Below are 144003 nucleotides of genomic sequence, written 5' to 3' on the forward strand. Positions count from 1 at the left end.
GTCATAAAAGAATGTTTAATTAGTGATTTACATATAGTATTGGGTATTTAGTCGTTTTGTTAGCTAGTATTGGGTAATTTCTGGCCGATATTTTGCCTCAAAACTCACATTTTCACACAAAACTCATTTTATAAAACAAACTTTATTTAAATTCAACATAGATAAATAGAATATGTCATAAAAGAATGGTTAGTAAGTTATTTACATGTAGTATTGGGTATTTCGACGTTTCGTTAGCTAGTATTGGGTAATTTCCGGCCGATATTTTGCCTCAAAACTCACATTTTTACACAAAACTCATTTTATAAGACAAATTTTATTTTAATTTAATATAAATAAATAGATTATGTCATAAAAGAATGTTTAATTAGTGATTTACATGTAGTATTGGGTAGTATTGGGTATTTAGTCGTTTCGTTGGCCAGTATTGGCCGATATTTGACTTTAAAACACACATTTTTACACAAAACTCATTTTATAAGACAAACTTTATTTTAATTTAACATAGACAAATAGAATATGTCATAAAAGAATGGTTAGTAAGTTATTTACATGTAGTATTGGGTAGTATTGGGTATTTCGTCGTTTCGTTAGCTAGTATTGGGTAATTTCCGGCCGATATTTGGCCTCAAAACTCACATTTTTACACAAAACTCTTTTTATAAGACAAATTTTATTTTAATTTAATATAAATAAATAGATTATGTCATAAAAGGAAGTTTAATTAGTGATTTACATGTAGTATTGGGTAGTATTGGGTATTTAGTCGTTTCGTTGGCCAGTATTGGCCGATATTTGGCTTTAAAACACACATTTTTACACAAAACTCATTTTTACAAGCAAAATATAGTTTAATTGAATAGTATTGATTATATGAAGTCCCAAAACAGTAGTTTATTAGCTATTTACAGGTAGTATTGGGTAGTATTGGGTGGTATTGGGTAGTATTGGGTAGTATTGGGTATTTAGCCGCGCCGATTTAAAATGAATGGCTAAGATGAGTTTTACGATGCATTTCGATGAATTTGCGAGCGCCCAAAGGCGCGAGAATTTGGTGTTATGGGGTCCGGGGTCTCCCCGGGAAAAAAATTACGATTTAGAATGACTGAGATGAGTTTTACGATGTATTTTAATGATTACAAAGCGTTCTGAACATGGTAGTTTTTCGATTTAAAGCTACCTGCATTTAGAAATGATAATTGTGTCGTCATAACATCATGCAACCCTACTCGATCTGAATACACCGGCTTCACACCATCGGCACATTGTTGTGTAACATAAAAAATGGATAATTTTTTCGCTAAGACAAATTGATCTTTTAAGAGACATTTTTTAAATAGTACATAGACTCTCTTATGGACATTTTAGTCTAGTTCGTTTGTATTGAATTTAAGGTTTGACATATGTGCTTGAACGTTTTAGGAAATGCGCCGCGTAGCGGAAAATTTTCTAGAATGAAGTACGAAAAATGTGCAGGAGGACCCTTTTTTCTTTCAAATAAGCATTTTTAGAAAATTTTAGTCGGCGAAAATGGGGGGGCAAAAAGACATGTTTGCCCCCCCCCCCGTCCTGGGGAACGGGGGGGGGGGGGGAGTTGCCCCCCCGCTTCCTACGCCCGTTATATTTCATTATGCAAGGATGTATATATGAGGACACTGGGTTTTGGGGAAGTACAAGGCAGGAGCTTTCGTGTTTGTGCACTGACCGTGACGTTGGGCGACGACTGATTTTCCTTTGATATCCGCCGGCGCAGCCTTTGATGTAGCTTGTGAGTGGAGGGTTACCGTCTTACTTTCTGAAGCGGGGCTGTCATTTAATGAGTTGTATTTTTTTCAAGGAAAATTTAAGACATATCCTATAAATATTCCGTCCTTAAAGTTACTAAATCATTAGATTTACATAGATTTCTTAGGGGTTTTGACTTCCTACAAATGTTCTTATACCTGAAATTAGAAAGTTTTCAAAATTACAACATCTTATTTTAAATATTGGCAATGTTTATCAACGTTAAAATATCGCCAAACACAACAAGAAACTGTATCTGTCGGCATTGGCTGTTTATCACGGAACCGAGTGCAGCTTTGAGTTCAAAATCGGGATCACTGAAATTTCATCCGGCTAATGGATATAGATGTAATAACACCACTATAAGAAGCCACTTGTATTCTATCGGTTATATTGGCCTGATTAAGTGAAACAGCCGATACATACATCGATAAGTAAATCAGCATACGTTCTATGAAGCTTTAGAGTATGTGATGAAAATATGACAAGAAGTGAGAGGTATTTTCACCCGTTAATTATGTATATATCATACAGGTGTACATGTACTTTATTAAGCAAGCATATACATTTTACATAGGTCTAAAATGTATATGTAAGGTATATTTTTGCTTTGAATACATGAAAATACACCAGGGGCGTAGGAAGCGGGGGGGCAGGGGGGGCAACTGCCCCCCCGTTCCCCAGGACGGGGGGGCAAACATGTCTTTTTGCCCCCCCATTTTCGCCGACTGAAATTTTCTAAAAATGCTTATTTGAAAGAAAAAAGGGTCCTCCTGCACATTTTTCGTACTTCATTCTAGAAAATTTTCCGCTGCGCGGCGCATTTCCTAAAACGTTCAAGCACATATGTCAAACCTTAAATTCAATACACACGAACTAGACTAAAATGTCCATCAAGAGAGTCTATGTACTATTTAAAAAATGTCTCTTAAAAGATCAATTTGTCTTAGCGAAAAAATTATTCATTTTTTATGTTACACAACAATGTGCCGATGGTGTGAAGCCGGTGTATTCAGATCGAGTAGGGTTGCATAATGTTATGACGACACAATTATCATTTCTAAATGCAGGTAGCTTTAAATCGAAAAACTACCATGTTCAGAACGCTTTATAATCATTAAAATACATCGTAAAACTCATCTCAGCCATTCTAAATCGTAATTTTTTTCCCGGGGAGACCCCCGGACCCCATAACACCAAATTCTCGCGCCTTTGGGCGCTCGCAAATTCATCGAAATGCATCGTAAAACTCATCTTAGCCATTCAAAATCGTAATTTTTTTCCGGGGGAGACCCCCGGACCCCCAAAACACCGAAATCTCGCGCTTTCGGGCGCTCGCAAATTCATCAAAACTCATTTAAGCTATTCTAAATCATAATATTTTTCCCGGGGGAGGCCCCGGACCCCCCAAACACCAAAATCTCGCGCTTTCGGGCACTCGCAAAATCATCAAAATACATTGTAAAGCTCATCTCAGCAATTCTAAATTACAATATTTTTCCCCGGGGGTCACCCTCAGACCCCTAAAACACCAAAATTTCGCGCCTTCGGCGATCAAACGCTAATTTGGCCAATTTGCGTATTCTTTAATTTCCTTTTAGCGGGGGGGGGGGGGGGGTTACAAAATATTGAGTTAAAAAATATACCTTTGCCCCCCCATTACGTTTCATCTTCCTACGCCACTGTACACATACAATTTAGATATATAGTTCGGTTGATTTTTTAAAGACGCCCTATCGCTGACAAATGGTATTTTTTCACTATCAAAAACAGGAGCAGACGATTTAATGTTTTTCTTCAGTTGCAAAACAAAAGTTACTTACTTTACACACCATCATTGAATGAGCTTCTAATTTTACTTCAAGTTAAAAATATGAAAAATAATTTACATCCCGAAAAAACCCCGTGGCACTATATCTTATATGGAATTAAGTACTGTTTGCGCATGCACCAAAGGCAAAAGAAATTATTTTATACTATTTTTTGTGTTAATTAGACATATGTACACGATTAAACACCAATTATTGTTCAAATGATAAATATCATTTATGCTCTGTCGGCGGTGGAGCATCTTAAGTAAATCAGATGGAAAAAGGTTATATAACTAGTGACATGTAGCTATATAGGGGAATGTCCATTAGACGGATAGACATTATAACTAGGGATATATATATAGGTATATTTATTACATAATTTGTTTACACCAATTCATATTCGAGGAAATACAATATTTTCAACGATTTTTAATTAATATAAACTTCCGAGGAATCGCGCGTAACAGTGAGTTACGTTATTATGACGTCACAAAGGTTCACGCTCAATTTCGCGCTAGCTTTATAGATCTCGAATCAAGCACGTCATGTAGACGTTTATCGAGTAGAGGACGGACACGGCGATGTATTAGATTAAAAGGCTGCATGCAGGTCTAATAATGTTAAAGAAGACAATAAGACATTCAAACCGGAGATACAACGTGACGTACGTGGGTAATACCCCAATCTTCAATAGGACTTGAAGCTTCTCCGTACGGTACGGTGCTGTTGATTTTGTTTTATTTAAAGTGATTGTCGTATTCGTTTTATAAAATATTCAACTAAAAAAATAGTGATTATATAATAAAACAAATATTTCATGAGTTTCTGTGCACTAATTCATAATATTTACCCCTCGGTGGTAGTAATCAACAAATATCATATTGCACGAGGCCGAACCTCGGGTTAATACATTATATTATGAACTAGAGCACAGTAACCCATGAAATATTTGCATAATAGGGAATTTCCATTAGACAGATAGACTATAACTAGGTATTTATAGGGAATGTCCATTAGACGGATATATATTATAACTAGGGCTATATAAGGAATGTCCATTAGACGGATATATATTATAACTAGGGCTATATAAGGAATATCCATTAGACGGATATATATTATAACTAGGGCTATATAAGGAATATCCATTAGACGGATATATATTATAACTAACGATATATAGGGAATGGCAATTAGACGGATATATATTATAACTATGGCTATATAAGGAATGTCCATTAGACGGATATATATTATAACTAGGGCTATATAAGGAATGTCCATTAGACGGGTATACTTTAGGGCTATATAGGGAATGTCCATTAGACGGATAGACATTATAACTAAGGATATATAGGGAATGTCAAATATTGATATAATGATAAAAGAAATACATGTACCTCATTAGTCCGCTAAACATGCCTATATTATTAGTTTTTCCTTATTAGAAAGTTGATATATTAGGCCATTTTTTTTAAAACCTAATAATATTGGCAGGTTTAACGAACTAGTACCTAATATGACAAATGAAAATAAAATAATGTAAGAAGCAAGTATAAAACCTTATAATATAATGAAAACTCTTCCTTAAAGCTGCAAAAACCAGTACAATATATGAATATTTACACTTAGAAACTCTTCACAAAACTTCTGCATTTCAACGTTTATTAGATTAACACAGTAATCAGGAACCTGTAGTCGATAAATTTGTATTTTCAGTCGATAGTAGATTTGTCCATCAGACAATCTAATTAAAATTCGATGTTCATTATCTACTCCGTATACTCCGTACGGAGTATACGGAGTAGATAATGAACATCGAATTTTCAGTCGATAGTAGATATGTCCATCAGACAGATGAGATTTCCTTCGGTAAATGTTCCCACATCGCGCATGCACACAGGGATTGTTTACCTCGCCGAAAGATAATGATATGAAATAGTGACTAGGTCGTTCCTATTTATTTTTAGTTTTTTCTTCATTTTGAACAAAATGGTTATACAGACTTTAAATTATGTTATAAACACAAAGTACATAACTTTTACCATTATTTTCAGTTCTATAATTCGTTTTATCTTTTATTACATGATTTTTTAACGATTTAGTCCCTTTAAAGCAAGTAAGAAACGTTGTGAAATTTAAAAACTTTACATTGGTGTTTCGTTTGACTCGATAAAACAATTATTTTTGAGAAAAATGGATTTTTTCGCGGTTCATAGGCGTCTCGCGGGATGTTTAGTAAAGTAAAGAGACAGTCACGAATCCTTCTCACTTATAAATCCTTGCATTATGTAAGGAAATTTTCAATGTTTCCATTCCCATTATATTCTTCTCACTAATATCAGCCCAATAAACACTGACTGTATAATTCAAGTCAGGCCTGAATGTAAAATTCACCAATGAAATTAAGAATAAAAAAAAATCACCTTCAGCTGTCAACGAAAGGAATAAAAGCCTCTATCAGTTATTATTTACGTAATCTTCACGGGACCTGAAGGAGGACCTGAACGGTGTTTTAGAGTATTGAATGGTGAACCTACAAATCGTTCATTCTCCACTAAATGTACAATTTCCATTATTAAGTGTCCTCTATCAATATCGGGACTTTAAATCATGTGTGTATATCATGTTTGTTTCACATGTGATATGTATTGGTTAATCTTCGAAAATAATCCAGTGTGGTTCTTCGGACCAATTAAAATTTTTCTCATCATCACATTAAATATGGCTTTCGTGACGAATTTCGACTGTCCTCTTAAGCGGTAATGTATTTCGTAAATCACCTGTGACTAAGGAAATGGGTAAATGTTACATTTTTTTCTATCATATCATAGATATTAGCATACGCAATGAGAGTAGACAAGTATTGGCACACAAAATGCTTAGATATTTTTTTATATAACTCACGGGCTCCATTATAATTATACCCTCATAATCGCAACAAAATAAACATCTATTCCTTATATTTTCAGTTTTTCAAGTAAATGAATATTATTTTCTCCCGTGGCAGCTGCATATTTTTTATTAAAATACCCATGGTTTTTTTTTTCTCTCCCGTCATCGACAACGAATTCGATTGAACATCTGATTGGAATCGAGTCATTCATATGTTCCCACCAAAAGTGGGGTCATGACCCGAACGTTGCTACGCCATCGTAACAATAGAATCGCCACGCGTGTTGTGCTAACATTATACACTGATAATGATGATACTAGAAAGCATGGTTATTGAGTCCATGTTAGTGCAAACTGTAAATATTTAACAATTAAAGGATTGTTAGATTGCATTTAATGGAGATATAAATGCAATCTGGGTGGCAGATAAATAGAATAGCGCCCGTTAGTTCAAAGTAAAACGTAATTTAGATGCGATTGAACATTTGAATTTCCCGCATCAGTCAGTTAACCTCATCAGCGAAGTTCAATGTGATAAAAAAATAGTCCCTATAAAAAATTGAAAAGATCACAAAATTTCGATGTTTTTCAATAGCTTTTCAGTTTACTTTCAATAATCCATACATTTAAAAGATTTTTTCATAAGTTTCATAACCAAAATGGTTCATTCAACTATAATGCCAATTTTCCTGTGCGGACTAACATGGTATCAGTAAACAATGCTCATATCCATGTATGCAGGTATTACTACTCCAAGTCTAGGCTGCATTTATTGGCTCATAATGCAGATCACGATTACCATTAATTAGAGTAATGGGAGTCGCAGTGGCAAAATGTATATATATATTATCAAATGTCCACGTTTTGTTCGTGATAATAAACTTTAATATGTATAATAACTTTTACCTTTATGACATGGACACATCCATTAACAATTTAATGGACGGATGTGATCTCATCTTGAAAATATACGTTACGCAACGACATCAACAGATACGTTACCACTATTTACTTGATTACATAAGATGCCACTTTCCCACAGAGAAAAATTCACACCACAGTTTGAAAAGTATATAATACTAAGTGTTAAAATGTTTGTGGTTTTTGGTCGACAAGTCACACGGTGTCATTTCAACGATGAGAGGGGTTAGTGTCGGTCAGTACGTTACTGACAGATACGTTATGGAAAAATACCCATATCAACAGAAACTCTCACGCTTGTCATAAAACATTCAAAATTAGCTTAACCACGTGGAAAGAGTCCGAGAGTTTGTCAATAGTTTACAAGCATATATATCTAAAACCCCGTTCAGGTCCTCCTTCAGGTCCCGTTCAGGTCCATTCAGGCCTTTAGTACGTCTCATATGTTATATCATACGAGATCTTTATTCAAGGACGTATATGAGAACTTATAAATCCTTACTCTATTTTGATACTACAATGTATAAAAATAAAAAAAAAAGTGACAAGAAAAATGCAGTACTACCATCCAAACTTGCTCTGACATATATCTGCGATTTGGATAAATCTAATTTGGATACCATGTTTAATCCATCCTCGATATATCAGGGGTTAGCCTACTATCACTGTTCATCCCTGGGATATCGCTAAGAAAAGTAGTCCTGAAGGCTCTGTGTAGACATGTACATTCTTTGTAATTTGGTTCTTTGGAGTACATCAAAAGATGTAATCTTCAATTTTTGGAGGAAATAAAGATAAAGATGGTTGACTGTATGGCTTTGACAGTGGACGTCTCTCTGTGGCACGATCTTCAAACGAAGACTCTGTGGTTACATTGTATTTTTCTCTCTCCTGAAATGACTAATTTTACTAACACATTCAAGGGGCGGATATAACCACTGGTTTCTGGATGCATTTTAACAAAATACGACATATACACGTATTAAGGGAAAAGATAACATTTGGAACAATATTCCATAAACATAAATTAGATTAGGAAACTCGCATTATCTCGGTTCATTTTAGATATAAAATTACGCCATAGATAGTAGGCTATTGTATTCTTACTATTACTATTGTTTTTAAGATTCATTGTCGTAATTGATATCTGAGGTTCACAAACCAGACGACATATAGAAACAAATGTTGCATCAACTCATTTGTATTATAGCTAGTTTTTAGGTTTGGTTTTATTAGTTTAACATTCTATTAACTGTCATGGCCATTAAAATGATATGCCAGGTACATTGGTTGTGGAGCAGGAGTACCCGGAGAAAAGTCACCTACATTGTTTTAGCGGTAAGTTTTTCAGCTTAATTTTCATATTAGATACTGTGTGTACATGTAGTTTCTTTGACGTGCATGTTAATTACAAGAAAAACAGAAAACGTTGGTTTTAGAACGCCACTCTGAAGAACGCAACGTTTGGGTATCATCTTCTCAAATGGAGCTTTGATTAATTGTTACGCTCAAAATACACTGTCATCTTTAAGTTGTATGGTATATGACTTGCTCTTTTTGTTATAGAAAAAACCCCACACATTTTAAGTGTTCTACATATTTTCTGCGCCTCTAAATTTTCCATCTTTACCGGTTTTTGTGAAGTTTGTATAAGCAAATCAATTAATAATTTAATATAAATATTGACTTTTTCGCGTGTACACGTTTCAGATAGCTCGATTAAATGTAATTTGAGAACACCATCTAAGGAATAATGTTGTCCATTCTCCATAGCATATTAGAAGAGTGCAATATTCCATACGTTTACGAAATGAATTTAGTAATATTTCAACGAATTATTATATAAACGGAGTGACCTTTTGTGACATATTGACTTCAGATTTCGAAGACAAAAATATTCACACATCATTAAACATGGCCGAAGTTGACAGATTATTGGAGTAATTATGATAAAGAAATCTTAATTGAGAAAAAGGGAACGTTTATTTGGAACATATTTTCCATTAGTGAATTGGGCGAACCTTTGATTCTTCACGTCTATGCTATATAGCACATACTTTACTGTACATAATACAGGACAGACGTTAAGAAGAATGACCCGCAAAGCTTCAGAAAAGGTGATTGACAATACCGTCAGCAAACAATGTGTCACACTGTCAGGGACAGAATACATAGCATAACTGTTCCAATGGTAGAAACGTGTATCAGAATACCAGACTATAGAAACCGAAGTCTAAGGATGGTTTACACTGAGAAATGAGTACAAACACGATAGTGGTGTATGTAATATGAGTGCAATTTTAAATATAATGTATTGGACGGAACGAACCCGACAAAAAGGATAATGCGTACAGTTTATTTGGAATTTTAGAAATCGTCGTTCTTTGGTAGTGACATCGTTCATATGAAGACATTCACTGCAATCGGGCGACTACAATGAGCTTTAGGAGAGAATTGTCCAGGACTTTCGGACATGAACAGCCACTGAGAAAAGCGTGAATATGTGTTTACGTGGGCTGGGTGTCACCCAACGTTACGTCATGTCTCTCTTAGATATCTTAAATTCAAGATAGACTTCATTTGTCATTTTGCTCACGTTTTCGGAAAAATATTTAGCAATACATTGTACTTATTGTTTTAATAACATATTTGAAGAATAAAAGCTACATGTAGTAGGTCTAGATTCTACCAAACGAAACAGATGATGATCAGTTCATTAACTTACATTGTATTAAAGTCTCACTGCGTTTATACCTAACTACAATCTGTTGTATTTCTTATTGACAGAGATTTAGTAATACTATTTAAATCTCTGTTATTGATTATGCTTTTCCATAGTATTATAGTAAAAGTGACTAAATAACTTCCAATTTATCAACCAAATGTGTTATACGCGTGCAGACTGCCTTGCTCTTAATATTTCTTTAACTTTGACTATTTCAAAGTGGTATATATTCTTATTTGTCACTGTGCAACGAGTTTAACAAAGTTTTTGACAATGTAAAATAAACAATTTTAAGATGATAGAGTTAGTAAATAAATATATGTGTTCGCTGTTTTGAAATCGGGTAGACTATTAGTAGTTTTAAAAAATGGGGGAATTGCAGCGACAGAAAAATGATCATTCCCTACCTAAAGAGTAGGACAGGAAAATTTTCACCCTCGGAGGAGATTCACAATAGTCTTACCTTCGGCAAGCCTCGGTTTAGAAGGGTTAGGCAGTCGTGAATCTCCTCCTCGGGTAATGATTTGCCTGCTCTACCCTCAAGGTAAGGAAAGATCCTACTATTAATCAACTAACCTATAGGCTTCTGCATTCTACTCATGTTTGAAAAGGACACGAGATCACATTTTCGTCAAGGAAATTGAATATATTTCTATTGAATTATAAGGATTTATTTGAATATTCTTTTTATGTTATGGAGATATAACACAAAAATCTGAGTGTACTCTCTTCATAAACCGCGGTGTATTTAGAGTACACTCAGATTTTTGTGTTATATCTCCATAACACATAAGAGAGTATACTCAGATTTTTTGTGTTATATCTCCATAACACATAAGAGAGTACACTCAGATTTTTGTGTTATATCTCCATAACACATAAGAGAGTATACTCAGATTTTTGTGTTATATCTCCATAACACATACGAGAGTACACTCAGATTTTTGTGTTATATCTCCATAACACATAAGAGAGTACACTCAGATTTTTTGTGTTATATCTCCATAACACATAAGAGAGTATACTCAGATTTTTTGTGTTATATCTCCATAACACCGCGGTGTATTTAGAGTACACTCAGATTTTTGTGTTATATCTCCATAACACATACGAGAGTACACTCAGATTTTTGTGTTATATCTCCATAACACATAAGAGAGTACACTCAGATTTTTGTGTTATATCTCCATAACACATAAGAGAGTACACTCAGATTTTTGTGTTATATCTCCATAACACATAAGAGAGTATACTCAGATTTTTTGTGTTATATCTCCATAACACAAAAAATCTATTCAAGTTAATCCTTAATTATCAAGTAGTCTGAACAATTATAAGCATTCCTATGAAATTAAAAATGTTAACATCAATGCTTAAATATACAAAGACAGAATACCTTTGGATATATAAACAATATATTATAAACCCTTCTCCCCGTGACTCGTCAGAAGCCACCCATTTCAGATTTAACTGTAAGCAACTTTGTCTCTCGCGAGGTCTCTGCTTTGCTTACTTTATCCGTTTTTGTTGTCGATGACACAAGAGAAGATAATGTTAAACGTTGTGTTTAAATGAGTCTCATTTTAGTATAGTTATACCTGGAATAAGTGTTATAAAACGAGATAAATTGGTTTTGGATTTAAACTTTTGTCAAAATATTTGTGATTTAGGGTTGTGAGATACATGTATCTTCCCTGTTTGACAATTGATAAAAAACATTTCTGTATTTTACAAAAAAATCTCCTGATAACACATATCAGTAGGTTCGATAGATATGAATTAAAATTGCGATAAAATGCATCCAATGCATATGGTTAATGAAGAAAAGGTATCTTTTTTATCTATTGGCAAATCTTCTTTAGTTTTGTAATATTTCCTGTATTAAAGTCCAAAATAAATTCTGAAGGCTAATTTTAAGTATTTCCAAAGTCTTTAATAAAGATGAGTATGTTGCCGGTGATGCTTTAATTACATTGTAAAATGTCAAGTTTTGCGAATATTTATAAGCTGATACTGAATACGTCCTCCTATCCTAAGGAGTCCTAAGGACTTTATGACTTCGCGACAATAAAACAATTCTCACAGTTTTATATATTATAATTATATCGTAGGAATGCATATGTTTTAACACACTTAACATCAGAGGCAAACGAAATGACTGGAGGATACGACATTGTTATTTTCTGTATTGATGTTACCATTGTGTTTCATATCAATACCAATAAATGTGTTATCCTTGGCTGTTGTGTTGAGTATTCCTATTAAAAGAAGCTGAATAGACCTTGGCATCAGTTCAAAAGCATCTGATGACAGTTATGATTCTTATATCTACAAATAGCCTATAGTGTTTCAGATGAATATTGAATGCAACTTCATAGACCAAAATAAAACACACGGGGACATGTTGTATACAGCAGGTGAAAAGTTATTAATGAGGAATGTGGTGATGATAAATTGAGAGGATATTGAGGAAATAAAATCTAGGTATGAGTATTAACGTTATAAGAGTTGGTGACCTATTCCGTCTTTGGATATTACTGTGCTAGCTCCCTTGCGGGTGGGTATCCCTTGTGACGCCATTATTTTTTGGGCGCAATTAACGTCGTTTTCTCCAAAAAGAATGACGTTACGCTCACAATCACAGTCAATACCTACGCGCATGAGATATAAGACTCCTGTATATGCGTGGATAACATTGATAGGGATATTCTACCAGAGGGTCACGAATGTAGTTCACCCTGAGGCCTTAGTGTTTTGGTTTTATTTTTTACATTTTGTGATAGAACATAACTATTCTTCATATATACATACATGTATGATGTAGGGGTTTCTCATACTTTGACGTTTTTATAACAATTTTACCATCAAGATTATCGTATATTTTAAAAAATTCTGAAGTGATAAGTTCTGAGTTAACATGAAAGTTGCGTGATCGTTTCAATGCAAATCCCATTGTTTACATCCTTTACAACAAAACCAACCAGGATTCTAGAAATAGGGTTCAAATTTTACTGATAAAATACGAATTATGTAGAAGCGTGACGTGGTTGTATTGCATGGGTAGCCATGTGATACAGCCTCAAGCACATCATGAGTATATTGTAGGGGATAAATCAGTATTATAGCCGTAGGTATGAAAGAAAATGAAAAACAATATATTCCCATTCATCATGTAGCCGGAGCCTAGCAATACATATTATAAGAAAATCTTCGTTATTGATCCAAGAAAATCTTCGTTATTGATCCAATTTTTAGACAAAACAACAACAATGTCAATATGTGTAATAAAGAATATTTTTTACGACTGACCAACAGGAATGATTAGCTTTATGATATAGACGGATAACATACATCGGTGTTCTCTCTATCTCTTCAAAGAAAGGATTAACAGAGGAAAATGTAATTTAATAAAGACAATATATGCCACTGTACGTTTTGGTTTTGTATCAACATGTCGACATGTCTTCTTTATCTTTAGCAGACTGTCAGAAAGTCACATGATCATGACGTCTATAAATAACTTTAAATAGCAAAGAACAATATCTTAGATTTTTTTGCAAAATTTCCACACCAATATTTGTTACACATATTGAGATGTGAAAGACACGTGTCTTTCCATGGGGGATTTAGGCACAGCAATGTTTGTAACAATAATTAACAACGTAATCATTGTGTAGGTTTATCATGTTATAAACAGCTTTCATTGTGTCTTTGTCCTTCCCGGAAACATAGGGGTCCAGTTGTACGAATGATGACGGCGTTAATTAATCACACTTTGATGACGCGATAAAATCATATCAGAAAATAAAATGATCCCACAAAACGTTTTCAATCTCTGCGACTTTAGAAATCTTTGCCTTTCCCTTCCGCCCAATTTGACAAGTATTCACAGGTTAAGTATCGAATGGGGATTCACCTGATATTTTTTTGACCATATTGATGATTAAATTTTCCAACGTTGTCTTCATGGCTTGGGTTCTTTTTCCGGACACTTGATTTGTGTTTATTTGAAAATTTTTTTGCATAATATTTCACATTCATCGTCCTTCTCTGCAAACATTTTTCTTATCTTTGCGTTAATGCCATATTGATCATTTAACACAAGATTAATTGAAGGACAAAGTTTTTAGAATGATTACAGATCCTTGATTAATGCAAAATCTATCAATTATATTTTCGAGGCGATGGAATGTCGCGTTGTCACGCTTTACGACTTTTCCTGACAATTTAATTTCACGACTGTGAAACTTTTGTTGGTGATCTGTTTTACCTGTATTGGAAACTTTTTTTGGTTATCTATTTTACCTGTATTGGAAACTTTTTGTGGTGATCTATTTTATCTGTATTTGGAGCTTTTTGTGGTTATATATTTTACCTGTATTTAGAACTTTTGTGGTGATCTATTTACCTGCCTTTGAAACATTTTGTGTTTATCTATTTTACCTGTGTTTGTTACTTTTTGTGGTGATCTATTTTACCTGTATTTGAAACTTTTTGTGGTGATCTATTTTACCTGCCTTTGAAACTTTTTGTGTTTATCTATTTTACCTGTGTTTGTTACTTTTTGTGGTGATCTATTTTACCTGTATTTTAAATGTTTCTATTTTACACGTATTTGAAACTTATTTGTGATTTATTTTACCTGTATTTGAAACTTTTTGTGGTTTTCTACTATAGCCGTATTTCTAACTTTTTGTAGTGATCTAGTTTACCTGTATTTGAGACTTTTGGTAGTGATCTATTTTAGCGATTTCTTGGAGGCGAAGTACATTGTACGTGGAAATATATAATGGTTTACAGTATAAACACATGTATCTTGAGTCATTGGTTTTATCTGTTGTCTGAAACGATATTAGCATTGAAACATTCCTATGGCAGACAACTTAACCGATTAACGTATATTCATTGTTGCATTCAGTATCCCAAAAAGATTTAGGTGTAGAAGAAAAAATCTGGGTTTTTTTTCATCATTTAATTTTCAAGATATTAGACTTAGATATATGACCGTCAGATGCAAGATCTGGTAAGAATACCTTGTATTAGGTAAAAGTAATGGTGTACCAAATTGTATACTTGTACCACAACACACAATAAGAAATGCATTTACGTTTAATTTGTATCACCCATCACCTTAAATACTAATACTTGATGGAATATAGAAAGAAAAAACCCTGTGTTAAATACAGTCAAGAGGATGTTGTGTCTTTTATAGAGTCTAAATAGCACACCATCAACATCAGAAAAAACGCAATCATCTCAATAACCATTAAACAACCACGTTACTGTTTCAATGTTTTTTTTATTGCAAACCAGAATGGATAAATGAGGTTGGACCCGACGGAACCATGTATCAATTTGATCCAATTGTCGTCAGGGAGGAAATAGTCGACTTGTCACGTTCCGTGGTCAGCATGGGCGGTTTCCCTGGTGTAGCATGGATTACAGAAGATCAAAAGCTTTATTTGTTTACAGTAAAAGATGGATGGGAAGAGATTTGCTGTATTTTGTACAGAGTTGAACGTCCTAGAAAAGCTATAATAACAAAATGAATTTAGCCTGTAATAGTGCGAGCTTTTGATGTCTGATATATTTTTCTTGTGTCTGTAGTTGTCTTTTCATTGGGTTATGACATTTTGATCCATTACCACTAGCCCCCCCCCCACCTCCTGGTTGAGAGTTCGAAACCTACATGGGGTAGTTGCAAGGGAGTGACCGTAAGTCGATGATTTTACTCCGGGAAGTCAGGTTTTCGTCATTTTTACCCGCTTTCGGATTAGTTTTGACTTAAGAAATAACAATTGGTTAATATTTTTCCATTGTTGAAAATGGGGCCGCGGTGGCCGAGTGGTTAAGATGTCCCGACATATTACCACAAGCCCTCCACCTCTGGGATGCGGGTTCGAATCCTATGTGGGGCAGTTGCCAGGTACTGACCGCTGGCCGGTGGTTTTTCTCCGGGTACTCCGGCTTTCCTCCACCAACAAACCTGGCACGTCCTTACATGACCCTGGCTGTTAATAGGACGTAAAACTAAACAAACCAAACCAAACCATTGTTGAATTGCAATCGAAAAGGTTTAACATGGAAATCAATCCATAAACGCAATACCGAGACGCAGTGTTAGCAGTGCGAACAGTGATAACTGAGTGAATAAGGTATTTCGGCATATCCACACTAGTTATCCACATTTGGTTGCGCAATACACACAAGCAGAATCTGCAAGGCACTGACTGTAGGTCGCTGCTTTGTTTCCCGGATACCCAACCTATCTTACACCTCCTTAAACTGACATTTCTAAAAATAACACTGGCTGTTGATGGGACGTGAAAAAATAAACCCTTTAAAAACCACATTGTTAAGAGCAAATGAAATGATATATAACACCAAAGGACCAAAAAACTTTATTTAACCTACATGTATGTTGCTCTATAGCTCTATAAGAAACACTCTTTAAAATGGAAGTGATCATTATTTTTTTCACGCCAATGCCTAAATGTGGAAACCTTGCTGTTAAAATTGCACCATGTCTTGATTCTAAAGGTTAACACGAGGTATGCTATTTTCTACATTTATTAAAACATCTTAAAAGTGATCATTCTTTTCATTGCTGGATCATTATCGAAAGACAAAAAAGGCAGCTGCATGTGATACTTCATATTTGTTCTTAATCCCAGAATTGGTTTTAATCGTGATACTGCCTCGTTCTTGGTTGTAGTAGAGCGTTTGGTGTTATGTGGAAGTTTGTGTGTTTTTGTACTTTATGCTAACAAAGTAGCCCATTGTCAGTATAATGTGACCGATTGGGACGTGTCACTCGGTGTCTTTGGCTGCATGGTTCAGTGGGATAGAATCATACAGAGGAAAAAGCTCCATATTACGTGGCGGTACAACAGGACTACCACAGCCTCACAAAACATCCAAATATCCACACACACAAAGTATTGCAAGCTTTTTAACTTACTGCATGTTAATAGGACCTAAAGCCGGAGCCATGGTTGATGTATCCAACATTACGTCACTACCTCCCCATAGTGTCCGCCATTTTATCACCAAGCTTCTGCGTTTCGGCAATGGTGTCCGAATCTTGAAATGTCCGACATTCCCCTAGCTTTGCACTATGTTGGCTGACTTTTCATTCTGACCTAGTTGATGACAATCAGACATTCTACCACTTCGCCCTGCTTGTCGTCTGTCCGTGCTGATCCCCACATGGGAATGCTGATATCCTATCACTGAATTGCCGTGAAGCTCTCACTTTCGTCAAACACCATTACCTGACACGTCCTTTAAGAACATAGCATTTGATACCACATGTACGTAATACAAGACGAAGAACATACGTAGGAAATATTACGCCCAAGATAACTCTATGACAGTAGTGTTGCATTGCGGAAAGATGAATATCCTTTTTTATTATTTTGTCATGTGTTACTCCCTACATAATGTAGCGTCATTATTCAATGTTTGAATAAAATAAAGAAAAAAAAGTAAACTTAGTTACCAACCATTGCTGCTCCTCTTACAGACTGACATATTCGATAATAAAAGTACAAAAATAAGATTCTTGAGTATGGCAGGTACTTATGGGTGGCGTTCACACGAGAATGTATATTTCTTCCAGAACTTCACTTGTTCACCAAGGAATTGTATAAATGTTTAGTTTTAGTGGGATAAATAAACAGTTCAAGTTCCTATTATTAAATCATAAAGTCATTATATAAGCTAAACACGCAACTTATTCTAGGAAACTACATATTTTGCACTGCCCCTATTGCATGATCGTAAAAGGCGACTAAATTTAGGATCTTATCTTTTCTTTTCTTCCTAACTGACTTTACCTTCCTAATGCCTCCCTTGGCACCGCCTCACTTTTGGCCTTGAGTTGAGCGTTCGTCCCTGTGAGGAAGGCTGTGGGTTCTGTCCCCTGGCCGAGACACACCAAAGTCTATAAAAGTGGAAGTTTCTGCTCCTGCTTAGTGCTCAGCACAAGGAGTGGGACGACTGGTTCGCCCGTTGTCAGTATAATGTGACCGGGTGGGGTGTGTTGCTTGGTGTCTTCGCAGCATGCTTCAGTGATATAGCACCATAAAAAGGGCAACAGTTCCACTATACAAGAAGACACAACATAGATATACTGCAGTCTCCCAAAACACGCACCTCGCACAACATAAACGCAACACACCGCATGCATGGGAGGCCGTCCTTACATGACCATAGCTGTTAATAGGACGTTAATTAATCAAACAAACAAACAAACAAACCAAAGATATAAACTAAGTAACAAAAAAATGATGGTATTTTATACAACAGAAACATACATAAGTGGTCGCATCAGTCATCATTATACGACGTAGGTTATACCAGGTACACCGCTAAGTAAGGTCTGTCGGCATGTTTACATCATCTAGGCGGTGAGGTTCGGCGTGTAGTTAGCACTCAAGGGATGTAACTTCAACTTGTTGACATGGAAACTTGTCGTCCGGTCTGGTCGGTTGGGAACAGTATAACTAATAGTATGAGTAGTACATGTCAGTATTGTTTAGGTATAAATAAGACGCTGTAACACTGACAGGGCTATCTAATCACTAAGGTCACCTTTCTGATACAGAACTGTAACCGTTTTAGACATTTATAAATTTTCGAGTTATTTGTCGATAAAGCTCGAACACGAATTCAAATGTTTCGTAAATGATGAACCCATGATCGTTGATTAATGTGTTCGTGAAAAGGTGACGAGAATACGAAATGCTGTATACGGGGTAGATAAAGTGGTACACAGAGGAATGAACTACTAAAAAGTACTTCATAGAAAGCATTGGACAAGTCTTCTATCTGACAGGCTGGCTACAATTCCGCTTTTCGAGGTCTATGTAATCAATTTCCATACCAATTTAAATAAATTTTAACACGTGTGTATCCTAAACATTTTTTCCAATAATACCTTGAATTCCCAAGTGGTTTACCAGTTTGTTACACGATAAAAACACCACGCATAAGAACGTATTTAAAGTGCCTATCTCAGAGGAACTCCCATTAATCGTAAGCGAAACTATGTTACAAAAATCCTGGTCTTTCCATGGTATACAGGAAGTGGAGAATTCTATTCTTAATAAGTGCCAGACGATTTTCGTTGCGATGGTAATCGGTTTATCATGTTGTCTGTTAATGAGATCCCTGGGGTGACACCCACCTGTCAACGAATTTATTACCTGTGCAATTGACGGCTTGTTAGGAAGGTCTTTCTCCCAAAACACGATATATTTCATTTGTATATGAGATAATTCACTAGTATGTAGTCGTGTAATTATGGACTCGATTCTGATCTTGATAAGGTACATTTGTAAGCTTGTAAAGTTATATAAAAACCTTTATTGATACATATATGTAGGAATAGATTCAAGTTGTGGCCTGTGCAGGGAATCTCGTGAGATATTGCATGTCAGGGTGACTGTAGTGTTATTGCACTCATGAAGGCACAAATGGAAGAGCATTATTTAGCTGTGATAAAGACCCTTTATGTTGTAGCTAAGATATTTATTTTTTAACGTGGCAGGAATCACAGAACCGGTCCGAATGCCTTTTGCTTGCCATTTACTGTAGATCATATCTGAAGATAAAAACAATACATACTAAAAAGCAACCGTTGATAATTCTGCATTTATTTGTAAGAAACGTACATATTGGTCAAATAAAGGATGATTTATATATTGAATTATACAGGAAAACAAAATTGTATTTACACGTACTTACATATGTAGAAGCAATGTCCAACGTCTGAAAAAGTGCAAGGTCTCTCACAACATGTTAAATAGTATACAACGAAAAATTTGCTGACAGACTTCTGTTGTTAACGAAACTGGCTAAAATAAAACTAACAGCAAAACCAACAATGAACAATAGAACCAAATATACACTACTCATAATTAGGCCATTTTCAAAAAGCATACATTGTATTGTAGTGTTTTTAATTTTACCCAGCACATGTAATTCTATTATAAATGTGTAATTTCTGACAAAGATATCTGTATCCAGTTTATTAGTTTATACTGTAAATGTTCCTACTTTGGTGCAATCAAATTTTTTCGCCTAAAAGTAATTTTGATCAGTGTAGCACGGCGATGCATTCGCGCATTTGCTGTAAATGACGTACAGAAAATCCAATAAATGCAATAGTTTGTTTTATTGCATAAAATAGTGGTGTAAAAATATTATTACTGCTAAAATAATTCGTACACTTACACATTTCATAGATTTTAATAATAATGATTATAGTATTTCATAGATTTCAATAATGATGATTTTAGTATTTCATAGAAACACCTATCCTTAAACCAGATGATCTCAAAATCAAAAGTAAAATACTAAGCAAACCGGCAAAACAATTAGTGATCATATGGCAAGCAATAATTGTATAAAAAGTGTACATATACCTTATTTAAATGCCAATAAAAGGAGTGCTACTCCGGTATCTGAAGGTTTGTATCCATCTTCTTGAATACCATAATTTGACAATCGAACTCCCTCCCCTAATTAAACTTCCAACATACCTCCCTAGCCTTTGGTAACCTGTGACTTAAAAGGTTTTATTTATAGAAATAATGGCATAATATGTGATCTATTCACCTTTCCCTCAACTGCAAAGTAAGATATCCCTATTGTCACTTTGTAACGCACAAATTGCAAAAGCACTGGAAAGCGTTATTCAAAATGCCTTTCTAGTATGGAAATACAAATGTACATATATATATATATATTGCCAACATAAGCATTTGAAAGTAGTTAAAATATCACACGTCCTTTTCCCAAATGTATCCAATTAGAGAAATGTAGATGAACAAACAAGTAATGATTATTACAAATCAACGTATTAAAAGTTAGTTTTTGTTTAATTCACATGCTCATCATCACATATGAGGCTTCCCGAATAGTTTTTGTGTGGTGATTTTTCTCCTAAACAGCCTAATTGGTGATCTCCTCCTCCTGCGGCCTGGACTGTGAGGCCCTAACAGGTAGTAGTACTGGTCTGCTATAGAGGATGCCCATTCAGACCTGCACATCCCACCCAACTCCATATCGCATGTTCTCTTCCTGGAACAAAATAGCACCTTCATCAGTTTCATTTCGTCACTTAAAACCAGTAATTTCGTTCTTAAATATGAGGAAAAAATATGAAAAGCTCTCGGCAAAATGGGCATTCTGCCGTTAAACACATGGTATTAAAAATGAAACAAAAAGAGTTGCCATCATAAGTATTTCTTTTTGCATAATTCTTCTTGGGACTTTCTAGATATTTGTTTTTCGAAAGCGATTTTTTTTCGCAAATTTTGAGTTCCAAATGATTTCGCGAAACTTATCTCCATGAAATACCATATATATCATATTTATTGAAAGAAAGTTCCATTCTATTGTTAAATCCACGACTTTTAATCTTCGCGAACTTGCTGTTTTGAAATGTAATAGACGCGAAAGAAAGTTAGGTTACAGTATCTTAAAATTTGCCTGCTTCGAAACAATAGATGGACTGGTACAATCATAACCAGTTTTCCTACTTTCCGTGTAAAACATTCAAAGCACACCTTTAAATATATGTAACATTAAGTTTTGATACTTTATCGCCATTACGATTATGTTATTGGAATGTAATATGTAAGATTTTAAACAGATATAAAGGAACGGGAACACTGAAAAACAATATGTTTTTGCCGGGAGTGTATTTCATGTTTTAATAGCTACCTAATTTTTCACGACGATTTAGTCATGCAGTTCACAGTAAGGGTGTACTAATCTACATTTTCATGACGATTCAGTCACGCGGTTCACAGTAGCGGTGTACTTTACCTGTGATATACTCTACATTATCACGGCGATTTAGTCAGGCAGTTCACAGTAAGATTGTACTTTACCTGTGATATAATCTACATTTTCACGGCGATTTATTTTTGGGGTTTCTAATATAGCTCACGAAATATACGGAAACTTAATCGCACGCAAAAATCAGTCTTTTTAAAGTATAACGAAGGTCAGCGACAGCTGGCTGCGTATGTCTTTTTAGTGATGTGCGGAAACGTCAAAATCAATTGGAATGGTTTTATTGAAAGTGGTTTATTGTTTAACTATACATACCTCTGCTGTACTATGTCCTGGTCGGCGTCACGCAGCAAGGCCTTCAGTTTGGCAAGGTTTATTCGCTTGTGCAATAGCTCCTTCAACTCTCTGAAAACAAGACAGTCTGATTAATCCGTCTGTCGTAATAAAATACAATTGATTTATGGCAATGATAACAGACATTTACGGAAGGCAGCAAGTTAAAGATTCGATTGAACTTAAAATTGTTTTCATTACAATACATGGTAAAGTGATTTTTATACGATGTATCGATTTACAGGAAACGAAGCTACGCATTTACATTGTTTCTGTATTTTGATATTTCAATGTCAACAGACGCTTGTTTGTATAAAGTGTTTTGCTGCATCGTATAATCGTATCAATGACTAAGACAGGCCAACAACAGGTTCGGCTTTACTGTTGTGATTACTACGGTGCACGCTACCGTGCGCTAGTAATCCCAGACTCGTATTATACTGGAAAGGCTATCAAGGTATCATTGACCAAAAATAGTGCAGCTCAGTAATTCCAAAATATCACCAAGAAAGTTGGCAAAGTTTTTTAATTTACATATTTGTCATTTGGGATTTGGTGGTAAATAGTCTTACAATGTGCATTACGAAGACATAGTATCAAGCGACATGAACGATGAACAGAGGAACTTTTAAACCAATTAATTCCAGAGTGCACATTTTATATCTCCTAATTTAGTAATAGGTGATACTATTTCAAGAATTTATGTTTAAGATTCCATTTTTGCAATTATAGAGGCAATTCTAATTAATATTAATTGAATTAGGTCACATCTTTTGTGGCGAAATTCCATAAGAAATTTGAAATATTCTTTTCTATTCTGACTGTGCGTTTGACATATAATTAAGGTATATTAATGATATGAAAACGGCATTCCTCTTGTTTCAAACAAATAATTGTTTTTATAACTACTTAATTTGTTATTTTAACGACATCTCATCCCATGAAGGCTGATTAAAATGTGTGTATTTCAGAGAGAGAACCGACAATTAACCGATATCCAGGATTAAGTTCAGTGATTCATGGAAGGTGAATATCGTAAGTCAAAGACAGTTATGACGTGTGTCATCCCTAATCAGACACCAAACACTGCAATGGAAGGAAAAGAGAAAGACTGCCTCGTAAAATGTCGAGAAATAACAGTGCTGTGATTACAGTTCTAACATTTAATAAAACAGAGACACCACTTATTTTGTATTCTGTTGAAGTATAATTACCCTGTTAATAGTGAAAGTCATCTGTAATTTGATAAGCAGCGCGTGCCCGGATAACGAGGATAATACAATTGTTTGTGTATATGATCTAATGAAATCGTTATTAGCCAGCGGAAGCAACACACCCAGTTCCAATGCTGTGTTACTAAACTAAAGCATCCGTCCGATTCATTCATTATTTACACATCATTTCAATGAGTGTCATGCAAATTAATTTATGTTCCTCGTGGCGGTTGTTTGTGATCCGTGAACATGCTATTAGGATTATAATTTCTCTTCCATTCAGGACAGTTTCTACATGCAGACTGATATATCCCAATGCTACCCTTTGTTGTCCAAGGGTAGGGGCAATAACAAATAGTTCAATCACATGGTGAGGACAACGACGGTCAGGTGTACAAGCGCACTCGATTTATCAAACACATCAATCACCCTTCTGAAATGAGATAATGTTACACCAGCACAGCATTTCATTTATGCGACATCTGTTTCACCAGGACTGTGATGAAACTATCTATGATAATTGTCAAGCATGTCACTGCAACCTCGGCAAAAAAACAAAATGATTGCCCCAGCTAGGTTGATGCGACAGCTACAGAGATGGAGACATGCAATGAGATAAAGTGCAATCATACAGAAATAACACTAGGGTCCGGCACCATTCTCAGACAGAATGGTTTTACTCAAGTCTTATGTTTTAACCAGCAAGAATTTACTTTTCATTGTGTTAAGTTTTCCACCATAAAGATATTAACACAAATATCGTTCTTAAGCGTGAAATTACGTAAGTTCACATACTGGAGGACTTAAGTACATTCTAAAACAAGTCCAATAGTTTGTAGTGATATAAAAATGCAAGCCAGTATGTATAAAGAATGTGGACCAGTTGGAAAAGTAAGGGACAAACAATAGAGGAATTAAACAATACTCGTCAGTTAATAACCATAGTAAATGGTCGATAAATTATATCTAAAATAGAGGTTTTTTAATTTTCGTGATATAACTTAAGGGATATACGAAATGTATTTGATGCGATTCTAAATAATGTTTCGAACATCAGATATTCGCGATTTACCTAAGTATTAAATGCTACTCGATAAATCAGGCATCACAGTGTTTTAAGCGACAATCTTTCATATATGATCACTATTATTTTGCCCTTGGAGGGTCACATAGGACATGTGTAAACTGCACTTAAAAACCTTAGGAAGGGAGTGGTAATCATGATCAATGAGGGTCAAAGGCACTTAGAGTAGAGTGATTGGATATATCAATCCCCTTCTCGCCTGCCCAAGAGGATAAAGAGATATGTAATATATATACATATTATAAAGTACACAACACATGACGCAACTGCGTAAAACCTCTCCGAAGGCCAGGACCATGTTCCAGACCGATCGACTGGTACTTTACACTATTGCCGATGGAACCTTTGTTCTCTACTAAGGGCAAGTAATGCTTTCAGAAAGATGCACATTGCGTGAGTGAAGTCCAATCTTCTACCATTATATTTGCATAGAAACGACGGGCTCGTTCTCTTTCTTGCCGAAGTTCCTTTTGGTCGTGTATATGTTGGCCCCAATTGGAAAGCTATTAGGCGTAATTACGACTCTAAATTACCAATATAACTCTGTTATCCTTAGCTATAGTTTTGTCTACTGGCAATGTATCCAACCTAACAGTTATGTTTTATCATTCATTTCAAATGAAAATTCACCCTATAGATCATTGCCACCGTTTAGTATGACGGCAAAAAAAAAAAAAAAAAAAAAAAAACGACGAGAAAAGACGCCAACTCACTTTTGTGGTTTTACAAAATATTTCCATTTTTATGTCTAATCTTATTTCATATTTGAAGTATTTGATCCGTTTAACAAAGAACAAAAAAATATATACACAAGCTACGCGATTTGATTATGGAAACAAAAGTAATTTAATGCTTTGATGTTCAGATAAGAAATAAAGGATAGCTTTTTACGAATAAGAGTTTTGGTCACCGGTTCAAAGATGCCTTTTGCCCAAATAATTCAGAAATGCATCCCAACCAATGTAGAGGATATAATTTATTTCCGTCCCCCGCACCAGTAGATAAATTAGTATCATTACTGTCCGGATTGGTAGCGCGACCTTGTGATATGATGGATTAGGTGAGGGAATCGTTCAGACAGACCAGTATGGGTAGTCTTTAATTAATTTTTGTCGTCGGTAAATCCAGACCTCGCGGTCAGTACACCGCGTTTGAATGACAACTTAACTGAACGCAAAAAACTCATTGACTTTGTGCTGTTGTAGGCAATAACACCAAGGTTGCCCAAAAGCCATTTCGATTTTGTAAACTATATGTTTCCCAAACACTAATGCATATTTAATAACCGCATTTCGGTTTTTTATGAAATTCGTGATCACGTTTGATTCTATCCTTCATCTATAAAATCATTTAAGGAAATTCATTTGTAACGTTAATAAAACATCATGAGATTTTTCTTTGACGCGCACGAGATGAATAACAAAAACTAGCTTCATTCCTTTGATGGGATATTTGTATATTGCGAGTTATGACATCGTGCTAGCATATTCATGATTATTCATATAAGATGCATTTTGTGTAGATATAAATCTTGAAGAAAAAGTTGTATTTATCAATAATTAACAATGCTTTAGATTGTTTTAAGAGAAAGCCTTCTACATTAAGTAGAAGTCAGATTACATCAGAAACAAAATGTTCTCAGAATCAATTTTTCGAAAATTCGTAGATACAATTAACAGAAATGAAAAAAAATATTTAGACCTTCTTTTTATTACGTCCGTGGTAGTGTGATTAATTTCACATATATTTAAATATGTATGACATATCAGAAAGTAATCTTTAATATAATACAATACCATCGAAAATGTTATTTTCAAAGAAAAATAACACTTCGGGTTGGAAACTAACGATTATCAGACACAAATCATAAGACATAAGTCTGTTCAGAATGATTTCCAACTTCTTCCAAATTAATTTGAATCAAATGTCAAAGGGACAAACTGACAATTAAACTTACCTCGTGACGTCATCGGTGTCGTCATTGTCCGAGTCCATACTGCGTTTACCAGGACTTTGTATATACTATTTAGCCATTCCCTAGAACGCATCTTACTATCCAGGTCCGCTAGAGCACAGAAATGACTGTTTACGCCTATATTGCAAGTGCGTTTCCTAAAAGGCAAAGACAAAAACATTCATTGAGAATTGTTTACGGAGATTGGGATTATACGTTTCGACGGCATCGTAATCCCGATATTTACCTTAAATCAAAATTTTGGATAAGGAAGTGCTCCGAAGGCATCGTTGAGTGATCTATATTTTAAATTAAATCCGATTTTGTTTGTAATGTCATGTCTTGGCTACTGTGTAATGAAAAATATCGATAGTTTATATACAAATTTTATTTTCTATTGCAACCATACTGCAATAATAATATATGTATGGGATACATATAACGTGAATGTGTTTATAAGTTTCAATACCTAACGATTGATTCGGTTTTGATCGCTAAAAAAACATCAGTATATATAACTTGGCATTAAAAAATAGCTGTATGGTATATATTTCACTAAAAATAAGATAACAAAAGCTAGTGTATCCGTTTAATCTTTTTGATATCACCAGTTCATATGGAAATTAAATTTTGCCTCAGAAAGCGACTTAAAAATTCAGTTTACCAATGACGACTAGCTATAGAGGCTATCCTCTATCGAAATATATGTTTGTCTCAAAGTGACGGTCACAATAAATATAATCAATAAAATGTATTTCACAGGATCTATTTATAAAACATGTGACATTTAAAATGTTTGCATAAATACATTTACAAACAAACGGGTGCGAAAGAACGTTTCCATAACAACATATTTTAATTAATAGCATCCTTCTGCTGATCGCAAAACAGGTCGTATTTTGTGGAATTTTTTAAAAGAATTGATAATGGGTGTAAGCTGGAAAATGTTGATTACAAATCGATCAATGGCGTCGTGAATGGACTATGGTTTTGAATGTATTTTTGCATTGACGTTGACACAGAGAGTTTGTTACAGCACAAAACCTATCAATGATCCTGTAAAAACAAACCATTTGTAAGAGAGGTTTCTAGATTACTTTTATTAGCGGAGACATTTAAGAAAACAATAAACGTTTTAATTAACTTTAGAATTCTAATTGTCATTTCCAATCTAGAAAAGGTTATCAATATTCTTAGCTATCTTGTAACTCCTTTCTGTCGACGTTTAATTTGGACTAGGGTTTATTTTTACAATGTACGTGTCCGTTCATTAACACAAATGAATATATAAAAAAAGATGTACACGCTTTATACAAATATGTGTGTTAAATTCTTTAGTATCATTGATGACTGAAATTTGGACTAATATATAATTATTTACATTTATATGTACGGCTTGCAAGTATGTTACATTGTACTTTGTGCAGGTCAAGCAAATGTGTATCTTAGTAACAATAGTGTATGCACGTATATGTAAATCCTAATTGGAAACCAAATTCTGTTGGGTAATTAAGGGTAATTATATAACTACTAATAACATAGTCATTTTTGTTGATTATAAAACGGATAAATCCTAATAAATAACCATGTTTCCGTATGTTATACAGTAGCTACGTATATCCGTTCTGAGTTGTACAGTTACACCACAACGAGACTACGATCTACAAACAAGAAATACCTACAAAAAGTAACAACGTTACATAACCGGTAAATTAAGATATTAGATATATGTCTATTCCGACAAATATAATTAAAATTCAGATCACGTAATTAGATTTTTTCCGTGGACACAATATAGTGTAAGAAAAAAAAGGTATGATTGTTAATTCGATTGTCTATTCCGAGCTAATTTATGACATTTTCTTCAACCTATCTATATGTGACCAAATATACTGGTTACATGTTGACATCCAGGTTTCTGACGGAGTATATGTTTTTCTGATTATAGTATCTTTAATTTGGGCAGTATGATTTACCACTTTTTTACTGTTACTTGCCAGCCAGTTCGTCCCGTTCCAGTACTGGGCGTGATGTTTATCTCGTTCATTTAGGACATGTATAAAGCGGTTTCCCGGGGGCGTCATCCTAAATTGTTTCTTAACCAGTCAGTTAAAAAAAATGGGAGAAAAAAACAAAAAAACCCACCCTCACCATTGTTGTAAGTTTTTACCACCGGGGGGTGACAAATACGTCCACGTTTGGCAAAAAAAATTTTAGGTGGGAAAAAAAACAAAACAGATATACGGTTTTATTGGGTTTGTTTGTTTTTATTATGATTAAAATTAAACGTTTTTATTAACCAGCCACAGGGTATGGGTGGGAACGGCTGACCCCTGTATAGCGGTATTGTGTGGAGTTAAAGTTGAGTTCATGCGTGTTTAATTTAGTTCCTACTTGATAATAAAACACTGTAAGTGATTTCGACACATCATTTCAACCCATGTTGCCATCATGGTTTTTCATTTTACCTGTTGATTTCTTAAAAAATCTAACAATATGGTTATGGACAATGTGAAACGTCATCTTGGTTACAGCGTTCTGCTGGCCTTTTTCTTGGTTCCTTCTAATTTTGATGGGGGGGATTTTTTTAGAATTTTTCTTCATATTTATATTTTGGTGAAACAATGTGCAGTTTTTTAAGAAACCTATTTTTTGAGTAGATTTTGATATTGTTTTTACATTTGTATTTAGGTTTTACGGATTACAAGGTTTTTGTAAAATATAGTTTATTTTCGTATTAATTTATTTTTTTTGAGAACAGAGGTGATTTTGCGAACGCATTTTGTTTTTTTTTTATGCGTATATATTTTAAAAATGATATATCACGTGCAATATACTGCTAGATCTACTCTACATCTAGGTATAAACTGCAACTGTCCACTTGCAGTGCTACCCGATCACTAAGTTATACTGTCGTAGCGAATATTCACAACCGTGCTACTTGATATTAAGAATGAGCCTAACATCGATCCACTCTTAATGCCAAACACATGTGACCTGGTATATTAAATGCACATTTTGTATTTCCAAAAGGGCATGGATACACGATCATGCGTCTCATGACACAATGTATAATACAACAGTTATCACACGTACTTAACAAGTTAGCGGCTAACAGCTGTGATATGGAAGACGGCAAACATTAATTCTTGTAAACACTTTATTACACTCATGACATTTTCACTTTTCCCGAAACATGCGACATTTAATAATGTGGTATCCAGGGCCAATGTTTGACCGGGTGGTAAGGCCTTAAGATGCCAAGATATTGTCTGTTTGGAGACACAGTAACCAGCCTCTAGGAGGAATTCCACGGGGCGCCCGTAAGTATGGAAACGAAACAAGGGCATATTAAAGGGACAATTCAGTCTACGAGTACATTAAAATTTTGCATATAAATCGGAAACAAACCAGTTCTAATAGAAATTATATTAGTTGGTTTTACTGTGATATGCCAGAAAAATCCACCGCACCCTTAGTGTGAAAAGTTTCAAACACTCTTAGCTGTCCACCATTACACATATATTTGTAGTGGTCGGACGTCCTTGTATGTTTTGTACCCTTTCCCTTGCGAATGTAGTAAAGACATTTTTTTGTCTAGAACTGCTCAAATCGCTTTTACACTAGTGTGTTTATGATTTATTATATATGTGCATGTTCTTGTTTAAAAATAATTTCACCAACTCCTCGGTGGTTATATCTTGCATTTGATTAACGAAACATGACTTTGGCTAGTATTGATCAACGATTTGGAATTTCAACGGTAATCACAATCAAAATACCCTTAGAATGTCGGGAATTTATTAATATTTCTTGTTATATGTTTTCATAAGGAATATAGAACAATACATTAAATGTCATATTTTGCTTCGTGGTTAATGTTAACAGAATTAGCCTCACTGAATTGTCCCTTTAAATATGTGGTGACCTGATTTGTTACATATCGCATTTTCGTGTTGTTGTTTCTAACGCAGAAACCCCCCGTTCACATCATGCCCGATAATCTTTTCGTGCAACTTTTTTCGCATTGTAAAAAATACGCAAACAACCCGCCGAAAGTCGCCAATCCGACGAACGGCGTCGTTTTGCCGGTGGTCTCTAATTTTGTTAGGCGAAAAGTCGACGTTCATTGGGCTGTCGCGTAAATATTACAAGGCGAAAACAAAATGTTCAGCGACTTGTCCGCGTAATTTTTACTTAACGAAAAGGCAATTAATTTTTTGCTGTTTTTCGTATTTTCGCGTAAATAATTTAAGGCGAAGACCCATCGATAGCACAATAAGCCACAATATAAATGGTTTGTATTGGAATGTTCAAGTTAACCTATACAGAATCTGCATAAGAGGTCGTTCAATTCAGGATAAAAATGGAGAATGTAGATTCAAAGTGACCTAGATCAGTGTTCGTTTAGTTTTAATTTTAAAAATACACTAATAACTCCGTAATGAGCATCCATATTCAACCAGGAAGTAGCTCGGAATCAAAGGTTATCATCGTCTGTGGATTTCTAACACCAGAGGGTCACATATCTGCCGACGTTTATCCATTTTAGCGGAACGTTCCGGAATGTGCCAACGTGGAACGGCTTCGTTAAATGGTACACTCACGGTCTTTTCACGTTCTAAGAACGCGAAATACAACATGGCGGACATCAGCCTAGTGTCATACGAGTAGCAAATATACTATGTTTCATATTTAAAAAGCTAATAACGATAATTTCACTTTCCTCGCTCATTTTTGTTTTACGATTACCGTAGTTGGGTTTAGTTAACAGAACCCAGAAGTAACGTTCCGCTAAATAGAACACGTTGCTAGTTTTCTGACATGCTGTGGATATTGTTAGTTTCTTGATATACATTATTAAGTTGTTATACGATTCAGCTCCACTTCGATATGTCCATACCGTCATTTCATGAGACGGGAGCTTTTATAACAGTCCTTAACTTTCACTAATATTATATAAAAAGAAGATGGAAATAGCTGTATACGATATACCTAACATCACTAAGAATGTCGAAACACTACAATATATATGACTATGAGTCTTTAATATGTGATGAGTTTCGTTCATCATATTCCGATGTTACCCACTCTCACAGTCAACTCCTAATGCGATTTCTTTCTGTAGCATCGAAGATTCACATAAGTGACGTCACGAAGAAAGCTGTGGACAGCACGGGCATGTTCACAGTGGAGTGTCGAGGCGAAATCAGCATAAAGGTGTGTAAGCAAAGGGTTAAACACATCACCAATAAATACAAAAGAAAAAAAAGATATTACTTTGTCAAATCATTTCTACTAGATAAGCTTCTAGTATTCATTTTTTTAACGAGCATTTTCATTGGCTTAAATATTTACATTACTATAACGTAAAAGTGACGTCGCTGTTTGTAACGTCGCATATGATTGGTTTATTTCAATATCTCAGAAAAAAGATATCGCTTAATTAGGAATTTTACTGGATTATATCGAATTATAACGATGAAATTGATGCTCCACCGCTGACAAATGTTTTTTTCTCTAGCAAAAACAGGAGCAGATGATTAAGTATTTTTCTTCAGTTACAAAAGTTACTTACTTTACACACCATTACCACCATTGAAAAGTTCGAGCTTCTAATTTTATTTCAATATAAAATTATTAAATATGATTTATTGCGTCTCGAAAAAAATCCCTGGCACTATGTTCTATATGGAAAAAAAAACCATTGATTGCGCATAGACCAAAGGCAAATTAAATTATTTTTACATATATTTGGTTTTAATTAGACAAATTATATACACTATTAAACACCAATTAGTGCTCAAATGATGAGTATCGTTCATGCTCTGTCGGTGGTGGGGCATCTTTAAATAGATTTTTATGTATTCAAGCTACAACAAAAACTCATATGCACTCTCATCATAAACTACGAAATCCGTAGATAATAAATGTTACATTGTCGATTTTCAGGGGAAAGGCATTATGACCACCTACTGGCTGTTGGAGGAAGCGTCGAACTCTACATGTTGAAAATTGTCATTGTTACGATTATTTGAGGATTTATTCCATACATCGTGCATTTGACTCCTTTTAATCGGCCTTAATCGATAGCATTGCTCTCATTAGACAATGATCTTTCATCGAAATTGGATGATCCTAATCCTGGAACTTTAAAACTACAATTGTGTATTAACAGTCTTTTGTATATACATGTATATAAAATTAAAAAAAAAACCCATCATCTTCTTAATCCAAAGATATGATGGAACCAAGTACTCTTCATATATTAGTGGCCCTTGGGTCTCAGACTTTTCCCTGGGGAGGGGGTCATTTACTTAAGTTTATATTGGGGAAACACATTTATGAGTATTATTTGCTCAGTTTTCATAGGAAATGTCACCGATGTAATGGAATCAAAAACTCTTTAAAGATTAAAAGGTCAAATTGCTACATTGTATAATCATTGACTGATTTCAAGAGCCTGATGAGCATTTGTATAGTCTTTAGTCTTTAGTGTTTATATGTCTTTGTTTCATTCTTTATCCGACTCGGATGACCGTTAAGGCCCATGGGCCCCTGTCTTTAATAAGATCTACTTCAATTTACTTCAAACTGTGATATGATTTCCTAACATAATGAAATAGCTCCAAGAGTTATCTCCCCTTCGCAAGTCTCTTCATTTAATCTGCGACACTCCATCAGGTGTTGCCCCCACTAGTATATATAACAGCAGTCATTCACAACGTTTCAACCACGTAAACTGTTAAAGAATTGAACAATTTCCATCCATTTTAGAAAGATACCATATCTGTCCAAACGAAGATTATAATGTCCTTGATCAGATACACGTTCGAATGAATATCTGATAATCAGGTACACGTTTGAATGGATATCTGACCTCGGATACAAGCTCGATTAAATATCTTATCCTTGGGATACACGTTTGAATGAATATCTGATCCTCGGATACACGTTTGAATGAATATCTGATCCTCGGATACATGTTCGAATCAATATATGATCATCAGGTACAAGTCCGAATGAATTTCAGATCATCATGTACACGTTTGAATGAATATCTGATCCTCGGATACACGTTTGAATGAATATCTGATCCTCGGATACATGTTCGAATCAATATATGATCCTCAGGTACAAGTCCGAATGAATATCAGATCATCATGTACACGTTTGAATGAATATCTGATCCTCGGATACAAGCTCGATTAAATATCTTATCCTTGGGATTCATGCTCAAATGAATATCTGATCCTCGTGTACCGTTACACGTTCGAATGAATACCTGATCCTCAGGTACACGTTCGAATGAATATCTGATCCTCTTATAAACGTTCGAATGAATATCTGATCCTCGGATACACGTTTGAATGAATATCTGATCTTTAGGTACTCGTTCGAATGAATACCTGATCCTTTGATATACGTTTGAACCAACATCTGATACTCATGAACACGTTCAAATGAATATCTAATCCTCGAACACACGCTTAAATGAATCTCGTCTGTCTAAATTGCTGACGAGATAAAAAGTAGCTACAATAACACTTTTGATAATTTAGTCATTGTTATATATATGGTTAAACTGTACCAATTAAATGATGTTTATTATACCGACCTAAAAGAATATCAACGCAAAATAATTAACCATAAATTATATATATGTATACATGAACTTGAAGCGATTTCGTCTCAGTTTCATTATCTTGGACCAGTTGTTCAACAATAGTAAGCGTCCTTTGGTTCATAGAAGACACACAACATGTAGATCCTACAGTGTTCCTATCGTTTCATGTTTTAGCCAGTCGTTTAGGAGAACGTTGTGTACATCCCAACATTTGTCTTTAAAACAGACATAAAACCACAGATTACTTCCATCATACTCCTAATGTCAATGTGGAGTTTTGGAGTGCTGGGTATAAAATATATTTAATTACAAAATAACAAATATCATATATAATGCACTGACTTCCTATTCGTAAGGAAACTTATTTGATGCACAATTTAACAACACATATTTATGAAGCAGGTAGTTATTACGGAATACGCGAACCATTGTGATAAAACTATGATCCACAGACTTCTTATCTTTGTTTTACGCCTTTTACACTTATATTTTGTGATGTACATTTCTGTATTTCACCATTTCGTGAAAACATGACAAATAAACCCTTAGGTCATTTTAATTATCATGAGCAGCATCATTACTTTCCAATGCAAGTACTGATTTCTAAGGAATTTTTGGGTTTGGTAACACGTATTCTGCAACGTACTCATTATATGTGTCCTTTTAATTACTGTCAAAAGTACGTCTATTTGAAATTAGTACTGTACTCAAAGGGATATACCGTGATCAAAGACTGGAAAATCTATTATCAAAAACATAGACAATGTCTACCTTTTTGCGTCAACTAATGCATAAGCATTCTCTTTGGACTAATAACTCTCATGGCAATTGCTGAGATGGCATGCACCTTGTATATCAAAAACAACTTTCAGCACAGGGGAAAACTGGTTTGGTCTGGACAAAATGAACAAAGCCTGAAGCTTTAGTATGTTATCAACAAATCGTATAACGATTATGCATATGGATTTTTTCCGTCTAGTACGAATTAATTTAAGTAGTTTTTTAAGCACTTCACATTTCCCCACTGATCTAAAGACAATATTACATGGGTATCTGAAGACCATGTAATTCAGTGTCATCATACTATTAAAATCAAGAAAGAAATGAAATCCAAAATCAGCTGGGACCTTCTCCCTTGGAGCTAAACAAGTACATGACTGTATATTCTTGATAGTTATTCTTAGTGAGATATTAGGTAATGTATCTGGACACATCTTGTAATTTCATAGCACTAATAACACAACATTCCTATAGATATGGAAGAACATTCCTAGCAATCATTCCTCTGAATGATCAATTACCTAAGCTAATTAGACATATCGCACAGAAATCCAAGTTCTATACAAGAGGCCCAGAGGGCCTGTATCGCTCACCTGGTTTTTTTGTTAGTAATTATCACAAGACTCTGACAATTAAAAACATTAGCAAAATTGACTCCCAAAGTTTAATTTTGAATCACAACCATACAATGATGCTATTGATACCATACAAATATGCTATCCAATACATAGGTTCAGAGACAAAGTAATTTATATGAAAATAGTAGCCTAATTGACCTTTTGACCTCGCATCTATTGCCGTCTAAGGCCCCGGGGTCAGCCCTATCATTTGTACAATTTCAAATCCCAACCCTATAAGGATGCTACCATTGCATTATAAGTGCTCTTCCATTCTTAGTTGCAGAGAAGAAGTCGTTTATAATAGAAATAGCTAAATTGACCCCTTTTGACCCCACTCTTTCAGGGCCCCGGGGGGTCAGCCCCATCATTTGCAGAAATTTTAAATCCAAACCCTATAAGGATGTAACCATTGCATTATGAGCGTAATCCCATGTTAAGTTGATGAGAAAAAGTCATTTATATGGAAATTGACTACTTTTGACCCGTCCCCTCAGGCCCCCGGGGGTCAGCTCTATCATTGCACAATTTTGAATCCCCACCCTATAAGGATGCTACCATTTGCATTATGAGTGCTATACCATGCTTAGTTTTCAGAGAAGTTGTTTATATGGAAATAGCCAAACTGGCCACTTTTGTTGACCCTGCCCCTCAGGCCCCCGGGGGTCAGCCCCATCATTTGTACAATTTTTGAATCCCCACCCTATAAGGATGCTACCATTGCATTATGGGTGCTATCCCATGCATGGTTTCAGAGAAGAAGTTGTTTATATGGAAGATAGCCAAATTTACCCCCATTTGACCCCCGCCCCTCAGGCCCCCGGGGGGTCAGCCCCATCATTTTTACAATTTTGAATCCCACCCATATAGGATTCTACCATTGCAGTTTATGGGTGCTATCCCATCTTGGTTTCAGGAGAAAAGACATTTATATGGAACAAAGGCAAATGACCCTTTTAGGCCCCGCCTCTCAGGCCGGCCCTGCCCCGGGGGTTCAGCCCCTATCATTTTTACAATTTTCAGTTAGGTAGCCCATACGGATGGCTGCCAGTCAAATTTTTGTTAGAAAAAGCCGACCGCAGCGGATTATGGAGAAGAAGTCGATTGTTGCCGGACGCCGTAACAGCCGGGAACGACAGACGCCGGACGCCGGGACGCTGCGGTAATCCCATAACAGCCTCACCTTGGTCCTCGACCCAGGTAAGTATAATAAGTAACATTAGCCTTGGCCTTTGACCTTAGGTTTAAAAAACTCCAGCAAGCCCTATTGGTGCACTGAGGAATGTGCTAAGGTTCGAGTTTAATCCATACAAAATGACTTGCTAGTTACATTTGTAATTTGAGTTCAAGGCAAGTGACTAGTTGTGGATACTAATTTAAAATAAAGTAACACAATCATTTTACGATTTTATTCACTATTTTGCAACATTTTCAAATCAATAATCCATATCACATATAAAGAAACCTCTACATGTGTATCCTTTTAAGATAAACACATCTCTAATTAATCTCTATTGCAAAACATTTTTACATAATAAATAACAAGTAGAAACATATATCAGATCTTTCATTTTTGATGTATATTGCATTACAAATAATAAATTAAAGTTACATAAAAGACGCTTCCATGTAAAATTTAAACCATGAACACAACTATTGAAAAAAAAAAAAATATCAAAATATGATGGAAGCTGTAGGAACCTAATTTATCGATGTCTCCATGTCGAAGAGGAGCATTTGTTATTAATGCAAATAATCTCATTCATTTCTTGCGATCATCACATTTTCATCATCCATTACTGTAAGGGAGTGATTCACCCATGAAGACATATTTAGACCCTTCTTAATAAAGTCTGATCAGTCCATTATGGAATTTCATGGTGACCAAGTAAGGTCTCCTTAATATCTGCTACTCTATAATACTTATATATCTATCGTCTATTGCTAAAAGAGACTATTATGCTTTACAAAAAGTAATATACCTGCTCAAAACTTCCATGAGTTTTGATGATAAAAAAACTTATTGAATAAAAATGTAAAATAAGGAAAGGTCGCATGAGAGTAGAATAGCCCATGTGTTATATATCTGGATTTATCAGTGTATGGAGCTATAGAACAAATCATGAAATGTAGCCCAAACGTCTTGGTAACAAGCTTAGGAGGTCCAAAGGCTTTACTGTCATCTGATACCTTAGAATCAGTAATTAAAAATAGGAAACAAATAAAATTTTCAAGATGATGACATTGGCATCATTCCTAATTTTTCACTGACACAAGACAATATTTTTGGGGTACTAAAAATAACAATATTTCTTGGGCCTCCCTTCCTTTACATAGACTGAGATTCTTCTTGGTCTATAACATAGTATCTATGACCTAAAATTGGGTATTTTTGTACTCGGAGTTGAAATCTCACCTAGTTCATTTATGTATATAAAGACATTATCCTCCTAAATTGAGTATTTCAGTAAATGGTATTTTTGTACACAATAGTTTTAAACAATTTTGTAACAATCAAAATGACTTCAATGAACAAGTAAACAGTCAATTTTATGTAAAAGACAACTAAAAGACATAATACAAATAAACAACTAAGTATATGCATTTCACCTTGTCATGGTAAACAAATTGCATAAATATGATCTTATTAAAAAAGGAATAAAAAATCAGATATTGCTTCCGGATCCAAAATTCAGGTTTGGCATTGAAAAAATAAAAAGAATAAGAGATCGCAGAGGGATCTTGGCACCCTCCATAAAATGATCTACAACAGCTACAGATAAATTATGCTTTAATAAATATTTTTCTCATTTTTTCATTTCTCTCCTTCATCCTTTGAAACATTTGATTCACACAGGAAAATACTATGTTTAAACGTAGTATGCCTAGCGGTGAAATACTCATTATTACTGCAGGATGTCTTGTTTTTTTGTTGACCTAAAAACGCAAAATACGTAGATAGGCCCTACATATATTTACATGTGAAATTTGAGAAAATCCAAAAATTATCAAATTGCTAAGAAAGCGAGAAGAAAAATGGTTAATTGACAGAGGGATGGACAGGTAGACCGCAGATTAATGGCGAGTTGAATAGCCCAACAATCAATAATGGTGAACTAAACAGTTTTTAGAAATCTTAATAATGAATCTTAAATAACGTTAGTTTGACTACTCAATTGAAAGTATTACCACATCAGAAAAGCACATGCCAGTTTACAAATAAAATTTAACGAAATCATTAACATTTGTAGAAAAGTTTTGATACATTTTAAAAAAAATACTTTTACTTTTTTATAATATTTGGTTCATTGATTGTCCATAATCAAATATTTTCCATTTATTTCTGAAAAAAATACAAAAATATTTCAAAGTGAGATTCAATCTTTCTCGTAGACACAAGGTATGAGTTTTCATATTAAATGTGAAAACTGATCTCAGATTTTTGTAATACAACAAATATTCACATGGCAGATACCAACATACATTTATAAAACAATATTTCATTTTTATGGTTAGTTTTTGTGCATTGAATTTCCACATTTTCTATTTCCTATCCATACCTCCGAGGAAATTGAAAATGTACTGAACACTAATATTATATATATGTTGTGTAAAAAAAACTTTTGACGTCAATTTGTGTCTATTAAATAATCATATTATGGGAGACAGGAGAATATCCGATACATTACGTACAACAAGAATTTCACGGAAGTGGATGTGTCGCCTGCATAGCAGTTTTAACATCACAAAAAATAGTTATTTACAGTCGAGTATATTGTTAATAACTAAGTGAAGTTATCAAGTCCTGTAACTCTTGCAAATAATGACGGATTTTTGACCAGTATCAAACCCATCTGAGATCTCATTTATATAGTAATATACATAATTTGGTTTGAAGTTTGTTACGTTTTTTTTCCCAGACATTTAAAATATTAAAGAGATTTTGACCGCCGACGCAATCTAACAGTAACTGACGTCAACACATAGTGATATTTATGTGTTACACTTGCATTGAAGGCGACACAAAAATGTAATACATTTCCGTGGAGTCTAATCTCAATTAATGCTTAGCTAAGTTCGTGATAACATTTAGGAAGACTAAACCTCTCTAACAGTATACCAATAGATCAGGCATACCAACTTTTCCAAGAGGAGAGATTCAATTTTATTAACAATCTGATCCAATATCAAAAAGATGGTTTCCTACATGTACATATCGACTTTCAAAAACATCATTATTTCCTCTTAAATATATGAACCATCACATTTGAAGTTAATACCTAGACTAAAATCAGGTCAGTTGAGGAAGTATTTGTGATACCAATCATACAAATTAAGCTCATATATCGAGAGCAGTCTTAGTCCTGAATTTATTTGGGTGAACCATAAAGAAACATCCAGACTTGCTCCTGTGTCTAGCCAGACCTGACTGCCATTTATAAGTTTTACCACAGGAACAAGTATGTAGTTTTTCTCTGTTTCCCCATGCTTACCCTCCACATGAACTTTTAGGTCTCTCTTACGTTTAAACTCTGAAGGACATTGATCACATCTGTAGATCTCCGACTCGAGCTCATACATAATTTTGTGTGTTGATTTAAACTGTTTTCCGCCAGGAAAATTTGGCATGACACTTTGAACACTCGTAGCTCTTCCTCGAGGCATGAAATGTCATACAGTGGTCAAGATACAACTGGTATTTCTCATACGACTTCCCACACCATTCACAGATATATGTACCCTCGGATGACCCCGGTCGGGACTCATGGGTGAGACTGTGAGAGCTGTGAGATTCTGGTTGAATGGGGAATCCTTGCCATTAGATGAAAACACTCTGTGGTCTTTGTTTATGCTGTACCGGATCATCCTAGATGTATGTTATGTACAAAGTTATGTCCCCTTGATACAAACGTTTCCTCGCCATGGTTTGTGCAGTAATGGTGCTGCAAGCTGTAGGAAATCAGTAAATGTTATATCACAGAATCTACAGCAATGTTTCTTACCACGGTGAGATACGGAGTGTTTAAACATGCTTTGTTTGATGCGGGTCTGGTACCCACATACCTTACATTGGTACATGACCCCTTCTGGGGTGTTGAGTGTCACAGCCTGGTCAAGGTCATCCCCATGGTCACTGGTATCATAGGGTATATAAGAGGAGTGATAGTATGGGAAGCCCTGTCAGTGACACCATTGTATAGCCCCTGTGATGGCAGTGAATTGAACCTCTGTGTAATGGAGTCAGCTGATGAAGAACGTGGAAGTTTGCTGGTTTTCCTCAAGTCTTCCTATAATCAACAATAAAAAGGTTCAAAGAATATCAAAATAGAGACTAAAACCGCTTTAAAGACATTAAGCTTATATATTCTTATAAAGTTTTTTCACGACACTGGTTGGTTTTTCAGAGAAAGGTTTCATTTCTTGAATAAGGGACATAAAAATCAATGCCTGTGTATATGTTGTGTGTTGGTTTAGCACATGACCGACTGTACATGTCATGTCATCAAGAGACAAAATTGAAATACTGGTAGTATGTATACATGAGCAGCATAATATCATGTTAAATTTATGCATCAAATATTTTCAATCTACCCCTTTATCAATTCTTCATCAATTGGCTACAAACCTTTAGTTTAGCTTCCCTTTCCAAAGGCGAATCGGAGGATACTGAATCTGAAAAAAAATAAGAAAAAGAATCAGTAGTTACTGAATTCATTTACAATTACATCCCATGTCATCTCAACAAAACTTGATTTTTTTTTTTTGTAATGTACTCACAAAGTGTCAAGCATCATAACTCATTCACCCCTGAAATTTCTTTAAAACTATTACAAGATACAGTTAACATCTTTATAAAAAACACAACAAATTTATGATTATAACTTAGTAAGTCTTATTTCTCAAAAATAACATGAAAAATACCTCAGCTTGTATATAGCAAGGAGATAACCCTTGTATGTTAAATGAAATGGCAAAGGGCCTATACTTGGTAAATTATGCGACAAAGGTAGGATGGAATGTTTTGAATAAGTTGACCTTGTTTAGCTTTTTGTTTATTCTCACTTGACCTTGAAAATACTCAACAAAGTAGCAAGGCCTTTCAATGGCATTCATACAAGTCATACATTTGGAAGAGGAAGATTTACGTGCCCTTGGGGATTCAGACTGGTTCAACTTGCAGGTAAAATCAATGCCATTTTCGAGATAATCATCACCATTTGTATATTTTGTTACATTTCCGTCCATTTGCCTGGAATTTGCTTTTTGTTTCTCTTAAATAAAATAAAGTTATAAAGCTGCAGCATTTAATTTTCTTTTTATTTGTTTTTAAACTGGTGCAAAGTTCATACAATTGCGGTAAGTCTACAAGTGCAAACGATTACTAATTAAGACTTTGTGAAAATTGAAAACAAATGGTCTCAATTTGAGGATTAAAATCTGTCAGGAAAACTAACAGTTGTTTTAAATTCTCACCTGCATATATCTTCTTGTGTGATTGTAATTCATTTGGATCTGGTGTCTTGTTTTGGACAACTGTTGTTGATTTGTGTGATTTGACTTTAAATGTTCCGCTAAATCGTCAGCATTGCTGATAATTGTATCACAATAGCTACACAGTATATATTGCTCTGACCTTGGTGTGTCAGATCGGATGTGAGAAATGAGGTAGTTTTTGTCTGGGAAGACTCTATCGCAGCAGTCACACTTATCAGGATTTATACACTGGTGCTTGATCATGTTCAGCTGTTTCCGATCCTTGATGATCAAGGGAGCTCTGGTAGGAGGTTATCTGGTGATCTAACTGGGCCTGAAACCCAGACAGTAAGTGAGTTTTAGAATCAAAATACCAGCTATCATGCATCACATCATTATTTTCAGTTCACATTACTATCATTCTACTTTGAATTAATATAAAATTGCAATTAAAAGGGTAAATGATTTTTTCACCAAAATAGACTGGATGTTGATTTATCAAAACTTGATGGTTTATTCAAGGTTAATCTCTATATGATACGTACAGAGACCCCTCTACAAATTTTGGTCAGACAAAAGCTGTGTGTTTAATCATTTTCAACAAGTATATGTCCTTTCTCTAACTTGTCAATGAAGAGGCTTTCTCCCACTTTTCACATCATTTGTCACTGGTTTTTAGCAAGGAAGATTTCTTTGTCAATCACCTAGGTATGACAGATTGGGTGCGCTAACTTTTTGAACCTGAAGACAATTACATGATGTCATGACTTCACACGGTTTGACCATGAGCGTACAATTGTCGATGACAGTTCATCAATATTGAAGTGCAGACAACAGATTCATGTTCATATCGCAATGAAAACGATTCTTTTTAAATCATTTATCTCTTCTTTTTCTTTGCTTATTGGAGAAAAAGAATCATTCCCTACTAATAGAATCTTTCCCTATCTAGAGGGTGTGACAAAAAATCACAACCCACTAGGGAATTCCTGAATGTCCAACCCTCGGTATACTCGGATTAGACGTTCACAAATTACCTCTCAGTTTGTTGTGATTTCGTGAGTCACTCCCTCTAGATAGGGAAAGATCCTATTAGCCTCTGACATCTCACCTGATCAGGACTGTCAGTAAGACTACTCCCAACGAGCTGGGGACCAGACTGATCCTCCTCAAACCCAAAGTGATCCTCCTCGTCAAGCCGATGCTGTTTCACTGGTGGACCCATCACTTCATCTTGATCATCCGACAGCTCATCATTAATTGTTGAGGCATAAGCTATAAATCAAATATAATATCACATTCTCTATATACTAATTTCTTAAATAATATTGCTTCTAGGGGAAAAGATCTTTGTGCATACCTAGGCCATAATAATCCATATTTTTCATTTGTTTGCTGTTTAAATACCAATAATGCATTTAAAGAGGAAAAAGCTATTGATGTATCTAGGGTACTAAAGTGTTCTTTCTCATCATGATGAATCTATTGTTACACATCACATGTAAAATACTAATACATGCGAGTATATTTATAATAATGAAAGTCAGGCTTTTTTTCCAGTAATCAAATCAACATTTAAATTAATTAATTACCTCTCTGTGAACACCTGTGCTTTCGTAATGCACTTTTTACTACTCAGCTGCTTTCCACAAGAACCACAACTGTATATATTTGATTTTTGTTCCTTTGTATCTGTGTTCATCTCAGAGTTACCTCCCTTGACACAAGTATTCTGACTACTTTCCACATGTACTGCATCTGCAACATTAAATAATGAATCTAAAACTCATCATGGTAACAATCAAGTCTGCAGGACGAGTTAAAAACATATTCGTGATAATAAAAAGACATGACTATCTAAAGTCAAAAGTAAAATTTATGTTTGACTCATTCGAATTCCCTCATAGATATGGAATGACTTAGATAATTTAATTTGGTTTTTACATCCTGAATAACAGCTGTAGGCTAGACATGTAGCTTTAACATAGTATGGGGACAATGTTTGGCTGCTACCGTATTCGACCCAATAAGCGCCCAGGGCGCTTAAAAATAGATAAAAATTAAAAGGTGCTAATAAGTCAATATTATTGCAAATCTAAACCGTTTTATGTAATTTTGGTCCTTATTTATGCATGGGCAATTGAAATTGAGGCCTCAAAAAGGGGGAGGGGTGCTTATAGGGACATGGGTGCTTATAGGGTCGAATATAGTAACATTAAATTGGTGCTATAGAACCATATTTACCTATTTCCACAACAGTTTTTTCTTTGCCTCTGATATCAGGCTTCAAGTCTTTATCCTCCTTCCCATTGCATTGTTTATCTGTGGATCCGTGTGAATTTAAACTACACTGAGATCGGCACCTGAGCTACTACCATCAGAAATATAACCTGAACAAGTTGCATCAAATTCCTCATAGCAAACACTTGTGTCAAAACCTGCATTTTCTAAATCTCTTTCCTCTTTGTGTACCTCAGTGTCCATATATTCTGATACAGACCCATTTTCACTATAGGGTCTTTACCAAAGGGATCCCTTACACCATTACATACAGGCTTGGTCTCCATACAGCTCAAATGTAAGGGCCCAGATAGCATTTCATGACTTGACAAATTTTTAGAGTTGTTTTCTCTTGTTTTGTGTGGATTCCTCATCAGAACTTATGTAGTCATCCGTATCACTTGACCCCAGGAAAAGTTTGTCGGAAACATCCTCTTCCACCGTCTTTCCAACATCTACATCTGCCAAATTAACATCTGACATTTTTTTCTGTTACTCCATTGGACTGTGGATGGGAATTATCAGCATCCAGTGGGCCATTTCTTGTAATTATCAGATATTGGTAATAAATCTGTCATCTGAAAGACAAAAAAAACACAAAATATAATATGAAAAACATAAATAATGCAAACTACTTCTGCAAACTGAGAATTAAATTGAAGATGTCTTATTTTAAATACATCACAAAAGTCTCATGAAAAAGATGATAAAGGTTTTAAATAGAAAAGAAAAACTGAAATGTCTGTATGTCCTCTCATTACTAGAAATTGCATAGGTACATGATAACAATAGGACAGCTAAGCTATAGGACAAAATAAATCAAAGGGCATGGGTAACATTATTTCATGACAGATGTTTGATTTGTTTTTTATTAGTATATTTCCGTTAGTCTCCTTGCTAAATCTACACTGTACTTGTTGGATGCACATGTGAAAATGTGTGGTTAAATATAGGTACAAATGTACATACTGGTATGCAAGTTTTTCAATATCAGACGGTACTCAGTACTTTTTGTTGTTTAAACCTGGCTGTGGAGGTACTGCTAGATATGTGCTAAATTACATCAGATATCCCTGACGGTAATGTATATATCAGCTACATGTACCAAGATGTGAAGCAGTGATTTGTAATTAATCATATATCTTTCAAGATATGGGGTACTGTTAAACTTTAAGGGAGTAATTTTGAATCAAATTTCTTATGCCAAATTAAGTGGTACTATAATTAACCAATGAAAAGTAGTTGCTACCAACTCATATATTGTACCTGCATGATATTGGTGGGTCAAGATCTATATAGAAGATGTGATAAGACTTTTGTAAATGATATTTGAAATAATTTTATCATAAATACCAGGGTTTACGTCCTCGTCTCCTTGAAGATAATAGATATTCATAAACTAAAGAGACCTTTTATTGTTCAGGGTATGATTTCCTCAACCTGCATGAATACATGCCAACTAGTACACTAAAAGAAATTTACCCTACAAACTAAACAAGATATGTTTTGCATAATACACAAGGCACTTCCTACCACACATTACTGTATATGAATTGCAAATCAGGACAGAATGTTATTAACTGGATATGAAGGTCTTAAAACTGACAAATATATGGTCCTCCTATTCCATAGCAATAATGAACGTACATTAAGTAATCAGTTTTTCTTAATTTCTCTAACCAATTAAGCTTTGAGGCTTACACACATGTACATGTATAATCAAAGATTATACCAGCATGAGTGTAACTAAATCAGAAGCTGTGACAATTATGTGACTATGAACTGTTAGTTTTTGAATATGTACTTTTCAGAGTTGAGTGGAGAATGAGCTGCTACAAATACAATGGCTGTGATATTTTTACATGAAAATGTTTGAGGTGGGGGTAGGGTGTGTTTGTGGTTGGTGGGGTATGTTTTGATAGCATCTGTGTACATGTGATAAACTAATAATAGTGATATCTTAATTTTCTAGACCACACGCCCACATTAGCTCTACCCCCTGGAAGGAGGAACTTACAGGATTATCTATTCCCCTTGTCTAAATTGCCACAAATATCCTCATTTTAAATACAATGTATATGACAAACCATGCAAACTGAATACGTTAATTTTACAAACTGTTTAAAATCAATCTGTTACTCATTGTGTGAGACTGGTCAGTAAGGGTTTGTTTTTATATATTTATGAAGTCGAGATGGTGACCACCTGACAATTAAATGCTTCTTGTGGCAAGGAATTTCTGAAACCACCTGTTTAGTTATACGCAGATGATGTATGACAAACTTAATTCTTAAAGATGTTCCACCTCTGGCAAATGGTATTTTTTCACTATCAATAGCAGGAGCAGACGATTTCGTATTTTTCTTCAGTTACAAATGTTAGTTACTTTACACCATTACCACCATTGAAAAGTTTGAACTTCTTTTTTTACTTCAAGTTTAAAATATGGAAAATAATTGATTGCATCCCAAAAAAATTCCATGCCACTATATCCTATATGGAAGGAAGTACTAGCTGATTACGCATGCTCCAAAGGCGAAAAAATTATTTTATATTATTTTTTTGTGTTAATTAGACATATATATACATGATCAAACACCATTACTGTTCAACTGATGAATATCATTTATGCTCTGTCGTCGGTGGAGCATCTTTAATCAGTTTTCTGTTACAAACATTGTTATATTATATTTTATCAGGTTTTTTTCTCTATATAAACTACATGTATTTGTACAGTACAGTGTAGCATGCAAGGTATGTTCTAAAGTCACTTACTTATTATATTCGTGTACCTGTTATATTACCCGTGATTTTACATTTGTATGTTCTGTAGCATATATGAAGATCTATTGTATTTTTAAACTACATAACTGTTATGCATGTTAACTATTAAAGCAAGATAGTGTCAGCTATAATTTCCATAATTAACACTCAGTTTACTTTCAAATGAAAACATGTCACAGACGTGATTCATCATACAGAGACTTGATTCGTATCAGCACTAGGACTATAAAAAGTAAGCGTTTTTATAAATAACATATAATTTATCTGATACATCATCGTTCTATTGTAAACAAAGCATGATTTTTCCTCCGCACGCCAGTAAATAGAAGCATGTAGCGTTTAATATTAATGTTGATCACCCACCGTACCAATCTCCTGAACATAACAAGGCCATGTTGACACTGGCCCCGGGGTTAGTACCTAGACAGGGAGGCTGACACCCGCGCCAGACCGGTGAAGGATTTCACGAGAAGCAGACAAGTGACAGGGCTTGTAGGATTAACATGAACGACGCTTTATCGTGATTGCGATCTCTATTTTCTAATCAACGTAAACATTTACACATTGTCGTTTTAAACAAGTCGAGACCTTGACCATTACCTCCCAGAAAATGTCTTGAATGCTTGCAATATCATTATTTTCTTGTTCTGTCAGTCCTCGCGTTAATATTTCTGTCTTAATGGACTGGTGAGTTCCGGTCAAGGGCGATAACTACAACGTACAGAGAATCAAGAGAGACTAATATTGGCGGTTTTTTTTTTTAAATAAAAAGAAATCTCATGAATATTTATATTATATGCAAGCCAATGTGTTTCAGGGGTGTTTGTAATTTTATCTAACGTTATATTCAGTGGCGTAGGAAGATGAAACGTAATGGGGGGGGGGCAAAGGTCCTCAATATTTTGTAACCCCCCCCCCGCTAAAAGGAAATTAAAGAATACGCAAATTGGCCAAATTAGCGTTTGATCGCCGAAGGCGCGAAATTTTGGTGTTTTAGGGGTCTGAGGGTGACCCCCGGGGAAAAATATTGTAATTTAGAATTGCTAAGATGAGCTTTACAATGTATTTTGATGATTTTGCGAGTGCCCGAAAGCGCGAGATTTTGGTGTTTGGGGGGTCCGGGGCCTCCCCCGGGAAAATATTATGATTTAGAATAGCTTAAATGAGTTTTGATGAATTTGCGAGCGCCCGAAAGCGCGAGATTTCGGTGTTTTGGGGGTCCGGGGGTCTCCCCCGGGAAAAAAATTACGATTTTGAATGGCTAAGATGAGTTTTACGATGCATTTCGATGAATTTGCGAGCGCCCAAAGGCGAGAGAATTTGGTGTTATGGGGTCCGGGGGTCTCCCCGGGAAAAAAATTACGATTTAGAATGGCTGAGATGAGTTTTACGATGTATTTTAATGATTACAAAGCGTTCTGAACATGGTAGTTTTTCGATTTAAAGCTACCTGCATTTAGAAATGATAATTGTGTCGTCATAACATTATGCAACCCTACTCGATCTGAATACACCGGCTTCACACCATCGGCACATTGTTGTGTAACATAAAAAATGAATAATTTTTTCGCTAAGACAAATTGATCTTTTAAGAGACATTTTTTAAATAGTACATAGACTCTCTTGATGGACATTTTAGTCTAGTTCGTTTGTATTGAATTTAAGGTTTGACATATGTGCTTGAACGTTTTAGGAAATGCGCCGCGCAGCGGAAAATTTTCTAAAATGAAGTACGAAAAATGTGCAGGAGGACCCTTTTTTCTTTCAAATAAGCATTTTTAGAAAATTTTAGTCGGCGAAAATGGGGGGGCAAAAAGACATGTTTGCCCCCCCCCCCCCCCGTCCTGGGGAACGGGGGGGGGGGCAGTTGCCCCCCCGCTTCCTACGCCCCTGATATTTCATTATGCAAGGACGTATATATGAGAAGGACACTGGGTTTTGGGGAAGTACAAGGCAGGAGCTTTCGTGTTTGTGCACTGACCGTGACGTTGGGGCGACGACTGATTTTCCTTTGATATCCGCCGGCGCAGCCTTTGATGTAGCTTGTGAGTGGAGGGTTACCGTCTTACTTTCTGAAGCGGGGCTGTCATTTAATGAGTTGTATTTTTTCAAGGAAAATTTAAGACATATCCTATAAATATTCCGTCCTTAAAGTTACTAAATCATTAGATTTACATAGATTTCTTAGGGGTTTTGACTTCCTACAAATGTTCCTATACCTGAAATTAGAAAGTTTTCAAAATTACAACATCTTATTTTAAATATTGGCAATGTTTATCAACGTTAAAATATCGCCAAACACAAGAAACTGTATCTGTCGGCATTGGCTGTTTATCACGGAACCGAGTGCAGCTTTGAGTTCAAAATCGGGATCACTGAAATTTCATCCGGCTAATGGATATAGATGTAATAACACCACTATAAGAAGCCACTTGTATTCTATCGGTTATATTGGCCTGATTAAGTGAAACAGCCGATACATACATCGATAAGTAAATCAGCATACGTTCTATGAAGCTTTAGAGTATGTGATGAAAATATGACAAGAAGTGAGAGGTATTTTCACCCGTTAATTATGTATATATCATACAGGTGTACATGTACTTTATTAAGCAAGCATATACATTTTACATAGGTCTAAAATGTATATGTAAGGTATATATTTTTGCTTTGAATACATGAAAATACACCAGGGGCGTAGGAAGCGGGGGGGCAGGGGGGGGCAACTGCCCCCCCGTTCCCCAGGACGGGGGGCAAACATGTCTTTTTGCCCCCCCATTTTCGCCGACTGAAATTTTCTAAAAATGCTTATTTGAAAGAAAAAAGGGTCCTCCTGCACATTTTTCGTACTTCATTTTAGAAAATTTTCCGCTGCGCGGCGCATTTCCTAAAACGTTCAAGCACATATGTCAAACCTTAAATTCAATACAAACGAACTAGACTAAAATGTCCATCAAGAGAGTCTATGTACTATTTAAAAAATGTCTCTTGAAAGATCAATTTGTCTTAGCAAAAAAATTATTCATTTTTTATGTTACACAACAATGTGCCGATGGTGTGAAGCCGGTGTATTCAGATCGAGTATGGTTGCATAATGTTATGACGACACAATTATCATTTCTAAATGCAGGTAGCTTTAAATCGAAAAACTACCATGTTAAGAACGCTTTATAATCATTAAAATACATCGTAAAACTCATCTCAGCCATTCTAAATCGTAATTTTTTTCCCGGGGAGACCCCCGGACACCATAACACCAAATTCTCGCGCCTTTGGGCGCTCGCAAATTCATCGAAATGCATCGTAAAACTCATCTTAGCCATTCAAAATGGTAATTTTTTTTCCGGGGGAGACCCCCGGACCCCCAAAACACCGAAATCTCGCGCTTTCGGGCGCTCGCAAATTCATCAAAACTCATTTAAGCTATTCTAAATCATAATATTTTTCCGGGGGAGGCCCCGGACCCCCCAAACACCAAAATCTCGCGCTTTCGGGCACTCGCAAAATCATCAAAATACATTGTAAAGCTCATCTCAGCAATTCTAAATTACAATATTTTTCCCCGGGGGTCACCCTCAGACCCCTAAAACACCAAAATTTCGCGCCTTCGGCGATCAAACGCTAATTTGGCCAATTTGCGTATTCTTTAATTTCCTTTTAGCGGGGGGGGGGGGGGGGGGGGGGGTTACAAAATATTGAGGACCTTTGCCCCCCCCCCCCATTACGTTTCATCTTCCTACGCCACTGTACACATACAATTTAGATATATAGTTCGGTTGATTTTTTAAAGACGCCCTATCGCTGACAAATGGTATTTTTTTCACTATCAAAAACAGGAGCAGACGATTTAATGTTTTTCTTCAGTTGCAAAACAAAAGTTACTTACTTTACACACCATCATTGAATGAGCTTCTAATTTTACTTCAAATTAAAAATATGAAAAATATTTAATTACATCCCGAAAAAAACCCGTGGCACTATATCTTATATGGAATTAAGTACTGTTTGCGCATGCACCAAAGGCAAAAGAAATTATTTTATACTATTTTTTTGTGTTAATTAGACATATGTACACGATTAAACACCAATTATTGTTCAAATGATAAATATCATTTATGCTCTGTCGGCGGTGGAACATCTTAAGTAAATCAGATGGAAAAAGGTTATATAACTAGTGACATGTAGCTATATAGGGGAGTGTCCATTAGACGGATAGACATTATAACTAGGGATATATATATAGGTATATTTATTACATAATTTGTTTACACCAATTCATATTCGAGAAAATACAATATTTTCAACGATTTTTAATTAATATAAACTTCCGAGGAATCGCGCGTAACAGTGAGTTACGTTATTATGACGTCACAAAGGTTCACGCTCAATTTCGCGCTAGCTTTATAGATCTCGAATCAAGCACGTCATGTAGACGTTTATCGAGTAGAGGACGAACACGGCGATGTATTAGATTAAAAGGCTGCATACAGGTCTAATAATGTTAAAGAAGACAATAAGACATTCAAACCGGAGATACAACGTGACGTACGTGGGTAATACCCCAATCTTCAATAGGACTTGAAGCTTCTCTGTACGGTACTGTGCTGTTGATTTTGTTTTATTTAAAGTGATTGTCGTATTCGTTTTATAAAATATTCAACTAAAAAAAATAGTGATTATATAATAAAACAAATATTTCATGAGTTTCTGTGCACTAATTCATAATATTTACCCCTCGGTGGTAGTAATCAACAAATATCATATTGCACGAGGCCGAACCTCGGGTTAATACATTATATTATGAACTAGAGCACAGTAACCCATGAAATATTTGTATAATAGGGAATTTCCATTAGACAGATAGACTATAACTAGGTATTTATAGGGAATGTCCATTAGACGGATATATATTATAACTAGGGCTATATAAGGAATGTCCATTAGACGGATATATATTATAACCAGGGCTATATAAAGAATATCCATTAGACGGATATATATTATAACTAGGGCTATATAAGGAATATCCATTAGACGGATATATATTATAACTAACGATATATAGGGAATGGCAATTAGACGGATATATATTATAACTATGGCTATATAAGGAATGTCCATTAGACGGATATATATTATAACTAGGGCTATATAAGGAATGTCCATTAGACGGGTATACTTTAGGGCTATATAGGGAATGTCCATTAGACGGATAGACATTATAACTAAGGATATATAGGAAATGTCAAATATTGATATAATGATAAAAGAAATACATGTACCTCATTAGTCCGCTAAACATGCCTATATTATTAGTTTTTCCTTATTAGAAAGTTGATATATTAGGCCATTTTTTTTAAAACCTAATAATATTGGCAGGTTTAACGAACTAGTACCTAATATGACAAATGAAAATAAAATAATGTAAGAAGCAAGTATAAAACCTTATAATATAATGAAAAACTCTTCCTTAAAGCTGCAAAAACCAGTACAATATATGAATATTTACACTTAGAAACTCTTCACAAAACTTCTGCATACGTTTCAACGTTTATTAGATTAACACAGTAATCAGGAACCTGTAGTCGATAAATTTGTATTTTCAGCTGATAGTAGATTTGTCCATCAGACACGGAGTATACGGAGTAGATAATGAACATCGAATTTTAATTAGATTGTCCATCAGACAGATGAGATTTCCTTCGGTAAATGTTCCCACATCGCGCATGCACACAGGGATTGTTTACCTCGCCGAAAGATAATGATATGAAATAGTGACTAGGTCGTTCCTATTTATTTTTATGTTTTTTCTTCATTTTGAATAAAATGGTTATACAGACTTTAAATTATGTTATAAACACAAAGTACATAACTTTTACCATTATTTTCAGTTCTATAATTCGTTTTATCTTTTATTACATGATTTTTTAACGATTTAGTCCCTTTAAAGCAAGTAAGAAACGTTGTGAAATTTAAAAACTTTACATTGGTGTTTCGTTTGACTCGATAAAACAATTATTTTTGAGAAAAATGGATTTTTTCGCGGTTCATAGGCGTCTCGCGGGATGTTTAGTAAAGTAAAGAGACAGTCACGAATCCTTCTCACTTATAAATCCTTGCATTATGTAAGGAAATTTTCAATGTTTCCATTCCCATTATATTCTTCTCACTAATATCAGCCCAATAAACACTGACTGTATAATTCAAGTCAGGCCTGAATGTAAAATTCACCAATGAAATTAAGAATAAAAAAAAATCACCTTCAGCTGTCAACGAAAGGAATAAAAGCCTCTATCAGTTATTATTTACGTAATCTTCACGGGACCTGAAGGAGGACCTGAACGGTGTTTTAGAGTATTGAATGGTGAACCTACAAATCGTTCATTCTCCACTAAATGTACAATTTCCATTATTAAGTGTCCTCTATCAATATCGGGACTTTAAATCATGTGTGTATATCATGTTTGTTTCACATGTGATATGTATTGGTTAATCTTCGAAAATAATCCAGTGTGGTTCTTCGGACCAATTAAAATTTTTCTCATCATCACATTAAATATGGCTTTCGTGACGAATTTCGACTGTCCTCTTAAGCGGTAATGTATTTCGTAAATCACCTGTGACTAAGGAAATGGGTAAATGTTACATTTTTTTCTATCATATCATAGATATTAGCATACGCAATGAGAGTAGACAAGTATTGGCACACAAAATGCTTAGATATTTTTTTATATAACTCATTTTATCGTTGTCACAAACTATGCTGGCAGATACGTTACCAACAAATAAAAGCATGTACACAATTGATTTAAGGAATAGATGCTTATTTTGTTGAGGTTATGAGGGTATAATGATAATGGAGCCCGGGTAAATTTTATGTAACCCGGCTACATAAAATTTACACGGGCTCCATTATAATTATACCCTCATAATCGCAACAAAATAAACATCTATTCCTTATATTTTCAGTTTTTCAAGTAAATGAATATTATTTTCTCCCGTGGCAGCTGCATATTTTTTATTAAAATACCCATGGTTTTTTTTTTCTCTCCCGTCATCGACAACGAATTCGATTGAACATCTGATTGGAATCGAGTCATTCATATGTTCCCACCAAAAGTGGGGTCATGACCCGAACGTTGCTACGCCATCGTAACAATAGAATCGCCACGCGTGTTGTGCTAACATTATACACTGATAATGATGATACTAGAAAGCATGGTTATTGAGTCCATGTTAGTGCAAACTGTAAATATTTAACAATTAAAGGATTGTTAGATTGCATTTAATGAAGATATAAATGCAATCTGGGTGGCAGATAAATAGAATAGCGCCCGTTAGTTCAAAGTAAAACGTAATTTAGATGCGATTGAACATTTGAATTTCCCGCTTCAGTCAGTTAACCTCATCAGCGAAGTTCAATGTGATAAAAAAATAGTCCCTATAAAAATTTGAAAAGATCACAAAATTTCAATGTTTTTCAATAGCTTTTCAGTTTACTTTCAATAATCCATACATTTAAAAGATTTTTTCATAAGTTTCATAACCAAAATGGTTCATTCAACTATAATGCCAATTTTCCTGTGCGGACTAACATGGTATCAGTAAACAATGCTCATATCCATGTATGCAGGTATTACTACTCCAAGTCTAGGCTGCATTTATTGGCTCATAATGCAGATCACGATTACCATTAATTAGAGTAATGGGAGTCGCAGTGGCAAAATGTATATATATATTATCAAATGTCCACGTTTTGTTCGTGATAATGAACTTTAATATGTATAATAACTTTTACCTTTATGACATGGACACATCCATTAACAATTTAATGGACGGATGTGATCTCATCTTGAAAATATACGTTACGCAACGACATCAACAGATACGTTACCACTATTTACTTGATTACATAAGATGCCACTTTCCCACAGAGAAAAATTCACACCACAGTTTGAAAAGTATATAATACTAAGTGTTAAAATGTTTGTGGTTTTTGGTCGACAAGTCACACGGTGTCATTTCAATGATGAGAGGGGTTAGTGTCGGTCAGTACGTTACTGACAGATACGTTATGGAAAAATACCCATATCAACAGAAACTCTCACGCTTGTCATAAAACATTCAAAATTAGCTTAACCACGTGGAAAGAGTCCGAGAGTTTGTCAATAGTTTACAAGCATATATATCTAAAACCCCGTTCAGGTCCTCCTTCAGGTCCCGTTCAGGTCCATTCAGGTCTTTAGTACGTCTCATATGTTATACCGTACGAGATCTTTATTCAAGGACGTATATGAGAACTTATAAATCCTTGCTCTATTTTGATACTACAATGTATAAAAATTAAAAAAAAAAAAGTGACAAGAAAAATGCAGTACTACCATCCAAACTTGCTCTGACATATATCTGCGATTTGGATAAATCTAATTTGGATAGCATGTTTAATCCATCCTCGATATCTCAGGGGTTAGCCTACTATCACTGTTCATCCCTGGGATATCGCTAAGAAAAGTAGTCCCGAAGGCTCTATGTAGACATGTACATTCTTTGTAATTTGGTTCTTTGGAGTACATCAAATGATGTAATCTTCAATTTTTGGAGGAAATAAAGATAAAGATGGTTGACTGTATGGCTTTGACAGTGGACGTCTCTCTGTGGCACGATCTTCAAACGAAGACTCTGTGGTTTCATTGTAATTTTCTCTCTCCTGAAATGACTAATTTTACTAACACATTCAAGGGGCGGATATAACCACTGGTTTCTGGATGCATTTTAACAAAATACGACATATACACGTATTAAGGGAAAAGACAACATTTGGAACAATATTCCATAAACATAAATTAGATTAGGAAACTCGCATCATCTCGGTTCATTTTAGATATAAAACAACGCCATAGATAGTAGGCTATTGTATTCTTACTATTACTATTTTTTTAAGATTCATTGTCGTAATTGATATCTGAGGTTCACAAACCAGACGACATATAGAAACAAATGTTGCATCAACTCATTTGTATTATAGCTAGTTTTTAGGTTTGGTTTTATTAGTTTAACATTCTATTAACTGTCATGGCCATTAAAATGATATGCCAGGTACATTGGTTGTGGAGCAGGAGTACCCGGAGAAAAGTCACCTACATTGTTTTAGCGGTAAGTTTTTCAGCTTAATTTTCATATTAGATACTGTGTGTACATGTAGTTTCTTTGACGTGCATGTTAATTACAAGAAAAACAGAAAACGTTGGTTTTAGAACGCCACTCTGAAGAACGCAACGTTTGGGTATCATCTTCTCAAATGGAGCTTTGATTAATTGTTACGCTCAAAATACACTGTCATCTTTAAGTTGTATGGTATATGACTTGCTCTTTTTGTTATAGAAAAAAAACCCACACATTTTAAGTGTTCTACATATTTTCTGCGCCTCTAAATTTTCCATCTTTACCGGTTTTTGTGAAGTTTGTATAAGCAAATCAATTAATAATTTAATATAAATATTGACTTTTTCGCGTGTACACGTTTCAGATAGCTTCTACATATTTTCTGCGCCTCTAAATTTTCCATCTTTACCGGTTTTTGTGAAGTTTGTATAAGCAAATCAATTAATAATTTAATATAAATATTGACTTTTTCGCGTGTACACGTTTCAGATAGCTCGATTAAATGTAATTTGAGAACACCATCTAAGGAATAATGTTGTCCATTCTCCATAGCATATTAGAAGAGTGCAATATTCCATACGTTTACGAAATGAATTTAGTAATATTTCAACGAATTATTATATAAACGGAGTGACCTTTTGTGACATATTGACTTCAGATTTCGAAGACAAAAGTATTCACACATCACTAAACATGGCCGAAGTTGACAGATTATTGGAGTAATTATGATAAAGAAATCTTAATTGAGAAAAAGGGAACGTTTATTTGGAAAATATTTTCCATTAGTGAATTGGGCGAACCTGTGATTCTTCACGTCTATGCTATATAGCACATACTTTACTGTACATAATACAGGACAGACGTTAAGAAGAATGAGCCCGCAAAGCTTCAGAAAGGGTGATTGACAATACCGTCAGCAAACAATGTGTCACACTGTCAGGGACAGAATACATAGCATAACTGTTCCAATGGTAGAAACGTGTATCAGAATACCAGACTATAGAAACCGAAGTCTAAGGATGGTTTACACTGAGAAATGAGTACAAACACGATAGTGGTGTATGTAATATGAGTGCAATTTTAAATATAATGTATTGGACGGAACGAACCCGACAAAAAGGATAATGCGTACAGTTTATTTGGAATTTTAGAAATCGTCGTTCTTTGGTAGTGACATCGTTCATATGAAGACATTCACTGCAATCGGGCGACTACAATGAGCTTTAGGAGAGAATTGTCCAGGACTTTCGGACATGAACAGCCACTGAGAAAAGCGTGAATATGTGTTTACGTGGGCTGGGTGTCACCCAACGTTACGTCATGTCTCTCTTAGATATCTTAAATTCAAGATAGACTTCATTTGTCATTTTGCTCACGTTTTCGGAAAAATATTTAGCAATACATTGTACTTATTGTTTTAATAACATATTTGAAGAATAAAAGCTACATGTAGTAGGTCTAGATTCTACCAAACGAAAACAGATGATGATCAGTTCATTAACTTACATTGTATTAAAGTCTCACTGCGTTTATACCTAACTACAATCTGTTGTATTTCTTATTGACAGAGATTTAGTAATACTATTTAAATCTCTGTTATTGATTATGCTTTTCCATAGTATTATAGTAAAAGTGACTAAATAACTTCCAATTTATCAACCAAATGTGTTATACGCGTGCAGACTGCCTTGCTCTTAATATTTCTTTAACTTTGACTATTTCAAAGTGGTATATATTCTTATTTGTCACTGTGCAACGAGTTTAACAAAGTTTTTGACAATGTAAAATAAACAATTTTAAGATGATAGAGTTAGTAAATAAATATATGTGTTCGCTGTTTTGAAATCGGGTAGACTATTAGTAGTTTTAAAAAATGGGGGAATTGCAGCGACAGAAAAATGATCATTCCCTACCTAAAGAGTAGGACAGGAAAATTTTCACCCTCGGAGGAGATTCACAATAGTCTAACCTTCGGCAAGCCTCGGTTTAGAAGGGATAGACAGTCGTGAATCTCCTCCTCGGGTAATGATTTGCCTGCTCTACCCTCAAGGTAAGGAAAGATCCTACTATTAATCAACTAACCTATAGGCTTCTGCATTCTACTCATGTTTGAAAAGGACACGAGATCACATTTTCGTCAAGGACATTGAATATATTTCTATTGAATTATAAGGATTTATTTGAATATTCTTTTTATGTTATGGAGATATAACACAAAAATCTGAGTGTACTCTCTTCATAAACCGCGGTGTATTTAGAGTACACTCAGATTTTTGTGTTATATCTCCATAACACATAAGAGAGTACACTCAGATTTTTGTGTTATATCTCCATAACACATAAGAGAGTATACTCAGATTTTTGGTTATATCTCCATAACACATAAGAGAGTACACTCAGATTTTTGTGTTATATCTAACCATTTGTGTTAATCCCATAAACATAAGAGAGTATACTCAGATTTTTTGTGTTATATCTCCATACCATAACACAAAAATCTATTCAAGTTAATCCTTAATTATCAAGTAGTCTGAACAATTATAAGCATTCCTATGAAATTAAAAATGTTAACATCAATGCTTAAATATACAAAGACAGAATACCTTTGGATATATAAACAATATATTATAAACCCTTCTCCCCGTGACTCGTCAGAAGCCACCCATTTCAGATTTAACTGTAAGCAACTTTGTCTCTCGCGAGGTCTCTGCTTTGCTTACTTTATCCGTTTTTGTTGTCGATGACACAAGAGAAGATAATGTTAAACGTTGTGTTTAAATGAGTCTCATTTTAGTATAGTTATACCTGGAATAAGTGTTATAAAACGAGATAAATTGGTTTTGGATTTAAACTTTTGTCAAAATATTTGTGATTTAGGGTTGTGAGATACATGTATCTTCCCTGTTTGACAATTGATAAAAAAACATTTCTGTATTTTACAAAAAAATCTCCTGATAACACATATCAGTAGGTTCGATAGATATGAATTAAAATTGCGATAAAATGCATCCAATGCATATGGTTAATGAAGAAAAGGTATCTTTTTTTATCTATTGGCAAATCTTCTTTAGTTTTGTAATATTTCCTGTATTAAAGTCCAAAATAAATTCTGAAGGCTAATTTTAAGTATTTCCTAAGTCTTTAATAAAGATGAGTATGTTGCCGGTGATGCTTTAATTACATTGTAAAATGTCAAGTTTTGCGAATATTTATAAGCTGATACTGAATACGTATCCTAAGGAGTCCTAAGGACTTTATGACTTCGCGACAATAAAACAATTCTCACAGTTTTATATATTATAATTATATCGTAGGAATGCATATGTTTTAACACACTTAACATCAGAGGCAAACGAAATGACTGGAGGATACGACATTGTTATTTTCTGTATTGATGTTACCATTGTGTTTCATATCAATACCAATAAATGTGTTATCCTTGGCTGTTGTGTTGAGTATTCCTATTAAAAGAAGCTGAATAGACCTTGGCATCAGTTCAAAAGCATCTGATGACAGTTATGATTCTTATATCTACAAATAGCCTATAGTGTTTCAGATGAATATTGAATGCAACTTCATAGACCAAAATAAAACACACGGGGACATGTTGTATACAGCAGGTGAAAAGTTATTAATGAGGAATGTGGTGATGATAAATTGAGAGGATATTGAGGAAATAAAATCTAGGTATGAGTATTAACGTTATAAGAGTTGGTGACCTATTCCGTCTTTGGATATTACTGTGCTAGCTCCCTTGCGGGTGGGTATCCCTTGTGACGCCATTATTTTTTGGGCGCAATTAACGTCGTTTTCTCCAAAAAGAATGACGTTACGCTCACAATCACAGTCAATACCTACGCGCATGAGATATAAGACTCCTGTATATGCGTGGATAACATTGATAGGGATATTCTACCAGAGGGTCACGAATGTAGTTCACCCTGAGGCCTTAGTGTTTTGGTTTTATTTTTTACATTTTGTGATAGAACATAACTATTCTTCATATATACATACATGTATGATGTAGGGGTTTCTCATACTTTGACGTTTTTATAACAATTTTACACCATTCAAGATTATCGTATATTTTAAAAAATTCTGAAGTGATAAGTTCTGAGTTAACATGAAAGTTGCGTGATCGTTTCAATGCAAATCCCATTGTTTACATCCTTTACAACAAAACCAACCAGGATTCTAGAAATAGGGTTCAAATTTACTGATAAAATACGAATTATGTAGAAGCGTGACGTGGTTGTATTGCATGGGTAGCCATGTGATACAGCCTCAAGCACATCATGAGTATATTGTAGGGGATAAATCAGTATTATAGCCGTAGGTATGAAAGAAAATGAAAAACAATATATTCCCATTCATCATGTAGCCGGAGCCTAGCAATACATATTATAAGAAAATCTTCGTTATTGATCCAAGAAAATCTTCGTTATTGATCCAATTTTTAGACAAAACAACAACAATGTCAATATGTGTAATAAAGAATATTTTTTACGACTGACCAACAGGAATGATTAGCTTTATGATATATACGGACGGATAACATACATCGGTGTTTCGCCCTCTCTCTATCTCTTCAAAGAAAGGATTAACAGAGGAAAATGTAATTTAATAAAGACAATATATGCCACGGTACGTTTTGGTTTTGTATCAACATGTCGACATGTCTTCTTTATCTTTAGCAGACTGTCAGAAAGTCACATGATCATGACGTCTATAAATAACTTTAAATAGCAAAAAACAATATCTTAGATTTATTGCAAAATTTCCACACCAATATTTGTTACACATATTGAGATGTGAAAGACACGTGTCTTTCCATGGGGGATTTAGGCACAGCAATGTTTGTAACAATAATTAACAACGTAATCATTGTGTAGGTTTATCATGTTATTAGCGGCTTTCATTGTGTCTTTGTCCTTCCCGGAAACATAGGGGTCCAGTTGTACGAACGATGACGGCGTTAATTAATCACACTTTGATGACGCGATAAAATCATATCAGAAAATAAAATGATCCCACAAAACGTTTTCAATCTCTGCGACTTTAGAAATCTTTGCCTTTCCCTTCCGCCCAATTTGACAAGTATTCACAGGTTAAGTATCGAATGGGGATTCACCTGATATTTTTTTGACCATATTGATGATTAAATTTTCCAACGTTGTCTTCATGGCTTGGGTTCTTTTTTCCGGACACTTGATTTGTGTTTATTTGAAATTTTTTTTGCATAATATTTCACATTCATCGTCCTTCTCTGCAAACATTTTTCTTATCTTTGCGTTAATGCCATATTGATCATTTAACACAAGATTAATTGAAGGACAAAGTTTTTAGAATGATTACAGATTCCTTGATTAATGCAAAATTTATCAATTATATTTTCGAGGCGATGGAATGTCGCGTTGTCACGCTTTACGACTTTTCCTGACAATTTAATTTCACGACTGTGAAACTTTTGTTGGTGATCTGTTTTACCTGTATTGGAAACTTTTTTTGGTTATCTATTTTACCTGTATTGGAAACTTTTTGTGGTGATCTATTTTATCTGTATTTGGAGCTTTTTGTGGTTATATATTTTACCTGTGTTTAGAACTTTTGTGGTGATCTATTTACCTGCCTTTGAAAACATTTTGTGTTTATCTATTTTTACCTGTGTTTGTTACTTTTTGTGGTGATCTATTTTACCTGTATTTGAAACTTTTTGTGGTGATCTATTTTACCTGCCTTTGAAACTTTTTGTGTTTATCTATTTTACCTGTGTTTGTTACTTTTTGTGGTGATCTATTTTACCTGTATTTTAAATGTTTCTATTTTACACGTATTTGAAACTTATTTGTGATTTATTTTACCTGTATTTGAAACTTTTTGTGGTTTTCTACTATAGCCGTATTTCTAACTTTTTGTAGTGATCTAGTTTACCTGTATTTGAGACTTTTGGTAGTGATCTATTTTAGCGATTTCTTGGAGGCGAAGTACATTGTACGTGGAAATATATAATGGTTTACAGTATAAACACATGTATCTTGAGTCATTGGTTTTATCTGTTGTCTGAAACGATATTAGCATTGAAACATTCCTATGGCAGACAACTTAACCGATTAACGTATATTCATTGTTGCATTCAGTATCCCAAAAAGATTTAGGTGTAGAAGAAAAAATCTGGTTTTTTTTTTCATCATTTAATTTTCAAGATATTAGACTTAGATATATGACCGTCAGATGCAAGATCTGGTAAGAATACCTTGTATTAGGTAAAAGTAATGGTTGTACCAAATTGTATACTTGTACCACAACACACAATAAGAAATGCATTTACGTTTAATTTCTATCACCCATCACCTTAAATACTAATACTTGATGGAATATAGAAAGAAAAAACCCTGTGTTAAATACAGTCAAGAGGATGTTGTGTCTTTTATAGAGTCTAAATAGCACACCATCAACATCAGAAAAAACGCAATCATCTCAATAACCATTAAACAACCACGTTACTGTTTCAATGTTTTTTTTTATTGCAAACCAGAATGGATAAATGAGGTTGGACCCGACGGAACCATGTATCAATTTGATCCAATTGTCGTCAGGGAGGAAATAGTCGACTTGTCACGTTCCGTGGTCAGCATGGGCGGTTTCCCTGGTGTAGCATGGATTACAGAAGATCAAAATCTTTATTTGTTTACAGTAAAAGATGGATGGGAAGAGATTTGCTGTATTTTGTACAGAGTTGAACGTCCTAGAAAAGCTATTATAACAAAATGAATTTAGCCTGTAATAGTGCGAGCTTTTGATGTCTGATATATTTTTCTTGTGTCTGTAGTTGTCTTTTCATTGGGTTATGACATTTTGATCCATTACCACTAGCCCCCCCCACCTCCTGGTTGAGAGTTCGAAACCTACATGGGGTAGTTGCAAGGGAGTGACCGTAAGTCGATGATTTTACTCCGGGAAGTCAGGTTTTCGTCATTTTTACCCGCTTTCGGATCAGTTTTGACTTAAGAAATAACAATTGGTTAATATTTTTCCATTGTTGAAAATGGGGCCGCGGTGGCCGAGTGGTTAAGATGTCCCGACATATTACCACAAGCCCTCCACCTCTGGGATGCGGGTTCGAATCCTATGTGGGGCAGTTGCCAGGTACTGACCGCTGGCCGGTGGTTTTTCTCCGGGTACTCCGGCTTTCCTCCACCAACAAACCTGGCACGTCCTTACATGACCCTGGCTGTTAATAGGACGTAAAACTAAACAAACCAAACCAAACCATTGTTAAATTGCAATCGAAAAGGTTTAACATGGAAATCAATCCATAAACGCAATACCGAGACGCAGTGTTAGCAGTGCGAACAGTGATAACTGAGTGAATAAGGTATTTCGGCATATCCACACTAGTTATCCACATTTGGTTGCGCAATACACACAAGCAGAATCTGCAAGGCACTGACTGTAGGTCGCTGCTTTGTGTCCCGGATACCCAACCTATCTTACACCTCCTTAAACTGACATTTCTAAAAATAACACTGGCTGTTGATGGGACGTGAAAAAATAAACCCTTTAAAAACCACATTGTTAAGAGCAAATGAAATGATATATAACACCAAAGGACCAAAAAACTTTATTTAACCTACATGTATGTTGCTCTATAGCTCTATAAGAAACACTCTTTGAAAATGTCCAAGTGATCATTAATTAATTTTTTCACGCCAATGCCTAAATGTGGAAACCTTGCACCATGTCTTGATTCTAAAGGTTAACACGAGGTATGCTATTTTCTACATTTATTAAAACATCTTAAAAGTGATCATTCTTTTCATTGCTGGATCATTATCGAAAGACAAAAAAGGCAGCTGCATGTGATACTTCATATTTGTTCTTAATCCCAGAATTGGTTTTAATCGTGATACTGCCTCGTTCTTGGTTGTAGTAGAGCGTTTGGTGTTATGTGGAAATTTCTGTGTTTTTGTACTTTATGCTAACAAAGTAGCCCATTGTCAGTATAATGTGACCGATTGGGACGTGTCACTCGGTGTCTTTGGCTGCATGGTTCAGTGGGATAGAATCATACAGAGGAAAAAGCTCCATGTTTCCGTGGCGGTACAACAGGAATACCACAGCCTCACAAAACATCCAAATATCCACACACACAAAGTATTGCAAGCTTTTTAACTTACTGCATGTTAATAGGACCTAAAGCCGGAGCCATGGTTGATGTATCCAACATTACGTCACTACCTCCCCATAGTGTCCGCCATTTTATCACCAAGCTTCTGCGTTTCGGCAATGGTGTCCGAATCTTGAAATGTCCGACATTCCCCTAGCTTTGAACTATGTTGGCTGACTTTTCATTCTGACCTAGTTGATGACAATCAGACATTCTACCACTTCGCCCTGCTTGTCGTCTGTCCGTGCTGATCCCCACATGGGAATGCTGATATCCTATCACTGAATTGCCGTGAAGCTCTCACTTTCGTCAAACACCATTACCTGACACGTCCTTTAAGAACATAGCATTTGATACCACATGTACGTAATACAAGACGAAGAACATACGTAGGAAATATTACGCCCAAGATAACTCTATGACAGTAGTGTTGCATTGCGGAAAGATGAATATCCTTTTTTATAGTTTTGTCATGTGTTACTCCCTACATAATGTAGCGTCATTATTCAATGTTTGAATAAAATAAAGAAAAAAAAGTAAACTTAGTTACCAACCATTGCTGCTCCTCTTACAGACTGACATATTCGATAATAAAAGTACAAAAATAAGATTCTTGAGTATGGCAGGTACTTATGGGTGGCGTTCACACGAGAATGTATATTTCTTCCAGAACTTCACTTGTTCACCAAGGAATTGTATAAATGTTTAGTTTTAGTGGGATAAATAAACAGTTCAAGTTCCTATTATTAAATCATAAAGTCATTATATAAGCTAAACACGCAACTTATTCTAGGAAACTACATATTTTGCACTGCCCCTATTGCATGATCGTAAAAGGCGACTAAATTTAGGATCTTATCTTTATTTTCTTCCTAACTGACTTTACCTTCCTAATGCCTCCCTTGGCACCGCCTCACTTTTGGCCTTGAGTTGAGCGTTCGTCCCTGTGAGGAAGGCTGTGGGTTCTGTCCCCTGGCCGAGACACACCAAAGTCTATAAAAGTGGAAGTTTCTGCTCCTGCTTAGTGCTCAGCACAAGGAGTGGGACGACTGGTTCGCCCGTTGTCAGTATAATGTGACCGGGTGGGGTGTGTTGCTTGGTGTCTTCGCAGCATGCTTCAGTGATATAGCACCATAAAAAGGGCAACAGTTCCACTATACAAGAAGACACAACATAGATATACTGCAGTCTCCCAAAACACGCACCTCGCACAACATAAACGCAACACACCGCATGCATGGGAGGCCGTCCTTACATGACCATAGCTGTTAATAGGACGTTAATTAATCAAACAAACAAACAAACAAACCAAAGATATAAACTAAGTAACAAAAAAAATGATGTTATTTTATACAACAGAAACATACATAAGTGGTCGCATCAGTCATCATTATACGACGTAGGTTATACCAGGTACACCGCTAAGTGAGGTCTGTCGGCATGTTTACATCATCTAGGCGGTGAGGTTCGGCGTGTAGTTAGCACTCAAGGGATGTAACTTCAACTTGTTGACATGGAAACTTGTCGTCCGGTCTGGTCGGTTGGGAACAGTATAACTAATAGTATGAGCAGTACATGTCAGTGTTGTTTAGGTATAAATAAGACGCTGTAACACTGACAGGGCTATCTAATCACTAAGGTCACCTTTCTGATACAGAACTGTAACCGTTTTAGACATTTATAAATTTTCGAGTTATTTGTCGATAAAGCTCGAACACGAATTCAAATGTTTCGTAAATGATGAACCCATGATCGTTGATTAATGTGTTCGTGAAAAGGTGACGAGAATACGAAATGCTGTATACGGGGTAGATAAAGTGGTACACAGAGGAATGAACTACTAAAAAGTACTTCATAGAAAGCATTGGACAAGTCTTTTATCTGACAGGCTGGCTACAATTCCGCTTTTCGAGGTCTATGTAATCAATTTCCATACCAATTTAAATAAATTTTAACACGTGTGTATCCTAAACATTTTTTCCAATAATACCTTGAATTCCCAAGTGGTTTACCAGTTTGTTACACGATAAAAACACCACGCATAAGAACGTATTAAAAGTGTCTCAGAGGAACTCCCATTAATCGTAAGCGAAACTATGTTACAAAAATCCTGGTCTTTCCATGGTATACAGGAAGTGGAGAATTCTATTCTTAATAAGTGCCAGACGATTTTCGTTGCGATGGTAATCGGTTTATCATGTTGTCTGTTAATGAGATCCCTGGGGTGACACCCACCTGTCAACGAATTTATTACCTGTGCAATTGACGGCTTGTTAGGAAGGTCTTTCTCCCAAAACACGATATATTTCATTTGTATATGAGATAATTCACTAGTATGTAGTCGTGTAATTATGGACTCGATTCTGATCTTGATAAGGTACATTTGTAAGCTTGTAAAGTTATATAAAAACCTTTATTGATACATATATGTAGGAATAGATTCAAGTTGTGGCCTGTGCAGGGAATCTCGTGAGATATTGCATGTCAGGGTGACTGTAGTGTTATTGCACTCATGAAGGCACAAATGGAAGAGCATTATTTAGCTGTGATAAAGACCCTTTATGTTGTAGCTAAGATATTTATTTTTGAACGTGGCAGGAATCACAGAACCGGTCCGAATGCCTTTTGCTTGCCATTTACTGTAGATCATATCTGAAGATAAAAACAATACATACTAAAAGCAACCGTTGATAATTCTGCATTTATTTGTAAGAAACGTACATATTGGTCAAATAAAGGATGATTTATATATTGAATTATACAGGAAAACAAAATTGTATTTACACGTACTTACATATGTAGAAGCAATGTCCAACGTCTGAAAAAGTGCAAGGTCTCTCACAACATGTTAAATAGTAAACAACGAAAAATTTGCTGACAGACTTCTGTTGTTAACGAAACTGGCTAAAATAAAACTAACAGCAAAACCAACAATGAACAATAGAACCAAATATACACTACTCATAATTAGGCCATTTTCAAAAAGCATACATTGTATTGTAGTGTTTTTAATTTTACCCAGCATATGTAATTCTATTATAAATGTGTAATTTCTGACAAAGATATCTGTATCCAGTTTATTAGTTTATACTGTAAATGTTCCTACTTTGGTGCAATCAAATTTTCGCCTAAAAGTAATTTTGATCAGTGTAGCACGGCGATGCATTCGCGCATTTGCTGTAAATGACGTACAGAAAATCCAATAAATGCAATAGTTTGTTTTATTGCATAAAATAGTGGTGTAAAAATATTATTACTGCTAAAATAATTCGTACACTTACACATTTCATAGATTTTAATAATAATGATTATAGTATTTCATAGATTTCAATAATGATGATTTAAGTATTTCATAGAAACACCTATCCTTAAACCAGATGATCTCAAAATCAAAAGTAAAATACTAAGCAAACCGGCAAAACAATTAGTGATCATATGGCAAGCAATAATTGTATAAAAAGTGTACATATACCTTATTTAAATGCCAATAAAAGGAGTGCTACTCCGGTATCTGAAGGTTTGTATCCATCTTCTTGAATACCATAATTTGACAATCGAACTCCCTCCCCTAATTAAACTTCCAACATACCTCCCTAGCCTTTGGTAACCTGTGACTTAAAAGGTTTTATTTATAGAAATAATGGCATAATATGTGATCTATTCACCTTTCCCTCAACTGCAAAGTAAGATATCCATATTGTCACTTTGTAACGCACAAATTGCAAAAGCACTGGAAAGCGTTATTCAAAATGCCTTTCTAGTATGGAAATACAAATGTACATATATATATATATATTGCCAACATAAGCATTTGAAAGTAGTTAAAATATCACACGTCCTTTTCCCAAATGTATCCAATTAGAGAAATGTAGATGAACAAACAAGTAATGATTATTACAAATCAACGTATTAAAAGTTAGTTTTTGTTTAATTCACATGCTCATCATCACATATGAGGCTTCCCGAATAGTTTTTGTGTGGTGATTTTTCTCCTAAACAGCCTAATTGGTGATCTCCTCCTCCTGCGGCCTGGACTGTGAGGCCCTAACAGGTAGTAGTACTGGTCTGCTATAGAGGATGCCCATTCAGACCTGCACATCCCACCCAACTCCATATCGCATGTTCTCTTCCTGGAACAAAATAGCACCTTCATCAGTTTCATTTCGTCACTTAAAACCAGTAATTTCGTTCTTAAATATGAGGAAAAAATATGAAAAGCTCTCGGCAAAATGGGCATTCTGCCGTTAAACACATGGTATTAAAAATGAAATTCATCAGTTTCATTTCATCATAAGTATTTCTTTTTGCATAATTCATCTTGGGACTTTCCAGATATTTGTTTTTCGAAAGCGATTTTTTTTCGCAAATTTTGAGTTCCAAATGATTTCGCGAAACTTATCTCCATGAAATACCATATATATCATATTTATTGAAAGAAAGTTCCATTCTATTGTTAAATCCACGACTTTTAATCTTCGCGAACTTGCTGTTTTGAAATGTAATAGACGCGAAAGAAAGTTAGGTTACAGTATCTTAAAATTTGCCTGCTTCGTAACAATAGATGGACTGGTACAATCATAACCAGTTTTCCTACTTTCCGTGTAAAACATTCAAAGCACACCTTTAAATATATGTAACATTAAGTTTTGATACTTTATCGCCATTACGATTATGTTATTGGAATGTAATATGTAAGATTTTAAACAGATATAAAGGAACGGGAACACTGAAAAACAATATGTTTTTGCCGGGAGTGTATTTCATGTTTTAATAGCTACCTAATTTTTCACGACGATTTAGTCATGCAGTTCACAGTAAGGGTGTACTACTCTACATTTTCATGACGATTCAGTCACGCGGTTCACAGTAGCGGTGTACTTTAGCTGTGATATACTCTACATTATCACGGCGATTTAGTCAGGCAGTTCACAGTAAGATTGTACTTTACCTGTGATATAATCTACATTTTCACGGCGATTTATTTTTGGGGTTTCTAATATAGCTCACGAAATATACGGAAACTTAATCGCACGCAAAAATCAGTCTTTTTAAAGTATAACGAAGGTCAGTGACAGCTGGCTGCGTATGTCTTTTTAGTGATGTGCGGAAACGTCAAAATCAATTGGAATGGTTTTATTGAAAGTGGTTTATTGTTTAACTATACATACCTCTGCTGTACTATGTCCTGGTCGGCGTCACGCAGCAAGGCCTTCAGTTTGGCAAGGTTTATTCGCTTGTGCAATAGCTCCTTCAACTCTCTGAAAACAAGACAGTCTGATTAATCCGTCTGTCGTAATAAAATACAATTGATTTATGGCAATGATAACAGACATTTACGGAAGGCAGCAAGTTAAAGATTCGATTGAACTTAAAAGTGTTTTCATTACAATACATGGTAAAGTGATTTTTATACGATGTATCGATTTACAGGAAACGAAGCTACGCATTTACATTGTTTCTGTATTTTGATATTTCAATGTCAACAGACCCTTGTTTGTATAAAGTGTTTTGCTGCATCGTATAATCGTATCAATGACTAAGACGGGCCAACAACAGGTTCGGCTTTACTGTTGTGATTACTACGGTGCACGCTACCGTGCGTTAGTAATCCCAGACTCGTATTATACTGGAAAGGCTATCAAGGTATCATTGACTATAAATAGTGCAGCTCAGTAATTCCAAAATATCACCAAGAAAGTTGGCAAAGTTTGTTAATTTACATATTTGTCATTTGGGATTTGGTGGTAAATAGTCTTACAATGTGCATTACGAAGACATACTATCAAGCGACATGAACGATGAACAGAGGAACTTTTAAACTAATTAATTCCAGAGTGCACATTTTATATCTCCTAATTTAGTAATAGGTGATACTATTTCAAGAATTTTTGTTTAAGATTCCATTTTTTGCAATGATAGAGGCAATTCTAATTAATATTAATTGAATTAGGTCACATCTTTTGTGGCGAAATTCCATAAGAAATTTGAAATATTCTTTTCTATTCTGACTGTGCGTTTGACATATAATTAAGGTATATTAATGATATGAAAACGGCATTCCTCTTGTTTCAAACAAATAATTGTTTTTATAACTACTTAATTTGTTATTTTAACGACATCTCATCCCATGAAGGCTGATTAAAATGTGTGTATTTCAGAGAGAGAACCGACAATTAACCGATATCCAGGATTAAGTTCAGTGATTCATGGAAGGTGAATATCGTAAGTCAAAGACAGTTATGACGTGTGTCATCCCTAATCAGACACCAAACACTGCAATGGAAGGAAAAGAGAAAGACTGCCTCGTAAAATGTCGAGAAATAACAGAGCTGTGATTACAGTTCTAGCATTTAATAAAACAGAGACACCACTTATTTTGTATTCTGTTGAAGTATAATTACCCTGTTAATAGTGAAAGTCATGTGTAATTTGATAATCAGCGCGTGCCCGGATAACGAGGATAATACAATTGTTTGTGTATATGATCTAATGAAATCGTTATTAGCCAGCGGAAGCCTGTGCAACACACCCAGTTCCAATGCTGTGTTACTAAACTAAAGCGTCCGTCCGATTCATTCATTATTTACACATAATTTCAATGAGTGTCATGCAAATTAATTTATGTTCCTCGTGGCGGTTGTTTGTGATCCGTGAACATGCTATTAGGATTATAATTTCTCTTCCATTCAGGACAGTTTCTACATGCAGACTGATATATCCCAATGCTACCCTTTGTTGTCCAAGGGTAGTGGCAATAACAAATAGTTCAATCACATGGTGAGGACAACGACGGTCAGGTGTACAAGCGCACTCGATTTATCAAACACATCAATCACCCTTCTGAAATGAGATAATGTTACACCAGCACAGCATTTCATTTATGCGACATCTGTTTCACCAGGACTGTGATGAAACTATCTATGATAATTGTCAAGCATGTCACTGCAACCTCGGCAAAAAACAAAATGATTGCCCCAGCTAGGTTGATGCGACAGCTACAGAGATGGAGACATGCAATGAGATAAAGTGCAATCATACAGAAATAACACTAGGGTCCGGCACCATTCTCAGACAGAATGGTTTTACTCAAGTCTTATGTTTTAACCAGCAAGAATTTACTTTTCATTGTGTTAAGTTTTCCACCATAAAGATATTAACACAAATATCGTTCTTAAGCGTGAAATTACGTAAGTTCACATACTGGAGGACTTAAGTACATTCTAAAACAAGTCCAATAGTTTGTAATGATATAAAAATGCAAGCCAGTATGTATAAAGAATGTGGACCAGTTGGAAAAGTAAGGGACAAACAATAGAGGAATTAAACAATACTCGTCAGTTAATAACCATAGTAAATGGTCGATAAATTATCTAAAATAGAGGTTTTTAATTTTCGTGATATAACTTAAGGGATATACGAAATGTATTTGATGCGATTCTAAATAATGTTTCGAACATCAGATATTCGCGATTTACCTAAGTATTAAATGCTACTCGATAAATCAGGCATCACAGTGTTTTAAGCGACAATCTTTCATATATGATCACTATTATTTTGCCCTTGGAGGGTCACATAGGACATGTGTAAACTGCACTTAAAAACCTTAGGAAGGGAGTGGTAATCATGATCAATGAGGGTCAAAGGCACTTAGAGTAGAGTGATTGGATATATCAATCCCCTTCTCGCCTGCCCAAGAGGATAAAGAGATATGTAATATATATACATATTATAAAGTACACAACACATGACGCAACTGCGTAAAACCTCTCCGAAGGCCAGGACCATGTTCCAGACCGATCGACTGGTACTTAACACTATTGCCGATGGAACCTTTGTTCTCTACTAAGGGCAAGTAATGCTTTCAGAAAGATGCACATTGCGTGAGTGAAGTCCAATCTTCTACCATTATATTTGCATAGATACGACCGGCTCGTTCTCTTTCTTGCCGAAGTTCCTTTTGGTCGTGTATATGTTGGCCCCAATTGGAAAGCTATTAGGCGTAATTACGACTCTAAATTACCAATATAACTCTGTTATCCTTAGCTATAGTTTTGTCTACTGGCAATGTATCCAACCTAACAGTTATGTTTTATCATTCATTTCAAATGAAAATTCACCCTATAGATCATTGCCACCGTTTAGTATGACGGCAAAAAAAAAAAAAAAAAAAAAAAAAAAAAAACACGCCGAGAAAAGACGCCAACTCACTTTTGTGGTTTTACAAAATATTTCCATTTTTATGTCTAATATTATTTCATATTTGAAGTATTTGATCCGTTTAACAAAGAACAAAAAATATACACAAGCTACGCGATTTGATTATGGAAACAAAAGTAATTTAATGCTTTGTTGTTCAGATAAGAAATTAAAGGATAGCTTTTTACTAATAAGAGTTTTGGTCACCGGTTCAAAGATGCCTTTTGCCCAAATAATTCAGAAATGCATCCCAACCAATGTAGAGGATATAATTTATTTCCGTCCCCCGCACCAGTAGATAAATTAGTATCATTACTGTCCGGATTGGTAGCGCGACCTTGTGATATGATGGATTAGGTGAGGGAATCGTTCAGACAGACCAGTATGGGTAGTCTTTAATTAATTTTTGTCGTCGGTAAATCCAGACCTCGCGGTCAGTACACCGCGTTTGAATGACAACTTAACTGAACGCAAAAAACTCATTGACTTTGTGCTGTTGTAGGCAATAACACCAAGGTTGCCCAAAAGCCATTTCGATTTTGTAAACTATATGTTTCCCAAACACTAATGCATATTTAATAACCGCATTTCGGGTTTTTATGAAATTCGTCATCACGTTTGATTCTATCCTTCATCTATAAAATCATTTAAGGAAATTCATTTGTAACGTTAATAAAACATCATGAGATTTTCTTTGACGCGCACGAGATGAATAACAAAAACTAGCTTCATTCCTTTGATGGGATATTTGTATATTGCGAGTTATGACATCGTGCTAGCATATTCATGATTATTCATATAAGATGCATTTTGTGTAGATATAATCTTGAAGAAAAGTTGTATTTATGAATAATTAACAATGCTTTAGCTATAGATTGTTTTAAGAGAAAGCCTTCTACATGTAGTAGAAGTCAGATTACATCAGAAACAAAATGTTCTCAGGAATCAAATTTTTGAAAATTCGTAGATACAATTAACAGAAAAGAAAAAAAATTAGACCTTCTTTTTATTACGTCCGTGGTAGTGTGATTAATTTCACATATATTTAAATATGTATGACATATCAGAAAGTAATCTTTAATATAATACAATACCATCGAAAATGTTATTTTCAAAGAAAAACACTTCGGGTTGGAAACTAACGATTATCAGACACAAACATAAGCATAAGTCTGTTCAGAATGATTTCCAACTTCTTCCAAATTAATTTGAATCAAATGTCAAAGGGACAAACTGACAATTAAACTTACCTCGTGACGTCATCGGTGTCGTCATTGTCCGAGTCCATACTGCGTTTACCAGGACTGTATATACTATTTAGCCATTCCCTAGAACGCATCTTACTATCCAGGTCCGCTAGAGCACAGAAATGACTGTTTACGCCTATATTGCAAGTGCGTTTCCTAAAAGGCAAAGACAAAAACATTCATTGAGAATTGTTTACGGAGATTGGGATTATACGTTTCGACTGCATCGTAATCTCGATATTTACCTTAAATCAAAATTTTGGATAAGGAAGTGCTCCGAAGGCATCGCTGAGTGATCTATATTTTAAATTAAATCCGATTTTGTTTGTAATGTCATGTCTTGGCTACTGTGTAATGAAAAATATCGATAGTTTATATACAAATTTTATTTTCTATTGCAACCGTACTGCAATAATAATATGTATGGGATACATATAACGTGAATGTGTTTATAAGTTTCAATACCTAACGATTGATTCGGTTTTGATCGCTAAAAAAACATCAGTATATATAACTTGGCATTAAAATAGCTGTATGGTATATATTCACTAAAATAAGATAGTGTATCCGTTTAATCTTTTTGATATCACCAGTTCATATGGAAATTAAATTTTGCCTCAGAAAGCGACTTAAAATTCAGTTACAATGACGACTAGCTATAGAGGCTATCCTCTATCGAAATATATGTTTGTCTCAAAGTGACGGTCACAATAAATATAATCAATAAAATGTATTTCACAGGATCTATTTATAAACATGTGACATTTAAAATGTTTGCATGAATACATTTACAAACAAACGGGTGCGAAAGAACGTTTCCATAACAACATATTTTAATTAATAGCATCCTTCTGCTGATCGCAAACAGGTCGTATTTTGTGGAATTTTTTAAAAGAATTATAATGGTGTAAGCTGGAAAATGTGATTACAAAATCGATCAATGGCGTCGTGAATGGACTATGGTTGAATGTATTTTTGCATTGACGTTGACACAGAGAGTTTGTTACAGCACAAAACCTATCAATGATCCTGTAAAAACAACCATTTGTAAGAGAGGTTTCTAGATTACTTTTATTAGCGGAGACATTTAAGAAAACAATAAACGTTTAATTAACTTTAGAATTCTAATTGTCATTTCCAATCTAGAAAAGGTTATCAATATTCTTAGCTATCTTGTAACTCCTTTCTGTCGACGTTTAATTTGGACTAGGGTTTATTTTTACAATGTACGTGTCCGTTCATTAACACAAATGAATATATAAAAAGATGTACACGTATACATATATGTGTGTCAAATTCTTTGGTATCATCATTGATGACTGAAATTTGGACTAATATATAATCATTTACATTTATATGTACGGCTTGCAAGTATGTTACTTTGTGCAGGTCAAGCAAATGTGTATCTTCGTTACAATAGTGTATGCACGTATATGTAAATCCTAATTGGAAACCAAATTCTGTTGGGTAATTAAGGGTAATTATATAACTACTAATAACATAGTCATTTTGTTGATTATAAAACGGATAAATCCTAATGAATAACCATGTTTCCGTATGTTATACAGTAGCTACGTATACCGTTCTGAGTTGTACAGTACACCACAACGAGACTACGATCTACAAACAAGAAATACCTACAAAAAGTAACAACGTTACATAACCGGTAAATAGATATAGATATATGTCTATTCCGACAATATAATTAAAATCAGATCACGTATTAGATACCGTGGACACATGTAGTGTAAGAAAGGTATGATTGTAATTCGATTGTCTATTCCGAGCTAATTTATGACATTTTCTTCACCTATCTATATTGACCAAATATACTGGTTACTGTGACATCCGGTTCTGACGAGTTATGTTTTATGATATAGTATCTTTAATTTGGCAGTATGATTTACACTTACTGTTTGCCAGCCAGTTCGTCGTCCAGACTGGCGATGGTTCTCGTCATAGCATGGATATCGGTCCGGGCGTCATCTAATGATCTTACCAGTCTGTAAATGGAGAAAAAAACACCACTCACATGATAGTAAGTACACACGACAATACGTCCACTTGCAAAAATTTAGGTGAACAGGTATACGTTTATTTGTTTGTTTGTTTTATTGATTAAATTAACGTCTTATTAACAGCCAAGGTCATGGACGGCTGACCCTGTATGCGGTATTGTGTGTGTAATGTGAGTCATGCGTGTTAATAGTCCTACTTGTAACTGTAGGGATTTCGACACATCATTTCCACCATGTTGCCATCAGGTTTTTCATTTTACCTGTGATTCTTAAAAATCTAACATTTTATGACAATGTAACGTCACCTGTTACAGCGTTCTGCCCTTTTCTGTTCCTTCTAATTTGATGGTTTTTTTAGAATTTTTCTTCATATTTATATTTTGTTGACAATTGCATTTTTTAAACCTTTTTTTGAGTAGATTTTGATATTGTTGTTACTTTTGTATTTAGTTTTACCGGATACAGGTTTTGTAATATATAGTTTATTTCGTATTATTTTATTTTTTATTGAGAACAGAGGTGATTTTGCGAACGCATTTTTTATGCCGGTATTTATTTTATAATGATATATCACTGCAATTTACTGCTAGATCTACTCTACATCTAGGTATACTACAAACTGTCATCTTACAGTGCAACCTCACTAAGTTATACTGTCGTAGGACTTCTGCAGCGAATTTCACCGTGCTACTTGATATTAAGAATGAGACAATCAGTCGTTCCACTCTTATTGCCAAATACATGTGACCTGGTATTTTAAATGCAGCATTTTGTTTTCATGGCATGGATACACGATCATCGTCTCATGACACAATGCATAATACCACATTGCACACGTTACGTTAACAAGTTAGCGCTACAGCTGTGACTATGGAAGACGCAACATTAATTTGTAAAACACTTATTACAAGTTTTAGAACACTTCCCGAATACATGACATTTAATAATAAGATGGATCATTCAGAAATGAACTCAAATTCCGCGTAATATAATGGCATCATGCATGTAATGTTGTTGTTCATATTTTAATTTCCTTTACAATTGTGTCAATGGAAAACATCAAAGAAAAATTCAAAAGTAACAAGTCAAGAATATCCCTACAGGGAAATACAACAATGAACTAGACATTGAACGTTTGGGGAATAGGCGGTATACACCACGGCACTGATAGTTCAACGAACTCCTCTGTATTGATATTAATGGGCGGCATGGGTTATTTTAGAATTATAAGCTATAAGCCCAACGCCAGATGCTTTATCTTATAGTAAATCCAACTTATATTTAGTATAATGAAAACGTCTTTTGATGCGTCTAAATTTCATATAAGTTGCCACGATTACAGTGTTTGTCTTACGGGCATAAGTGCATATAAAAATATTTTAATGCACTGCTTTTAAAACAATGCCGGATCCAAGAGATACAAGTTTATTTATTACATTGCTATTGAATGAAATGCGTTCAAATGTAGATTAAGCGTGTACTCGAGTAAAATAATATTTGACGTTACCTTGCACCTGACGTGAGTTTCTTTTGTGGTTCTTCCTGAGACAACACCAATAAAGGCAGTGTGTACATGCACGTCAAGCATGCCCATACATAGGTGCTGGTCATTCTTCTAGCAGGGACTGAAAAAGGGGGAAATAAGTCATATACAAATGGACATTGACACATTCACAATAGCTCCTATGGAATCTGGAACTGTAGTAAGCTGTGGGTACCATTGGTTCAGCACCAGGCTTCGTCATTTCCTTTTACATTGAACGCAAGGCATACGTCACGGATTTCAGTCAAATATGCCCGTATTGTGTCACAAACACTAACAGACGCCTCTTTAATTAACACATTTATCGGGTTTGTAATGAACTTTGAAACATCCGTTTAGAAAAAAATACCTGATTGGAAGTTAGAATTATACATTCTGCTCTCATTCTATAAATATGAGATATGTTCTGTCCCCTGGCCAAGCCACACCGTAGTCTAAACTTCTCCATTTATTTTACATCGATTAGGAAACAATTTATACAACTTATGCAAATCACACTCGATGGCCCGGATGTAAGCGCTCGAGGGTTCTTAGTGTGGGAGGAAACTGGAGTGCCCGGAGAAAACCCACGTAATCGGGCAGGACCCTTAACCTTTTCACGTCCGTGCCGAGGATCGAACCCGGCCGGCTATGTGAAAGGCACCGTAGTCAATAGTGGTAGGTTTCGCTAAATGTTTAGCAAAAAGTAAGGAAGAAAACTTGTCGCTGACATAATGTGACCGGTTTGGTATACAGATTGGTTCACTTCAGGATGTACTCCTCTGAGAATTCAGAATTTTCTTGTAGGGGCAAGTGTTACAATTTCGGCAGGGCATACAATTTCGGCCACATATAAATGGAAAATGGAAGAAAAAACATATGTCCGTGTGCTCGTTTTTGAGCTATTATCACTCAAAGATGCCTAGTTGACAAAATATTGGATTTTATGGGAATTTTGTCGTTTTGACCATATACACAAGAGATTAAAGCCATAATTTCCTAATGAGGTGTTTGATATGTATGGATGTTTGTAATTTTTTTTTTTTTTGCAGTAGTCTTTTTTTACAGTAGTCAGAATTTTTTTTAAAAAGCTATGCACCAGCCATTTTTGATTTTAATATAGACAGTTAAAAAACAGGGAATAGGGGTCCATGTGCTTACATTTTTGCCCGATTTGAATATTTGTTATTTTTCAGTATTTTAGAGTAAAAAATAAAGGTGCTCAAATTGCCATTAAATGTTAAAATAAAGTGACAAAAGTGTATCATTTCACACATTAATACTCAATATTTTGATTACCACGAACCCAGTAAAGATTAACAGTAAAAAGCAAAAATTAGCTCGATACCGCTAGTGATGATTTAAGTAAAAACAATTTCAGAAAAAAAAAATGATACAATTGTGGCTCTACTCTAAGCGAAAAAAGACACAATTTCAAAATGGCCACCAAATAGGCCATTTCTTAAAATCCCCGTATAAAAAAAAATCTACTAAAAATAGAAATGTATTCTTTTGACAAAATTTGCAACTGGCAACTTGCTACAGATATTGAAAGATTTAATTTGAAAATCTCATAACTTCTTTGATCTATGTCGAAACGAGACTTCAACGGGACTAAAACCTCAGAAGAATACAACCTTAACAGTATGCTTCAGTGATAGAGTACTATAATTGTTTGTTTGTTTGTTTGATTAATTAACGTCCTATTAACAGCTAAGGTCATGTAAGGACGGCCCCCCATGTATGCGTAGTGTTGCGTGTATGTTGCGCGAGGTGCGTGTTTTGGGAGACTGCGGTATATTCGTGTTGTGTCTTCTTGTATAGTGGAACTATTGCCCTTTTTATAGTGCTATATCACTGAAGCATGCCGCCGAAGACACCAAGCAACACACCCCACCCGGTCACATTATACTGACAACGGGCCAACCAGTCGTCCCACTCCCTGTATGCTGAGCGCTAAGCAGGAGCAGAAACTACCACTTTTAAAGACTTTGGTGTGTCTCGGCCAGGGGACAGAACCCAGAACCTTCCTCACAGGGGCGAACGCTCAACTCAAGGCCAAAAGTGAGGCGATGCCAAGGGAGGCATTAGCAAAGATAAAGTCAGTTAGGAAGAAGAGAAAAGATAAGATCCTAAATTTAGTCGCCTTTTACGATCATGCAATAGGGGCAGCAGGTACAATTCTAACGCCCTACCTGCAGGGCAGAGAGTACTATAAAATAGACAAGAGTTTCACTATCGCAAAGATACTCAACATGAACATGTCTATCATAACACACGAATCACACTAAAACAATACTGTCTAAAATGACCCACGCTGTCGATACGATAAAAGCAAACAACAACAAGAAAACTGAGATTCAAACAAAGAATGTTGGGCTAACGTCATACATGTTAGAGAAAAGGAAGGTAAGTCTGCTATATACAAAGACGGTTTAAATAAGTGATGTAGATAGAAAAGCGAGAGATGTAAGCAAATCAATAACATGACTAGATAAACATAATTTCAAGTATATGAACTAAAAGTTCCGCTTCACTTCACTGGACTCAATAAATGAACAATGAGTTGATAAAGTTGATATCGCTGCCTTATAGCTATACTATCTCCTGATTTTTATTAACTTATAATACAGGTACAAGGTCTGGTATCTAGGGATTATTCTATACAACAAAAAAGTGGAAAGTGATCAAACATTCAACTTACAGTTCATTATGAAATCAAATCCGAGAAAAAAGTAAAAAAGGATATCCAGAATGAATTGCTCTCTTGAGGCACAGATATGTGTTAGACACTGAATCAATGTACACTGAGGTAGTTTACGTGTGTTGAACCACGTGTGATTCGCTCCTTAGGTCTTCAGTGTTAATTCATAGATAAAAATCAAACTGAAATCCTCCTACACACATTTGACCTGCAGCAGACACTGACATTACCTGTGTGCCTAACCTTTGTTAAGTTAACCTAATACAGTGATTGGAGTGATCATATTTACCTTGGACATATATATGTAACGTTGCGTGCTTTCATACATTTAAAAGAAATCATGGCGAGTTCTATAAATGGCAGAGCTTATATGTTCTTATGTTTAAAATGTTCGTATGGTTGACAGGTGGCCACACCTTAATAATTATCAAGGGAAAGTAAACGAAACGAGTTTTTTTTTATATTTTTTGTGGGTGACTGGAAAGAGGAAGAAAGTTTAATAACACAAGAGTGATACTTTGTTCACAGCCATTTGGGTTTATATAAAAAAATCTAAGCGAATTCATCGTCATAGTAATTAAAGTTGATGGATTCCAAGTTTTGTACAAATGTATCCTGTATTTACATATTACATAGTTGTCTGTCCTTGCTGGTAGGTATTGATTTCACATCATATTTTCATGAGTACAACGTCATAGTTTTGTCCAACGAGTTATGACGTCACAATCGATGACTACGCGGAAGGGAGATAACTGTAAAGTCTTGTCTTCAATTTCTTGTATAAATAACACGTTTTTATTTAACATTATAGCTAACGCTTTTTGTGTTTGATACTCTTAAAACTCCTCTCTGCATGCCAAAGTTAGAATATTTATTTGGTTGGTTGGTTTACGTACTATTAGCAGGTGTGTTCATTGAAGGACGGCCTCTCCTGTATGCTGTATCCAGTGTGTGTATGTGTGTGTTGGTATATATTTTGGGAAACTGTGGTATATTCTTGTTGGTTGTCTTTACAATGGTGAAAATGCTATTTCCTAGCAAAGCAAAGATATGATATGGACTTAAGACTTTGACACTTATAACTATGCTCATCATGAAGGCACAGGGTTTTTGCGATGCATATGCGAAGTAAAAGAGGATACGGTGTTATTATATTTGGATGACTGCACTTCCATATCAAAGTGTTCTGCACAAGCTGTTAACGAATATCAATAGTCAAGTCAACATTGGACTCAACCTGTTTTACAATTGACTGGATATGAACGTTGTTATGTCAATTCAGTGATCAGCATACTTGACCATGCCGTTTCAAATATATGATTACAAATCTTTAGTAGCTTGAAGGTAATAGAAAACGGATTTTACGTTCACATCTTCGTAAGGAAAATTTCATATTCCGTCATTTAATTAACAGTCATACCTAACTCTGGGAGTTATCATTATCATTATCAACGCTTTGTCAATTCAAAATTGGTCTTTGATAATTTATCAATTATCAAGTCAAATAAAAGTTACATTACACATAATCTTATTTCCATGGTGATATTCAGTTTTACTTTCCTTTAACGCTATGTTATAATTCAAATACTTTTAGAGTTATGTACATAGGTTTTTATAAGTGTACCGTTAGAGACATAATTGGTATATTTGGATTCATTCATGCTCTCCAGGTTTAAACTATCTTGTTTATTGGAATGGTTTCAGTGTATTGATTACAAATGTACAGATCATCTATCGAAACGAATGGAAACTGCAAGTCTAACTATGAATTTAGATTTGAATTAAAGATAGACATCAATCATACATGTTATTCATGAAACTGTTTCCTGATAAAGGTTCCAGAACAATATACACATCAAAATGAGTGATGGATGTGATACTCTCTGTCTGTAATCGTGTTTCAAAACTGTATCTAATCTCTCCGTTTCTTAGAAAACATTGACAGTAATACTTGTTTGGTAACTAGCGTCAAACATTAAAATATTCCATATCTTATTCGCACGACGGCCTTTTTAAAGTAATGTTAAACTGTTCATAAAGCATGGAGGTACATTCTATGAGCGATATATCACTTACATTGATGTGTGCGTGGGTGTGAAGACCTTACATAATCAGGAAGTCGGGAAAGGTCATGCAAGGACAATCACACGGGGAGCATACTGTTTGGCGTTAGATATACCCATTGCATAAGATAAAGGTGACTCAATTTCACAGATAATAAGGATGTTTTTTTCTTCTTCCTAAATTACTTTTTCTTTCCTAGTGTCCACCTTAACACTCCGATCCCTCACTGCAGCTGAGAGTGCGATCCAATGAGGTAGGCTCTGGGATCTGTCTATTGGTTGAAACACACTAAAGTCTATAAAAACGGTAATTTTGCTACTGGGTAACGTTCATCAAAAATGCAGTAGGTCGATCGCAAGTTGTCAGGATAAGGTGACAGTGATGGAAGCACTGGTTGGTGTCTTTGATGGCACACTTCAGTGATATAGCACTGTTAACATGGTAACTTCACTATCACAAGGAGACCCAACACGAACCGTCCTTCACATACAGACATTCGCTTTTCAATGCATTACATACAGAAGTATATCCTTAAAATGACCTTAGCTGTTCATACGACGTTAAGGTCAATCAACCAACAATCAGTATCATACAGGGATAGGATCGGACGAGATTTAGGACACATTCATGGTCAGTTATATCATGACAGGCATCCAAGCTATATCCAAGTTATAGCTTCAGGACACTCAAAACCGGTCAATGTCAATCATGTCAGGACAGACATCTAGGACATTTTACAAGAGTCAAGGTCATATCGGACGCTCAGAACATTCATCAATAGTAAAGGTCATATCGGGACACTCAGAACATTCACCTATAGTCAAGGTCAAATCGGGACACTAAGTACATCACCAAAATCAAGATCATATTGGAACACTCAGAACAATCACTAATAGTCAGGATAATGTCGTAGAGATTTCAGAGGAAACTCAGCATAGGAACATGTTTCTTTCGATCAGTCGGTAAAATCGTGATTTCTCACGTCGAATATTCCTAGTAGGGACACAAGGCAGGTATGCGTTTTTCCTACGTTCTTCTCTAATAAGGGTTATCCAGATTATCTTTGTATATTTTGATAAAATGTTTGAATAATGTTTTTCAATAATTTTAAGTCCTGTGTTTGAAGGTGTAGGGATTGCGATTTCATATGCAATTTATTGTTTGTCCTACGTAGGCTGAATAATAGAACAGTATCAACATTCGCTGTCGAGTATTTTATCTGGCAAACAGTTTGATATTGTATACATCTGTATTGTATGATTTTATGTACTTCTGGATTCCCAAAAGGCTTCAGTATCCACGGCAATTGCAAACTCATTTAGTTGTCAACACTGAAATGGAACGTGTAAATATTAGAGAATTCGTCCAATAACGTTCCTTGAAATAAGTTTAAAGTGTAAATTAAGCATGTGCTAAACTCAATTCAACTGACATCTTGTTTGCCTGTTGGCTTGAAGAACCCATACACATACTTTAATTCTTTTTTAAAAATCGATTTCATGAATATTAAACAATCGCATTTTATTGTTTTCGCAACGAGTATATTTTAAATAAAAACTTGTTCCCAAAATAAGCGCTCAATACTGTAGAAATGACCAACATTCAAAGCAAGGTCAGATGAAAATTTCATATTCTTTTAACCTCGTGATGGTCTTGTCTCATAATATGACATGATTACAGATATATTATGAATGCTGCTTGATAGAACGTTTCCTGTTTGTATAATTACTCATGAAATTAAAAAATAGTGATTTTCAAAGGTTGTAATGGATATATGTATAAAAAACAACTTTGAACTAGATGTAATACCTAATTATGTCACTTTTGAATGAACTTTTGAATGAACCCTGCAACCCTCAGAGTATCATACAGGATCAAGCCTCAGGCACGTACTAAGTGATCTGACTATCACTTTTGAATGTTAAACAAACCCATCAACACCATTATAGGACACCGAGTGACCATCACAGTATCGACTGATAGTCCTGTTATCCGTATGTACTCGTGACACCAGTTGGTTGGGCTCTTTATTGGGCAAACATCAGATGTTATGTCACATCCGGTTTACCACGCAATATTTATTTTCAATGTTTTAACAATATTAGCTAAATGGACAATGCTGCTATAAAGTTCATATTCTCGTTTTACACATTTGCACGTTTTGATATAAGTTACAATGTAACATCCGGCTCTCGGGACATCTTCAATAAGCGGAGAATTGTTGTATGCTGGCATCGATGACTGATCTCATACGTTTGTATTTGTTTTGGGTTTGAATTCCTCAAACATCTGATTGGGGCATATATAACAGTGAACCAGAGAAAAAAGCGAGTTTCCCCAAGGTCTGATATATAGTCAACGATACGCTATATTCAATATAATAAGACTGATATCTAAAATCATCTCTTTATCATCTCATGCTTAGTAAGATTCCATGATTCCACTGAAGGTATCAATACATTGAGTGGCGCCCTGTCTGGTATGCATTCCAACCAAACAACCAATCAGCACAATCAAAACTGGATGGCGAATTTAAATATAGAACACGTTCAGATCCTGAACTAGGTGAGGTGCTGTAAATAGACGCTATTTTATGTTGATACGTTTACATGTAACAATCACTTTGATAACTCATCGTATCATAAGTTAGTGTGACGCTTTAATATTTTGTAGAATTATTTTAGTTATAATTATGTTATAATATAATTCGACCGTCTCAAGCGAACATTATCATCAATACACAAGCACTTGTATGGAAGGAAGCCTCTGAGTGGTCGCTGTAATATTTTGTAGAATTATTGTAGTTGTTATTATGGGGTTAGTTTTATGTTACGTATTAGTTCGTATGTTTCCAGCACCTGTAAAACAATGAAACAATCTCGTTTTGTAAAAAATAAACACGATAAGTTGTAAACAATTATAAAAAAAAATGGACGAGGAACATTCATAGAGATTAAGACAACTTGCTCCGGAAGATGAATTCCTCCTCCATAAAGATTTCAGAACTATAAACACCATTAGGATATTACATAAACCCATTATGAGATTCCGTCCTGGGTGGTAGTGAACAGTTGGTATCAATGCCTTTGTTAATTCAATCCCAGGTTTGTTTGCCAGTTGCAGCCTTATTAATGGTCTATTTCTCTGTTTGTTATATTGGCCATTACCGACATTCTCCAATATCGGCTTATTATGGTCCTCTATCAGTACCGCATGTGTATTACTGCTAGGTTCAGGACATGCTCCACTCGTCTCCTGGTAACGGTCGATACATATTTATTTTTCACGGTTGAATGAACAACAGGACATGATAAAGCCAAGGCCACTCTGATTCATGTGACAATTAGTGCCAGTCTCGGTAAAATACATCAGCATCTGGGAGGATTTGCGGGTATTAGATGTGAAGTGACCTGCCTCAACACCACATCCCAATTACTTATCTGTGTATCAAATATGGCATGGCGGCTAAATAGTCTATCACATCAAAATTAGCTAGAGAAGAACTTCAGTATATATGACTGTTGATTATTTGGAGCGAGGTTCCCGATAGAACCTAATCCATTCGTAAACCATTCGATACCATTCGATAAAAAACAACGATTAATATTTCTCCTATTTCGACAGGTTGATTGTCAATCATGTTCCAATAATTATAAAATCATTTGTGTCGCAATCTATATACATGTGGTGACATTGTTCGAACATAGATATTATGTTGGATGCAATTCATTTTGTATCATTTTTGTAGACATATCAGTGAATTAATAATGAATCTTTGTTTTATGAATGTTCATGGTAATCAATTATGGTATCATTATATTATCAGCAATATAAACCTCAACGTAATTATCCTCGTGATATTGATATAAAAACAGTTTGTTTTAGCTGATGTATCATCAGTATACGTGGCATTGACGGGAGATAAACTGTCCCAATCATTTAATTATCATGCATCATTAATGTTCACGTCTACATATATTGTGTGGTCCCAGTCCACTAATTACTACATCTTTTTGGTGGAAAATGGCATGTGTTCATTGACATTATTCATCACGTAAGCATATGATGCATTTGCCTATCATATAAAGTCCATTATGTGAACATGACGTAATGAAGATGTATATACGCCTGCACCACATATAACGATTCAATATTTCGCATTAAACACGTTTTTATAAAACTGATGACCTTTTTCATTAACAATGATTCGGGCATTTTAAAACAGTTCATGGCGTTCGCATAGGCATTGTAAAACAAAATGTAAGGAATAATGATTTTGGAAATGTTTTATTCCTTGAAATTTTGTCATGTAATCGAAGGCACTTACCAATGTATTGCTTAATGTCTCATTGCGAAAAAAACGTCAATTGGTAGTATTATAAGAGCGAGATCGCAAATCAATTGGTCGGCTTTGTTCTTTAAACAAAAAGGTAATAGAAAGGATCATAAATTTGGTAAACAATAGTTACATTATTAATGGTTCTTCTATTGGCATGATGTCACAGGGATTATCGGGTCAGCGGGATACATAAACGGTTAAGTGCTAGTATTATTTCTTTTTAATTGTACAGTTTAACACATCGTTACCTACATACAACCATCATATACCCTCGTTTTAGACCTGGGCCTTTGTTGTGACTCTATATGATGTGCTAAGAAGACTTTTATATATAACGTAATGTTTGAGGTCACGTCTACTCTCCCCAACCATACTCGCTCCTAATACACCTCGCGTGGTTAAACAAACGCTTGCTTTATGGTTGTACATTAATAAGGCACAAACGCTCTACGGACTCCGATGGTTCAGAAGTGTTAGTAATTTTCTAAGATAGTCGGTGCTAGATTATGCAGATTTCATATAGGGTCGTAAAATGTTTCTCTCTGACGGCCGCGTGGCAACTAAATTGTTTCTTGTATTCGTGTAATATTGCTAATAATCATTATTATTCATACAGCACAACATATACCAGTGTATCTATCTACTTGGTAGCGGTTTACGTCCATATCACACATGCATTTTTACAATGCATTTTGTATGTACATGTAGGGGTTATTCATATATAAATATATGACATTAACAGTGTAACAAAGTTACAAGAACGATTTATGAACCCATACTTTTAGATTTGATTACTCCATTTGTTTCCGACATTGGATAATTCGCCTACTTTTATTGAGTAAGTAGATACTACAAATGTAAGTCATTATCTACCCAGCATGTTTCGGTGTCTGTTTGTCGAACTGACTTGACCATTGGTCACTGTCCTGGTCACGGTCAAATATGTCAGTAGGGTATAAACCATAAACCGATCATGTACGACATTGATACTGGAAGGAGTTGGAGGCACGGACTGATGGTAGATTGTCATTTCGTAGCCATAAAACATTCTTGATTACACGTACAGTTTTATATAGTCAAAAATAGCGGCAAAGTCTCCAATAGAATACAGTCATGTTCTATATAGAGTGATAACTATTCATATATTAATTGCGGTTGTTTTCTTGTTTCCTGAGCATACTGACCAATTCTATTATATGTAAGTGGAGTGACGCATCAGTGTGAATTTTTTAATATTGGATATGTGAAATTTACTTAAATATAAGAACAATAGATAACAAACATGACAATACATAAACATGCACATCATTAGAAATATTGTTTGCCAATGTTACTTTGACGATACCAGCTATATTATTACATATTCATTTGCTATTATTGCTGTAGGGAGGAAATAAAGCGATTACTTAACTGAAAAGGCGCCTCTTTGCATACTGAATTTCCGGTTACATGTACTCTAGAACAAAATAATTTTTTTTTTTTTTTTTTATGTTTTAAAATATCTGCTAACTGATTTGTCAATGTTTCTTAGATATTGATCTAGACATTCGATAAAAGGTGACGGGTAATTAATGCAGATTGGAGTGTTATCATAAAGTAAATTACATTTATTAGAAAATCGATAATCAGGGAAACAGATCGATAACCAGATATTCAAACGCAATTTTATTTATTTATTTTAAAAAAAATCGTGGACCTTCTCTGTAGAGTTGGTTTTCTAATGCGAAATAATAAGATAAAAACCCTTTATATTCAAAAAGAGATTTTCTACAGTATATCTTAAATAGGCTTCACTTTCCGTGAGATAATGGTAAACCTAATATCAGAATGGATGGTGCTTTGTCTGACACGGAACGGTAAAGATGTATGTCAGTAAAGGCGATCACTGAAGCCATTCGAATTTTGAGTGAGACTAGCGGGCTCCTCACGACAGTGTTAAGTATCTGAAGATCGGAATTTTGAAAAAGATAGGGGATAATTCGATAATACACAAGGATGGCTGTTCCCTCGTTAAGACATGGCAGCGAGTAGTCTGTTTGTTGAGCTGTCGTTCCTTTTTACATCACTTTCTTGACGCCATCCGACCGGCATTCTTCACAGACAAAAAAACATCCACTCAATGCCTATATCAGAATCAGGTTACTGTACTTGTACTTCAATCCAGGCTTTGTTTCGGGTCCATCGAATTGCGCAGTAAAGGCACTAACATCTACGTCCATAAAGGTCATTCAATAACTGTTTTCGAGACATTTAAAGAGCAAAAAAGACGCAAAGCCTGATTAGACACAGAACTAGTTACATACGATTCGGTTAAATTAGAAAAGTAAAATGAACTCGCAACTGCTGTCTTCAACTAACATTATGGGAAGAAACATAATTACATGTATGAGTGTTTTGACCGTTAAGATATGTTTTGTATAGGGTGATATTTAATACTGCAACACTCTTATTATTCCATTCCGATTACACTCGACCAAATGAAATGGAACTATACTTAAACCTTTCAAAGAAGCTTCATTCGCTACACAATATTATATCTGGTATGTTCTACTTCATAAAAGAAACAGCATAAAACATTGATAAAATTCCTACCTTATTAAGTGTATCGCCCTTCTTACTTTCCACAATTAAAATTAGACTTTGTATCATTTTTTTGTTTGTTTGCTTGATAAATTAACGTCCTATTAACAACTATGGTCATGTAAGGACGGCCTCCCATGTATGTGGTGTGTTGCGTGTATGTTGTGCGAGGGGTGTGTTTTGGGAGTATCATACAAAAATATAAACGAATTGAATAATACAATACACCCGTAACGAATACCATGATTTGATTAATTAATACAACTAGAGTTGTGTGTAAATGCATATTATGCACGTGATTTAATCATAAACACATAACACTTTATATGTTAATCACGAAAAAACAATGGAGCTGTCCTTTTGATATTCCATATTAGAAGCTCAAAATACTTGATTCAGAACCGATAAGCCCGATTGATCTTGCCATAATTTCCATTCCGTTCCAGTTAAGAAGGCGAGGCGACCTAACAGTTCTGTTGGAGATATTACTACTGACGTAAAACGCCGTGGTAAAATAGCCGTCATTATTGGTCCATATGATTCAATCGCGATCTATGATTTGTGAACGGTGCGATCATATTGATCTGCTAAGTCTCAATTTCTGATTTGCATAAATGGTAACATGCTAACAGTAACGTGGCCTCCAACAAAACTGAATATGACGTCAAATACATTGTTTCAATAAATAGCCATTCATGAATGAAAAGGAACATGATAATTTGATGTGGCATTTTGTGGAGGTGGACTTTCTTGGAAGATTTCTCACTCCTGAATGATGGGATCTGTCCATCTCAAACGCGTAGTCGTTCCGTTATCAACTATTAATACCTGCTAAAACTGGCTGCTAAACCTACGTCTTCCGCTTAGTAATTTGATTGAGTTGTATCCTTTGCAAAGCGAAAATAAACCGATCACAGCGTTAACAATGATCTTTAATTCAGCTTTAATAAACGTGTAAATAAACGTAGGGAATTTTCCTGGTTTCACACATGTGAAAATGTATTGTAAAAGCAAAATAGTGGTATTGTATATTTGCATATGACAGAGTTAGCTGCCCTTGTCGGTAAGCATTAATGTGACATAATGTGTTAGCGAACGTAACGCGAGAATTTTTAAGAATAATGACATTACACTGATAACAATTCCATAAGGAGGATAATTTCATAAAGGAGATAATTCTTTAAAATGCAAATATAGATTATACAATATATTTTACTTGTTGGCCTCGAACTACGCTGGTGGCTTAGAAACTACGAATGCGGGATAGATCCATCGTGAAAAGTGTATTGTTCAATCAATTAATTATATCAGCAATATCAAGTATACATTCGAGTGAACAGAAGGACATTCGAGTGAACAGAAGGACATTCGAGTGAACAGAAGGACATTCGAGTGAACAGAAGGACATTCGAGTGAACAGAAGGACATTCGAGTGAACAGAAGGACATTCGAGTGAACAGAAGGACATTCGAGTGAACAGAAGGACATTCCAGTGAACAGAAGGACAGTGAACAGAAGGACATTCCAGTGAACAGAAGGACATTCCAGTGAACAGAAGGACATTCCAGTGAACAGAAGGACATTCCAGTGAACAGAAGGACATTCCAGTGAACAGAAGGACATTCGAGTGAACAGAAGGACATTCCAGTGAACAGAAGGACATTCCAGTGAACAGAAGGACATTCCAGTGAACAGAAGGACATTCCAGTGAACAGAAGGACATTCCAGTGAACAGAAGGACATTCCAGTGAACAGAAGGACATTCGAGTGAACAGAAGGACATTCGAGTGAACAGAAGGACATTCGAGTGAACAGAAGGACATTCGAGTGAACAGAAGGATATATTATAAAAAAAATCAACTTTAAGTAATATGAGAATAAAAGGAAAATTGATATAGAACATATAGAATTTTGATTGGGAAAATATTTTGATTGTCATTTTTAAATGATTTCCAAACCCATACTCTTGTGAAATGCGGTTAAAGTCAACAGGCTGCCTAGTAACCTAAACTCAGAGTATCCCCCAACCACTCCTGATGGCGATCGACCGTCAAGTTAATTCAATGAAAAGAGCATTGTCTATATCAAATGCATGTTCGTGATGCAGATCGACTGTTTCTGCAATGGGTAGCTAGAATTCAATTAATAAGTCTAAAACAAAGATTAGTTTACATTGTATTGTTGTTTTAACGAATGATACGAGTTATTGAGTTGAATTAATTTAGTAATTGCCTTTTACTGTTATGAGCCAGGTGTAATAGATACCGATCCAGATGTTCTGTTGGCATACTGAAATTACTCAATAGTCTCATTGCCTTAGAGACAGAGGATAGGTCATGCGTCCTCACCCTTCACAGTAGTATTTATATATAAAATGATCGTCCGAATACGCAGGACTCATTTATCTGTTCGTTTTCGATAGGTCGAAGAACCACTTACGCGTCCAACATACTATTTACACAGCTTAAAGTGAACAATAAGATTGGAATACTTTTTACGATGGTGAAATCAACATTGGTTGCGTTTTATTGTCAGTTATAACAAGAAAAGTACCATTAAATTGTATTCCTAGTGCAATGGTCAGCGAACCCATCCCGCAAATTCACGATTTCATAATGATGTTGTTCGGTGTCTTCGGCGACATGCTTCGGTGATATAGTACTAAAAAGAGCAAGAGTTCCACTAAACAAGAAGACCCAACACGAATATGCCGCAGTCTCCCAAAAACCACACCACACAATACATACGCGCTTCACACCGCATACATTGGAGGTCGTCCTTACATGACATTGTCTGTTAATAGGACGTCAATTTAATCATCCAAACAAACTAACAATCTTTTACAACAATTTAAGACCATGATATGAATACTGTTATTATTCATATGAAGACACACAATGACAATTCTGCATTAATCAAGTTGAAACATTAATAATAAAAGAATGGGTAAATATGTCTATCGACAATTCGTAAGAATGTGGAAGAATTACCTTAGTGACTGCATATACTAAATATATTGAATATACTTGGATAGTAAAATTGATAGGTACATAGAAGCATGAAAGGAATTAACGCGATTATCATAGTCTCTAACGATAAGTAAATAATGAAATAAGTGTCTTCTGATTAAGAAGGACACTATTTGATATCTGACAAAAAGGACTCCAATTAAAGGAAAGCCATAGTACGGATCAGCTAAAACAAACATCAATCTAATGAGCAGCATTAATTAGGAGAAATAATGTATTGTGAGTGAAGCAAAACGTATTAGATATTTCAGTTTTAAAAGCACAATCCAATGATATGATTATGAAGTATTGTATCGAATGCGCGTAATTTATTGTTAGTTTGCCAAGATTCTGCTTTACGGTAAGAACACATGGAAACAGCTAAAAGCTGACTCGGTGGTATGGCGGAACTATGTCTTAGTGCACATGGACTAAGCGTCTATGAGCAAACGCCATCGACATATTACAATTTTGATGTTATTTCTTGTCATTGATAGAAACTTCCAAACTACAGACGACGCATCCCGTTGCACTTCCTTTGAACTTTGGTGTTGAGTGGGCCGTAACGTCAATTTCAGTCAATAGTATCTAAAGAAGGCAAAGCACAGGGCCACGCGCGTTTCTGACAGCCAGCGAAGAGTAAATTTGTACTTTGGCAAGATTCCCATTTGATGTTCAGTGCATCATTTCTTGTAAAGTTGGAGAAACATAGCTAGCCTTTGCATGCAAAGGTCCCATATGGGTTGGCGATTTGGTCGCGTTCTGCTTGAGTACTTGATTGTATTAGAGAGAAAAACACGTGAAACTTTGTTATAAAACAGACACAACTTTTTTTTCGAAAATCAAATTATTTCAAAACAAATACATTTTATAATAGGAAATGGTGGTTGTGGTATTCAAATCTGATTTATTTTCATTACCACTCCCAGATGTATTGTCTTTCATTTCTGATTTGTTTTAGAATTTCTACGTTATGAACAGTAGAAGTCATAAAATATGAAAGATTCAAATAACAACTCTACTACACAAACAAAAACAACATTAAAAACTGGTCAAGCGGCAATAAAAATGGTAAGGTTTTAATTATAATTATTCTTATTCTTATTTTCTACTTTCCTTCGATGTGATTTCTGACGTTTTTCTCGAAAATGATTGATGGATCACCATCAAATTTGAAACATGCCCCATAGGACATCCGTAATGGTTCCATTACAATCAACATTGCGTATATCCTGGTGGTTTATGGAGATACCAGCACATTATGACTGTTTTACATGTACTACCGGAATAAGTGTCACAATATTTACTCTAAATACCCTTCTTTGACGTTAACCAGTGTCACTTCAGAATCGGCGTGATACATTTCATGGATTGTTATTTGGTTGACATTCTATAAGCAATGTAGCTTTCCAGATTTAAAGTCAGGATTCAAAATTCATGAAATGTTATTTAACGTCGCATATCCAAACAAAGTACAACCTCAACACTGTGGTGCTATTCTTGGACAGCCATGTGATCTCCACAATGGATTGTGACTATGACTTTTAAAGGAAAGATGTCAAGGCGGGACAACTCACCTGGTAGGGTTAGTGCACGAGCAGATTTCTGTAATGGTGTGATGTAACACTGAAGCACACTGCTAAAGTCACAGACCAGTACGGATTATCACATCTAACATTTATCCTAACAACCTTCTCTTTTTTTTTTCCAGAGTAGACAGATCATATTGATCAGGTGAGTAAGAGCAGACGTTATTTTATTTCGCCAGGTAAACCATTTCCGGTGCTGTTAATAAAATCAGATATAGATGGTGTTCCACAAAGTTATTGGTGACATGGTGTAATATTACGTGTAATATTACGACATGTTGGGTTGATTTAATTTTCAAATATATTTGTCATGATTTTTATCATAAACGCTAAATTATTCAATATGCATTGGCCGTGTTTATCTAGATATGTATAAATAAATTATTTAAACGTGATAATAATAGGTGTTCCATTCACAATATTGTATATTTAATTTGTATCGTAATTTCAAAGCTGATAATCGAGCTCGTTAAAATGAATACACTGATAAGAACAAACAATACTTCAATATGTTATTACATTAACATTTTTTTCAATCATTACCGGGGATATTTTCTGTATGATCAAATTACCTAACGAACGAAATAATATTAAAGTACATGATGGATATCGCCACGATTTTGTGACGTCTGAAAATTATAAAAATCGCATTAACTACAATTGGGTTTTTTTTCATACATATGTAAGAAGTTACTATATAAACCCTATTGCCAAAAATGCAAAAAAAAATTAAAGTTAAAATCGACTGTTAAAATGTGATGTTGAACCGGAGTGACGTCACATCTACAATTCGTGACGTCAATACATTGTTTTGAGTCAATGTGGTATAACAAAATAGTTATCGACGGGGTTTTCGGGTAACAGAAGATTTGTTGGACCCTCACACATATTAGAATTGATATCATCCTGGTCCAAAATATGTTAATGTAAGCTTTAAACATCATTCTGGTCCAAAATTTGTTAATGTAAGCTTTAAACATCATTCTGGTCCAAAATATGTTAATGTAAGCTTTAAACATCATTCTGGTCCAAAATATGTTAATGTAAGCTTTAAACATCATTCTGGTCCAAAATATGTTAATGTAAGCTTTAAACATCATTCTGGTCCAAAATATGTTAATGTAAGCTTTAAACATCATTCTGGTCCAAAATATGTTAATGTAAGCTTTAAACATCATTCTGGTCCAAAATATGTTAATGTAAGCTTAAAACATCATTCTGGTCCAAAATATGTAATGTAAGCTTAAAACATCGTTCTGGTCCAAAATATGTAATGTAAGCTTAAAACATCATTCTGGGCCAAAATATGTTAACGTAAGCTTAAAACATCGTTCTGGTCCTTGGCATGTTGATATCAATATTTTACATCATTCTGATCCGTGATATGGCCCAGAAATATAGAGCCGGACTGCAGACAAATCATTTAATGTGTGTAAAATTCTCGTAACGCACTAGCGCACGCTATTCAACTTTTCTGCAGTCCCCGTTCATGTTATAGGGCCATACTAAAGAACAAAATGGTGTTTAGCTAAAATTAACCATATCAAGTAAACACTAACCTTTTGGCATTATGTATCTATTAATGTATGTAATTAATATAAAGAGTTAATGCGTTTCAATATTACTGAATTATTTGAGATAAACATAAGGAATACATATCGCTATCAGCATAAAGATACCCAACATGGCCGGCTTATATACTTTGTAAGGTCTACCTGTAACATATTCCTGACCCGTACATGACTTTAGTACTATCATGGGTAAATCTGCTTACCTACGGAGGTCAAAACGACCCACTGAACCCGTCCGTATATACGTAGTTAGGCTATTTTGGTATATCTTTTATACGTAACAGTCTATTGACAGGCAACGTGTAATTTAATTACATTTTGAAATAAAGCCTAGATAAATATCATTCCATCACGTTTATGAATATTTGGATTTTATTTCTCGAGGGGGAGTCGAAGTTATGTGCAACGCGGGAATCTTATCTATGAATAAACAACGTCGAGTGGCCAATGTTGTCATATCTTGAGTCAATCTGCGAGCACCGTATAGGGATAGCGTTATTAAGGTATTGACGTATCAATAATTGGCTCTAATAAGGGGGATGGCTGGATGTGGACAGTGCTATCAGCAGATGGGGATTACTGTTGTTAAACTCTCACATAAGTTACTGACCATATAACACAATAAAATACCGTGTATGGCCGGGTATTACAGCGGAGTAAGCATGTCTATTCCATCTGTTTTATATTTTCACGAATTAATCTTCTTTAAGGCGAAAGCTATAATAAACAACGATTTCCCTATGGTATTCAGAATTTAAATCCAGGTTAAAATTATTTTAGCATGTTTTGTTTGGATTATCAATCATAACGTTCTATTGACAACTCGATTAATTTATAAATGAAGGCCTTCTCTGTATAAATTGTGTCTGAATATGTTTGTGTTATCTGTAATAGTGGTGCCTTTGTTCGTTTTATAGTGTAAACAAACTGCATCATACCGCCACAAATACAACACACCCCACACGATCGCATTGTAATGGCATTGCCCACTCCCTGTGACTTTATAAAATTGGAAAAAAGAACCAATAAGCATATCAGGAATATGAAACCATGCTTCTCTTCTTCTTATATCAACTAGCAGGGATAGTCGACTTATACCCCTACGTCTTAACAAATCCATGATTTTCCGAAAACTTGATCCCCGATTGCAAAATCAACGGTCAACATTTTATACAAAATTTTGTCTAAAAATCGTGAAATTGACATAACGTTTTGTATGTTTGTGAACAACGTAAGACAAAAAACATTGGATCGTTCGAAGAGACTTGTATAATAATGTTTAATGATCACAATAAAGGATCGTTATCATTGATTTGGTCGTTCTCAGTAAAATGATGCAGGGCGGAATCCGTGTCTCTTTCAGACTGCTATTTCACAGTTTTATAAAGATAGTAATCTATAACTGACTCAACTCTCCACTTTTACAATAGATAGACACAAACGTACCACATGCTTCCACAGTGCACATGTTTCACTATCATGAATTATTATCGTAGATAAAAAACACAAATAGTTTCCATTATTTTGACTCCTTTCTGTTTAAAATGGAGGGAAAGAAAGCCTTTCTGCTTTATGAAGATGCCAAAATTCGATTAAATTTAAGCAGATGACCGACTTTGATACGAAAAGCTGTCATTTATTCGATTAAAAGCTGTAGATATTGACCTTTAGATTTTACAAGTATAGTTTTACGGTGATACCGCCTACCAACAAATTTAAGTTTTCGATCATTCAAATAATATGATCGCCGAGTTATACCAAAATGGTATACTGCACAGTGTTGAATTGCTTTTGCACACCTTGAAGTTTCAGTGATCGTGAGAGTGTTAATCTAATTTCGTATATGCCATTCGAGATAGACGAGCTGTGATATTCTTAGTTCTTATGGCAATAAAATCGTAGGTTTCTAACAATTGTGTTTACACGAAAAGCAAATATTTCAAGAAAACAAGCTATTCAATACACCGGTTTTGATTTATCCATTCTCCTATTCTTGCTTTTATCAGACAGACAAGATTAACTATTATGAAATAAGATCTGTACCCCGGTTTCGCTGCTGGAAATTAAAGTTACTAAAGCAGTCAGGCCCGCATATGAAGGAAAGAACCTACCATGAACCTAGCATTATGACGTTGCGCATCATTTCCAATCATGACTACACCAAAGCTTTAATGGATGATGTCGCATCTCACACTAATCAAAGAGACATCTCGTTATCACTGTCACAATGTGGCGGATGTTTACATCTTCACATAAAACAACATCAGTTAATTAAGCTACTGAGAGGTCCTTTGGTCAAAGGCAAGTGTGGCTCCCTCGTCTTAAATCCAGCCAGAAGCAATCCCCCGGCATGTAAAGGTGTGATTAAGGCGTATTTACGAAAAATAAAAGAGAATGGTCATTGTTCGATGTAATTGCTCTTTGTGAATCTTTTCTAATCAATACAATGGACGATTGTTAATGAGACAGTGTATGTGGAACCGGTACTTGGGTACTTTCCTCAACCTAGCAAGATTTCCTCAACCTAGCAAGATAGGTTTGATGCGACCTCATTTCGCTAAAATTTCATAAATCGGCCATCTGAAAGGAAACAATACTAATAGTGGATCAATGGAAAAATACATTACGTTATAAGTACAGAATAGCGGGAGTTTACAAAGTGCGCGAGATTGTTCTAAATTATATGACGTGTACATTGTGTGATTAAATTGGGAATTCCTTATGTTCTATTCTTTTAAAATGCCTTTCTGTTTCCTACACTTCCTCTACGTTTTGACCTTGAAGTTAGTGTTCACCTCTTTGAGGATATCACCTTAGTTACCAAGACATACCAAAGTCTATTATATCTTTTATGTAAGTCTGTAGTCTACTGGTAAGACCGTTGTCAGTATAATGTGACCGATTTATATGCTGTTCAATGTCTTCGAGATTGAGATAGTACTTTGGTGAGATAACACTATGACATTTGAGAGTTCGACTATTATAAGAAGACACAACACCAACATTCAGTAATCTCCGAAAACACACCTATACACAGAGATGACCCGTATAAAATTGTCTTAGCTTTCAATTATATAACCCAAAGATATAAGCTATAGTCAGAAGCTGAACTAATATCATCATTCAGGCTCATGTAAGAACGGCCTTTCCTTTGTGCAATATGTTACCTGTGCAAAGGTATGCTTAGGAGGCTGTGGTAAATTCGTGATATACCTTTCCTGATAGGTGGACACATCATAACATAACTGGTCACATTATACTAACAAAGGACAAACCAGTCGTCCCACTCCCTTTATGTTGAGCGCTAAGGAGGAACAGAAACTACAACTGTTATAGATTATGGGACAGAATCCAGAGCCTCCCCCTACAAAGGCTAGTGCACAACTCAATTAAAACAGTGAGACAATGTCGATGGATAACTTGAAATAAAAAATTAAGGACGAAGAGTAAATAATAGATCTCAAATGCAGTCACCTTTACCGATCATGCACTCGGGGAAGCAGATGGAAATCTAACGAACTCTATGTAGGGCAGACCATCAATATATAACGTTTTAGTCTTGATCATAGATATTTCTCCTAAACATTAAGGATCCGCACCTCTGAGGTTTCAGTCTTGTTGAAATCTCGTTTCGATCTAGATCAAAGAAGGTTTGAGATTTTCAGATAAAATTGATCATTTGCAGCTATTGTCAAAGATTAGACTTCTATTAGATTTCTATTCTTTGCAGAGTTTACTTGGATTTTAAAAAATGACCCATTTGGCGGGCATTTTGAAAATTTCTGTTCTTCTCTGTAATTTGTGCCAAAGTTTTACCATTTTATACTTAATTGTTTTTACTTCAATCATCACAACGATCTAAAAACTTAATGTGTAAAAATGTGCTATATAAAATATTCTGATGTGCTAAATATTGTCATCTTTCATACAATGTGTACCTTTTACTCCTTTGCAAATTGTTTGCATGTGCATTTCACATCAGAAATAATTACGGTCACAAAGTCACAATATCAATGATAATGCGAATAAATTACGTTTTTCTGACGTCACTTTCTTTTGTTGGCTTTTATATGATACTACTGGGGAACCAAGCAGGTCTCTGTTCAGGCTATTGTCTAATGCATCATTCTGATATACGTATTTTTAACGTGCTTTAATTGCACATCTTAAGACAGTGTTTCATCATAGTTTGTTAATAATCCTGTAGATAAATGAAGCGTCGGTGTCTTGGAATCCCGTCGTTCGTGATATTTATCAGAATGGGATATTTTCCGCTAGGTTCTCGGTATCAAGGGCCACCGTGTACTGCTCCAATAGTTATTTATCATCAGCTGTTCATCGGCCTATACAGAACTTCCGACAACACATAACAGAATTACTATTGTACACCTGCGGTCGCGGACATTGATTTCTGTTATTGAATGTTTCATGTTACAGGATGATGGTAACTTGACCAGGATACGTACATTGGGATGTCGGATCTATCCGGGCAACCAATACAATGATGACTGAAGCTTTTGTTTTTTCTCAATGTCGGAGATAAATTAATCAAGAGAGTGATTATCTGAGGACAGCATTAATTCCTACATTGTGTTTCTCGTCATTGCCGCTATAATTATAATGTATTTTTTTATTCTGGTCGACTGGAAGCTTAAGGTTTTGTAACCCAAACGTTATATATTGACGGATGATGATGTCGACAAAAGATGCTTATGATTGTGGGGCTCAAAGACGTATGCAACGCCTTCTATGTTTTCATAATTGACATTTTTGCATAGTTTCATAGTATCGGTTTGCCGTTATGTTTTAAGTTATCTAACACGTTTGTCCCGTATCCCACCTCAAGTCAATGTTTTCTCCTTAAAACTCGTGGAGTTGGTCATAAAAGGACAGTCCTATTGGCTACCGGAATGGAATATGATATACACAGACACTCTGTTTCAATATATCTGGATTGGTATATCTTATTGTTGCACAACTCACAGAAGAAGTATGAGAGAAGTTGTTTTCTGTCTAATTTAAATAACGTACTCGTTTATTTTGAAAGAAGTTATATTTTGTTATGGCCAGTATGGCGTGTGAAGCAAATTATGATAAATTCTGTCAACTTTAAATAAATTCCTAAAATATATCTGAAAACTACTAATTGGGTAAATTATTTCATACTTTTTTGCAGCAATTTAGAGTCAATTTTTGATTCAATATATAACTGTCTTCCGCCGTTTAGCGGACACTAAGTCATTCAATAACGTATGAATTTCTTGTTGAAGATATTTCTGTGTAAGTAGAATAATGGTAAAATTTCATGACTATGATTACGGTGGATCCATGTGATATAGCTTAACAGAATCATAAACCTTTCAAAAAGCAAGTTTTAAATTGCACAAATGTACATCATAATAAATTTAATGCGTTTTTTTACAGAAGTGAGATCTGTAAATGTAGCGAAATGTAGGCCCTTTTTCTAGATCGCATTTTGATAATGCAATTGAATGTAAATTGAATTTGAACGAATAATCATGTAATCGAATTTCCATACAAAAGACAATGTTTTCTCTACCAGAGCGTACCAGAACGAGTGACGGATTCTGCATTCGGATTATAATTAAAAAAAAGTATTGAGAACTACAAAAAAACCCGAAACGCAATTATTATGCAAGAGTGTTTGTCAGAATACTATAAAAATGGATTTTATATATTTCAAAGAACAGAATAAATTCAATGCAGATTCAAATTTTCCATATCAGACCATAAAGCTGTATATCGACCATGATACCTTTGTTTTTAAAATGTATCCATTTAAAAAAAACAACAACAAATATTCAGCACGCACGCACTCATAGTTTCCTTAGTTATATATATAAACCGTGATGTTTTATTTTATAAAAACAACTTACTGAAATACTGTATAAAACCACACTTTACGTATCATTTAATGATAAGATGGTACATAGAGGGACATCTTGTATCAGTAATTTAGTACCAGGTGTGTCAAGTATATATATAAGTGTTTCTGATATCATGGCAATGTGAATGTTACCCGGTTAAAAGTAAAAAATGATTTCAACATTGATTAAATAAACGTATCAAGAAACTATCAAGTCGTAATCTGTTAGTTCCAAATAAGATGAAAACGTGTAAATAATTTTCATACATAGATATCCAACAGAAAATAAAGCTGTGTTGAAGTTACTAAACGGGTCTAGAATTTTCACATTGAGTGATAAAACAAACTATCAATGCAGACCTACCTTGATATAAAGGGTTCCAAAATCTGCCAAGAGAACTTCGAGTTTACCTTACTCTCACGTACACTGTTACCTCTCGCTGTCAGATGTGCACATTGATGAATTCCGTTGGATTTGGACTTATAAAGCTAGGCTACGGACGCAACAAGGTTAAGTTTACACAACAGCACTCTTACGATTTTACGACAATCGTGATAAGAGAGTAACCCACCCCAGCTAAATCTACTCTGTCAACAGATCCAAGCGCGTCGCTAACTATCAATGTTCTGCTATCGGAACTCTGCGACGCGTGGGTAGAAGGGGTGTCATCGACTCCGGACGATAGTATGTTCCGTACGTCAGGCCAAACCAATAGGAACATATTGGAATCGCCTACAGAGGGCTGTTCACTTAGTAATGACGTGCCACTTCACGGCTGATAGGTGCTAGTGATAGTAGTCAGCATAGCTACACGGTATTGGATATTACATACAGTGTTTTGGACTAAACTAAATTCATTGAAGTTCTTTACTGACATAAAGTCATATTAATGATTATATAACAATAAATTCCATAAATTTACAATATATTGAAGGTGCTTAGAATTTTCTAAGAAGCAGATTTTAATAGTTAAATGCACACATATCAACACAATGCTAATTGTAATAAATTCGCAGAAAAGTAACACATGTCATCAAATTTAATTTGCTTTTCATCGGTTTTTTATAATGATTAATTATAATTGATTCTTCTATAAATGTAGCGATAGCTTAACGACACTTGATTTCCAGAGGTAAGTACTATTATTCCAAACATGGAAGGCAAAGGCGAACCAATAGGGAATGCACAAGGTTGTTGGACAGCCAACAGATATATCTATATGAATACAAAACATAATATGACACCTTAACTAAAACGGGAGGAAACCTATTTTTGTTCCTTTCGTTAGTTTGGCATATATATGCATGGTGATGAGGGTTGTCTTCTGTTCTATTTTAGTCAGTTTTTTCTGCTTTTCAAATACAGTTATGAACATTGTAAAATTAGAATAACATCTTCAGTTGATCACGTTTCAATTGACAGACAGGATAGTTTGAAACAAAATTAGGTTTGGCAACAAATTCAGGGCAAATGTGGCGTTGTGTTGTGTTATGCAGGATACCACCACATTGTAAATTGAATATAGGATAATGAATGATTTTATTTCATATTAATATTTTGAAACGAGTCTTAGAAATTACATGTTTTGGGCCTTGGCGAGATAAAAAAAAATAAGTCGGGTTCTCACACAAAATTAACACAATGTTTAAATACAACATTCCAACATCTATATTTCGATACATTTTAACGTCAAAGTATGATGCAAAAGTCAAGCGGATAAAGCCATTTATATTACGTTTTCGGATACCATATGATTAAGTATTGTAAGCGATTGTTTACTGAATTCGTTTATAACAAGATATGACAAGAACTTCCTGCCATTCTCAACCAATATCAAAACGGTAAAGATTATATTATATAGTGATAGATGCAAAACTATTGTACAGGCGAAAAAGTCACTGGATTTCGGGCGGATTATGTGAAAAATTAATAGTAGGAATGGAAATAATTCTACAGGATAATGAATGAATGTAAATACAATGTGAACATCATCAAACTGGTTCAATGAGACACGTTAATGATAGAATTATTACTTTTTTTTATTAATTTCACATACTGTACAGCTAAAGCTAGTAACGTATTTTACCCTTTTCACAAGATAATCGCAAGACGAAGTATTCGATACAAGATATGTGATAAATGGTGGTATGGACATGGATTTGTCAAGTTGGGTTACGCTTTGAACAAAGCTATGCGCTGAGCTTGGTACGCGGAAGTTTACTTCTATCAGAATCCGGATGTACACATGCGTATCACAGGTAAAATGAGAAACAAGGAAAGAGTCCGTCGGTTTGGTCGATTTTTATCCTAACAACATATCCATGAAAAAGCATTCATTCCTCTTACTGAAAATATAAAAGTTACAAATCACAATGACTTTTCCCCGCTATATCTGTATTAAGATTATATATCACAGAAACACAATTTAACAAAGCATGACAATTTATTGACTCGTGCATTATCCGCATATGATGTGGCGCAGTGGTAGAAGGCGCAGGTATGTTTGGCTAGGCGATTGGGTGCCGTAGATCGTGAGTTCGAGGCCCGGATAGGGCACGAGTCAATAAATTGTCATAATTTGTTAAATTGTGTCTCTTTGATATTTTGTATTAAGATTGTATGATACAATGCTCTATCTAGGTTTTCAACAACAAACTTGTAAACTGTAAGAATCAAATCAAAACAAGACACGGGAAATCTTCTGAATGTATCTGAAACATACGCTATTAATCGTTCGTCAATACATCAAACATGAGATATATAGATTTACCTTTTTCTGGTTTTACAAACAGTGGTAATATGCGTCTATGTTGTAAACAAATATTGGGTTATCTGTCGTTCGTAGATTAAAGGTGTTGTCACACATTCCTCAAAGTTTTCCCGTAATTTCATATTCTTTATACGTAAAATAAATATGTTTTAATGCATCTTCTGTCAAAATTGAACCTGTAATTTTTTCTACAACGACATTCAAACTTGTATATTCTATGATATACGTATCATTCAATTGATGTGATATACATGTATCACTTAATTCACTTCTCGTCATAATTAATTTTTGGTGGTAATGTGGTATAAATGATGTTTGTAAATAACCTAAAACATTACCACAGAATATCAAAGAGATTTGACTGTTTGTTTCAAATTAACGTCCTATTAACAGCCAGGGTCATGTAAAGACGACCTCCAATGTATAACGTCCTATTAACAGCCAAGGTCATGTAAGGACGACCTCCCATGTATACGTTGTGTTGCATGTATGAAGTGTGTGGTGCGTGTTTTGGAGACTGCGTGTTGTGTCTTCTTGTATAGTGAAACTCTTTCCCTTCTTTATAGTGCTTTACCACTAAAACATGTTCCGAAGACACCAAGCAACACATCCTACCAAGTCACATTATAATAACAACAGGCGAACCAATAGTTCTTCAGGAACAGAAACTACCACTTTTATAGACTTTGCATGGTGTGTCTCGTCCTGGCCCTGCCACCATAAAGCTATTCCCAGAAAGATTTTTTACTCAAATATATGATTTTACATAGTCTTGAGTACCAAACCTGTCTGAGAAAGTTTATAGTGCCGGGCCCAGGGGACGGAACCAAGAGTCTACCTCATAGAGGCGACCGCTCAACAGGAGGCCAAAAGTGAGCCGATGTCAAGGGAGACGTTAGGAAGAATAAAGTCAGTAAGGAAGAGAAAAATAAGATTAAAATAGGACAAAATTTCGAAGATCAATTGTTATAGAAAAATATTGTATACAAATTGACTTCTATTCAGTCAATTTTCAAGAAAATCGAACCACGAATTTTCAAGATAAAGCATTTTATCAGCATAAAACCTTTATTTGTCATTGATTTGGACTTTATAAGAATAAAATCCCCCCCATTATCATATAATTTACTCTATATTATGCATGCATAAGTATTTTTTCTGTTACAATATAGCATAGATGTCAATACCTTTAGTTAAATTTTAAAATAAATAACAATGTTCAAGCAATATGTTTTAACACAATTTAATAGCAATATAAGGTTGGTTGGGTTACTAAAGATGCTATTTGTAAAACTAATAAAATATTTTATTCACAAACTTCACACCCAAGAAAAGGGATATAAATTAAATCAAGGTCATTCAAATTCTTGAAGAGCTGGGGAACTATCATAATGCAAGTGTCTACATGAAAAAATCATGTGTTGTCTCTATTATCGTGAGACTACATTCTTAGATAATAAAAAAATGTCGCTATATCAACACAATGCCATAAATCACATCATTTTCTCAGACACCTCTAAGACAGTAAACATAGACTTGCTGATATCAACACTCAATTTCGAAACACAACGCCTACAATAGGTTTCCAGAGAAATCAATTAGGTATTCAGGTAAATGACGCAGATGTGCTGATAAAGTTTTTTTTCTGACGCTGCCGAAAATTATTTTTACAATTTCCCCTAGATACACGTGTTTTGCATAAAATAAATTGTTTATGTTTGCGTAGCGCCAATTTATCATTTATTATGGCTTAAATTAAAAATGCTCCACCGCTGACAAATGGTATTTTTTCACTATCAAAAACATGAGCAAACGATTTAGTATTTTTCTTCGGTTATAAAAGTTACTTACTTTACACCATTACCAACATTGAAAAGTTTGAGCTTCTAATTTTACTTTAAGTTAAAAATATAAAGAAATTTAATTGCATCCCGAAAAAATCTGTGTCACTATACCCTATATGGAATGAAATACTGATTGCGCATGCACCAAAGGAAAATAAATATTTCATTATAGTTTTTGTGTTATTTTGACATATATATATATACGATTGAACACCAATTATTGTTCAAATGATGAATGTCATTTATGCTCTGTCAGCGGTGGAGTATCTTTAATTATTTATAAATGATTATATTGTCTAATTTCAGTCAGCAAAAGAGTGAAATTATCGTTATATTCAATAAGAACAAAGGACTTGTTCCATGATATTAATATCTGAAGAAGAAATGAACCACACCAGAGGCTTCAAAGATGGAGATTGATTGAAACTTTTGAAGACACGTAAGGATATTATTGATAAATACGGGCTAAGATGTCAGTGCTTCATGTTGTTGTCGCGAATCCTTTGTTATTTGTAATTTTCACTTCACTCATTTGAATGACCTTTACTTATAAGTGAACCAGTGATTTCCAATTTTACTGCACGATCCTATTTGTCAATCATTTTTTCATCAATCTTCGGAATGTCGAAATGAATAAAACAATATAGGAATATTATTTTTATTATTTTATTAACTATAAAATCTAATAAGGTACAAATAAAAATGCTTGAGGCTTGTACCATTATGATTGCTGATGACACTTCGAAATGGACATTCCGACAACCCGAATGCTTACAGGGGAATCATAAATCTGAACTAAGCCTGAATATTAATAGGGCGTAAATAAACAGACATCCATTCAACATTTAAACATGTCTTATGGCATCATCATCGTCGTCGTCATCGTCGTTGTCGTCGTCATCATTATCATCATCATCAAAGTCAGCATCATTATCAATTGGCTGTATCAGAGATACTCCATTGACCAGTAATAACCGTTCGTCAGTAGAATATCCCTCATATTCTACAGTGTTGTTTACATTGAAAATTGATAGCAAATGGCGCCTTGAATAGAATTACTTTTTTACTCCCCAAGGACTTATGTCATCTCGGGCAAGTGGAGCTACTGCTTGAAGACTTTGTTCGTTAATGGAAGAAACGCCAAAGCTGTTAATGTAATCATGTATTTCTGGGAAAAACGTGTCTTTGAGATCTTTGTATCAAGATAAAACATGAATTTATTGGCCGGATCTAATTGATAAACCTGACGTAACACAAAGTTCATTCGTAAACAAATAACTTGCAATCGGAATACGCAATTAAATCTATAACCATAACACATTAATAGCAGCTTGAAGCATTAGTCACTTTATTGGGATGCACTCTATATAAGATATTTCCCATTTCAGTAGTACACTTGCATGACATTCTTTAAACTAACATTTTTTAAAATTTTGTTTTCGATCATTGACCTGCCAATGACCTAGAAATACTTTTTTGTGGTTTCAGAATGAATTGATACTTGCATATGTAGTTAGTTATATACATGTATTTACAAAAATTAATAATGTGCTTTGCAACATTAAACGGTTGCCTTATCTAAAGCTTGGTATAGGTATGTATTTCAATAAACATCAGAAGATGCTCCTGTATATATATCAACAAACGATGAACTAACCTTCAGTCAATTGACATGTTTACAAGAAGACCGCAATCATTAAAATAGCAAGATGTGCTAATGGACTGCAAGCGTTCAGAATGCCTCCTACCTGAAGTTGATAATTTCTTCCACTACTTTTTTGGATTCGAATAGCAGGAAATAAGTAAACGTTTAGTTGACAAATAACTTACAACAAATGGTCAAAATGGTGTTTTGCAATCCCCTACCAAACGTTGAACGGCAGGTCCGGATAAGTAATCAATACAATACGTTGATCACAAAAACTGAATTTAAGACATTATTACTAATTTGTATATCCATTAACGGATGAACTGACTGTCTTTGTTGACACGTGCCATCAATGTACCATGTGTAGTGTACCTGTGAGGACGGCAGTAAACCCTGTCCCTGGGCAATAAAAGTACTAGTTTCTGACCCTGCTCTCAGCATGAAGAGAGTGGGATGACTGGTTGTCCTTCGTCAATATTATATGACCGGACGGGTGTATTCGGTATCGTTGGAATGCTTCATTACCACTATAAACAGGACACTATTGCAAAGGCACACAACACGAGCAGTTTCCCAAAATCTTTCATTTCACACAAGCAAATGCCTTAAAAGGACAATTACAAGAGTACATTAAAACTTGCACATATTTCGGAAATAAACCAGTTCTAATGGAAATTAGAATAGTTGGTTTAACTGTGATATGCCAGAAAAGCCCAATGTAGTCAAATGTATGTGAAATATTTAATCGTCATTACACATAGCCTTGTATGACGAACCCTGACCCTTGCCTGTGTAGTAAAGAATGTTTTGTCTAGAACTAATCAAAACGCTTTTACAATTTTGTTAACATTATAAGATTCATGTTCTTGTCTAAAAATAATTTAATCAACTCCTCAGTTGTTATGTATTGCTTTTGTTTTATGTGCGTGAATTTGACTCGGGAAAGGGTACAGCATACATGTTGTACCTTTTTAATCGTATTGATCAACGATTTGAAATTTCAATGGTGTTGATTAAAATACTCAACAATGTTGTGGAATTTGTCACTATTTCTTGATTTTCTTGTCTTATATTTCATAAGGACTGTAGAACAATACATTTATGTCATATTTTGCTTCCTGGTCATGTAACGAATTAGCCTCACTTAATTGTCCCTTTCATCTAACCAACCAACCAACCAATAAAACAATCAGTAGCGATTGGTAAAATAAACAGTTGTGTTGTAAATAGTGATTTTGTACCGTGAAAACTATTTGGATGGAATTTATGATTTTTTTTCCGAGTTTGGAAACACGTACATATTTTCAATTAATTTCCATTTCAGCACCATTCAAATGAACGAATGACTCAAATGCGATGATGAGAATACTTCATAAGTCTGTCTGTCATTTAGAATTTTTGAACTACTTTTTGTATGGCATTACTGAATCATGGATATTTTTTGTGAACTAAGAATGATTAGCGTAGACCACAAGATTCGGCAATTTTTATCTTAAATATATTTGTTTTTCCGCTAGCAAATTCGCTTCGAAAGTCGATTCAGAATCTGTCAATACTGAAAACTCCAAACATATGGACAGTGAAGGAGAGTGTTAATTCTTTGTTGATATAACACATATGAGAAGGCTCTGTTGTAATCCGGAGATGGAGATCCCAGATAGCACTGTCATGTCTAGAGGGGCGTGTCTCCTTGTCCGTATTGATCTGTGTCTTGGTGTGTTGACAGAGGTGTCCACGTGCTACAAACATACAAGGGATTGTGATTGTATCGTAACGAAGTTTTTACGAGGAATAATTGCCATTTAGCAATACTTGTTGACAGCGTCAGGTCTTGTATAGATAGGGCCAAGTGTCCAGTTAATACAGAAAACAGCAACATCAGATCCAGCTCGCTCGAGTAACAGTGTAATAAAACATCAATGTAAATTGTCATTCATAATACACCAGACGTGTACCTAAATCAATCGGCCAGAGATTTAGAAAGTATATATTGGTGATCATATGGTACTGTTATATTACAGTGTTAGTTCTTTGTATGGGTCCATGAATGTATACATTATTGTATATTAACATCGAACAATGAACATAGGAATTACAGGTATTTCGATACAGTTGAAATGTAGAGCATCTTTGTCTTGCACACAAAAAGTGAAATGCTACCACTTTAACTTAAAAATTCTAAAATGAGAATCGATAAACTTAAGACAATAAAAATTCCTCCTTTCGTAAATATATGAAGAAACAATGACATATTGTTTACGATTGACACAAATACTATCAACAATACGAAGAATACGAAGAAAAAAACCGACCTAACTACAAAACAATAAATCTAAAATGAAAATTGAGTATGTACAAACATCCCGTTTACGGTTAATCATGATAAAGAATAATAATAACATATATGTTAGAGGAAACATTGCTTCCAAATTACTGAGTGAATGTGTTTAATGAGTGTATGATGTGGTAAATAACTATCCTGTAACAAGTCTATTACAAAGATGTTCTAGAGTTTAACGAACTTCTTCATACCTAAACGCATGGTAGAGGATGTGGAATAAAGTTGATATGCTCTTATTGGTATTGTCGTTTAGTCATTATGTTTATACATTGATAATACACGCTTAGTATCTTACATTATAAGGTTTATTTTGGTGCGAGACTTAGGAAAGCCGAGATGACGAGACCTTGCCGAGTCATATCGGCTTTCCGTGTCGAGCACCAAAATAAAACTTGTACTGTAAGATACTAACCGTGTATTCTGTTTACCCTGCATCCATTATGACATTAAAACGAAAGCAAATTGACAGTTATTTACTTGGTTTCGCTCGAAGCGGGACGCTTCTTTGGTGCAGAGGAAGAAATGCATTCACTAATTAATCCGAATGAGAGCGTACTCCTTTTTATTAACCCGGGAAAGATATAAGCGCATTCACAAACTGTATAAGTCATTCTATTCAGTGTGCGATATCACTGAAACATTACAAAAATACTCAAAAAACAACAATAACCCATCAAAGAATTAGTTTCCAATACATACCTTTGCCACGAGCCAAGAATAGACTACACAGCCAAACGAGATTTTTGATATCGTAAGAATGACGTCATTCCGCAATCTCTCCCAGGGTGCATTGCGGTTCCCACATTCACCTTTGTCAACGGATCACGGACTGGCTGTCTGTTGACTCCGGGTCACGGAATATTACGTCATGATTGTTTTAAACATGGCGCTTCTTTTTCATATGACGTCACACTGATTGTTTTTGAAACGGCGGACGTCGTATGCAAATCACGACTATTTACCTACAAGTGATTCTAGTATATCCGCAAAAGAATCCATTATTGTTTGGTTTGATATTGAATGATAAAATTATATAATGTCAGAACTCACAGTCGTTTACAGGAAAATGATACATATGGCACCTTACAATATGTATTTGAGAATTTAGTATGTGTCCGAAATACGTTTTTCAAGAATCTTGAAATTACGCTGGGCCGTTTACAGAGGTGAATGTGGGGACTGCTATGAACCCTGGGAGAGATTGGTCATTCCGGTGAGTGTGACATCAATTTTTAGCGGGACCAAATGATTTTTCATTCACTGGAAGGTTAAAGTTCTGGGTCAAATTGGAAAAAGTTCCGTCAAATATGGAACAAATTCACGTTATCGTATTGACAGAAAAAGCATTTCGTATTAACGGATAAAGCACAAATTTATCCGGCAGTTAATACATTATTCACCATTTAATTGGATATTACATAAGCATTGATAAATATGTTGTTTGTTTTTTTATTAATGGACATTATGTTAAGGCTAGTTTAATTGGTGTGTAATATTCCCAATTCCTAATTACTTTCTGTTTACAGGAGGTTTTTCATGGAGATGAAAGGTTAATTAGGTCTGACGCGATTGTTTCAATTTTTATCGTTAATAGATTAAATATAGGTATCTTGTATATTTTATTTCTTGATTGATGATTTTACATGCAGCGCATTGTATACATTGAAGGTCGTCCTTATATGACCTTAGCTCTTAATAAGACGTTTAGCCCTGTTAACCAACCAACCAATTTAATTACCTATATATGAGTACCTGTAGTTCCGTTTTGACGTGCCAATATGTCTATGATGACTCGAATAGTCACGTTTTGATGCGTGAGAGAGGTTACATCCCTTCTGTATAACTGTTAATGGTACAGACTTATATTAGGCTGTTTGTCTCGCATATAGATTTCATAGAGATGGTATCTACAGTAATGTCTTTCTATAAATAGACACATTTATATGCAGTCTTGAATACAATAGGGCTTTATTTAAAAAGTGTGCATGGGTAATATCTCTTGTAGGATAGGAACCAGTCTCGTGATCGTATCACACATCATTTATCTGAGTCTGTAATTCACCGGGCTAGCTCGTTTCCATATTCTACTATTCATGTCGCTCTAATTCAATAACAATGCACGTGAGATTAGCTCCCTAATAATCTTATCCTTTCCCTTGGCTACATCTGACAGTGAAGCCCAATATAAAACGGAAACCCCGCCTCTATTCCCGTGCGCTGTGACGTCATATACATAGTTTAGTCCGGACGTATGGGGACGATTCCATACCTATTATCGTTTGTTTTACTTTGTTTTGATGGTATCATGCATAATCAGGCCTATGTGTACTGTATCGGTTTGAGTTGAGACAACTGTACATCATTTAACTGCACGATAGGGATCTGTCTCATCAGCATTCGGTAAGGCTGATTCCTGTCAAGTGCACAAAGTTTAGTTTAGTGGATGAACGTAAGTAACAGCTATGGTCAACAAAACATGAAGCTGACCAACAAATGGCAACCTACTTTCTCGTACTAAAAACTATTTTGATTGGTTCACGTCATATCAGCTTTGTCTGCTTATATAAACTTACACATACGAAGGTTCAAATGAGGATGCCATGTGTTTATTATGGTTGCACCATTGCCCATTTGCTTTTTGAACTCTTGTCACCGGGAAAAAAACTACTTGTGTTTCGGGTATTAAAAAAGACATGTTTTATACTATTGTCTATATTTTCCTTCATTTACGACATCTGTGCCTTTCCTGGAGTGTAAATATCATACTCTTAACACGCCGGCGACTTATTAATACCTTCATCTCGAATTTTCTTATTCTGAATACACTGCTCTTCAAATAGCCATGAGAAGCTATTAGATTTAATGTCATATTGGATGCAGGATAAGCAGAATACACCAGTAGTATATTACAATACGAGTTTTGTATTGGTGCTCGACACGGAAAGCCGAGATGACTCGGCACAGGTAGGAAGAGATAAAATCAAAGAGCGATATCCTCTATAGACGCAAAATACTGTAAACGTGGACGTTTACGCTATTTACTCGAAGGTAGTTGATCGCTAAATTCCTCCGCGGGACTATTTTGTGTAATATGTTGAGTAGTAATTCGCGAAAATAACCACTCGCGATTTACCCACGTTTACAGTACTCGAAGACACCGAATTCAACAAGGAACGTACTCAAGTCGAGGAAAAGTCAGTGTATCTGTGTTGTGATAAAAGTAGTTAAAACTAATTTTACGAAATTTCGTCTGACGATTATGGCATAGCAGTAGCGATGTCTAGATCTCTTTGTATAGACTGGATGAGCAATTCTACCACGTGGGAATAGTTACTATCGGATCCCGTAGTTTTATGTTCACTTGTGACGAGGACTGGTGTTTACTGCTACAACTTCCTTGTCTGTTTATAACATCAACTTATATTTTCCATTTACAGACAAAACAACACGGCAGTCAAACCATAAACATATATATATATTACTTATCTAACTTGGTTTAGGTTTTCTACGAAAATCCAATTTTACATGTATTGTCCCATGCCACCATAGAATACCTAGTATTTGGAAAATGATCGTCGTACAATTCTTACTTCTGTAGACTAATTTAAAAGTTGGGGGAAAGTTTAAATGAAACAGGAAATATATGTTTTATAGTTTTAATTTTTTTCCATAATATGGATCACATTTTCAAGTGAAATAAGTGATAATTGAAAAGATGACCATTACAGAAGTTCCCCAAAGGCCCCGCAGTCTTACAAACGCAATATATGAATTTCGTCCACTCAGACGTCTACATACTACAATGGCAACGGGCGTTCGCAAATTTGGTATGATTGCGTTCGACATCCCTGAAAACCCTCGTTTATACGTTATCTAAAAAAGGTATTAAACAAAACCATCTTATTATAACATTATACATTCCAGAAGCAATGAATCCGAATCAGTTCAAAATAAGATATTAAGCATTGATTTTTAGAAAGAAAAAACCCAGTTACGACGTAACTGAATTATATGCCTTTCCACATCAATTTCATATGATAAAATGTGCATGCGCTTAAAAACTGTGGGCTACAAAAGACGTCAAAACAGTGGTGTATTGATTTTGTCAGATATAATCTAAAAATCATAACGTAATTAAAGGCTGAGGGCTTGTCTAATATCTTAGGTAAAGCTGTACAATCCTATCCTATCCATATACTTCCGTCTAAAGGATCATTTGAATTATATCTCCAATAATGTAATACCAGGAATAACCACTCCAAAGGTTTGTTGAAATCATTGTAAGTGTTACAGTAGAGTAATAGAGTATCGCAGTCCGTTATTATAGCTGATGTTTTCCTGGTTCCGTGATGAGAACGATAGTGTGACACTCTTATTGTTGCTATTGTCGTCTAATTTTGAATAACAACAGATTCAATTGGTTAATTTAGAACCTAATTAACTAGTCATGTTGGGGAGGGCATCGTGTTCATGTATGATGGTAAACATTTGTCAATTGATTCATATCCTCTAAGTACTTGTTACTTTTTTCCAAATACACATGAAAGAGCAATTTGCTATTATTTGTGTAGTTTTTGAACTTTCATATTGTGAAATGTGCTGAGAACTACTGTATGTCAGAAGTACAGTTAGTATTTTAATTCAGCAACCGAGAAAACATATTTCGGTTAAGTGGATTAAAGACGAGAGGCATTTGTTACAAGGAAGTGAAAATGCATAAACCAAGTGTAGGTTTGACTTTATCTATTGAAAACAGACAGTTGTCGTATTGCTTAGCACATTTATCATAACGATTAGAACTAATAAGGAGGGATACTGGAGCTGATTGGCATCCATCTCCAGAGGCATTTTGCGGCTCATGCGGGTGATTGAAAGAATAAAAGATGATCAGGTATCTAAACGCCTTTTAGTATATTTGCACCTAATGCTAGGTTTACACTATGTTCCCGGCGACCACGGTAGCCCCGTTTGCCCGAAACGTGGTGCGCCGTGGAATTTTGGCTATTTTTGTCTCTGCATTCAAGTTGAACTAGGTCTTGTGAAGTTTTGCCACGGTATTTACGTGGTGGACCGTGGATATAGGGGAAAGTGCTGTTCCCGGAGGTTAAAGGTACACTACGGCTATAGCACGGTCTATCAAGGATACCACTACGTTCTCTCTAGGCCTGATACGATATGATGAGATCTGCTACGTTTTACACGTTTTGATCAATCTCCGATACTTTTTTTCACGGTCCGCCATGGCTTACTAGGGATGAAAGTCTGATGCCGGGCTTTTTTGGAGCAAATGAAACAATATTTATTGCCGAATATGTCATTTCAAACACGTTTTGATTACAAAATTATAATTATTATAGCCAAGTGTTTCTACGCAAATAGTTTTTTTTTCTGTAATGGTTCTCACTTAATCTGCCTTTTGCAATAATAGTCTTGGTATAATTTTATGGTTTAAATGTGTTTGATAATGACTATTTCTATTTATTAATACAAATAACTCCATGAAGTAGCAAATATGTACCAGGTCAGGCAATGATACTCCATCATATATATCTTGCAACGTAAGACCGTAGTAAGACGCAACACGTCGTATCACGTCGGGCTTTCAACCGCTACAAGCCGTGATGTGCCTTTACAGAACGCATCGAAACGGCTATCTTTCACCTTGGCTTGCCGTCAAAACCTTGACAAACCTGGACAAAACGGCACAAAACGTGCAGCCAATCTGCATCAATCGTGATAAAACGTGGAAAAAACTCAACAGAACGTCACAAAACTTGAAATCACCGTGAGATTTCGGGGAACGTGCTTGCTGCCCGTTCCACCACGGACCGTCTGGAAGTTTTGTTACGGCCTCGTACGCACTGTTACGTTTTGTTACGTCAATCCCGTTTTATTACGTCCTGTGGCGTTCACCATCTTTACCGTGACTGCCGTGGCAAATTTTTTGACAGTTTAAAAATCTGGCACGGCATCCACGGTATTCACGACCGCTTACGTTTGTCTATCACGTCCTTCTGCGCTGTCTCACGTTGTCCCGCGGTCACCACGTTCAGTCCACGGTGGTCTGAAACGGGGCTGCCGTGGCCGCCGGGAACATAGTGTAAACCTAGCATTACTCTTCATCCAGATGAATCCTAAATCTTAATATTTCAAGTCGAACTAATCATGGAGCCTGTTGTTGATATGTCGACATAAAATGTCCTTTTAGGTATTAATAATTGGTACAACTGATGTCGTATATTCGAAATATTACCAAACATTATCGATTTTTGAAGTATAGTTGAGCAAGTTCGAGTCTGACCAAGCACAAAAAACAAATATTTAAAGCATGGTAACAAGCCACAACTAGCTACATGTAATTCATTGGCATACACACGTATCACGTATCAATTGACTCTTTATAAACAATGAAAAGTCTGTGTTTATCGAACATGATCGCGACGTCCTGGTAGATTAATAATCCAACAAACATTCGGCAGTCAGGAGTGGCAGCGATATCAATTTCTCAAACAATTATGACAAACGAGTATGATATTAATAAAACCGAAATATATCTAATATTATCTCATACCTGCACGTGTAACACTGGATGGTCTAGGGCAATACACCCATGTCGCCTAAACTGTATTGCATGACTACCCATGCAATTAAGCCTCGTGACGTCACAGCGTCAACAAAATTTCTTTTTTTTTCGAGGCACAATTTTAACAACTTCTTTTATAAATTATGCTCGATTTACTTTAAAAGATACAAACAACGGGATTTGCGTTGAAAATATCACGCAATTTTCATGTATGGAGACTTGACTTACAATCACGTTTTTTTCCGAATTTATTTCAAAACGAGAGAAAATAATAGCAGTAAAATTGCAATAAAACGTTGAGATATGAGAGAAAAATACTCTTTCATACGTGGATATGAAGGATAGGGATATTCTACACTCGGGATCACAAAATGTTGAAAACCCTCGGCAAGCCTATTAGTTCTCGCTTAACATCTAGCATATAAAGGAAAAGGGACGAATTTTTTGTCAGTTTAGCATATTGCATCGACAGGTCTTGAGTGATACAACACAAAACCATGGGTAACAGCAGGTATCTGTTTAGTGTGATTTCTCTTACCAGTACAATAAGGTAGATATTGGCTGCTGGACCTTAGACACGAAGATCTTAACTCTTACCGGTACCATAAGGTAGATATTGGCTGCTGGACCTTAGACACGAAGATCTTAACTCTTACCGGTACAATAAGGTAGATATTGGCTGCTGGACCTTAGACACGATAGATCTTAACTCTTACCGGTACCATAAGGTAGATATTGGCTGCTGGACCTTAGACACGATAGATCTTAACTCTTACCGGTACAATAAGGTAGATATTGGCTGCTGGACCTTAGACACGAAGATCTTAACTCTTACCGGTACCATAAGGTAGATATTGGCTGCTGGACCTTAGACACGAAGATCTTAACTCTTACCGGTACAATAAGGTAGATATTGGCTGCTGGACCTTAGACACGAAGATCTTAACTCTTACCGGTACCATAAGGTAGATATTGGCTGCTGGACCTTAGACACGAAGATCTTAACTCTTACCGGTACCATAAGGTAGATATTGGCTGCTGGACCTTAGACACGAAGATCTTAACTCTTACCGGTACAATAAGGTAGATATTGGCTGCTGGACCTTAGACACGATAGATCTTAACTCTTACCGGTACCATAAGGTAGATATTGGCTGCTGGACCTTAGACACGATAGATCTTAACTCTTACCGGTACAATAAGGTAGATATTGGCTGCTGGACCTTAGACACGAAGATCTTAACTCTTACCGGTACCATAAGGTAGATATTGGCTGCTGGACCTTAGACACGAAGATCTTAACTCTTACCGGTACAATAAGGTAGATATTGGCTGCTGGACCTTAGACACGATAGATCTTAACTCTTACCGGTACCATAAGGTAGATATTGGCTGCTGGACCTTAGACACGATAGATCTTAACTCTTACCGGTACAATAAGGTAGATATTGGCTGCTGGACCTTAGACACGATATATCTTAACTCTTACCGGTACAATAAGGTAGATATTGGCTGCTGGACCTTAGACACGATAGATCTTAACTCTTACCGGTACAATAAGGTAGATATTGGCTGCTGGAAGGACCTTAGACACGAGAGATCTTAACTATACTTTATATATATGCATGAAAACGGAACATGGATAGGAATAAAGACATGACAGGAAAACATATGGACACAACTTCTAAACAGAATGGTAGAGAACAGTAAGCTTCGCTGTCGGTTGGACCCCTACGCCTAGTGTTATACAAGCATTTAACCTTGACAAGTGTTTAGTTGGCGGCAAGGACAGTGCTTCAATGTTTATATGTGAATGATCGTTTTACATAATGAAAGAATATCATTGATTTGTGTGAGATTTATGTGAGGACTGATTAAGACAATCCGGAGATTGCCTTGTAATTACTAGGTAGATACGTGCGGTCTGGAAACGCACGTGTCGTAAACACAGCTAAATACGTCATAGGGCGGAGCTCGTGTCAGGAATAGTACGGGATACTGTTTTGTGTATACTGTACTGTATATAGTGCATTGTAACTAATCACAGTGGTAGTTTTTAAAGCGGACAGTTGGCTTATAGTTTATGAATATTCATAAATCCATCTCCAACGCCGAATGTGATATCATTAGTGCTTTTGGAGTACGATATAATTTCCAGTCCAGCTTCAGCATTTCTGCTACGAATTCACACAATATTGAGTTATTTGAAAACAAAGAACAGAAAAAATTGGTTACCAAATCCTTTGCTTCGTAACCATTTGACCATGAGTGCAATATCTGATGAGTCAGTTGAACAGTACTGTCAATAGTGTGTGTCTACTACACTTAGGTTTAAGGTATTATTGACCATTTTCTGGGGAAGTTTTTAAATCCACTTAAAATTTGATATTTGACGGAGCATTCATCTTGACATTGCTTTGTGAACTAAGCTTACTCTATTTTGAGAACTAAACTTACATTGTTTTGAGAACCAAACTTACATTGTTTTGTGAATTAAACTTACACTGTTTTGATCAAAATATTTGACAATGTACTTACAGCCATGACGTGATGTTTAAAACACATCTGTAAGGGCAGATAACTCTGTCACAAGCAAATAAGGAAAGCAGTATACATGAACATGCAAAAATTCAGTACTAGTAAGATATAGTTAGCATGTTTGATTCAGGATTTGATTTGTTGTGGGTTCATCTGTCATACCACATCGGGTCTTCCCAGTTATGTTTTCCTCCCTCGTTAAGATTTATTTCGTGCCACACACACACACACAAGACGAAATTGATGGACTCGTACTAGCGACTTACATGTGACTTTTGGTGTTTTCTACCGGAAAAGACGAAACTTAAGGGTTGTTAATTTTCTTTTTTTTTCGGGGCCAAAACTCAGCAACTATAATTTTGCACTTTTTAATCGAGCGAACTCGAGTAACAGTGTCGAATGGATAAAAGTTACAACTCTTTCATGTTGGTGTAAAAAAAATAAAATACAAAATTCATAGAGCGTCTATTTCAGAAAAGTTCGCAAATATTCTTCTACCCGGTTTTATTGTATTTACTTAAGTACACGGGGGTATCAGTAAAGTCATATCAAATTTATTCCATTTGACGCAATCGAACAAAGGGAATGCCGTTATCATAAGCTTAATGATGTACTTTCCTACAAACGAAACAAACTACGCCAGATGGGTAGATTTGGCCGTGTTCCCGTCTGTCTAGCCAATCAGATTACGGACTGACATTAGGGGTGCTTGATTTGACAAACTTGTCAACACTCATTGTAGACGGTGTAGGGATATTGATAAATAAGTGGGCTTAGTCAACATAATTTAATATCCTCTCGACTGTGACGTATAGGGAGAAAGATAAACAATAGGAGATATTGTTATCTTGTATTATCTGTAACCGCTCACAGTTATGTTCATTTCCTCAGATTAACAATGGCATTTCCGAATTATTCAAATCTATAATTATAACAACACAATATGTTTAAACTATACTACCATCCAAAAATTCTGATTTTCTTGACTATTTATCATTTCGATATATTACAACACATGCGCAATTGAATTTTCAGGAAAAAATATATAAGTATTTGGACAATGAAATACTTGTATTTACATGACAACTAATTGGTATTATTTTGTATTTTGATTTTATTTCTAAAAATAAATGTGTAACAGAACTTTTGTAGGACAGTGTTTACTTCTTCAAGTAATTCGAATCCTACAGAGATACGGTCCAGTGTTATATGAAGTACAACCGTTATATGACTAATTCGTTGACCACAAATTACGATACAAGTACTATGCAGTCGTTCACAGGACATTTTGCTATACGTTGCATGGTTTTGTTCAATACTGTTCATTGGACACTTACACATGATTATAGTCAAAATCCGATAGCCATATAAAGGTTATCGGCAAGATAACGACAGCGTCAACTGCAATATGTAACGCCTATATCTAAATATGCGACTGATTAAGAGTTGTAATTTCTCGTTGACATAACATCTTGGCTCACTTGTTATCAGTCCAATCATATGATTTTTTCATTTCTTTTCTCATTTAATGAAAAAACCATGGTTAAAATTCTATACAATCAGCTAGAATGTAAACATTCGAGTTCTTAAAACCTTAATTAATTTATAACTTAATTTAGTTATAAAAAAAAATAGGTATCAACAGGACAGGAACAATATCATTTTGATTTGAAAATCGTTGTTAAACTGTGATAAGCCTAGTCGTCCTTTAAACCCTTTAAACAAACAGGGACCAGAAGTCACTACAAAATAGCAACAGAATTACCATACTTTTGTGTAGGTGCCATCTTTTCTAACCCGTCTGTGCCAATTTTCGCCAAGTAGGCCAACTCTCTAATTCCCCACCGTAAGGCAAGGGAATGATGGTCATTTTGTTTAATCAGCATCTCAAAACCAATCGAATGGCGGAGAACACGCCCAAATATACATGTGAAATAGTTACGACGGACAAACATGATGACTGATTAAAAAAACTAAGACATACGCACAAGTTCTCGACTTCGTGATGGATAGATACTTATATACTTAATATCACGTTGTCGTGGGTTACTATTTGTGTTCTCTGTTTAAGATAACATCCAAACAATACAAAAAAAATATGTCATGCAAAATTATCAACATATACTGGATAAAAACAGAACTCCGTCCTATAAAAATACTCAGGATTTCGTAGTTTTGATTCTCAAACACCTTCCTCCATCTTTAAGATTCATTGACTTTTATAGGCAGGCTACAACAGTCCGATGGTCCGGATGTATATAACAGGTATAGGTGTACGCATGAACGAACCTTTTGTCATATCAAGACGGATGCCACTTTTCTTTCTTTCAATTATCGGCATACATATCACTAAGATGTTCTCATAAAATCAAAATATTTTATATGGGTTCACTAAACCTGCCTATGTATTAAGTCTGTTTAAAAAGGCAAGTTAAGACGAATAATTGTATACCACCTGCTATTAACAAACAAAGAAAAGAATAAACAAATAAATTCTAAAATATTTTCAGAATCAATGCCTTGTTCCCTTCAGTTTGTCTTGTGCAATATTAAAAAAAGTATTTTAAGATAATCATTAAATATCTTTTGAAATCAGGTCTATGCAAAGCTATTGGGTGACGCCATGTATGTCTTATTGTAAATACCACAATATAAGTACATGTAGATTTACAAATTATTAATGATTATTTTCCTTTGATTGGCACGTTTTTTATAGCATAGTTTACATAGTGTAGCGGTTATATTATTTCAGCCCTTTTTCGGATTGAAATCTAGGACCAAAATATGATCGTGCTAGTCCTGATGGAATATTTCAAAATAAGATTTGTGCCAAAACAATTACGTTTATAGTATTCTGTATATGCATATAACAGAGTTTATCTGACCTTGCAGGTAGGTATTCATTTTGATGGCATGTAATTGCGAGCGTAACGTAATAGTTTTCCAGAGATTTGTTTTTTTGATTAATTAACGTCCTATTAACAGCTATGGTCATGTAAGGACGGCCTCCCATGTATGCTGTGTGTTGTGTGTATGTTGTGCAAGGTGCGTGTTTTGGGACACTGCGGTATATTCATGTAGTAAATACGAGTGCACCAACAAAATAATGACGTCACAATGGATACCTAACCGTAAGGGAGCTAACTCTGACGTAAAGACGGGATATGTGACAGGATTCTTTTTTTATGAAGAGAATTGCTACAAATACATAACTAGGTATTTACGAATACGCCTAAGCCAAATAAATCTACAGAATCATTAAATGATATCGTCGTAGAAAAGTCGTCGTGTAGACTTTGATCATGGAACTTTATTTCTTCAAAATACATATACAATAATAATTTGTATTTTGGTTCAGATGAAAATATCCATTAAGACCATGTATCTCTATCATGATTGTTGTTAACCCTATTTATACATCTTAGGAGGATCAATATGCTGGTGTTACAATAAAGGCGTGAAACCTATCTGTACATGATAGATGGATTAGGCCATACAGACACGTAGTTATGTTGCATTAAGACATAGACAATAGTCGTTTTACCCAATAATGGAGTGGTTATAATGTTTGTATAAAAGGAATAATTTGTAGACAATTGTATTTTTTTCATACCGTTGCTATTTCGCTTTAAGCAAAACCATCGCACATATCAAAGGTAAAGGTAAAAGGAAAACATACCGGTCTATTCTAGTTTTGTTTTCTGTTTTCTTTTGTTGTCAATGTTTACGAAATACTGAAAAATTAGCCATTCTGAAATGCTTCAAATGCCATAGGGTTAATTAAATAAAGGTTCAGTGGAGTGGTTTGCAAATCGCGCAATACATCGGCTGACGGAAGAAATAATTACTGTCTGTATAATCAAGACTATCACGATTATAAATGTATGCGATTGCTTTAAATCGTTAGAAGGAACGAGAATACAATTTGTCGATAGATAAAGAAAGACAACCGCTGTTGGTACATACCTTGATTGTGAAACACAACTCTCAACAGTAAGAAGTTCCTATCATATATAGCCTGATCAATCGATCAATTAAAGATTCCTGTAATAAATAATAGCTACATAAATCTACTATGGATTATTGCATAGGAGACCTGTATATCATTATCTACAATGAAGTTGCTTCTGTTTTTCAGTGATTAACATAGAATCGTGGTCGATGATAAAACAACGTTAAAATAATAATTTTTATAAACTCTTTGATGTGATCATTTCAATAAAATAAAATTGCGTTGCAGATGTCATTTCATTCACATTGAAAACTTTGGGAAAAAACCCCAAATCCAAACATATTATAGAGAAACAGATACAAAGATCCAATGAAATCCTTCACCAATCATGATCATCCCGTATTGCAGCTGACCATCTATTTGCACACGAACATATATTAAAGATTAAAACACTTCGTCAAACATGAAAGTAGCAAGACTGACTGCATAAAGGGAAGCAACCTGGACAAGTCCATATTGAATGGCATGTGGTTTTGGTCTCCCTTTCCTCGCGAATCACAGTGGCCTATTGTTGGTAATGTTGTGTGTTCAGACGGCATAACGTGATTTCTCCTCGAAATATCCCATGCTTATTAAAATGTGAATATATACAAAGGAAATAAGAAAGTTCATTTGTGTCATATATAGATGACGACCTCCACTTTGAAAAGCAAAGCCCGTTTATAGACTTTTGGACGAAAACGAACATTGTATCATTACTATAGTACAATCGTGTTATGCTGTTATGCTAATTAACAAGACGGTCTCTTCTATATGAAATATGTTACGTATTGTACACACTTTGATTGTTTATGTGATTCGGAGGCTGTGGTCCATGTTTCTCAGTAATGAAATTGTAATAGCGAGACTATTGTCATATAGCACTAAGGCATAATGTCTTAAACATCGAACAACACTCACCACCCGGTCCACGAAAGAAAAAAAAAACACATGATAAGGCATGATAATATGAAAATTTATTTTTGAAGTGAAAACATGATATATAAAGATATACTATACAGCCTGAACATTTGTTTTTATAGTATAATCACGCAAAAGTGTTCATGAGCAGCACTTGTTAAATCAATATGGTATATGGGTGTATTTAGATTTTAACATTTCTGGGTTATTTTCCCTGACCGAGACATACCATTTTCTTTTAAAGTTTCTGTTTCATCCAAGCGCTCAGCATAAAATGAGTGGGACGACTGGTTTGGCATTTGTCTCTATTCGGTGTCCTCAGTGACACGCTTCATTGAAATATCACTAAAGACATGGTTCCACTTATATAACGAAACTAACAGTACAACTATATCACAACCTCCCAAGACCTACAGGAATTCGAACCACATACGTAATATACTGAGAATGGAAGTCTGGTCGTGTTAAACTGTTCAAATCAACATATATGAAGGAACGAAGTAGGGGTTTTTGTGTCAGAGAGTGACTGCAAATACGTAAAAGAGTCTTTAAAACAACATTAACAAACTTAACCAGGTATTAACTTGTTATCTGATTTAGTCGTAAAATGACTGCAGCATGTGTATATGGAGATTCTCTGTGGTATAGCTATATACTTGATTCCATATCGTAAGTCATTAGAAAATTATACCGCAATTACTAAACCTGAAGCGAAAAGATTTCCCAAAGACCTTCACTGATCACACAAAGCCTCTGTTCATTAAAGCATACAAAATTATTTTTATTGTAATAATATTCAGACTGTATTTGATGTTATTGCAAAATCTACAGAGATCTCTTTTTTGTAATCATGATGAACGCAGTTAAGATTAATAGAATACAATCAAATATTCTAATTCTTAATGAATTTAGCTACAGATAGAAGACGCAAAATCAATACTTCATTTTCTGTTGAAAATTATTCAAATGTCAAAAATTATTAATTTGTAATTAAACTGTGAAGGTGCTATAAAATGTATTGTGACATGAAAAACAGCAAACATAATTTGTTTTTATAACAGTTTCAGTCAAATAAAATAAATATTGATAATCATAAAAATGGGTTAAAATCGAAACAAAGAGGCAAATTATTTTCCATTTTGCCATAAATCCTGACACGCGAGGCTCTGAAAGTCGGTACTTACACTTGGAGTAGTAATCTGAAGGTTTTTATAATCTGTAACTCGAACATAAACGACAAATTGTGTCTAATGTTAGCAATAATCATTACATTGTACTATTTTAATAGATGCAGCGATCTAGTAGGTTTGCCTGACAATTGTATAGTAACAAGACATTTAGATTTCAGATGTATTTATTTATCATGGAATCTTTTAATTGAAACTACTGGCTACTTAAATGATCAAACGGTTCGTGAAATATCTAAAGCATTATCATCCTTTAAGTGAGATGTTACATACAACATGTTACCATCGATAAACTGAAATGTCAGTTAAGCTCTTCGTTTATATCCGTACTAGGGTTTACTCTAGTGTTGTTCTTCGTTACTGCCCATCGACAACAGATCTACAATGATAAAGACTAGTCATGTTTGTTTGTATGTATGTATGTGTATGGGTGTATGTATATGAGTGTATGTATTTGGTTGTTTTTTTTTTTTTTGTTTGTTTTTTTTTTTTGCAAGTATGTTTTGTATTAGAATGAAGAGAAACATTGAAAAAACAACAGTAAGTTAATAAAAAATAATTGAGAATGATAAGCAACTTGCTCATAAAAGTGAATATTCTCTTATCTGAGTGGAAAAAAAAGACTAATCATCTTAATATGTAATTTTAAGAAGCTAGTTATGCTGATGGTGTTAACTTTCCGAACTAAAAACATAATATCGGTTTGTCTGGAAATCTATAAATACGTGTCAGATGTCGACTCAGTAAAACTACCCCAACACGTGTTGTGTTGGTGTGAAATGCTGAATATGGGAATATTTTTATAGTGTAACATGATCCGACATATACACATGTCCTGTAGAGCAGATTTCCAACAAAAATGCATTTAAATATATAAACATACTGAACTGATCGCAAAAGAAAATGTTCATTATCTTAAACCCATAAAACGTACATTTATTTACAATAACATGTTTAATATAGTTGTCTTTTACTGTTGAAGGTGCTGTATTTATTCCAAGAATAATTTCTACCATTAAATTACAGCACGTTTTATGTGTTGCGTGTATCTGTATATTGTGGGAGGTTGTGGGGTGTGCTGTCCGATATATCTGGCAGTTTGCTGCAGCATGGCAGCCCTTTAAAAAGCACATGAGTTCCACTATGACAAGGAGACACAATAAGAATAGACCATAGCTTCCCGATATATGGGAGGCCGTCCATTTTACTTGCTGATAAACCAGACCAAAGCAAAACCATCCTGCTGACAAAAGCACCCTTTCATTTCATTCACATCTCATACTAGGCCCATTTCATTTTAAGCAGGAAATGATACTACAACTTTTATAGACTATGGTGATTGTCGGGCCAGGGGATAGAACTCTAAGTCTACATCCACGGGTCGATCGTTCAAGTACAGACCAAATATGAAGAAGTGTCAAGTGAAATGTTAGGAAAAAGAAAGTAATGTAAAAAAGAAATAAGCTAAAAAAATTATATCTTAAATGCAGTCGTCTCTTACGGAGGAGCCGACTCAGTTCGAACACCCTAAATCACGGAAGGCTTTAAATGATTGGCATTAATGCGGCATTGGTATTTTTTTTATTATTAATCGTTATTCTTATAACCAAATCAGTAGTTGGAACAGAAGAAAACAGCCATGTCACGTCAATAGTCCTCTGATCTATATTGCGTTAATCGGTAGATAGTACAATTTTGAAAATGTAATTTTATTTCGATAACTAGATAAGTAATTATAGGCCTATACGATAAAATCACGGATAAGAATCTGTCGCTATCAGACGCAACGCAGTACTTGTTTTGTCCATCTTTAATATTCTGTTGTGAATTTCACGCTCAGAGTCATATTAATACCGCGGAGAGTGTAATGAAATTTCATTTATATTTATGGAGAAGTAGTAAGATCATTTTAGACAGCATTGTATTACATCAACGATGTCATAATGAAAAGTACATTTGAGATTCACTAGTAGGTAAATCATTGATTATCAGCTTTCACCTTCTCCCCTGGGGTGGAGTCCTGCTTTTTAACTCGCTTATCTCTTAATCTCAGATCATTTAAATGTGTAGGATAATTCCAGTGTTTAAATGTGTAGGATAATTCCAGTGGCAAGAAAAAATGCATTCAACACAAAAAGTTAATTCAAAATTGATAACAGACTGATACAGTTAATAGATATGATAATTCAGCCATTACTGATTCCATTGTCAATTCCCGTTCTTAGCTCACACAATTTACGAGAATATCACTGCCCTGCAGTTCGAGCGTAAAATGTATCGCTGCCCCTATTGCATGATCGTAAAAGGCGACTACATCTTGTCTTTTCTCTTCTTTCTAACTGACTTTATCCTTCCTAATGCCTCCCTTGGCACCGCCTCACGTTTGGCCTTGAATTGAGCGTTCGCCCTTGTGAGGAAGGCTCTCGGTTCTGTCCCCTGGTCGAGACACATCAAAGTCTATAAAAGTGGTAGTTTCTGCTCTTGCTTAGCGATCAGCATACAGTGAGTTGGACGACTGGTTCGCCCGTTGTCAGTATAATGTGACCGGATGGGGGTATTGCTTGGTGTCTATGTTTCAGTGATATAGCACTTTAAAAAGGGCAACAGTTCCACTATACAAGAAGACACAACATGAATATACCACAGGCTCCCAAAACACGCATCTCGCACAACATACACGCATCATACCGTATACATGGGAGGCTGTCCTTACATGACCATAACTGTTAACAGGACGTTAATTAATCAAACAAACAAACAAACAAATAAACATTTCAAGAAGACATCTCCGGTACGCTACTGCGTCTCTATAAAACTCTGAAAACTTGTGTCCACCTTATGGAGCTATTTCACTGATGTTTACCACCAGAAATACCATACAGCACACTCGACCCATCAGTCATCCAACTCCCTTTTGCTGAACTGGGACAGTATCTGTTACTTTTATGTTCTATGGTGACTGTAACGTGTCGAGGACGGGTCCCGAACCAACAGAGCGGTCACCCATCCAAGAGTGGGCCGCGCTTATCGTTGCTTTTACTCTGCCGAACAGCAATAAAAGCTAGCTGATGGATTCCCTCGTCGACAAGCTTCATCCCGAAGCTTTCCTGGGTTCAACCTGGTAAACTCAGCTCACACAATTGTCCCTGCTGTTGTTATAACGGTGCCACCTCATGACTAGATCCCCACTAGTCACCAACCAATACCAGGAACAATGTGCACAGAATGCCAGGCCCTTGCGCTACCACCAAATGTATAGTCCAGGTGCCAAATGGAGATTTTCCACCCAACCTAAAAAAGTAGTTCGCATAAAATGTTTTTGCACAGAAATGTTCTTTAACATGTCCTCCATCAGAAACTGGATGATGCCACCGTGGCATCATTGGGGAAATTGAAATATTCAAGATGGCGGACAAGATGGTTGACAAACTGCAACATTGATATATTTCAATCCTAATTTGATATTCTTGCTATAAAATCATCAATTCTTTATGCTCTTCGATAAAATTTTGTGTACATATTCGTCATACCGTCATTGAACAGAATTCTTAATATAATAAAGTTAACTCTTGTAATTAATGTTTAATTAATAAGTTAATTAACATAATTTTCAAATCGGTTATTGTATGATAAAATTGCTTTGATTCATTAGTTATTACATGTAGATTGGTATTTTGTGTGGTTTTGTTTAAGACAATATTTTACATTTCGCTGGTTTCGGTGTCTATAGCGTTTTAATTCTACCTTTTTGCCCATTACATGATCATAAAAGGCGACCTTTGGGGCTTTATATATTCTTTTCTTCCTAACGTCTTCCTTGACACCACCTCACTTTTGGCCGCCTTGAGTTGACTGTTTAGAAAGGCTCTGGGAACTATTACTTGCACGAGACACGTCTCTTTACTGTAAACGTACTTATTTTAGCGGTATTGAACCATCGAACTGCGTTATTTTATATCCGCGACGATAAATAATAATTTACAGATGTTCGCCTTGCGCTACAATAAGTATGTTTTTTTTTACAGAATATACATGTACATTGTTTCTGCTCTTGCTGAGCATTCAACAGAAAGAGAGCGAGACGACTACTATACATGTAGCCGATGTCAGTATATATGACCGACTGTGATGTTCTCCCAGTGTATTTGGCAACATGTTTCAGTGAGAATGCATTGAAATGTTTCCACCATTAAAAAAGACACTCTTGATCATATCACAGCCACCCGAACCAAAGGCATCCAACAAAGCAACATATGTAAGGTAGACCGTTCTTAAAATGACATTTTCTGTGAAAAGGGCATTATGCGTAATCAACCAACCAACACTTTTAATATTTACAGATTTTCTTCTACCCAAAATGGAATTACCCATTCAGTAGTCATTTTGAAAGATATAGGAATAACCTCATGTGATTTTTAGCAATATAACTAATCTTATTATAATTATTGGTAAGATAACATGTATAGTGCCGAGACCGGTGCTCGAACCAACGGAGCGGTCAGAGAGCGTTCTCACCGGTGCTTAACTTCCACACACAGTACCGACACTCATCCGCATAGCCACAAAAGCAAGCTGATTGACTATGCAGCTAATGCCTACATCCATGTATCGTCGAAGTGACTATCTCAAGGGGCTGAAAACAACAGAAAATTTCTTACAGGGGAGGTGCGAGCACTCAACTGAAACGGTTTCAAGGAAGACGTTAGAAAGAAGACAGTCGGTATGAAGAAAGTGAAAAGATATGATCATTTATTTAGTCGCCTTTTAGCGATCATGCAATAGAGGCAACTAGTACAATTGTATAATCTCTTTTAAGGTCCACATTTCGTAATTACCAGTTACAAGACCATGTCTGAGGATTTCCTTCGTGTACTCCGCCTTTTTATGATTTCCAAAACCCCGCACTCCTTAAATCAATCTTAATGGTTAATAGGATGCAATACGAACCACAAACAAATGACATCCATGTTTTAAACTAAAATTCTGACATGCTTTTCAATTATTGAAGCTGAATCTGTTCAATCTCTAGTATCCGCTTTAAGTCATGCGCTAGTGCGAGACAAGGAGACTTCAATAGGATTTCAGAGAATTACTCAGCAAAACATCATGTAAGATTTAGTTTCCTATACTATACAAACCGGTAAATTCCTTTGATTTGCTACATTTGCTCAGTTATTTCATTTAACGATCGATTTCTAAGTTCCGGCTACCTTGTATTGATTAAAAACTAAGGCATGCTATGATGTCATTAAGTATAAAATTACTTGAACATGGACGAATCAACCCTTGTCATTTCAAATAAATAAAAAAATATATAAAATATTCCAAAAAATCATTTTTATTTCAACGAAATTTTTATTCATAAGTTTGTGTTAAGATTATAAACATTTGCTTTCATACGATATCATCTAAATGCATTTCCAATGCGTCATGAATTGTCAAGCATGTTGTCTTGCAGACATTTTGTTCTAAACATATTTATTCAGCGTAACCAAATGGAGATGCCATCAGCTACAGCGTAGATGTCAAACCTATTTCCGAATAAGATGAAGACTTATAAAGTTGTAGATTGAAGACTAACTTAATGGTATATTTCCTATGCTATTTTATTTCCATGACCAGCATATACTTTGTACATGTATTGGAAATGCTGAAAGGCAAGACGTTAGAAATAAAAATAAAAAGAAACAATATAAAAATAACAAAGATTAAAAGTATAAACAAAAATTATGGCTGCTTACATTTTCTAAGTTACTATTCCAAGATGATGTTTGTTTAATAAAACGGGATTCTTTTGGTATTTTCAAAGACTGTTCTATTTTTAATAATTGTGAAGTATTTTGTGAAGACCACAAAAATGTATTTTTGGATCAAGCGAAAGACTGTGATTCGCTTTATTTGTATATCTTAAATCGACTTTGACATGACAAAAAAGTAAAATAGTCGACACTACATGGAATGACGACCAAAAATGAAAGTAAGAAAAAATAATGTATACGCCCCCACTCTGAGTCGCCTAAAACGAAATTGACTATTCTTTTTTTCAATTTTTATTAAATCCAAATCCTGAAAATGATATAAAAACAAACAAATTAAAAACTCATGTAAAATTAATTCCCTGCCTAAGTGTTTAAGTATTTCGTATGTGCACATGTTAGTCTATCAGTCTGTTCAGTTTCATCGCATCTGTGGTTTACATTTTTAGACTTCATCGAACGCTTAATAAAAGAAGAAAGGCACAGGCATTCTAGGTGTACATTTACGTGACATAAAATAAGACGTCGCAACCGATAACGAAGCCATCTATTGAGATAAATATAAAACTACAAAGGAAGCGAGACAATGTCAACATCGATCTGGGGTTCCATTGAAACGTTGGGCCGCTGCAATGAGGAAGAATTCGGACAGCTCGCCCTTTCTCCATCCGGCAATAAACAACCAGTACAAGGACAATGATTGGTCTGTGGAAATACAGAAACGGGAAGGAATTAAATATTAATTTTAGTTGTGTTGTCGTATTTCGGGATGAAATACGAAATGGGCCATACAAACAACCATAAATCGACTTCGAAGTCAATACGTTCTGTTGAAATATCGAAAACCAGACAAGAGTACGACTCAAATTAAAATGTTTACGGAGATGACACCCTGTAATCGATAAACCGTGATGAAACATTATCTACAGCATTACATTTATATAAATGTAATAATGTAATATATAGATACATCGGTACAAACTTACGTTTAGAAAGATTCCTTGTTGAACGAAAATTAAGGCGAACCAAATATGAAAATATCAAGTGACGTCCAATGCTCAGTTTTAGTTTTTAGCTCACCTGGCCCGGAAGGCCGGTGAGCTTATGTCAATGTGCGGCGTCCGTCGTCCGTCAACATTTCCATTAAATCGCTACTAGTCATAGAGTTCTGAATAGATTGTAACCAAATTTGGCCACAAACATTCTTGGGGGAAGGGGAACAGAACTTGTATAAATATTGACTCTAACCCTCCAAGTAAAGGAAGGGCGGGGCCCGATAGGGGAAATAGAGGTAAATCCTATAAATCGCTACTAGTCCTAGAGTTCTGAATAGATTGTAACCAAATTTGGCCACAAACATCTTTGGGGGAAGAGGAACAGAACTTGTATAAATTTTGACTCAGAGTCCCCGGGGGCAGGAAGGGCGGGGCTTGATAGGAGAAAAAGAGGTAAATCCTTGAATTAGCTAATTGTCCTAGAGTTCATCATGGATTGTAACTAAATTTGGCCACAAACATCTTTGGGGGAAGAGGAACAGTACTTGTATAAATTTTGGCTCTGAATCCCCGAGGGGCAGGAGGGATGGGGCCCAAAAGGGGAAATAAAGGTTAATTCTATAAATCGCTACTTGTCTTAGAGTTCTGCATGGATTGTGACCAAATTGGGTCACAAACACCCGTGGGAGAAGGGGAACAGAAATTGTATAAATTTTGGCTCTGAACCCCTGGGGGCAGGAGGGGCGGGGCCCAATAGGAGAATTAGAGGTAAATATTCAAATTCCTTCAGAAAAGAAACAATGAACCTGTATCCAAAACATTACTTGGCATTACAAACCAGGTGAGCGATACAGGCCCTCTGGGCCTCTTGTTTAAGCTTAAGTTTACAAATTTTAACCAAGCACGTTAGGTTTGAATGGATTGCACGCTATTTCCAACATATTCAAGAACACTTCAATTTGTGTTCTAGAACTCGTACTGACAATCTTACTGGCATTCCTTGTATTTGTTATCAACGAATGAGGCGAAAACTCGCCTCGCGAATATAAAGAGGCTAGTAGTAGGTATTGAAGTTATATTCTTTCGTATAATTTGTAAATATTAGTTAATTGTGTTGGACTTGGACATCATATGACATGTATACGTTAATGCTGCATTTCCATAGGACTCATGCTGTTGTCACAATGATCGGCCGATATCCAGGGATAGGGGGTAATCGGGAGGTTTTGCGGACAACTCCAATAACAAAATATCGGACATTATTTACATGAAAAGGAGGCCGTGCGGTAATCTTACGGCGTCTGTTTTCAAACAGAATTTTTTGGGGCCGCCGAAGTAGTGAATGCCTACCAAACATCTAAATTAATACTAAACGGCTGATTATCACCCGAGTATCCCACGTAACTTATCGGATGGGGTTGTACATACATTATATTTCTCCCAAATACACACACAGGGCGCCGTTCTCAGATAGTTATTACAGGCCGTAAAAATGAGTTATTGTGGTCAAATGTGTGTAACATTAATAATGCTATAGAAAAAGATGAGACGCCTTTCGATTACGCCATACCCATTGTATAAGAAACACATAAAGATATAATGGATGTGACTTGACAAACAAGAACGTGTTAATGCCACTGATATGACGTCTGTTCCATAAGGCAACATTAAATCGTTATATCGAGCCAGGAGTATTTCCTAATCTCGGCGGTTTATGTAAAAGGAGTGAACATATTTTTAATATGTGCGACATTCAACACTCTATATCCATCTGAATAAAAGTATTTACTACGTTTTTATCACGACTCTTTCTTGGGAGTACTTGTAGGCGAAGACTATCCCTTTTAGGTAATTATTGCCCAAGCCTGGTGTCATTTAGCGTCTATTAAATAATGCCGTCATGCATAACACACAACATACAAAATCCGCCAAACATGATTAGATTAGTAACTTATAAATACAAGAGATTGACATTCAAAATACATAAAAGGCAAATTCATTTAACAGAGGGTTGTATGTGTGATATAAGAGATAAAGTTAAAATATACAATTGTGACATCACCGAGTAGGTACAGTATCACCTAGCATAATTAACGTGTTTTTATATATAACGTCAGGATATGTATTATAAGGTTTTAAATAATTCTTCGATTTCTTAATTTTTTTTTAGGAATATCACACAAAATGCAACGGAGAGGAAAACACGATTTTTAGTCAGATTCTAGCGTAAACCATATGTTGCCATTCAGGCCGATTTTTCGGTCCCGTGGTTTGTTCTATCGTTAAGTAATCGACCTCTCGTGTGGGTTCCCTAAGGACGTTGGTGACGTCTAAATGACGAGTCAAATCCGTTCGTGATGAAATTACTTCTGTCAAGGTAATCATATACCCTTTAGAAATCCTTGGAAACAGTCATGTCATACCACACGACTGTATTCATATCAACTGGAAAGTCATATTTCTCCATTTATATTTCGCCTAATATAACCATTTGGCTTGAACCCCGAGTCTTGATGCAATGCATCTATCCTTAATACTGCATATATCAGCATTTCTAATAAAATGTGAGTAGATATAGACGATGGTTAAATTGATGCAGAGGCTTAGGGACGATGGTTAAATTGATGCAGAGGCTTTAAAACAGAAAACCAATCTTTTTTAGCACTTAAAATAGAGGATTAGTTGTGGTCAACCAGCCATTATCAGATATTAGACTTGAAATATGATTGAAACAATACACACACACACACACACACACACACACACACATACAGCTGTTTATTTTATTTTTTATTTTGATGTGTTATTAACAGTCAGGGTCATGTAAGGACGGCCTCCCATGTATGCAGAGTGTGTGTTTTCTGGGAGACTGTGGTACGCTCGTGTTGTGTCTTCTTATATAGTGGAACTGTTGCCCTTTTTATAATGTTATATCACTGAAGCATGCCGCCGAAGACACCAAGCAACACATCTCAACCGGTCACATTATACTGACAACGGGCGAACCAGTCGTCCCACTCTCTGTATGCTTAGCGCTAAACAGGAGCATATGCTACCACTTTATAGACTTTTGCGAGTCTTGGCCAGGGGACAGAACCCAGAGCCTTCCTCACAGGGGCGAATGCTCAACTCAACGCCAAAAGTGAGGCGGTGCCAAGGGAGGCATTAGGAAACATGAAGGCAGTTAGGAGGAAGGGAAAAGATAAGATCCTAAATTTAGTCGCCTTTTACGATCATGCAATAGGGGCAGCAAGTACAATTTTAACGCCCTACCTGCAGGGCCAACATACATACACGCGTGCGTGCGTGCAGACATGTATGTATGTATATATGTATGACCATACATACAGACAGACATACATACATTGTACATACATACACTGCTATGCTACTAATGCTTTCAAAGTCTACGTCTATTTTCGTGTAAAACCTTGGTTACACTTTTGCATCTTGGCAAATTATTTCGGATGTCTGTTTTCAAGTAAGTGATGGCTTAATCCAAAATAAAATGATATGATGAATTCTTATGGTGGTGGAGAACATTTTCTCTATGTTTTAGCATGTGATTTATACCAGTAATATACTGGATGATTACAGCGCCTTTCTACTTATTTCATACAACACTAACTGTCTATGGGCGTTGGCAGAGAAACCATACGTATCTGATATCAATGACAGTAAATATATTCCCGTTTTAATAGTATACTCGGGGGGCACGACTTCAGTAAAGATTTTACCCTTTAAAATCTAAGTGATAATGTGACGTTAAGGACAAATTGATGTAGGAAAAATAAATCATCCTTAGATTATGAAATTTATCAGTGTAGTCACTCGTTTGTAAATACAAATAAAATGGAATTTAACTTTTTATAACGCACGTAAAACGTATATGCACTTTTTCCTGTGTACGATCATGCAAAAGGGGCAGCAGGTACAATTCTAACGCCCTACCTGCAGGGCCGAACAAACACACAAACACAGACGTATATATAATAACCAATACCAAACCGTTAATATAACATTAATAAACATTAAAGTTGTATGGTCTATAACTTTCGCTCTTTTTGTCATAGTGAAAACTGTTTAAGTGTTATACATATTTTTCTCCGTTTGTCTGAGTTTTTACTTTCTAATGTTACAACTTTTTATAAAGTTGCAGCACTGGAAGTATTTTTAATTATAAACGCACACGTGATAAATAGGCTCGAAAGGGGCCGAATCATTCCGAACTCTTCCAAACATCGTTGCGACAATCTCGAAGTAACAAGTATTTTTCGTAAACAAAACATGTGGTCAACCTCAGCCGACTGGATCTACAAAGATAATGATGCTCGCACATTACGATATTTGATATACACAATATTGAATTACGGCAATGTGTGAATTAGAAGCTCTGTGGACATATACCAGCACGATTTGCTCATATTACCCAGAAGGAAAACGTAAACATGTGCGCTTACGCTAGTATAGTACCTGGATCACTACGTGCAGGACGTGTGGGCGTCAGTTACGTGATACGAAGGTTCTGAAAATGGCGGTGATTGAAGGCGTTTTATTCAAAACCAGGAATATATGATCCCTAAATTTCGGCTCTCTCATAGGCTGACATATGGGGAGCTAAATCATCAAGATACATGTCCATGTTCAAATATAAAATGTTAAAACGACATTTAGATTCAGTGAAAATTACAAGAAATACAACTTTAACCAATAATCAATAGAACAACGTTTGTTTAAAAAAGAAAAACGCGATTGTTATGCTGTATTGAATGATTGCGCCTTTAAGTGTACATTATCAACTATTACGATATGTAACGATTGTGACCACATGTGAAAATGACGTCAATTATGCTTATAAAATAATGACGTCACAATCGATAGTGAACTGAGAGACATAGTAAAATCATAGCGGACAATAGAAACCATCTAACTGTGATAATCAAACAAGACCGATCTGAACGTATCATCCCGTTAGATGTTTAGTCTTTGTGTAGTCATTCTTTGTGTCAACACCTTATAGTGTATTCCTCAAAGCGAATTACTCATCTCATTAGTTCAATAATAAAATATTTTCAATTATTGTTTGTCGTGATAAACTACGATTTCCATAACGTGGACAGTAGGACATACTACTAATGCGTCTAAAACTCCGCAATCAGACACCATATGAAAAAGCTGAGCCGGAGACAAATGCTATTTGTAGAAGTAAGGTTCTAATATTGGCTTCTGCACGCTGAGGGATATCAAACATTTATCTGGACAGTTAAGTGTAACTGCAAATATCTCACTATTTATTGCTTGATGTAATAGTACCTTTATATGTTAGTTCAATAGTTTAATTCTCAATCAATACTAGAGAGTCGTGGCGTAGGTATGGGGGCAATGTGAGGTAGGTTAGGAGAGAGAGGGAGTGTCAGAGTGCGAATATATACATCAATATACTATGGAAGCCGACTGGTCTCATTTAAGAAGAAAAAAATGTTATGTCTTCCTTCCAGATAAGTATGTTTACCATGTTGCACCGATCGACGCCCATACCTTTACTGTGCCCCCACTGAATAACTTTGCTTGATCATAATTGATAACTCGAAACATAAATACACAATGTTATATTTTATATATTTGATCTTCTCTTAATTTGTATTTTACAGAACGTTCTACCATGTACCGCTATGGAAGTCATTTGTTGCTTTTACATATGTATACGATGTTCAGGAATAACCTATAAGAATAACACCATTTATACCGTAATGAAATATTGATTACTGTCAACGATACATTGTGTTTCTGACAGGATGTAAGATTAACTTATAAACATCAGTGCATAGATTCTTGTGGTTTTTCATTCAGATTCAAAATGTATCAGATGAGTATAGTAACGACAGCCAAAGACGGATTGAACACAATCCATTTGTGAAATTAATACTAGTCATGTTTCGCTGGCAGCCATCCGACTCAAAAATATCTTTTACAAATTGGAGCAACATACTGTAACTTGATGCAATGCGTAGTCTTATCATATTGCTTCATCATTTTCATACCCGCTTCAGTGCCCTGGCCGAGACACATCATTTTCATACCCGCCTCAGTGCCCTGGCCGAGACACATCATTTTCATACCCGCTTCAGTGCCCTGGCCGAGACACATCATTTTCACACCCGCCTCAGTGCCCTGGCCGAGACACATCATTTTCATACCCGCCTCAGTGCCCTGGCCGAGACACATCATGTTCATACCCGCCTCAGTGCCCTGGCCGAGACACATCATGTTCATACCCGCCTCAGTGCCCTGGCCGAGACACATCATTTTCATACCCGCTTCAGTGCCCTGGCCGAGACACATCATTTTCATACCCGCCTCAGTGCCCTGGCCGAGACACATCATTTTCATACCCGCCTCAGTGCCCTGGCCGAGACACATCATTTTCATACCCGCTTCAGTGCCCTGGCCGAGACACATCATTTTCATACCCGCCTCAGTGCCCTGGCCGAGACACATCATTTTCATACCCGCTTCAGTGCCCTGGCCGAGACACATCATTTTCATACCCGCCTCAGTGCCCTGGCCGAGACACATCATTTTCATACCCGCCTCAGTGCCCTGGCCGAGACACATCATGTTCATACCCGCTTCAGTGCCCTGGCCGAGACACATCATTTTCATACCCGCCTCAGTGCCCTGGCCGAGACACATCATTTTCATACCCGCTTCAGTGCCCTGGCCGAGACACATCATTTTCATACCCGCCTCAGTGCCCTGGCCGAGACACATCATTGTCTATAACACTGGTACATGTAGTTTCTTTTCCGGCTTAGCGCCCATCATAATTGGAGTAGAACGGCTGGTTTGTTCGTTGTCAGGAAGAGATCCATATACGTACCACAGCATCACAAACCATAACACATAAGACATTTACAAACACAACAAATTACATAAGGACCTCATTAGCTTGCTATATTATTTCCTGGAATATACACGCATAGATCTGTATTTATTGAGTTGACTTAAAATTTTACATTAACATTTTGACTTATCATTTTACATTATGAAATGACGTGGACACAAGGACGTAGAAAACTAGAATCCTGTAGTAAGTTCATTATAGAGCTTTCATATTTTATTAAAATAGATTGCACTCTACATTTTGTGTCCTCATTTACGTGTATGCATCTAGAAAACCACGGCAAAGGTTCAATAAACAGATGTTTTAAAGGTCCGCTACCTTTCCGAAACAAAAACTAAGTTTCATTAAAACAGCATTAACATAAGAATGTATATCGATGGCATAAGTGAAGGTTACAAGACCAAAATAAGTGCAAGATTCCTTCATAATCTATGTTTCAATTCGATAGTCGACTATCGCGCGGTGTTTCTAATTAAATTGATCATAAGGTGATGGTAACTTATAACTTTTGTGAGTGTGCATAATTATCAATCTAACTTCACATTCTAATTAAAAAAAAACAACTTAAAAGCCGTTCCGGAAAGTTAGAAGCCTTTTAAAGGGACAATTCAGTATAAGAGAACATTAAAATTTGTACATATATCGGAAAATACCCAGTTCTAATGGAAATTAGATCAGACGGTTTTACTGTGATATGTCAGAAAAACCCGTGGTGGTGAAATACGTATGAAATATTCATACTCGCTCGCTGTCCGCCATTACACATTGTGGTCGAACATCTTGTATGCCGAACCCTGTACCTTGCTCTTAGAGTAATGCTATTTTTGTTTAAAACTGCTCAAATTGCCCGACAGTAGTGTGTTTACCATATTAGGTGAAATGTCTTGACTAAAAAAATCATTTTTTCACCTCCACAGTGGTTATGTAGTTCATTTGTTTAACGTGCGTGACTTTGGGTCGGATATGGGTACAGCGTACATATTGTACCTGCTTAATCGTATTGATCAACGATTTGTAATTACAACAGTATCAATTAAAATACTAAACAATGACGTGGAATTTTTCAATATTTTATGTTATATGCTTCATAAGAAATGTAGAACAATACATTTGTGCCATATTTTGCTTATTGGTTATGTAAAAGAATTAGCCTGAGTGAATTGTCCCTTTAACATAATTGTCCATCTGTAGGCCTTCGCGAATTGTGTACGAAAGTGGTACGCATATTAGGTTCTATGCTCGAAACTTTAGTCATTCTCTAACCAAAAAGGTATGTATTTGTGAAAAGAACTAATGTTATCATGCAGATACACTCATGTGTATTATTTTATTTTTCAAATCTAAAAAATAAACGTAAATGTGTTTACCGAGGAAATCAGGTCTGCTATCGTACATTATATAATCATAAGGTTCTGATACAATAACAACAAAACCGATTTAGCGTTAAGGCCCGGTCCACCTGAAGAGCGGATGAATTAAGTTAACAGATTTCGACCGTTCGTTGTCATCCGCACACAATCTGGCTAAAAATTCTAAGTATAGATTACGGATATACTAATAACTTACTGCATATTTATTACGAACAAAGATGGATATTTCACAAATATAAGCGAATACGATAACGGATGCTCTCCCGTGAGGGGTACAGTCGTTAAATTGTCCAGCAATACTGGTATGTACATGTTACAAACAATTACGAATATATAACGCATATATTAAGCAAACAGATCGGAAGTATTACGATTGTTACCGGAATTTTACGAATCTTTTAATAATGCATTGCTCAGATATAGCGGAAAGAATGGTTGCATAACGCATGTTGGCAGTTTGAATTACGGTGGTAAAAGAAGCGTGCTCGGGCCTTTCAGTATTGCTTTTCACATAAACACAAAAGATGAGTAAGCTACATCTTTAATCTTACCTACATAAGATACAAAGAAAGTCAAGTCTGTTTCAATCTGAAATTAAAGCAGACATAATTTTTCTTCTTTGAAACAATTTCATGACTTGAACAAGTTGATTCGTATGTTTTTGGATACCATTATTATGCTGCATTGATATTTTACCGTGAACCGATTACTACATCTGTACATTTCGACAGACTGGAAATAATAGATAAATATGTTGATTCTGCCACATTATACAGTAGTTTTGGTTTAACAAACCGTTTGATATAAATTGTTCTCAACTCAAATGCAAAACAAAAAAAGACGTAATACAAACGCTTAACTCACTATGCATTCGCTGCAAGTTACTTAATTCGTGATGTCAACGTGACTGGTGCGCTATGAATTATTCGTTTTACACACAGTTCCAGTTCGCTATAAAGCAAAAAAAACTGTAAGTTGCGGATATCAACGAATAACAGCCAGCGGATATACAACGCATATAAATTGTATATGTATTGAGTATATATTGCGTACGAATAGCGTATCTAATGCGAATGATTACCGCAAAATTTTGTGCAGTTCAAAAATCCTGAGAACGGAAAACCACGCCATTGCGGATGAAAGGCATGCTTTTCCGTTCCCAGGATTTTTGAACTGCACAAAATTTTGATTGTTTCAATCACAGAGAAGTGAAAGATATCTACCTTTATGTGAGATTGAAATAGACCGGACCTTTTTTGTATCTGGAGGAGGTAGGATGGTAAATGCAGCTTGTTCATATTTTCATATTTGTTGCAGTCGAGTCATTGTGAAATGCGATGCCGAAAGACCTGATCGCGCTTCTTTTATCACCGTAGTTCAGATACCCAACATGCGCAACACAATTATTCTTTCCACTACACTCACGCAATGCATTTTCAATAGATTCGTAATGTTCCCGTAACAATCGCAATATTTCCGATTTGTTTCCTCATTATATGCGTTATATTTTTGTTATTGTTGCATATCCGCAAAGTTGGCCAATTTTACCGATTTCAATACTCGCAGAAAAGCATCCATTATCGTATTCGCTTTTATTCGGGAAATATCCGTCTTTGTTGGTCATAAATTTGCAATACGTTATTAATATATCCGTAATTTGTACTTGGAAATTTGTTATTTTTTAGCCAGTTTTGTTGCGGATGACCTCGAACTGACGAAATTTGTAAGCTAAATTCATCCGTTATTAATCCGCTCTTCAGTGGCACTAGGCCTTAAACAAATGTGTTTATGATGAGAGTACAGTTTGATTTTTCTGTAATGGTTTCGTAACAAAATCATACATTTAAGTTAATGCTTGTTTAAATCAATTTACTTCTGTGAATGTGAAAAGTAATTATTCCCCTAAATGTCTAAAGCATGTCGCCCCTTTATTGTAAACTTAGATTAGATTTATACACGTCAGGGGATATTGCTATGTTTAGTTTGCGTTGTAATCTAAGTTAACATCTAAATATATATATCGATGTTGTGACTTTTTTTATGTTCATAAACATTTATGTTCTTTTACTTATAAATCATAGTGATCCTTTACAAATATAACACTACTGTATGTATAAGCCAATTTGAGGTTACTTTACAAACTTTGACGTCATTTTTTTACTACCTGAGATGATAATTGCGAAATTTAGATGGCAGTGAACAGATAGACAATGTTACGTGTCGCCTGACACGGTATGATATACAAATAAAAGTAAACATATACATGGTAGAACGTGACCGCAAACACGATGGTGTAGCCGCATGTGTGCACGGCCAATCGACAACAATGCGATGGCCCTATACGTTTATTGGTTTGACCAAATCCTGACGTATCTGACTGATTTTACCTCAATGGTTGCGGTTGAAGAGAAACTACACAAGGACACACAAAAAAAGGTTTATTTATTGTTAAAGTACAAGTAAATGTAATGAAATATAAGATTTATTGAATCATGCGACAGAGACACGATATTACTCCCTACCTTTAGTGCACCTCTGAACCTATATAACCAGGACAATTACGGCTTACATGTCAACGCATGTTGTTTGACCTTTTCAAACGATGCCGACATTCCTCCATCGTATGGCTAGTGTTTATAACATAAATCTGGTTAGGTGCAATGCTAAAATGAGTAACATTACTACACCATAGGCCACTTTGAGCGCTCGCCCATGTGAGGTAGGCTCAGGTACAATTCTAACGCCCTACCTGCAGGGCGTATAAAAACTCGACTTACAAACTCGATCACAAGGTTTTATACCACGACAGTGTGATTAAAGGGTTACATTATATCATACGCAGCATGTATTATCCCACGCTCAGGCTAAACATGATAACATGGTTTATTTTGGCGACTACATGTTAAAATACATTATAGGTGTTGACGTCAATGATCGTACAAACGCTAGAATGTCATACCTTCATCTACGTGACCCACTCGCGCAAACTGTTTATACTTTAAACAATATATATAATGTTGATAGAAGTACTGTTTTGCCAAGGAATTCGTCATTAAGTGTTTTTAGTGTCTTCCAAGTAAAATGTGTCCTTGTGCCATTTTCACAAAAGGCATTACACTACCCTACTTGTGGGTTCTGTCCCCTGGCCGAGACATATGATATATAATAAAAGTAGTAGTATCTTCTCCTGCTTAGCGTTAAAGGAGTGGGACGACTGGTCTGTATACAATACGAATATACCGCTGTCTCCCAAAACACGTACCTGCACTTCATTCCCGCACTCACCGCATATATAGGAGGCTGACCTTGGCTGTTAATGAGACGTTTATTTAATCAAGCAAACAAATAAAGAAATGAATTAGTGTGTCTTGTCTAGAGGACATATTGATAATATTGGAGACATTTGGAGGAAAATCCCCGAATTACTCGCCTTTCACGAACATTATCGCCAACCTGTAGGACTCGAATAACCATGCTCCGATATACAGATGTACATGATAATGTAGCTGATAAAAAGTAAAATACTTCATTGCTGGCATGATTCACATAAACAATGAATTGTTAGAATTCTTAGAAAATAGATTAGAAAGAAGATCAAAGATAGGATAGGAAATAATCTTAAATACGACTATGAAATTGTGATTCGAAAAGTTTGCCTGAAAGGCATGCAGCTAAATGCAACGTTCAAACCAATGGTAAGTAAAATACTGTCGAGGAGATAAAAAAGACGCTTAATTAAACAAATAAATGACACAAAGTTGAAATAGAATCTATTTATTCCTACTTCACTGGGAATAGTACTGTACATGTATTACAACTATTACTTAAAAAGTTTACATAGTTTTATTATGCGGTATATATAATCTTATTTGAAAGGGAAAATGCAATCTGCTTACAAAATGTAAAATACATACCTTTATTATGAATTATTGCCATAGAAGAGCTTAAATTGTCACTGGACACAAAGTTACCTTAGTCAAATGTGATAAATATGATATCTGACCC

At 35.3% G+C, this 144003-nt stretch overlaps 3 protein-coding genes and 1 long non-coding RNA gene across 4 annotated transcripts; all 4 read right to left on the reverse strand.

Moving 5' to 3' along the window:
• Positions 1-19778: 19778 nt before the first annotated feature.
• Positions 19779-26685, reverse strand: LOC138329144 (uncharacterized). Its single transcript, XM_069275907.1, has 3 exons — positions 26537-26685; positions 22264-22353; positions 19779-21228 (listed from the first exon to the last, which is right to left on the reverse strand). Exons 1-3 carry the CDS (start codon positions 26572-26574, stop codon positions 21045-21047), a joined length of 312 nt encoding a protein of 103 aa, XP_069132008.1. The 5' UTR covers positions 26575-26685; the 3' UTR covers positions 19779-21044.
• Positions 26686-40499: 13814 nt separating this feature from the next.
• Positions 40500-42163, reverse strand: LOC138328748 (uncharacterized). Its single transcript, XM_069275499.1, has 4 exons — positions 42032-42163; positions 41683-41829; positions 41184-41230; positions 40500-40845 (listed from the first exon to the last, which is right to left on the reverse strand). The coding sequence occupies exons 2-4, from the start codon at positions 41801-41803 to the stop codon at positions 40660-40662; spliced, it is 354 nt and encodes a 117-aa protein (XP_069131600.1). The 5' UTR covers positions 41804-41829; positions 42032-42163; the 3' UTR covers positions 40500-40659.
• A 128-nt stretch (positions 42164-42291) lies between these two features.
• LOC138328749 (uncharacterized) lies at positions 42292-44384 on the reverse strand. The gene is made up of 4 exons (XR_011209347.1): positions 44276-44384; positions 43624-43789; positions 43143-43306; positions 42292-42365 (listed from the first exon to the last, which is right to left on the reverse strand). It is a non-coding gene; the product is annotated as an uncharacterized lncRNA (long non-coding RNA).
• Positions 44385-67106: 22722 nt separating this feature from the next.
• Positions 67107-101796, reverse strand: LOC138329145 (uncharacterized). The gene is made up of 6 exons (XM_069275908.1): positions 101514-101796; positions 77393-77510; positions 75781-75870; positions 73871-74023; positions 69593-69682; positions 67107-68554 (listed from the first exon to the last, which is right to left on the reverse strand). The coding sequence occupies exons 2-6, from the start codon at positions 77494-77496 to the stop codon at positions 68371-68373; spliced, it is 621 nt and encodes a 206-aa protein (XP_069132009.1). The 5' UTR covers positions 77497-77510; positions 101514-101796; the 3' UTR covers positions 67107-68370.
• Positions 101797-144003: the final 42207 nt, after the last annotated feature.

Source organism: Argopecten irradians, chromosome 8, assembly GCF_041381155.1.
Source record: "Argopecten irradians isolate NY chromosome 8, Ai_NY, whole genome shotgun sequence".
Classification (NCBI taxonomy): Eukaryota; Metazoa; Mollusca; class Bivalvia; order Pectinida; family Pectinidae; genus Argopecten; species Argopecten irradians.

What these genes read in the sequence shown, in the direction of transcription:
- LOC138329144 (XM_069275907.1), bottom strand. Translation starts at nt 26,574, where the DNA reads ATGGACTCGGACAATGACGACACCGATGACGTCACGAG. An exon ending in GACACCGATGACGTCACGAG is followed by an intron (nt 22,354 to 26,536) that starts GTAAGTTTAATT and finishes TCTTGTTTTCAG; the next exon opens with AGAGTTGAAGGAGCTATTGC. An exon ending in CAGGACATAGTACAGCAGAG is followed by an intron (nt 21,229 to 22,263) that starts GTATGTATAGTT and finishes ATTTTGTTCCAG; the next exon opens with GAAGAGAACATGCGATATGG.
- LOC138328748 (XM_069275499.1), bottom strand. Translation starts at nt 41,803, where the DNA reads ATGGACGGAAATGTAACAAAATATACAAATGGTGATGATTATCTCGAA. An exon ending in TAAATCTTCCTCTTCCAAAT is followed by an intron (nt 41,231 to 41,682) that starts GTATGACTTGTA and finishes ATTTTTTTTCAG; the next exon opens with ATTCAGTATCCTCCGATTCG. An exon ending in AAAGGGAAGCTAAACTAAAG is followed by an intron (nt 40,846 to 41,183) that starts GTTTGTAGCCAA and finishes TGTTGATTATAG; the next exon opens with GAAGACTTGAGGAAAACCAG.
- LOC138329145 (XM_069275908.1), bottom strand. Translation starts at nt 77,496, where the DNA reads ATGACCAGCACCTATGTATGGGCATGCTTGACGTGCATGTACACACTG. An exon ending in AAACTCACGTCAGGTGCAAG is followed by an intron (nt 75,871 to 77,392) that starts GTAACGTCAAAT and finishes CTCCATTTACAG; the next exon opens with ACTGGTAAGATCATTAGATG. An exon ending in GACGAACTGGCTGGCAAACA is followed by an intron (nt 74,024 to 75,780) that starts GTAAGTGTAAAT and finishes TTTGCCTTTTAG; the next exon opens with GAAACGCACTTGCAATATAG.